The sequence below is a fragment of the Hirsutella rhossiliensis genome (genome assembly GCF_020360975.1).
Source record: "Hirsutella rhossiliensis strain HR02 chromosome Unknown scaffold00004, whole genome shotgun sequence".
In the NCBI taxonomy this organism is placed as follows: Eukaryota; Fungi; Ascomycota; class Sordariomycetes; order Hypocreales; family Ophiocordycipitaceae; genus Hirsutella; species Hirsutella rhossiliensis.
Window position 1 is genome coordinate 3,817,824 of NW_025408670.1, and position 140,004 is coordinate 3,957,827.

The 140,004-nt window shown below is 48.4% G+C and overlaps 22 protein-coding genes across 22 annotated transcripts; 12 read left to right on the top strand and 10 right to left on the bottom strand.

Moving 5' to 3' along the window:
- Positions 1-6,430: 6,430 nt before the first annotated feature.
- Positions 6,431-6,881, bottom strand: HRG_04672 (uncharacterized protein; the record flags this gene model as incomplete). The annotated part of the gene is made up of 2 exons (XM_044863143.1): positions 6,431-6,646; positions 6,690-6,881. 2 exons carry the CDS (start codon positions 6,879-6,881, stop codon positions 6,431-6,433), a joined length of 408 nt encoding a protein of 135 aa, XP_044721757.1.
- Positions 6,882-23,255: 16,374 nt separating this feature from the next.
- Positions 23,256-24,457, bottom strand: HRG_04673 (kinase; the record flags this gene model as incomplete). The annotated part of the gene is made up of 3 exons (XM_044863144.1): positions 23,256-23,293; positions 23,370-23,619; positions 23,690-24,457. The coding sequence occupies 3 exons, from the start codon at positions 24,455-24,457 to the stop codon at positions 23,256-23,258; spliced, it is 1,056 nt and encodes a 351-aa protein (XP_044721758.1).
- A 4,730-nt stretch (positions 24,458-29,187) lies between these two features.
- Positions 29,188-31,717, top strand: HRG_04674 (uncharacterized protein; the record flags this gene model as incomplete). The annotated part of the gene is made up of 2 exons (XM_044863145.1): positions 29,188-29,250; positions 29,309-31,717. The coding sequence occupies 2 exons, from the start codon at positions 29,188-29,190 to the stop codon at positions 31,715-31,717; spliced, it is 2,472 nt and encodes an 823-aa protein (XP_044721759.1).
- Positions 31,718-32,437: 720 nt separating this feature from the next.
- Positions 32,438-34,745, bottom strand: HRG_04675 (AMP-binding enzyme domain-containing protein; the record flags this gene model as incomplete). Its single annotated transcript, XM_044863146.1, has 6 exons — positions 32,438-32,770; positions 32,884-33,218; positions 33,307-33,727; positions 33,836-34,207; positions 34,293-34,531; positions 34,706-34,745. The coding sequence occupies 6 exons, from the start codon at positions 34,743-34,745 to the stop codon at positions 32,438-32,440; spliced, it is 1,740 nt and encodes a 579-aa protein (XP_044721760.1).
- Positions 34,746-37,230: 2,485 nt separating this feature from the next.
- HRG_04676 (eukaryotic aspartyl protease domain-containing protein) lies at positions 37,231-39,126 on the bottom strand (the record flags this gene model as incomplete). Its single annotated transcript, XM_044863147.1, has 3 exons — positions 37,231-37,485; positions 37,571-38,658; positions 38,850-39,126. The coding sequence occupies 3 exons, from the start codon at positions 39,124-39,126 to the stop codon at positions 37,231-37,233; spliced, it is 1,620 nt and encodes a 539-aa protein (XP_044721761.1).
- Positions 39,127-41,257: 2,131 nt separating this feature from the next.
- HRG_04677 (cytochrome p450 domain-containing protein) lies at positions 41,258-43,095 on the bottom strand (the record flags this gene model as incomplete). The annotated part of the gene is made up of 3 exons (XM_044863148.1): positions 41,258-42,209; positions 42,291-42,725; positions 42,794-43,095. 3 exons carry the CDS (start codon positions 43,093-43,095, stop codon positions 41,258-41,260), a joined length of 1,689 nt encoding a protein of 562 aa, XP_044721762.1.
- A 1,564-nt stretch (positions 43,096-44,659) lies between these two features.
- HRG_04678 (short chain dehydrogenase domain-containing protein) lies at positions 44,660-45,943 on the top strand (the record flags this gene model as incomplete). The annotated part of the gene is made up of 3 exons (XM_044863149.1): positions 44,660-45,406; positions 45,478-45,708; positions 45,761-45,943. 3 exons carry the CDS (start codon positions 44,660-44,662, stop codon positions 45,941-45,943), a joined length of 1,161 nt encoding a protein of 386 aa, XP_044721763.1.
- Positions 45,944-46,686: 743 nt separating this feature from the next.
- HRG_04679 (l-lysine 6-monooxygenase (NADPH-requiring) domain-containing protein) lies at positions 46,687-48,583 on the top strand (the record flags this gene model as incomplete). Its single annotated transcript, XM_044863150.1, has 4 exons — positions 46,687-46,864; positions 46,931-47,956; positions 48,022-48,335; positions 48,401-48,583. 4 exons carry the CDS (start codon positions 46,687-46,689, stop codon positions 48,581-48,583), a joined length of 1,701 nt encoding a protein of 566 aa, XP_044721764.1.
- A 225-nt stretch (positions 48,584-48,808) lies between these two features.
- Positions 48,809-50,034, bottom strand: HRG_04680 (ATP12 chaperone protein; the record flags this gene model as incomplete). Its single annotated transcript, XM_044863151.1, has 3 exons — positions 48,809-49,147; positions 49,208-49,599; positions 49,680-50,034. 3 exons carry the CDS (start codon positions 50,032-50,034, stop codon positions 48,809-48,811), a joined length of 1,086 nt encoding a protein of 361 aa, XP_044721765.1.
- A 6,232-nt stretch (positions 50,035-56,266) lies between these two features.
- Positions 56,267-57,985, bottom strand: HRG_04681 (uncharacterized protein; the record flags this gene model as incomplete). The annotated part of the gene is made up of 1 exon (XM_044863152.1): positions 56,267-57,985. One exon carries the CDS (start codon positions 57,983-57,985, stop codon positions 56,267-56,269), a length of 1,719 nt encoding a protein of 572 aa, XP_044721766.1.
- A 2,529-nt stretch (positions 57,986-60,514) lies between these two features.
- On the top strand, positions 60,515-62,141 carry HRG_04682 (cytochrome p450 domain-containing protein; the record flags this gene model as incomplete). The annotated part of the gene is made up of 6 exons (XM_044863153.1): positions 60,515-60,554; positions 60,613-61,103; positions 61,278-61,484; positions 61,547-61,657; positions 61,716-61,882; positions 61,946-62,141. 6 exons carry the CDS (start codon positions 60,515-60,517, stop codon positions 62,139-62,141), a joined length of 1,212 nt encoding a protein of 403 aa, XP_044721767.1.
- Positions 62,142-63,367: 1,226 nt separating this feature from the next.
- On the top strand, positions 63,368-64,413 carry HRG_04683 (methyltransferase domain-containing protein; the record flags this gene model as incomplete). The annotated part of the gene is made up of 6 exons (XM_044863154.1): positions 63,368-63,502; positions 63,568-63,584; positions 63,656-63,738; positions 63,781-64,060; positions 64,147-64,296; positions 64,341-64,413. The coding sequence occupies 6 exons, from the start codon at positions 63,368-63,370 to the stop codon at positions 64,411-64,413; spliced, it is 738 nt and encodes a 245-aa protein (XP_044721768.1).
- A 98-nt stretch (positions 64,414-64,511) lies between these two features.
- Positions 64,512-66,199, bottom strand: HRG_04684 (Ribonuclease H-like protein; the record flags this gene model as incomplete). Its single annotated transcript, XM_044863155.1, has 3 exons — positions 64,512-65,687; positions 65,756-65,974; positions 66,122-66,199. The coding sequence occupies 3 exons, from the start codon at positions 66,197-66,199 to the stop codon at positions 64,512-64,514; spliced, it is 1,473 nt and encodes a 490-aa protein (XP_044721769.1).
- Positions 66,200-67,477: 1,278 nt separating this feature from the next.
- HRG_04685 (uncharacterized protein) lies at positions 67,478-67,915 on the top strand (the record flags this gene model as incomplete). The annotated part of the gene is made up of 2 exons (XM_044863156.1): positions 67,478-67,714; positions 67,781-67,915. The coding sequence occupies 2 exons, from the start codon at positions 67,478-67,480 to the stop codon at positions 67,913-67,915; spliced, it is 372 nt and encodes a 123-aa protein (XP_044721770.1).
- Positions 67,916-68,784: 869 nt separating this feature from the next.
- HRG_04686 (uncharacterized protein) lies at positions 68,785-69,315 on the bottom strand (the record flags this gene model as incomplete). The annotated part of the gene is made up of 1 exon (XM_044863157.1): positions 68,785-69,315. The coding sequence occupies one exon, from the start codon at positions 69,313-69,315 to the stop codon at positions 68,785-68,787; it is 531 nt and encodes a 176-aa protein (XP_044721771.1).
- Positions 69,316-72,727: 3,412 nt separating this feature from the next.
- On the top strand, positions 72,728-75,705 carry HRG_04687 (coatomer gamma subunit appendage platform subdomain-containing protein; the record flags this gene model as incomplete). Its single annotated transcript, XM_044863158.1, has 5 exons — positions 72,728-72,803; positions 72,863-73,173; positions 73,226-74,543; positions 74,602-75,420; positions 75,473-75,705. The coding sequence occupies 5 exons, from the start codon at positions 72,728-72,730 to the stop codon at positions 75,703-75,705; spliced, it is 2,757 nt and encodes a 918-aa protein (XP_044721772.1).
- A 2,025-nt stretch (positions 75,706-77,730) lies between these two features.
- Positions 77,731-81,150, top strand: HRG_04688 (protein EFR3; the record flags this gene model as incomplete). The annotated part of the gene is made up of 4 exons (XM_044863159.1): positions 77,731-77,945; positions 77,997-78,963; positions 79,024-80,392; positions 80,438-81,150. The coding sequence occupies 4 exons, from the start codon at positions 77,731-77,733 to the stop codon at positions 81,148-81,150; spliced, it is 3,264 nt and encodes a 1,087-aa protein (XP_044721773.1).
- Positions 81,151-85,034: 3,884 nt separating this feature from the next.
- Positions 85,035-86,123, top strand: HRG_04689 (ras family domain-containing protein; the record flags this gene model as incomplete). Its single annotated transcript, XM_044863160.1, has 8 exons — positions 85,035-85,066; positions 85,160-85,191; positions 85,250-85,276; positions 85,331-85,410; positions 85,472-85,494; positions 85,548-85,576; positions 85,642-85,899; positions 85,948-86,123. The coding sequence occupies 8 exons, from the start codon at positions 85,035-85,037 to the stop codon at positions 86,121-86,123; spliced, it is 657 nt and encodes a 218-aa protein (XP_044721774.1).
- An 817-nt stretch (positions 86,124-86,940) lies between these two features.
- On the bottom strand, positions 86,941-87,996 carry HRG_04690 (short chain dehydrogenase domain-containing protein; the record flags this gene model as incomplete). Its single annotated transcript, XM_044863161.1, has 1 exon — positions 86,941-87,996. One exon carries the CDS (start codon positions 87,994-87,996, stop codon positions 86,941-86,943), a length of 1,056 nt encoding a protein of 351 aa, XP_044721775.1.
- Positions 87,997-90,986: 2,990 nt separating this feature from the next.
- On the top strand, positions 90,987-91,256 carry HRG_04691 (uncharacterized protein; the record flags this gene model as incomplete). The annotated part of the gene is made up of 1 exon (XM_044863162.1): positions 90,987-91,256. One exon carries the CDS (start codon positions 90,987-90,989, stop codon positions 91,254-91,256), a length of 270 nt encoding a protein of 89 aa, XP_044721776.1.
- A 3,616-nt stretch (positions 91,257-94,872) lies between these two features.
- Positions 94,873-96,441, top strand: HRG_04692 (RNA recognition motif domain-containing protein; the record flags this gene model as incomplete). Its single annotated transcript, XM_044863163.1, has 2 exons — positions 94,873-95,695; positions 95,771-96,441. 2 exons carry the CDS (start codon positions 94,873-94,875, stop codon positions 96,439-96,441), a joined length of 1,494 nt encoding a protein of 497 aa, XP_044721777.1.
- A 29,788-nt stretch (positions 96,442-126,229) lies between these two features.
- On the top strand, positions 126,230-128,347 carry HRG_04693 (tyrosinase; the record flags this gene model as incomplete). Its single annotated transcript, XM_044863164.1, has 8 exons — positions 126,230-126,387; positions 126,446-126,522; positions 126,583-126,671; positions 126,735-126,782; positions 126,837-127,187; positions 127,241-127,395; positions 127,459-128,086; positions 128,153-128,347. 8 exons carry the CDS (start codon positions 126,230-126,232, stop codon positions 128,345-128,347), a joined length of 1,701 nt encoding a protein of 566 aa, XP_044721778.1.
- Positions 128,348-140,004: the final 11,657 nt, after the last annotated feature.

Genomic DNA, 140,004 nt, shown 5'->3' on the forward strand with positions numbered 1-140,004 from the left:
TTTAAGATATCCTTCGTAAATAGCTCTCCGTTAGACTATATCTTCTTTACCTTATAGCTAAAGTAGGATTTTATCTAGTTAACGAAGTCCTAGAGGGCAGACTAGTTATACTTACTTAGGTAGGTCCGTAAGAAATAGGGGAAAACTATCCCTAAAAAAGCGTCTATAAAAAACATTACCCTAACGAAGCTTTCTTAATCCTTAGAGACATCGGTCTAGTCGACCTAAATTTCCTTATATAGCTAGTCCGGCCGTATTAAGGTCCGTCTAGAAATTCGTCTCCTAGTCTTCCCTTAGCCGTAGTATTCGCATTCGACGTTCTTTAGGCCCCTTATTTATACGCCTTATTATTAACCTAGCTTATATAAAGCTAGGGGGCCTAGGTAACTAAGTCGTGCGTGCTAAAGAAGACCGTCTCCTTAGGCTGCCGGAAGAGGGTCCTTTAAACCTACCCTCCTTCGAGCAGAAAGCTAACTTCTCGAGAGATTCCTTCCTAAGGATAGGTCGGAATTCGAGAATAAATTAACCGAATTTCTCCTCGATAAGCCTAATAGTCTAATTCTTCTAGACTAGCCTCGTAGGCTTAGACGTTATATCCTAGAAGATCCCTTCCTTTCGAAGAAAGTAGAAGGAAATTAAGCTCGTTAAAAATCGAGGGCAAAAAGCTACCCTTTTTTATCGAAGAATTCGTATAGTCCCGTTAGGTAATTTTATCGTGAAATTCACCCTTCTATACCCCTCTATCCGTACGGTTAATTCCCCGGCAATAAGGTATTCCCTCCGTGCCTTCTTAAAGGACCGGAATTATAAGAGTATATTATAGATATCGAGGGAAGCACTAGAGTCAAGGATAGCTGATTTTCGTAGGGGATAGTCGGAGGGTCCTAACGGTTGGTCTTGCTGATCCGTAGGGAAGACGAATGCCGGATTTGCTATACTAACGATTTTTCCTCGAATTTACGGTAGCGGCGTTAGTTGCTATTTCTTAGCAACCCGAATCTCGTCTATCTTCTTCTATAGCGAGGGGTCCTCCTTAAGAGACTATTATACTATTTCTCGTAGCCTCTTTAAAGGGTTAATTCCTTTAGGTCGGTTTTCCTCGAAGACCTACTAGCAGTCTTCTAGCCGATAGGGCTTTTTGCATGCTTAGCAGGTAGGTCGATTCCTCCTCGTACGTTGTCTCTTCGAGGAATCCTCGTCCCTTTCTAGAAGGTCTGCTTAAAAACCCCCCCTTTTTACCCCTTATTGCTAATTTTAACGAAGAGGTTCGATTTCGACTAGTTCCTTGATTTTTCGACTAACGGACTAAAAGGTCTATTAGGGGACTAGTCGGGCCGGTCTAACTAACGGGACCGGCGCCGGGCCCGGAGCAAGAGGCGGAGCCGGGACCGGGGCAGCCGTTAAAGACGGGGTTAAGGCTCTCGAGGAGGAGGGCCAAAGGGCAACAGCCGCAGCAGCAGCAGGCGGGAGCCGCAGTAATAGGGGCTGCAGCAGCTATAGGGGCAGCAGGTCGAGCCGTCTAGGTCGAGTGCTAGCCACGAAGGAATAAGACTGCTTGCTATTATACTCTAGTAGCCTCTTTATCTAGTTCCCGGCTAGCCTCTCGAAAGATAGTCGAGTAACCGTTACTAATAGGCTTTATTAGTAGAGATATATCCCGTAGCTACTAGCTAGAAAGAGCTTCTATAAGGAAGTATTAGTTAGCTTCCTCGAGGATTTCTTCCTACTTAGCTAGCCACGAAGAAGCTAGTAGGTTCCTAGCAAAAAAGCTCCTAGGTAGGCCGTATAGGTCTTCCTAATACGGTTAGTTATATAACCTCTCGAGGAGCTATTAAGGTCTCGAGCTTTAAAGCCACTGCCTAGGAGTCTCTTCCTCTTAAAGTAATTAGCTTTACGGTACTAACGGATTCCGTTATTGCCGTGCATATAATTAGCAGCTTTATCTCGTAAAGTTATTCATATAGTGACTCTCGTAGTTACCTAAGGCAGCAGAAAAAGCTCTCTACTATAGGAGGTTAGCTCGGAGAAGAAGGATACTCCTCTATAAATTCCGTTGCCCTAGGATAAAGAGAGGCTCGAGAGGGTCCTGCTTATTAAAGAAGACTAAAGGAGTCGGTTTTTATTATTATTATAGAAGAGGGGGGATAGAAAAGTTAAGTAAAAATCGGCTTTTCTAATAAGAGGGGTAAAAGGAAGCTATAAGGGATATAAGAAAGGTGCCTTTTATAGTAGCCGGAAGGTATAGGAATTCTATTCCTCCTAGGCTTATAACTATTACGAAAAAGATATAGCCGCCTATTAAATATAAGCAATAGCGTTAATTAACGTATATAGTATACGCGATATACCCCCTTAGGGATATCGGGTTAATTCGTCCCGGGATACCTAGATATCCTAGACTATAGCGGGAATTTTTATATAGGCAGGCCCTATACTAAAACCGCGCTTAATTGCGCTAGCGGGACTCGAACTACGGGCCTTTTAGGTAGTACGCGCTAGGCTAGCTAGAAGAAGTACGTGCGCAGTTACCGGGAAGTTCCCGGAGGGGTAACCCCTCCGCCCGGGCTTATAACTATCACGAAAAAGATATAGCCGCCTATTAGATATAAGCGACAGCGTTAATTAACGTATATAGTATACGCGACAATTTCTACTAGACCGGATATCTCTTTTACGGTCTCCTAGCTAGCTAAGTATAACTAGAATCCTAGCCCTAGGCATTAAGAAGTAGTAGATAGAGCTATCCTTTATCTCTATTTAACGAGATATAGTCTACGCCTAGGAGGGTAGGAAAGGAAGAAATTAGCTACCGAAATCTTCCTTTATTTAAGCGATTCGTTCTTTATAGATAATTCCTTAGATAGAAAGAGCTTATAAGGGTATATTATATCCCTTTTTAGAGGAACTATTGCTTAGAGAGCTTCGAAGTAAGCTACCGTTATAACTTTAAGTACGGAGGCAGAGCTACTAGCTCTTTTAGAAGCGTTAAAAGATACGATTTTCCTTAGCCGGCTACTAATATCTTTATAACTATAAATTCCGTCCCTATTAGCTATAGAATGCGATAACATATAGACTATACGAATTCTTACGGAGGAAAATAGTAAGCTATTGACCCGGCTACGGTATATCGATATTTACTAGTATTAGTTACGCTAAGAGGTCTAAAGGGGACTTATTTCCGTCCGTTAGGTTTTAACGGTAACGATAAAAGCTAACGGTCTTATAAAGCCCCTACCGAAGTAGAAGCTAGCTGTCTTTTTATAGTAAATTAGGCTAAAAGATGTTCGAGAGAAGCTATCCTTAAAAGCCCGCCTTAAGAATCTACGAGAGGAGCTAATAGTACGTAGGAGGAAGGAGACGTCTATAGCCGAAGAGAGGAATTAGGACTTATCTTAAAGGAGGGCCCTAGCTTAGTGGGACTTATTCTTCTTAAAAGGCCCCCTTTGCAGGGACTTATCCTTAGAGAAGCCCCCTTTTCTTATAGGACTTAATTTCCTCCTTAGGCCCCTTTTTCCTAAAGTAGGTCTAAAAGAGCCCAGGGCTAAAACCCGGATTTCTCGAGTAGGGGATAAGTATAGACTAAGACCTCCTCTATACGCTTACTAGCCCGAAGCTATATTTAGCTTTACCCTTTTTATAAGGGCAGGCTATAGCTAAGGGGGTGTGTCGCGAAGCGTGGCCTAATTTCGTAGTTCTTAGAGATATCTCTTAGTATAAGGGACCTAGGAAGCTAAAAAATAGGTTTTAAAGAAGGAGCTAAAAAGAGGTATAGAGAAGAGGGTAGGGGCATAAGGGGAAGCAGAAGTAGCGATAGCTTCCTATAGAGGTAGCGAGAGATAAGACGGATATGCCGGCAACGGCTAGAAAGGAGGGGAAAACCTAGCAAAAGGCTCGGTAGTTAAAAGGACATTAGTAGCTTCTTTAAGCAGGATCTTCTTTATTAATTAAGATGCTAGACGAGTATAAAGAGGGGCGTTAGATAGAGGAAAGAAGGAAAATTAAGGCAATATAATAATCACTCCCCTACCTTTATTACTGCCCCCGTAAGATTTAAATATCTCTGCCCTACTTGTCCGACCCCTTACTTTTAATTTTACCTTTGTGTATCTTATATATACTTCTCGTATCTCTCTTCGCGAGAAGTAGTACTTTATATTAAGAGAGGTTCCGCTTAAGAGCTTACTATATATTATTAAGATTACGCTAGGGACCTAGCTAGAGGTATCTAGAACTTCGATGTTAAATAGGAGGGAAAAACTAAAGTGCCTAGGGGAAAACCCTCCCCTCTTTCGGTGCGGGTCCGCCTCGAACGAGGTCGTGGTAGCAGTATATAGGAAATTTACGCCGGCTGCCGCGGGCTTCTCCCGCGTATTCGCATTTCGGCGCAGGCCCGGGCTCGCTAGCCTAGGCCTAGGGTTATAGGCAGTAGTCTCTCTCCGGGGGCTCAGCTTACTATATATTAGTCCGCCGGTAATAAATATTATATATAGAGGGATTAAGGAAAGGCTTATAGTTATAGCGATCCTTAGTAATATAAGAATCCTACTTTTAAGCTTCTTTATTATATAACGCTATTATAATAAGGTAGAAGGGGCACCTAAGCTTTTAAGTAAAAGATTTATATAGCTTAGTACTTAAAGAAGCTCGCTATAGGCTATAATTATATATAAAGAGGAGTTATATTATAATAAAGACCCTATTAATATCTCGCTTATATATACTTAACCGCTTAATAACTATAGCGCCGTTCTTATAAAGGAAGCCTTAGACAAAGTTATATACCTTATTATAGGTTTTAAAGCCTAGGGAAGGTAGTAGGGGCGGGATTATATCTTTATATTCTTAGTAAGTATCGCGGGCATCGTAGGTATTATTTAATATATTAAGGAAGGAGAGAAGGGGGTCTATTATAGCGCTAGTAATAGCTTTAAATTTAGTATATATATATAAGTTATATATATAGGTTATATATATAGGTTATATATATAGGTTATATATATATATAGGCGGGCGTAGGCGCGGGTATAGGTATTTAAGCGGTATAAGTACTTACTTAGCGCGCGTAGTATAAATAAGTAGGGCGGGCTAGCTTTAGTATATATCTTAAAAATAAGTTAAGTATATAAATAGTAATATACTATTATATAGATAGTAATACTCTTTAGTAATATATATCTTAGTCTATTTATTAAGATAAGAGAGGGGCTTATATAGGTATAGTAACTATATATAGCTAGCTAAAAAAGGGTATTAAGATATTCTTATACCTAAGTTAGGCCTATATAATATCCTTAGGCTAAGGGAGTTATATTAGTTAGGTAGGCTTCCTTCTATATAACTATTAGGTCTACTAGGTATAACTATAGCCTCTTATACCTACTCTCCTTAACAGTTCTATTAGTTTTTATCGGGGATAAAAACGCCGCTATTAATCCCCCCCCCGGAAATGCCGCCCTCTGATTGGTCACTATATCTTACTTCTTATTGGTTGGTTATTAATCCGACTTTTTTCCGGCCCTTTACCTCGCCGCCGCCGCTGCTGCTATTGCCGCCCGCCGCTATTGCTGCTATTGCCATGTTCAATGTTGTTGTATCGAGGCCTGGGGAGACCATTTCTGTAAGCATACGTTTCCATCACTAAAAGCCATCCGCTGCCGCACATCGTCTTTTGGAGTGGCCTGTCAAGAGATGAGCCTCAAAATAGCTCTACGGCATTTCTGATGACCGTCTAGCCACTTCTACCCATTTACGACAAAGTGCAGGTTCACCACAAAAGAGCTTCCATTTTAGGAGGAAGTGCATCTTGGGAGGATATTTTATGAAGCGCCGACGCGGCCCTGGTATGAGTGCAACTGTTTCCCTATGTCGACATGATGATGAACTCATCGGGCAAAACAAGATCTACGGCAAAAGTCGTGAATATTCCAAGGCTGCGACTGTTTGGCATCGATTGACGTGATGTCGTCAAGTCGCACATCAAGACAATCACTGCTTAGAGAGGGACACGCCACCGCCGCTCTACCGGCACCAAGCTCAGGGCTACAAGACTTCAGTCGCCGGCATCACCGCGTCACGGCCTAACATCAACGACTTCGACTTGTCGGCGAGGTCGAGGCCGAATATAACGACGGCGCGGCCGACGTGGGTGCCCGGTGAAAACTGAAAGCGAAGCATTTTACTCGTTCATTATGAAATTCATATACTGAAACGAGTAACAAATATTTCAGGCTCTTTGATTCTCAACTGGCCGTTAGTCCCCAACTCCCCATGTAACAATAGCAAATTCCACCGTAACCGCTGTGGTGATCTCTTCGCGCCCTTTGCTCAAGACTCCTCGTTTGCGTCTCCAGACTCATATAGTCCAAGCATGCTCATCCGAGGTCTGCACGTAGTCACCTATTATGATGCGACCTGAGTGATTTCACCTTTACAACTCTGCATGTAGTCTCTCCTCGGCGTCGCGGCCACCGCAAATCCTGTGGCCTAGACGGTCCGGGCTCGGGCAGTTGGTGAGGTGTGTTCCACTCCGAAGGACGCTCATCATCTGGCTTCCAATGGATGGGTGGATCAGCTGGCTGTGATTCGTCCACCCAGGGGCCAGCGACATTTCGGGGTGCAGGTCCGGGTTGTGGTGAGAGGTCGGCTGGTGGTGGTGGTGGTGTAGAAGCTGGAGGTATGGGGCCCACGTCGGACCGGCGCGCGGTCAAGCCCTCGCCGCCGAAATGCAGGACGAGCATTTGAGCTTCCGAGGCTCTCTGCTCGGGATGCTCGCGGGCCATGGGCTTGAGACCGTTGAGATGGTTGACCGCAGCAGTTCGGACAAAAGCGAGGACGTCTGTATACCAACGAGCTGCGAGCTGACTTCCGTTAAAGTTCATAGCGTTCAGCATGCTAGCGAGGGTGACGAGGAGAGACCAGACATCTATTTTAGGACTTTAGCGATATCTGCCTAAGTCGTAGTCATAATACATTTTTTTTATACATTATTACTCGCATACAGCCTCTAGGGCCATGGCGAGGCTAGTAGGGGCCTAGGCCCCTATTAGCAGCCCTAGCTAGCTATAGAGCCCGGGGGCTTATAACTAATTAGAGAAAGGGTAGCTATAAAGGCAATAATAAAGGAAAGGTTAGTCTAGTTCCTCCCGCGCGGTGATTTTCCTACTTAAGGGCCCTAGGGCCCCTAGGTTACTCCTTTTCGAGCTACTTAGCTATCCCTATCTCTATTTTAGCTAAGAAGGTTAGAAGGGCTTCCCTTCTTTCCTTAGAGCTATAAAGAATAGGTAGGCTAAGGGCCCCCTTCTATCTCTTAGAGGTTTAGTAAAGGACCTCTCTTTCCCTCCTATAGTTTAAGTACCTTAGGATAAGGTGCTTAGCTATATACCTTCCTTAGCTATAGCGATAGTCGTCTCGGTCTACCTTATTAGTCCTTTTTAGGAAGGAAAATAATAAGCTAGCCCTAAAGAGGAGCTAGTAAAAGGCCGAGAGGGTCGGCCTAGGCCTCCCTATAAGGTCCTTTTCTAGGCTAAGGGCTAGGCGGGGGGTCTTTTAAATAAACGTATAGTACTTACCTAGGCCCTTAGCCCTAGGGCCTTTAGCCGCCTTAGTAGCCTAGAGTCCCTTTTAATAGTCCTTAATAGCTTACCGGACCTTTCTTTATAAGTAGCTAATAAAGACTAAGGGGGTCCCTTAAGTAGGGGCCCCTAAGCCTTTTTTAGCTAGCTAGTTAGCTAGCTTATTACTAAAGATCCTTAGGTAGCTAAGGCACTAATATAGCTATATATTATAAAAGGCTTCTAAGATAAATAAGAGCCTTTTAATATATATAGCTAGGTCTAAGAAACCTATAACCTTTTTATAGCATTAGCTATCTATAAAGATATAGGTATTTATAAGGGGGTTAAGAGGGCTAAGCTTTAAAGGCCGAGGCCTCTTAGCTAGGTCCTTTAAGACCCTTAGTATCGCGAATAGCTCTATATTAGCTACTTCGATTAAGGGCCCTAGGTTCTTATAGTATGCCTTTTTAGGCCTATTTTATAAAAAGAGTAAGCGTTAGTCTTTATAGGGGATCTCTTAAGGCACCCCTTAGAGCCGTCGGTATAAAAGGCTAAGGGCTATAACCTAAAGTCTTATAAGCTAGCTAAGCTAGCTAAGAGGCGTTAATATTACTTCTTAGCTAAGGGCTTAAGGGCCTTAATTATTATAATAAAGGCCTTAAGCTCTAGGGCCTATAAGGGCTCCTAGCTAGCTTTCCTTCTTTCTAAGTTATAATTAGGTCTTATAAGGGCTACTTAGCCTTTAAAGAGGCGGAAGAGCTATATATATAGCCTAATATAGCTTAAGGCCCTTAGGTTAAAGCTTAAGTTAGCGAGGTTATCTTATATAGCTAGGTTATAAGCCTACCTTATAAGGTAACTAGGTAAGAAGTATAGGTATAAAGGGCGTAAGAGAAGTATACCCTAAATCGTACCTCTAGTAGTAGTAGGCCCTTTAGCTTTAAAGCCCTAATAGGGGATCCTTTAAAGGCCTAAGACCTTTAAAAGAGCTTAGTTTTATAGCTTTTAAGAGGCTTTAAGGCTCTTAGGGTCTTAGGCCCTATATTAAAGCTAGGCCTATAGCTTACTATAGAGGTTATATAGGCCTAGTAGAGCTATTTAAAGGCTTTAAATAATAGGCCTTTTTATATTAGGATAGTCTTTTAAAGGTAGCTTATATAGAGGCTACCTTCTTCTTAATATATTATTTAAATAAGAGCCTAGAATTAAAGAAGTATAAAGACCGGTATTATTCCTAAGGGATAAACCTATTAAGGGGTTTATATTAGTAGATATAATAGGGCGTGGTCTAAGCAATAATATATATATTATATTAGTAATAAGTCGGAGGTTATAGACTATAGGCTATAACTAGGTAATTAAAATTAGAGATAGAATCCTAATAAAGATCTATATTAAAAGCTAAAGAGCTATCTATTTAAAGGAGTAAAAGTAGGTAGCTATATATACCTATAAAGACTATTCTTAGATTACGGTCCTAGCTATAATCCCCTTTATAGCTTACTATAGCTTAATTATAAGCTATACTCCTAAGTAGTAATCTATTTATATAAAGCTTACTTAGCTTATATATATTCTAGGTAAGCTAAGCCTAAGTAACTTCTCGTCCTAACTATTATTCTAAGCTGCCTTATTATATAAATATAGCCGGCTCTCTTATAGCCCGCTAACTATAGTTATAATACGATATCTCCCTTCCTTTTAATCTTATCTATAAGACCTACTACTACCTTAGCCGCCGTATATAAATATACCCTTATTACGTATATATATATTTCCTATTTCGTCCTTTCTATCCCTTAGGATATACTACTAATAGTATATTTAGTTATATATTAAAGGATCGTTCTTATAAGACCCTTAAGCTTAATTATTTAGCTAAGTCTATTAATTATCTTAGTTTCGATATTATACTATATTCTTTTTATTCGTCGCGCGGCTTTTACTATAAAATACTAGAGAAATCTTCTAAGTATACCGAATATATATAGCGGGGTCGTTCCTATAATACGTTAGGTATAGCGATTAGCTCCCGTAGGTAGCTTTATTATCCTACTTATTATTTATAGCTAACGTGTTTCCTAGTATCCCGAATAAATCTAGAGTCTAATCGATTAGATAAAGAAAAAGAAATTACTAAAGAGCGAATATTAAAAGCTTAAGCTAACCTAAATAAAGCCTTAGCTCGTTTAGCGCGGCTTTACTATTAAAAGCGCTAGCTAAAGATAAAGGGTACTAAGATAGTCTATTAAGGCCTTTATTCCTTAGATAACCTTAATAAGGCTAAGCGCTAAGAATCTAAAGCGGTAGTTAATATTTAGTTTATAGGTAGATTTAATATAATTAATTAAAATACTATTAGTTTATTAAGCGATTTTACGATACCTAGGGTAGATTTTACTAATAGAACTATTAAAGTAAAGAACTATAGTAAGTTAAGTACTTAAGTAGTTCCTAAGTATTTTCTTTTAGTTTATATCCCTTTTACTTAATAAGGTATTTTTATTACTAACTTTATTTTCTTATATTTAGTATTTATTTTACTTTATATTCTTAATTATTATTAACTTTAATTTTTTCCTATAGTTTAGTATTTTATAGTACTAGTTTTAATAATAAGATATAAAATATTAGGTATATCTATATTATCGTTAGTAGCGAAAGTTTATAGTTAACTTTTAAAATAGTTTTCTTAACCTTAAATAGTCTAAGTTTCTTAAAATCTAATTTATTACTTAATCGTTTTATTTTAATATTTTATTATATAAGGTAGACTATATCTCCCTCTTAAAAGATTAGTCCCTATAATCCTTTCTAATTATAGTAAGTAGGTATTCGTTCTTTAATAAATTAAAGTTCTTATTATATTTCTTTATATAATTTTTATAGCTAATCTACTTATAGTATCGCTTATTTTACTTATAGTCCTTATTAAGTAACCTTAAATACTTCCAGGTTATATCTATAATTAGTATATACTAGTAAGAGCTTAGTTATTTTTATAACTAAGCTATTATAAGCTAGTTATACTATTAATAGCTATTTAATTTAATCGTTTTATTTATAGCTAATATAGTATTATAAATATTATTTAAGCGTTTAGTTAAGTCGTTCTATTTATCTATTTATTTATAGGTAATAAGCTATACTAAGCTTATATTTCGTCCTTAATTATACTATAAGAGCTTATTAAAACTTAGCTATAAATATACTTCTTTTATTAAAGATAATCTTATTTAGTAGTCTATAATTACTAATAATTATTTATAGGAATATATATACTAGCTCTTTTATATTACTTACTTTTTTATACTTTATTAATCTATTAGTAATAATAAATATACTATTATACTTAACGTTAGTTATAGGTTCTTTACTAGTAGTAGCTTTATAATATAGTTAAGCTATTAAATCCTATAGTTTCTCTAGTACTAGTAGCGGTTATAATTCTTTATTTAGCTTATATCGTTTAGCTTTACCTTATATATAAAGTTTATATTCTTTAATAACTTATTATACTACTTCTTTAAGCTATAAGAAGTTATATTATTATTTAATCTATTTTATTATTCTTTAGATTCCTTAATATCTATATATTAAATATTTATATATATCTTATATAACTTTATCTTATAATTCTAGTAGTATCTAGATTTTACTTTTATATATTAGAACTTTTAAATATTCTATATTATATCCGTTTAGTACTTTATATTCTTTTATTTATTTTAGGATCTTTTAGTATATTAAGTTATTAGGTTATACTTTAAATATTATATTTAGCTATTATTACTAGTAGTTTCCGTTTTCGTTAATTTCTAAGAGCTATTCTTTTACTATAGGTACTCTTACGTTATAGTTACTTTATCGACTAAAGGTATTAGCTTAACTATTTTCTATTCCTTTTCTATAGATTATTTTATAGTCGAATTCTAATAAATATTTAGCTTCTTAGATCTATCGTCTACTTAACTATTATATTATTATAAAGTATAAGATATTTTTATAATTTATATAGACCTTAACTTTATACTTACTTTTAAGAAAGTAGTATTAAAATTCCTTAGAAGCTTAAATAATTATAAGGAATTTTTTATTATAGATAGGGTAATTAAGTTTTATACTATAGAGCTTTTTTAAGTAGAATATAATTAGTTATAGTCTTCCTTTATTATCCTTTTATCCGATTTATACTCTTAAAGTAAAGTTTAATATATCGGTTTTAAGTTCGATTTATTATTTTAGATTAAAGGGAGTTAAGACTAGTTTTTATATAATCGTATTCTTAATATATTTAAAAGCTTCGTTAGCTTTATCGTCCTATATAAATTCTTTTTCCTTCTTTATTAAGTTATATAGTAGTACTATTGTCGCGAAGACCATTGCGCCACGCAGGCAAAAGTGGAACGCGCTCCGACAGGTGCGCTGCAATTGACACATATGACTAACAACCGCGTTTTTCCGACAACTATAATCTTTATAAAATCTTTAATAAATCGTTAGTAGTAATTTATAAATCCTAGGAAACTTTATATATCCTTAATATTCTTTAGCGTTATCTATTCTTTAACTAAGTTAATTTTATCTTATTATATTTATATCTCTTTTAGTAAGATCGTATATCTAAGGAAGTTTACTTCCTATATATAGCACTTACTTTTCTTTAGTTTAACTAATAACTTTATATTTTAAAGTACGCGGAGTACCTTATAGATCTATTCCTTATATTCTTCTAAAGTATCTAAGAAAATTAAGATATTATCTAAGTATACTACTATAAAGATAATTAAGTATTTATATAAGATATTATTAATTATCTATTAAAAGGTAGCTAGTATATTTATAAGTCTAAATAGTATTACTAGATTTTTAAATAGTTTAAATTTCGTTTTAAAGGCTATTATTTATTTATATTCCTTTTTTATATATATTAAGTTATATACGCTTTTAAGATTAAGGGCTATAAACTATTTTTTATTATATAGTCGATCTTATAGTTCTAATATAAGCGGTAATAGTATTCGGTCTTTTATTTTAATATCGTTTAAGCGTTTATAGTTAATAACTAGTTATAGCTTACTATTTTTCTTTAAAATAAATATAACTAAATAGCTTACTTTAGATATTAACGTTTATATATATCCCTTTTATAGATTCTTATTAAGGTAGTTATATAGCGTTTATAGTACTTTTTATTTAAGTTATAGATCTTATAGAACGTTAGCGTTATTTTATCCTTAAGATAAATTTTATAGTCCTATTAGCTATATTTAAGTAACCCTATCTTAAGTTCTTCTTTAAAGAGTTTATTATATTTCTAGTATTCTTAAGGGATATTCTTTATTCTATTTTATAGGCTTTATTCTTTCTTTTAAGAGCTAGTTTCTCTTAACTTAAGCTCTTTATTAATTTATTTAAGGTCTTTCCTTAAAGTAGTAATAACTCTTTAGATCTTTATATTATATCCTTTTTTTTATATTAGATACTAGGTTATATAGCTATATTAGTTAGTATATAAATCTTATTAGTTAATTTTATTATATCTACTAATTCGGTTACTATTTTCGTTTATATCGCTAAAGCTTATAATAATTTACTTAAACGGTTATCCCTTTTATCTTATTTAATAGCTAAATTATTATAAAATTTTACTTTCTTTTAAATCTACTAGTCCTAGAAACTTATATCTTTATTTTAATATAGCTAGCTAGTTTTTTAGTTAATTAATAGGTTGCTCTCCTATAGCTATAAAAGCCTTAATATAAGGTTATATTCTTTAATATCTATAATATTAAAGTTAACTTATTTATCATGTATAGATATTAATATTAAGGTAATTAATCTCTATATTAATAATTCCGTTATTATAGTTAAAGGCCTCTCCTTTAATATTCGTAAGTTTATATAGATCTTTCTTATATTTCTATATAAGTTAGTAATAATTAATAACTCTAGGTAAAACGTAATTACCTATCGCGCTATAATCTAAAAGTATATATATATAATATCCCGCGATTTAAATATTTAATACTATTTAGTTACTATAGCTTACTATTACTATATATAGGGTCCTTAGATCTTATTATATTATATTAGTCTATAGCCCTTTTATAGATAGTATACCTTATTTTTTACTTAGTCTTTATTCGTTTTATTTAAGTATTCTTCTTTAATTTATTATTAATATTATTTCTTTATATTTTTATTATATAGTATTATATTAAGGCTTAAGAAACTAATTTCTTATAGCTAATCGAAGATTCCTTATTTTTAAATAGTATATTATTTATATTATTTTACTTTATAGTTAATTATATACTATACTTTATAATTTTATTTATTTTTATATTAAAGGTTAAGTTTTTATTTAGTATCTTTTTATTTTCTATATAGTATTTCCTTATCGATTCTTCCTTAGTTAAATATAGCTTATAGCCTTTATATATATTACTAATAATCTTTTAGTATACTATTATATCGTTTATATTATACTTATACTTTTTTATATTTATAAACTCTATAATTTAGGTAGATATATTTATTAAATTATCTTTATTATATTTAATTTATAATATAAGTTTTTAAAAGATTAATAATTTAGATACTTTAAAGTAAGTAGCGCTTTACTATTCTTTTATTTTAGCGTATTTATAGATTTTATATATCTTTAAAAGATATCTCGTTAATAATCTATAATTATTATAGTATTTAAGTAATATACTATAATTAGGTTCTAATAATATAACTTAGTTATTTAGGTAGTATTAATCGATTTTCTAGTAGTTTAGTTCTATACTTAGGTAGGGTTTTAAAAGTACTTATCCTTTAAACTTAACTAAGAAGGCGTTATATCGTGCCTTTATTTAAAAGTATATTTTATAATTTAGGTAGATATATAATATCTATAAAATATACTTATAGTACTCTAAAGGTATATAAGCAAAAGCGGAATTTTAGGAAATTAAGGAATTACGTAAGACTACGTAATAGAGGGGAAGAAGGAGTATAAGGTAGGATTTTCAATAGAATTTATTAGTAGTATATTAGTATATAGAAGAGGTATTAAAGTTAATAATTCTCTATCTATCTACTAGCGGACATACTGTCTTATATAGATAATTATAGCTAAACGGAAGAACCTTTTAGGACTAGATTTAGGCTGCCGTATAGCCCTAAGACTAGGGAATTCCGTGATACCTTAAGTAAGTCTAGAAGTGTCTTGGTTTCACTGATATTCGTGTTTAAAGGAGGTTGGTCGTGCCGGTGTTCTTAAGAGGTCTTAGCTAGCATTCTAAGCTAGCTCTGTTCCTTCGATTCCCGATTATACGATAACCGGCAACCCGTTTAATGCATAATAACATGCAAAATAACGAGCGATTCTTGCTCTATAGGATGAGATTTTATCTATAATTAATATACTACTTATTAGCTTCTATAATTAGGAGAGTATATTATAGCTGCTTTATTTATAGTAGGAACACCGTTCCTTATAAGTACTTATAAGTAAGTAGTATTTATAGATCGTCTTTAAATTCTCTTTATAGTTACTATTCTTACTATAAAGCTATAAAGGTATTAACTATAGTAATAGCTATAGTATAGTCTTCTTTATATAGTACTAGTTAATATCGAATTAATATAGCTTAATAGTTTTCTATAAGAATTTAAGGTATTTATTAGGTTCTAATTTTAAGTATTTCTTTAAATTCTTTAAATTATAGAGCGTATTTTCTAATTATAGTATTTTCCCTTAGTAGTAAGGGTAGTAATATAAGTTCGTTCTTATCTTTTATTTCTCTAAGTATTTCTTATTTTTTTAAAGCTTATATCGTCGATACTTTATTATTCTTCCTTAGGTTATTATTTAAGTTTTATAAGTATAAGGGCTATATCTATATCTTTTTTATTATATTATTTATAGACTAGCTATCGTTATTATTAATTTTTATTTTATATATCTTCCTAGAATCGTTTATTATTCTTCTTAATCTAGTCTTATAAGACTCCTTTAAGATAAGGGTATTCTAGTTTTATAAATTTAACTTATTTTTTCATTTTAAGATCCCTTTATTATATTATTATAAGGGTTTTCTTTAATAGCTTTAAGAACTATCTAGTACTATTCTTATCGCTTAGGTATACTATATATTCGTCGATATAGTATATAGTTTAACTAAGGAGTTTATACTTTAGTTCCTATCTATTAATAGCGTTTAGGTATTTCTTACCTTTTAAGGCTAATACCTAGTAAGCTTTCTTCTCCTTATAAAGTTATTTATATTCTTTAAAGTAATATCTAAGTTTCCTATAGTTAAAATACTTTCCTTTACCTTTTTATATTATACTTAAATCTATTAGTCTAGGATTTATTATATATACCTAGGCTATTTATATTTTACGCTTTTTCTTATAGTTAGTACTTTAGCTAAAGTTATTTTTATAAGAAGGGTTTTAGTTTCCTCTTCTTTATTTCTTTTCTTAGTATTATATATATTACCTATCGTCGATTTATACTACTATAGTAATATAGTTTAAGAGGTTATTAGGTCGATTTTCCTTATAAAGCTTATCCTTAACTTCTTTTTTAAGCCTATTATAGAATCGTAATATAAGAGGTTCGTCGTCCTAATTAAGCTTTAAAGTAACTTAACGGAACTTTATAGTATAATTTAATATTAAGATCCTTTATTAAAGTTCTTATAGTTTTTATTTAGCTTCTTATTTCTTATTAGTTATTTTAAATACCTTTATAATAGCTTCTTTAAATCCTTAGAAACTAGTAAAGACTTTATCTATCTTATTATCTCGTCGCGCTAGTTAGTTATTAAGAAAATCCCTTATAATAGGTCTAAACTAAGCAAGTGCTATTTTAAATAAATAATTTCCTATATAAAGTACCTTTTTAACTAGGTCTAAGAGTTTAATAGGGTAAAACTAGTAGTAGGCCTTAAGTTAAGTAAGAAAGTCTTAAAGCGTGCTATAAGTACTATCGAATAGTCCTAGCTATTTTAGTTTAATTACTTCTTTAAGGCCCCTAACTTATCTATTACCTCCTTTATTCTTAAGTAACTATACCTTATATTAAAGGGTAATAATCTTACGTATTATATCTTAAGGCGATATAGTAGCTCTAGAGTTAGTTAATCTAGTTTATTATATAGGTATATTAATAGTTACGATATTACTTAGAGTAACACGGTATTATATTAAATAAGAGCTTTTAATATATAATATCCGGTATTATTCCTAAGGGATAAACCTATTAAAGGGTTTATATTAATAGATATAATAGGGCGTAGTCTAAGTAATAATATATATATTACGTTAGTAATAAGTTAGAGGTTATAGACTATAGACTATAACTAGGTAATTAAAATTAAAGATAGAATTATAATAAAGATCTATATTAAAGCTGAGAGCTATCTATTTAAAGGAGTAAAAGTAAGTAGCTATATATACCTATAGAAACTATCCTTAGATTATAGTCCTAGCTATAATCCCCTTTATAGCTTACTATAGCTTACTTATAAGCTATGCTCCTAAGTAGTAATCTATCTATATAAGGCTTACTTAGCTTATATATATTCTAGGTAAGCTAAGCCTAAGTAACTTCTCGTCCCGACTATTATTTTAAGCCGCCTTATTATATAAATATAGCTAGCTCTCTTATAGCCCGCTAACTATAGTTATAATAAGAAGACCCCTAGCTATTATACTAAGGGCTTTACCTTAAAAAATAAGCCTCCTACTATTATACCCTTTAAAATAGGCTACCGTTGCCTACTAAAGTAAATAAGTTCTATCTTTAAGGGGTCGAAGTAAACCCCTTAGTCTTTAGCTTATTTAAATAGGTTAATAGCTATTACTTTTAGCTATTAAACGTTCTTCTTAGCTAAGGTTAATATTATAAAGATACTAAAGTTATTTATATAAGATAGCTAGTATCCCTTAGCCGCTAGTATCCCCCTTATATATAAGAGGAATAAAATAGGGCTAATAAGGGACCCTTAAGGCACCCTTATTACTAGGTCTATAAGGGGCTAGACTTACCCCTTAAAGGCTAGCTAGATCTTCCTTTTAGTAAGAAAGTAGTCTACTTAGCTTATAAGGGCCTTAGGGAGGTTTAATTCCCTTAGGACCCTTATAAGCTATTCCTTTAATATAAAATTAAAGGGGCCCTTTATATTTAGTAAGAGGGTACTAGTAATAGCCTTCTTATTAGACTCCCGCTTCTTTTAAATATAGTATAGAAGGAGGAAGGCCGTGTTTATAGCTAACTACTATTTTTATCCCCTTAGCTATATAGGGTTTAGAGGCCTAGCTATATTAGCTAAATAGCTTAGCTAGGTAAGTTAGCCTACTTAAAGTCCGGTATACCCTAATACTAGCACTCTCTATAATACTATCGCGTCGTTAAATATATTATATTATAACCGCGTTTTCTCGTATATCTCTTACCCTATAATTATAAAATAAATACTATTTATATTAGCAATGCCTTAGCTTTCTAAGTATACCGAAAACCAGCTCTAAGAAGTACTTAAAGCTATTAAAAATAGGATGCCTTAGCTTTATACTAGTCGAAAGTATAGTATTCTAAGAGGGACCCTCTATATATATATTAAAGGGGCTCTGCCTATTAAGGAGGTAAAAGAGGCATATTAAAGGCTTAGCCGAGAGCAGGAAAAATACCTTACCGACTAGGTTCTTACCTAGGCCGCCCTTAGGCTACCTCTAACGTATTATTAGGTTAAGGAATTTGCCGGCCGTATCGTTAAGGCCGGCGGCGATACCCGTCTACTTAGGAAGTAGTAGATTTCGGGCTTTTTAGCCTAGAACCTAGAGATTAATACTATTAAAGGTAGATCTCTCGATTCTACTCGCGTTAACGGCGCCTCTATAGCCCGTATCGAGGAATAGTTCTAATTACTTAAGCTGCCGGCTATATAGGCAATCCTATAATAGTCCTGCTTTAATATAGATAAAACGGGCATCCTCGAGGGCCTCGGCTTTAATAGTCTAGTACTAAGGAGCTTAGAGAAGCGAGAGACTCTTAAAAAGCGGCTAAGATCGCGTTATTAAACTATAATAGTTAAATACGTCTCTACTATAGGCTAGGCCTTAACTCCCCTTATAATTTTTAAGGGTTAAGACCTTTAATATTAATAGTTCCTTAACGAACTTATTTTTCTATAATATTAGAACTTTATTGCCTCCTTAAAGGGCTAGATAAGTAATACTATCGCTATTTAATAGCTAAAGTAGGTTTTTATCCCTTAAATAAAGTATTATAAGTAGGGCAATACTCTTCTTATTATTAATAGCTATAGGAGCTATTAGACTAATAATTTTATATATAAATACTTCTAGAATAGTATATATCTCCTTTTCCTACTATTATACTCTTTATATATCCTCTAACTACTCGATATCTCGGTTTTCTCGCCTATTAAGGCTATATACCGACGTTAACTTAAGAAAATTATATCTTTTAACGATATAGCACTAATTAGTAAGGCTACCTTCCTTTATATCTACTACGAAGCCTAGTAGGCTAGCCTAACCAAAAAGAATATTAAGGGAGGTTAGCGCGGTTCTAGTTTATAGCTAATTAATATAGTAAAGCCCTTATTAAGCCGCTTTATCTTACCATAGCTATTAACGCCGTTAACGCTATTAAAATAGAAGAATATTAGCTCCTTAGCTAATAACGATGCCCTTAAAACGTCTAAACGATTATAAGAAGTTCGCCGCCTCGTTATAGGGCTAGAAAATCGCGGTTAAGTTAACCGTATAATCCGACTACTCTTTAGTAAAGTTAGCCGCGCCCTTAATAATTAAAATTAATAGCTTATAGCTACCTAGCTTTTAATATAATAGCTTAAGTATTAATTATATCTTCTATAGCCTCGAAAATAGAAAAAGGTTTTATAGGATCCTAATAGCCGGTTTATACGGATTAATTAAGTTATTAAGACAAGGCAGTAGCTCGAGTATATCCTCGAGCCAGCTGCTATTACCGTAGCTAATTAAGACATAGATTTTAAAGCTCTATATAGTAGCTAGCAGCTTAAATAGCTAGAAAACACTATAATTAACTATCGTAACGTTAAAATACAGCTTTAATTACTATTAAAATATACCTGCCTTAGTATTATAGAGAATACTAGTATTAAGGTATACCGGACTTTAGGTAAGCTAACTTAGCGTATAGCTTTTTAAGGACCTTTCCTAAGTAGTTAAGTAGACTTATAACCCTATAGGCCTTAGGGATAGTATAGTCTAGCTTATTTTACTTTAGAAGTATAATTCCTATAGCTTCCTTCTATGCCTTAAGGTAGTATCCTTAGTTAAATAGAGCTTTATAAGCCCTATTAAAGACTATAGGGATAGCTTTATATATATATATTAAATAAGGAGGAAGCTAAGGGAGTCTAGGCTAAGGGCTTTCTTATTAAAAGAGCTAAAAATAGCCCTCTTAATCTTAGGGTCCTTTAGCTCTAACTAGTCTTACTTAACTATGCCCTACTACCTATAGCCTAGGGGCTCTTCTTTTCTAGGCTCTAAGGGGGTGGGGAGGAGGCTAGGGCTAGGGTCTAAGGTCGGAAAAAGGGTTATTAAGAAGGCCTTATATTTTTCTATAAAGGTATTAGCTTTTACCTTTATCCCTTCTTTTATATATAAGATACTAGGAATAGTAAGGTTAGCTCTAGCCTTACTATAGGAAAAGGCTATAAAGACGTCCTTTCTTATTACTTTTATTAAGAAGCTCTCTTAGTATTACTTTTTAATAGCCCTAATAGTATACTTAAAGCTATTTCGGGCCTCTATAAAGCTCTTCTAGCTCTCCTCGTCCTAGGCTAGCTTATAATCCTATTAGGCTAGGCTTAGGGCTTTTTAAAAGTAGGTTAGCTCGTTGGTCTACTAAAGCTTAGATCCCTTATAAGGCTTATTTTTTAGTATTACTACGTTCGAGGCCTTTATAATAGTTCTTATTAAAAGGGAAGCTATCCCTTTTAAGTTATCTCTTTTTATAGCTATCTCTATAGCTATAAGGAGGTCCTATTCCTTCTTAGCTAAGTATTTTAAAAATACCTTTTAGTTTACTTTCCTATAATTATAAGTAGTAGGCCTAGCTAGTAAGGGCCTATTAGGGCCCCTTAAGCTAGCTTTAAAGGCTTTAGGCTTATAATCTAAGCCTATAGCCTCTAGGAAGCGGAAGTTAGCTTAGGTTAGCTATTTAAAGGGGCTATAAAAAGTAAGGTCTATAACTAAGGCCCCCTTTAAGCCTTTCCTTTAATAAGTGCCTTTTATAGCTACCTTAAGGTCCGTTAATAAGGAAGCCTTATAGTAGTCGAGCTAGCTAATAAGGGCTTCTACCTTATAAGCCTTAAAGGGTTCTATAAAAAGGTTCTATTAAAGGTAGTATAGGTTAAAGTCCCTTACTAAGAGGAAGGGCTATTATAGGAGTTAGGCTATTAGTAGTAGCCTTTCTATTATAAGGGGCCCTTACTAGCCTTAGCTAGCTAAGGCCCCTTTAACCTTTTTTTCGTTATATAGGTTAATAAGGGTAAATGGTTTAATGCTTTTTACCCTTATAGCTTATATATTAAGATCGTAAAAGAGGTTAAAGCTAGGGCTAGCTTCTATCTAAGCTTCCTTCCTCTTATATACTATAACCCTAGGCCTCTTAGTAAGCTTAAAGAAGTTAGTAGAAGGGATAAAGGTTATAATATTATAGGCTAGATACTATATAGGGATATAGCTATTATCGATCTTATAAAGGTAGGGCTCTTATACTAAGATAAGGTCTACTTTTATTTCTAGGGCTTACTCTAAGATCGATAGGTTAGCTATTTCCTACTTATTAGTATTATACTATATAATATTAATAAGGTTATAGTTAGGCCTAGGGGTCCTAAGGGGCTTTAAGGGCCCTATAAGTATAAGGGGGCTAGGGCTATTAAGTATTAGTTATTTCCTTATAAACTATATATTATACCTTATTAGTTATAAGGTACTCTTCTTTATAGTTATAGTATTAAACCTTAAAGTAAGAGTAGCCTTAGCTAGCTTTATAGCTAAGGTAGTTATAGTCCTTAGTTAGGTGCTTTTCTAAGTAAAAGGTATACTTAATAAGCTACTAGTAGGTCTAGGGGTTATAGTTAAAGGAAAGGCACCTATAGTACTATATATATATAGTATATTCCTTATAGGCCTTAACTTAAATCTATAGGCTTACTATATAGAAGCCTTTTTTCTAGTATCCGGCCCTTATAGCCTTTAAAGGGACTACGAAGATAATAGATCTTACCTTTTACGTTAGGCCTAGGGTACCTAGCTTCCTAGGCTACCTTAGGATATTAATCCCGCTAAAGGTTTTAGCTTCTATAGTAAAGATATCGAGGATAGGGGTCTCTAAAAGGTTAGGGACGCTCTAGGCTACTAGCTTAGTCTAGCTAGTAAGAAGGTCGGCCGATTTAATAAGTAGCTCCTTAAGGCATAGGCATTACTTTTCCTACTACTTTAAAAGCTTCTTTACTATATATAGGGTCTTTATTATTATAACTATATTACCTTTATTTAAAGTCGATAGAGCTAATATAGCTAGTTCTCTTATAGCTTTATTAAGCTTATTATAAAGAGTAATAAGGTTAATAGTAAGCGTTAGCGATTCCTTCTTTAGCTTTAGGATAAGTTAGAAGTCCTCTTTTACGTTCCTCTTAGCTAGGGCCTTAGTTAAGGCTTTTACTAGGGCTTTTACTAGAGCCTTAGCTAGGGTCTTAGCCGGGGCCTTAAGCGCCTTCTTTATAGTAACCTTAGCCTATAAGCTTACTTTAAGGTTTCCTTAGGTAGCTTTAAGCTACTAGGCGGCCTTAGGCTAGTATAGGGGCTATTATAGGGGCTATTAATAGTCTAGGGTTCTTATAGCTACCTTCTCGAGCCCTTCTATAAGGGTCTTATAAAAGGGTTCGATTTTTTAGGCTTCCTTAATAGCTTAAAGGGCCTACTAAAGGAAGCCCTAGGCCCGGTCCTTAAGAAAGGGGTGCTAGGGCTAGGGCTAGGTCTACTATAGGTATTAAAACGTAGGTCGGATAGGTATAGGGCTAATAGGGCTACTAAGGGCAGCTCTCTTTCGCTCCTTTACTTACTTTAAGGGCTAGTTAGGCTAGAAGTAGCTAGCTTAAGGCAGGGCTAGGCTAGGCCTAAAGAGGCTAGTCTTTAGTATAGGCTAGGTATTATCTTTTATCTCTATATCCTTTAAGTCTTAGTCTTAGGTCCTAGGCCTTTCTTCTAGGGTCCTTAGAGGGCGTTAGCCTTCTAGAGCTTCTTTTAAGTAGGCCCTAGCCTCTAAGGTGCTTATTTCGACCCTTAGTTTAGGGGGGGGGGGGGTTAAAGTTAAAGGGGCCCTCCTTAGGTCTAGGCCGGGGTCCTAAGTCGGGTCCGGGCTAGGTCCCGTTAGCGGGGGGCATATACCCTTAGTCAGCGAGGGCGGGGAAGAGTTTTCCACCCGTATAGGGGAGAACCTCGCCTAATTCGCAATCTTTAGCAGCATATTGCGCACCCGCTAGTAGCTGCACGAGGCTGTACTTAGGGGGGCATAATACGCTATTCGCGGCGGTTCTAGGCGTGTGCTTTTTTCGTGTTTTAGGCTTGGTTTCGAAAAGTTGGCCGAGAAGACGTGATGTTGTTTTTGTTTTAGGTAGTCGTGATGCGGTTCCGGGGGTAGAAAGACCCTGGTTCCACAAAACGTCTGCGCTTGTTGCTGATGATTGACAAAGCCGAAGTCTGCCACCTGGAAAATATACTTACCATCTCTTATATAGTAGAGAACGTTTGCGGATTTGACATCTCTATGATATAAGTGGCGGGAGGAGAGGTAGTCTAGAGCCAAGAGCATCTGGTATGTTATTTCCAGGACGATGGGCTTCTCTTGCTCTGCTGGCAAGGGTAGCATGTTGCATAGGCTTCCAGCTCTAAGTGGCATAAAGATGGGAACCCGCTTTTCAGAGGGCGTCACTGAATCCCAGCTTGAGTAGCCGAGGAGCTCGATGATGTGCGGCTTCGCCGAGGAAAAGAAATAATCAGTAAAGCATCTTACGAGGATCGGGGAGTAGAGATAGCAAACGAACATGCTTGAGTGTTCCGAGCGTCTTGATCTCTCTATGGAGATTCACCAGTTCTCTATCATTCGCGGGGCAAACAGTCTTTACTGCAACGCATTGGCCCGAGTCTAGGTCGATGGCTCTAGACACTGTGCCAAATGCTCCGGAGTCTACGTTCTGTTCACAGAGCACTTCTTGAACATCACTGGCCGCCTTGGATAGTAGCCTAGTGTGGTACCAACTCTTAACGTCCGAGTCGTCATCGCATTCTGTCTTGAGCCAGTAGGGGTTGAGAGCGCGAGCCTCGGCAGCCTGGAAGGCAGCATGAACGGTCCGAGACGTGGACAAGGTATCTAGTTTCCAGAGAATTCGGAATCGAAAGGGTCGGCCATTACCAGTGCATATGGCAACATCGTACTCCCCTTCTGGTACAAGGACCACCTGGCGAAAGTCACCGTCCGAGCTCAACCCTCGTGGGCCCACGCCGACCGTCTTGACGTCCTGGGCACGAACGCAGAACAGGATTGCGCTAGAAATGGGGTGAGCTTCAAAGGCAACGTGGACCTGGGATATATGCCTGGCGGGCAGCACTAGGTCGGCATCGCGCCCAAGCCTGGCGATGACCCGACCCCCGCGAGGCCGCGATGACTCGTGATAGCCAATTTCCAGGGCCACATCGCCGTTGGCAGCGCGGGAGACAAAGGGGGCGTTGCGTTGGTGACGAAGAATGGCAGCTGTGGAGTCGTCCTCAGGCTTGAGGTGGAAGATGGTCTCGGGATGAGCAGGTCTGACCATTCTGAAGCTGGGTGGGTGGCTAACGAGACAGAGTGACAACCATGACCGACCCTGTTGGCAGATGGCATCTGGAACAAACTAGGATCCCCTATTGACATTGATATACCACCGGCGGGAGCGACGACCAGCAACACGTTCCGCCCAACTTCTAACCTCGTGCCACGTACGGAACGGAACGTTCATCTTGGCGGCCGCGAGGCGACGTGCTAGCCATTCAAACCGTGCCGTTGGACGCATTGACACAGTAACTTCCCGAAAGCGGCTGCCGGCATTAGTCGTCGGGCAGCATGGCCAATCGCCATCGTCCTGTTCCGTGAGGCTGCATAATATGGATAAAACAAAGAAATGGCGTGACGTTGCGGTCAGTGGTTGCACCAGTCACGTACGTGCCAACCACAGGGCGCCAGGCCTTCCCTCCTTCCACTCTACCTCGCGATTACCTTCTCTCGTTTTGGCCATGATTCAACAAGTTTGTTTGGACATGGACGCAAGCTTGAGCCCCGTGCCGGCCAATGCATCGGTCCATCAGCTGGACGGGCAGCAGCTCAATGATTCCCAAGTGCACGACATGGCTGGCAACTAGACATTAAAAAACCCCACGGGTAGAGCGCTCTGGGTACACCCATTAGAGCCCGTAGGCCGAAATATGTACCCCAAAAAATTCATACTTAAGGTCTAGGGTAGTGCTTCTAGGTACCCATCAGCAGGATCAAGACTTATAAACTATACCAATAACACCTCCATATGGGGGTGCCCCTATTTTGCTGGTGGTCAAGTGGTATTTGCTATGTTTGACAGTACCCGTTACTTTTCTGGGTTGCCACAAGTGCCTATGGAGTCCCAGTTTATAAGTCTACTGGCAACCTCGAGCTCCTCGAGCATGCCCGCAACCGTCACTTCGACGCGACGAGCCTCCGCCCTATCGCTCTCCAACGCCCGAGGACGAAGAGTATGATGGCGGACGTGACCGGCGAGTCGTTGACCACGGCAATTCGCCGTCAGACTAGGCAATGGCGTTGATGTCTCCCCACGAAACGGACTGGAGAGCGGTCAAAGAAGTCCGCCTCTCACGTCTAGCCTGGAAAAGTGATGTTTTAGTGGATGTGCGGAACTTGATCAAGGGAATAAAAGCCGACAGCCAGCCATGAACAGTCAAAAAGGCACGCCCCATGTAACACGCCGACGCTAGCACTACTCGATTAATTGAACTAAACCCTATTTACCCTTTTTACAAGTTCGAAGACCTCCTCTATGCTGGACTGAAATTCAGTCAAGGAGTGGCCCCAATAACATGACGTGTGCCGAGTAACTCATTATCTCCAGAGGCGTCCCGGTGCCCATTCCTACCTCGAACGAGGGCCAACGCCAGGCATTCATTGACGAGTTTGTTTCGTGAAGAAGCTAGCGGCTATGACATTGTTTGGCGCGCGAATGCAAGGCGGCTGTGACTGTCCCGTGGAGAACTCTTGCAGGGCTGGAAGTCGCAGCTGTCTTCCGTTGCTGGGTTAAAAAAATCGAGGGAGCTGTTGATTAAGAGCTATCCAAAGAACTTTGTATGGGAAACTGAGGGCGGTTTACTCGACTTCGTGGACGACAAGTTGAATGGATGGCTAAGTAGGAAGTTAGTTGAAGCCAGAGGAGTGCAAGCGACGAGTGACAGACGACGGAAACCCTTAGCTGCAAAGCAAATGGCGCCAAACTCGCGAAATGAAGTGCCCGAGACGGTCTGGTCGCTTCAAGCCGGCTTCGTCCAGTCTGGGGTCGACCAAACGGCAGCTAACAAGAAAAGTCTACGCTGCCTGCTGCAGGATCAAAAGCCCAGCCTCCAGGATCTTCTTGCTCTTTCATTTGCTCCCCCCATCCTTACATGTATTGGTATTGGATATTCTCAAGGCCCCAAGCACAACCCACCGGCGAGGGAGGCCGGCTATGGTGACGGCAATTACTTCACTCAGCGAGAGCCCGCTTTCTACGAGCGCTGCATCAGGTCGACCGCACGGTGAAACGGGCTAACCGTAGGTCGGCGCTAGATGGAGCGTGGACTCTGGAAGATCAACTTGTGAGCCCAGAGGCCGAGGATGAGGCTTGAAGGCCGATTGGCCATCTTGGACCGTCCAGCCAAATCAAGGTTTGCGGGTGCTCGTTTCAGATGCGCATACTACTAGGGGGTCTTCGGTTCAGGGGGCTTTAACGACAACGAGCAAAAATAAGGCTCGCGGATCGTTGCCATAAAAACCCCCCTAGTCAGCTATTTAGCTCCGGCCGCTTGCTCTCTCTCCTCCGGCGCCCCGGCGCTGCCTCCTCATGTCTAATCAAGGCAATCAAGGGTCCCTGGACAGAATGTGCCCGGAGTTCACGATATCGGCGTGGGGCAACGGTGAGCCCAGAGTACAAAGGGAACGCCATGAAAGGATGGGACGTGGCTTGGCGGGTTCAGGGCCGTGACAACAACGGCGAGGCCGTTAGGCTGTGTGCGCCCGCGGCCGTGCGTACGCTTTGAGGCGGCTGTTTATCATGTTGACCAGCCCCCGGACCAGGGAAATAAAGGCATGAGCAGAAACTTATCCGCCGTGGTTGGGGATTGAAGCTCAATCTCGACGGTGACGGTAGACGGTGACGGAAATGAAGGCATCACGTCGACGAGACTTGCTCGATGGAGATCAATCCATCCTGGCAGCCCGGCTGGATCCGGACCCGCAACGGTACGAAGTATTGCGAGCGAATGCCAGCATGGTCGTCTTCTTCCTTGGGGATCGTAGGAGAGCATGCTTTGCATTAGACCACACACCCGCCCGGGTCCGCCGGAGGATATCCATCCATTCCCTGTCTGCACGCGCAGATCAATCCGGCATATGCCGGGCAAACAATTGAGCCTCGCTTCGATGCAGATGTCAGGATGAGGGGGCATTCACAGGGATCCCCTGGTATCGCTACCGGCGGTCGGATTCTACCCGGTTGGTGTTCCCCCAAATTTAGAACTTGTTTCTTTTTAAGCTCGATCACATCACCGAGATGCCAGCCCTTGGCACATGCCTTCGGGAATCTCCTCCAAAGGACAGCCAGAGCCATGGAACTGCAAGAGACGAAAGTGGTATGTAATGCGTCAACATGGTTGCTTAGCATGGAAAGGCGATAGCCATCTTGGATGCATTGGGGGGGCCTGAGCTAAAGCCAAGCCGCCACAACGACCTCGCAGGGCTGGACGGGGAAATCAAGCAGCCAAGGGAGGGGCTTTTGGGTATTAACCAGGCTACAGGTAGCCATCGAGGATATCCGAAAGCCCGAGGGTTCAGGCACTGGGGGCGGCCACGGGACGCCTGGACAACTGATGCTGCGGCGTCTCCATTAGGCCAACAGCTATAGCTATCCCCCCTCCTGACACGGCGAGTCTGTGAGCAGCTGCGAATTCCGCCTCTTTTCCAAGTCGAAAGCATTTTCATTTGCCAGTGCAATCCGTCTGAAGCCTTTCTTCTCATCTGGGTGGCAGTTGAGCTCGTCTGTGTCCGTCATTACATCGCTGGTGCTCGAGATGCAGCCAAGTGATTGTCTCGGGTTCTGCGGATTGTTCGCGCCGGGCCATCGCCGCCTTGGGCCTTCGATGTGCCCTGGCAGGCCTGAACAGCTCCGCGTAGGCGGTGCATTCGCTTCATTGATCGAATTCTCCAGGGGGGTGAGGGGGGATTGGCAGGGACGCAAAGACCTGCCCGGGATGCTGGTAAAGGAGAGAGCAGGAGAGAGAGAGAACATGGCGGGCGATTTCGGTGGTGGATTTGGGTAGTGACAAACGCGCGCATCTGCGCATGTACCTAGGCGCAGCTACTTGTCGGCAGAGTACCTGGCACTACTTGCTCCTCATGTACCTCTGAAACTTGCACACCGTACTCTGTCCACCTAGACTTCCTCTGCCAGGCTGGCCGCTTTGATTCCTCAACCACGCCAAGCCGTCGCTCAACCACAGACCGAGAGCACGCCGGGACGCTCTGGCAACGTCTGTCCCCTCCACCGTCTCAAACCCGGTCGCAAATGGTCATCGCTGACAGCCATGGTCGAGGGCAGACGGGGCCCGCGGTCGCGCCAACCACCACTGCTCGCTCTTCGTTAGCACGCGACCAAAGCGCCGTCCGCTGGTCCCCTTGACTCGGGCTCCCTCTAATCTTGATCCGCCATGGCCCTGTCAGGCCGTCCGGGCTGAAATCCCTGCGGGCCGTCCGCACGCAAAGCCTGTTCTCACCGTCACGCCCCGATTGAGGCCTCTCTCTCTCTCTGGGACCGCCCGCCTCAGGATGGCCACACCACCCCGGCCTCTGCGGTGGCCCATGCCGCAGAGATGAACAGGGGATGCTGAGCCTCGCCCAAGCCCGTTTGACATGTCTGCTCGGTCTTGACGAGGCGAGCTCCGCCATGGCTGCACGTCAAGCTCGGTTCTCTCTGATGTCAGTCTTCCCGAGTCCTGAGCGTTTTGCTATATAGATCTGGACCTTCCTCCCGCTCCTCTCCCGCTTCTTCTGTCCCAACTCATCAGAGGCTTGTTTCCGTATTTCTTTCCTTCGTCTACTTCAGTGTCAGAGTCGCTCGTTTCCCTTTGACATATCCTTCCTTCGCTTGATAACTGCGTCCGTTTATTCTTCGCGGCAAGGGCCGGTTTTACCCTTCTCTCGTTCTCTTCTCCAACCGGAATTCTGTTCCTCTTCCAGAAGACTCAGCTCGTTTCACCACGGAGTTTCTTCAACATGAAGATCTCCCTTGCCTTGCTGGCAGCTGTCGCCTGCTTTGAACAGGCCAATGCTACCATTGTGGGTTTCAACCATATACATGGGCACTTCAAGACAAGACTGACCCTTTCCGATACAGAACCTGGGCAAATTCAAGCAACAGTTCCTTGGCGCCCCCGTCTTCAACACACCAAACAACCTTGACAATGTCTGCAGCACTGAGCAGCAAAAGGGGTGGGACTTTCAAGACCTCAAACCCAAGCAAGAGATCAAGGAGTACCAGGGCTTTTCCATGCAGGGCTTCTCTTCCGACCAAGAGGACGACACGGAGAAGCGCTCCACCTTGGGACGCCGCACCTTCAAGAAGCTCCTTAGCTGCGGTTGCAAGCAAACGGTAGCCGAGGCCCCTTCCATTTCCGGGAAGAAGGGGTTCTCCATCAAGGAAGTCAAGGTTTCCTGCGCCAGGGAGGGCAACATCAAGCTCAGCTACTCGATGCCCAACGGCAATATCTGTGAGACCTTCGCCGGCTGCGGCAAGCGCATGTCCACTGTCACCAACGACCAGTGCGGTGGTGCCATTAAGGTCTCCTTTCTCTACATGGATGGCGGCAAGCTCGAAAGGATCATGGCGAAGTTGGGAAAATGCAGCATCAAGGTCTACCAGATCATCTGGAACTGCGGAAAGAACAAGCCTCCCCCTCCCCAGACTGTCACCCGTGGTGGCGAGACTGTCACCCGCGGCGGCACGACGGTTACTTTGGCTCCTCCCCCGGCGCAAACTGTCACCAAGCCTGGAGAGACTGTCACTCGTCCCGGTGAGACGGTCACCCGTCCCGGACAGACGGTCACTCGGCCCGGCAAAACTGTCACCCGCGGCGGCGAGACCATTGTCCAGCCCCCTCCCCCAGCAGAGACTGTCACCCGTCCCGGCGAAACTGTCACTCGTCCCCGCGAGACGGACACCCAGCCCGGTATGACGGTTACTCGCGGCGGCGAAACCATTGTCCAGCCCCCTCCTCCGGGCCAGACTGTCACCCGACCTAGTGAGACGGTCACCCGCGGCGGCGAGGGCAGCTCGACGTGCATCACGACATCTGTAGTCACCTGCTCTGCTGGATCTCCCGCTGCCTCCGCCGTTCCCGAATGCGCGGCAGTGCCCCCCGGCAGCCCCTCCGCCATCACCAAGACGGGCACCGCCACTGGCACCAACTGCCCGGCCACGCCGACTGGTGGAGCGGGGAAACCTCCAGGGGAGCAGCCGCCTCCACCTGGACAGCAGACGCCTCCTGGACAGCAGCCGCCTCCGCCTGGACAGCAGCCGCCTCCACCTGGACAGCAGCCGCCTCCGCCTGGACAGCAGCCGCCTCCGCCTGGACAGCAGCCGCCTCCTGGACAGCAGCCGCCTCCGCCTGGACAGCAGCCGCCTCCACCTGGACAGCAGCCGCCTCCGCCTGGACAGCAGCCGCCTCCGCCTGGACAGCAGCCGCCTCCGCCTGGACAGCAGCCGCCTCCGCCTGGGCAGCAGCCGCCTCTGGGACAGCAGCCGCCTCCGCCGGGACAGCCGACGCCTCCTGGACAGCAGACGCCTCCTGGAGGGCAGCCGTCTCCTCCTGGAGGGCAGCCGTCTCCTCCTGGACAGCAGACGCCTCCTGGCGAGCAGACGCCTCCTGGCGAGCAGACGCCTCCGCCTGGACAGCAGACGCCTCCTGGAGAGCAGCCACCTGCTGGACAGCAGCCGCCTGCTGGCAACCTGCCCTGCCCCATCATGGTTCCCTCGTGCATCAACACCTTTTTGATGATGGACATGGGAATGAAGTGCAAGGACAATCTGGATGTTGGATGCTTCTGCTCCAATGTTAAGTTCACCGAGGCACTCTACTCTTGCTTCTATGCTCGTCGCGGCAATGATGACGAGTTCATCAAGGCCCAGATGTTCCTCCAGGGCATGTGCGCCCAGTTCATCCCCAAAAACCCTAACATTGCTACTGGTGGTCAGGCCATCACCTCGGTCATCACCGTCACCGGCACACCCCGCTATGAACAGACCGATTACACCACGGTCATGGTTCCCAACACCGTCAGCGAAGGCAGTACTACCAAGGTTGTCACCAGCACGCTAGCCATTCCTCAAATCGTTCTCCCGGCTGCTGGTCCCGGTGCCCCCACCGGTATCCCCGAACCACCCGAGACGGGCAAGACCGGGGGTCCTTCCTCTGGGTCCGAATCAGGCTCAGACTCTAGCTCCGGCTCTAGCTCCGGCTCTAGCTCCGGCTCTAGCTCCGGTCCCGGCTCTAGCTCCGGCTCTAGCTCCGGTCCCGGCTCTAGCTCCGGCTCTAGCTCCGGTCCCGGCTCCGGCTTAGGCTCAGGCTCCGGAAGTGGCGATGCTAGACCTGGCAGCCCGGTCTCCCCTCCGAATGTCATCGGAACCGGCACTGGTGGCATCCCCGCACCGACTGGCAGCGGTTTCCCGGTGACCGCCGGAGCCACCCGCGTCGGTGTCAGCTTCGGCGCCGGCCTGGCCATTATGGCTGCCATTGTCGCTCTGTAAGGCATGGCTGTCACCCACGACTTTTCTTTGTTTCCGCCTCCCTAAGCGAAGCCAGAAAAACAAGCACGAAAAACTAAACCAAGGAAAGGCTTGCATGCTGGACTTTCATACCCCGTTGATTGATACACTGCGCTCCTGCGCGTGGGCGGCGACGTTCTCGCGGTTCAATTCTTACGATCTGCACTTCAAAAAGCCCTACTGGCACGGCATCTGCACTGGCGCCGCCTCGGTAGAGAAGGCGAGTAGTCTGGAGATTAGCGTTCCTGAAGATCTTGTTCGGATCCAAGTTGTGTGCTTGGAGAGCACATGTGTATACCGACTTGAACTGGCCTCTTTTAATCATAATAGAATATTGGTGAGCGAATACTTGAACCACTTGATCTTCGCTCTGTGATGTTTGCGCATCAATGTATTCCATTGTCATCACGTGAAAAATAGGCTGATACCCATCGACCTAGTGGTCCTCGTGGCACTGCCTGAGGCCCTTGCAAGTGACAAACTCGTCTGAGCAGGCCAGCAAGTCGTAGAGACATGGGCGCAGTTTCGGTTTGTGCCTAGACTTGAGAAAGAAGCGCACGTTTCTGATGCGCATTATTTGCCCGCCGAAGCTTCGGTAGCGTCGAGAAAGGGACGAATCACAGAATCTAATGTATACCTTAGTACCGATCTACATTAAAAACACACTGGAGTTATCGCGTCGCTCCCCCAAAGACCTTGCTCTCACAGCTTGGCCCCCTTGGCCTTGCGTGCCTGGGCCTCCTTGTCCTTGAGCAGACGGCGCAAAATCTTGCCCGTGGGGCTCTTGGGGACGGCGTCGATGAACTCGACGCCGCCCTTGAGCCACTTGTACCGAGCTGTGTGGTCCTCGACATGCTTGCAGATGGCGGCGGCGACGTCAGCTTCGGGGCGGGCGTGTGCCTCGTGGGCCTTTACGACAAAGGCCTTGGGCACCTCGCCGGCGCGGTCATCGGGGATGGGGATGACGGTGCAGTCGGAGACGAAGGGGTGCGCGAGGAGGTGGGCTTCGAGCTCGGCTGGGGCGACTTGGTTGCCCTGTGCGGCCATGTTAAGAAGACGACGAAGAAGATGAAGGATACCACTCAGCCATTGGGGGGATGGGGAAGGGAATGGTTGACGTCGCGAACATGGCATGACGATGACCTTACCTTGACCTTAATGAGCTCCTTGATGCGGTCAGTGACGAAAAAGTGCTCGTGGCCCTGGCTCGACTTGCGGACGAGCAGCTCATCGCCTGTCTTGAGCCAGCGACCGTCCTCGTCCCAGACAAACGTCTCGGCGTTGGCCTGCTCGTTGTTGAGATATCCCAGGACAATGGACGGGGACTGGACAAGCAGCTCGCCGCGCGTCTCGTGCTGCGTCACCTCGTTGCCCTCGCCGTCAACGAGCTTGGCCTTGGTGCCGGGGATGAGTGAGCCCGACGACCCGGGGAGACAGTCCGTCTCGATACTGCACACGACACCCGGGGACGACTCTGTCATGCCTGTAAGAGGGGGAAGATGAAATAAAAGTTCGCAGTCAGCGCGCACATCCTCGCGGCTGGCTTCCCATGGGCAAGGGAAAATACTCGCCGTAGCCTTGGCCCAATTTCCACTTGGGATACAGCTCGCGCAGGCTGTCCATGACCTGAGCCCCCAAGGGCGCGGCGCCGCTAAACACCCAGCGGACGCTGCCGAGGTCGTACTTTGCGCACTTGTCCTGGTTGGCGATGATCTGGATGAGCATGGGGGGCACGACGCTGAGCATCTCGACGCGGAAGCGCTCGACGGCGGCGAGGGCGGCGTCGAGCTCAAACTTGGGCAGCACGACGGTCTCGTCGCCGCGGTAGTGGGCGACGAGGGCGACCATGACGAGGCCGTAGATGTGGCTAAAGGGCAGGACGCCCAGGCTTGTCTGCGTCTGGATGCCGAGCTGCTTGCGCGGGACCGAGTCGCCAATGCAGAGCTGCGTGATGTTTGCGATGACGTTGAGGTGGGAGATCATGACAGCTTTCTACACTCGTCCATGGAATTAGCCCTCTTTCCCTCGCATCCTCTCCTCTCCCATACAGCCTATACGAAGTATAGGATACGAAGTATAGGGAAAAGACGGCCGCCTTACCGGCAGACCTGAGGTGCCGCTCGAGTAAGAGAGATAGGCGGTTTGCCTAGCACCCTGCCCCTTGATCCATCTCAGGGGCTCGACAGGGGGCAGGGCCTGACCCTCGGCCACGAGGTCGTCGATGGTGACGAGCGGCGGCGATGACGAGGCGGCGTGCCCGGGCAGGGGCAGGAGGAAGATGCGATCGTCGGGGATGGCGGCGGCGCGGGCGGCGGCACGGGCATTGTCGAGCAGCGGCAGGCAGGTGAAGATGGCCTTGACGCTCGAGGAGCGGAGCTGGTGCTCGAGCTCGCGGGCCGAGTAGGCGGCGCTGGCGGGGGTGACGATGCCGGAGAGGCGGTGGATGGCGTGAGTCAGGGGGAGGTAGTCGATCTGTGGTTGGATTCGTGCGGATATAGCATCCAGCATCCGGTCAGCGCCAGCGGGGGCGATCAACGCGTTGCCGCAAGAGACGCACCGTGTTGAGCGAGTAGACGGCCACGACGCGGTCCCAGGCGGTGCCCTCGTTCGGGCTGAAGCCGAGGCGCTTGCCGATGGCGCGGGCGAGTAAGTCGGTCCGGCCGGCGACGTCGGAGGCGCTGCGAGTGAGGCCGCTGAGGCCGCACGTGTACGGGTTCCGGGATGAGGCGAAGGGGCGGCGGCCGTAGGCCTCGTTGCTGATGAATTCCTCGACGGTGATGGAGTCGGGGAGGTCTTCTGGGAGTGGCGGGTTATTAGTGGATGGACTTGGAGCATGTCTCTCTCTCTTTATGCATGCTTATGTGTGTAACGCTTGCATGCCGCTGAAGGGAGCAAAGGAGAGAGCAAGGGTGAGAGCAAGGGTGGGATTCGAGGTGAGACACGGTGAGCAAGCCAACGACCAAGACGCACCGGGAAGTTTCGGCGCCCAAGCCGGGGGCACAAAGACCATGGTGAGTGGTGGGAAATTTGCTTTCCTGGCCGAGACGGCAGACGATGGATGGCGTTTCACGACAGCAAGAAATGGGGACGCGGATTGGACAGAGCGGCGGAGAGACAGCACGGCCGGGAGTTGGATAAACAAAGAGACCGAGACAAAGCTCGGGCGCAAAGACGGGACACGATTGATGTCGTCCTGTGAGCTGCTCCACGACGAAGGGGCGAGAGGGAAAGACGGAGAGGGAAAGACGCAGAGGGAAAGGACATGGTAGAAGTAATAAGGGTAGGGTAGTAAGAGTAAGGGCTTTGATAGCTCCACTCTCCACTCTTCTCCGCATCCGCTCGACCGCTCCCGGTCCCGGATTCCAGGCCGGACTTTTATAACCGCCTACATCCGGTACGAGCGCGTAGTTACAGATACACGATAAGCCAATGATGGACCATCCCCTCGTCCCTCCAGTTTGCCACCGGCGGCCCTCTCCGGGCTACCTACGTTGCACAGCATAATTATAGTGTCGTACGGATGCTGTCAGACCATTGGCTCTGCGGCCCGCATGGCAGGGCAATAATAGCACGAGGATGAAGTAGGTGAGCTAAATAGTAGTGGCGCTTTGAGATGTGTGTGTGATTGCGTGTGTGAAGAAGAGGGAGTTCCTGACGCCATTTAAATAGTTATTTTTCTTATAGTAGGTTTGTGACTCTCTGGGGGGTAATTGGCTAATTTCCCTGCGCCGTCCTCCGGGTCCTCACACGTGACCAACTCTACGATCAGTCCCGTGACCTTTGCTATAACTTTATATATACACGTAATAAGCAGGAGAGTATAAATCCGCCCCGTGAAAATACGAAAAGGGGGAGTGGAAGAGCTGGTATTGGCTCGTATGGCCGTACATTGCATGGTACAAATCAGTCCGACTAATTTCAGTATGTGCTTGCTCTTTCAGGTTGTTTTCCGAGTTAAATATATAGTTTACGTCTTAGATTGAAACCATAGCGATCTTAAGGAAGCGACTGCCTAGTTGCCCTATCCTACCCCTTTGCCATTCCTCTTTCAGGAATCGCCGTTCGTCAGCCAGTCGAGTTGTTTCGACTCGGCAACATACATCTTCCTCTCGGAATTCGTATTTCGAATACACTTCCCCCCGGCAACTGTGAAGAAGTCTTCAATTTACTCCTTGACGGCGCAGTTCCAAACGTTCTCGCCTCCAGGGATAGTCGCGGAACCGATCTTAGCCTGCATACACAGCGTGCCAGACGGTGACTTCGGATGTTGCAGCATCTATGCCTATTCTAAAGCCCCTTGCCGGTATCAAATATTATATTACGCCCGAGGGCCTCCAGCAAATAGAAACATGACTATTTTGTCACAGGCAAAGTCCGAGACCTCGCGTCGCCTACCTTCCACTGTCCCCTCTTCCGCGTCATTGAGAAGTTTGCAGGGAGTTTTGCTGACCGGGCGCCTGAAATGAAGGTCAGCCCGGTGCAGATCCAAGCATTCCTGCTCGAGCATTGGAAATCGTCTCGAGAAGAAGTGGACGGCGTCATAACTTGGGTCGAGGGCGAGGGGGGACTCGGGGGAGGATGCAGTCCGCTGAGTAACCCGACGTGAGGCACGATTGAGGCAAGTAACACGGTACCGGATCATGAGATTGCTATATGTGATTTAATTAAATCCGTAGAATGGATGGCTATAGGACCCATGGGGCTCTCGTTGGCTCAGATGGCTTTGCTAATACTCTTCAGGCGACTTTGCAGGAACAGTTATAATCCCCGAGTGAGTAACTCAGCGGTAGCCTTAAAGTCGGTTATAGCTTCCAACAGGCCAATTACTTAGCTAATAATAGAGACAAGTAATGAACGCTTATAAATAACGTTAAGGATATTTCGCTAACACCTTATAGTTTAGAAGTGTTACTGCCAAGCTGGTGAAATACCGCTACACCATGCAAAATAGGGGCACCCCATTAGAGGTGTTATTAACGGGTATTATAAGTCCTTCTCTGCTCTGACAGTTTCATACTGTGAGGAAACACTAGGTTGTGCAGGCAAAAGCGAAGTGACACTCTAACAGATGACCTGGAAGGGGACCCTATATGCCATGGAGGTGCTGGTGGCAGCTGACACATACGTTGAGCTAGCCGAGGACGGTACAGGCGGGTACGCGCTGGAATGTTGGCTCCCCCGAATTTTGTGTTTTACGGTAGAACATACAGTCGAGTTAGGGTTTGATATGAACTTACCTACAGTCGCCCGTAGGTATTATGTTATGTATATGCTTGCACGCATGCACGCATGTAGGGAGTATAACTGCGCGCGCACCAATAAAACGCGGCTGACCCCTTTCGGCCCTCGAATGAAGATAGGAAAAGTCTCCCAAGGGAGAGAGCCAAAGAGAGGAAACAACAAAACAAACCACCGCCAACCATGACATCTATAATGCGCTATACAGGACAACGGACTGTATACAAATATGCACAGCAAAAAAGAAAACAGATCGCTCACCAGACACCCCCGCCGTACACCATCGTCAGGCTCAGCGCGGCCATGACGACGGGCAGCCAGCGCGCTGCCCCGGCCCGCGTGCCGGCGTTGTCGTCGCCGCCGCCGCTTCCAATGCCCGAGGGGCCTGGCTTGATTGTCTGCGTGACGACGGCGCCCGTCTTGCACGAGGGATCGATGGTGGGACACGAGGTCACGGTGTAGACGGTCGTGTAGGCCTCTGTCGGGTAATTGCTGTGTCTCGTCCGCGTCGGCTGTGTCCAGGTTCATCGTCAGCCAGCTCACCAAGAAACGCCATGGTGACGGGGTCCTTGAATGAGACAGAGAGGCGGAGCTTACCTCGTCGGTTCCGGTGGGCCGGGCGTCGTCCTCCCGGCAGTTGCCTGTAACCCGGGGCACGGCGTCGGGCCCGGAGCCGACGGCCACGATGTCGGCTTTCCCACAGTTGGCGGCCTGGGCGACATGAACGGCCTCGTTGTCCCAGTCAAAGACGAAATACCCAGCGCGAAGAACCGAGTCGCCGAGAATCTGCTGGTCCGTCGTCAGGACGAGGCCGACGTAGCAGACGGACGAGGAGCCCGTCAGGTCGAGGATGAACTCGGACAGCGGCACGCGGATCGTCTTGCCGCCGAAGCCAAAGTCGACGCTGCCCCGGGTGCGGGCCATGGAGCAGGGCACCTTGTAGTAGCCCTCGCCGTCGTCGCGGGCGTCGAGGGCCTCGAGGATGGGCAGCGCCACGTTGGAGTGCATGCGCGAGACGGTGGTGCCCGAGTCGAGCATGACATTGGCGTCCTCGCCGTCGACGTCGAAGCTGCGCGGCTTCGACGACAGCGTCACGCCCACGGTGTTGAGCTCGACGGCCAGCCGGTACTCGCCCTGAACGCCGCGCACCACGGGCCGCCGCTCCAGCCGGCCCACAAACTTGCTGCGGTCGACGCCGCCGTAGATGACGGCCCCCTGGTCGGCGGCCGAGTGGCGCAGGTCGAGCGAGAAGACGCGGCTGGCGATGACGCCCTGGGCGGCCATGGTGTTGAGCACCAGGCTGTACGGCTTGTCGCTGTTGACGCCGCCCTTGAGGGCCGGTGCCAGTCCCAGGATGCCCTGCGACTGGCCCTGGCTGGCCGAGACGACGCCAAACGTCTGGTTGGCGATGCTCGCCTTGCCCAGCGTGATGGTGTCGCGGTAGTAGCGGATCGAGACGGACGTCTGCGTCGTCTGGTCGCTTGGGTCGCCATAGTTGATGACCTCCTTGCCAAAGGGCCCGTCGGGCGGCGTCTGGGATTGGCCCGGATCGTATCGCCCGAAGCCCACGCACTGCTGCGACTGCGCCGTCGTCAGGGCCGTGCGGCAGTCTGGGTTTACCCACAGCTCGCTCGAGCCCGTGTCGACGAGGACGGTGACGCGCTGAGGCGGCGATCCGATGTTGACTGGAGACACACATCAAGCCGAAAGCCCCCGCGGGGGTTGGCTTGCAAGTGGTTAGAACGAGGACCACCGCATATACCGTACCAACAACACCATGGAGTCTTCAACGTGATTTACCCAGGGGTAAAAGCATGTGGTGAGGACGATGGAACAGACACTGTCCCGACGAATTCTAGAAAGGGGCAAGACTCACCGTCTGTGGCATAGAAAAAGTCCTTGTTTTCCAGCTGGCTTTCAAATGCCTGGCCGGCCCTCTTGCCCTTCGATTTCGCCTCTCGCGGCGGCCGCTGCACCGTGCCGACCGGCACCGCGAGGAAGCCCTCTCCGCTGACAAACTCAGAGAAGCCGGCGATCATAGGCGATATGTCTGCGGGCGAGGGAGACGACGAGGACGCATGCGCAAAATGGCTCGGCGACTGGCTCGCCAGCAACGCAAGCAACGCGGCCGCGGCGCCCAACGGGGACGGCATCGCGGAGGCGGGCCGGTTTCCCCTCTCCTTTGGAGTCCTTCTCTTTGCCTCTCTCTATATCGTGACACGGAGCGGCGCAAAAACAGTCGTCGTCGTCGACGGACAAGTCGGGAGGAAGGAGACGGCCGGCGTCGATTCGTTCGGATGGAGGGCGAGCTCAGGAGAGGACGAGAAGAAGCAAGACAAGCTCGAAGAAACTACCGTATGTACAATTCAACAGACATGAAAGGAAGACAATTCAACAACGGCTAGGAAGATGACGGGGGACTCAAGCAACGACCATGTATGTACGTGGATCTGCTCACGAGATCGGACCCGTGCGCCACGGCGGGAGGGCGAAGAGATGAGGTGGTTTCCCTCATTTTTTCTTATACCTCGCTACACTGAGAGAAGGGCCTCCAATGGAATAATTAAAATCACAGAAAAAGGAAAACCCGGCACCGGCCAGCCGCTGGGCACTGCTTTGGGTGGGGGACTGACTGGGTGCAGATGCAAGCCCGCGCGCCCTGCCCTGCCCCGGACCGAGGGCTGGGGGCGGGGGACACGGCAAGGACGAGGCGAGGGCCAATCGAGGTGGCGGCTTCGGCCGGGACACGGGTCTCTCCTTGGCGGTCTCTCCTTGGCGGCTCGTCTCGCTGCCCCTTGTCATGTGTTGCCCCAGGCCCGTGGTGGTGATGATGACAGAGGCGCGAGATCTATGTATAGCATGCAGTTGGGTATCGCGCTGCAGCCTGGCTGCCTGCTTCGCACTCTACCAACCGCTCTTACAGCCTCTTCAAGCCCCCACGGGGCATGGGCAACTACTTGATGCCCGAAGACAGCAGCCCCCAGCGTCTGTCGTAAGCCGCCCAGCGCAGCAGAGCCGCAGCGTCCAGCCCAAGACAAAGCCAGGGATGACGTTTCTTGCTTTTCATCCTGCTGGTCGTCGTCTTTCCTCCTGATGATCCCTCCCTCGCCGGGCGTGGAGAAACAGCTCAGCTACTTCTAATCTTACCCCTTGCCTGTGCCAGGGACAGTGTACTTGGTGTCCGTAGGTATGCACAGCTGCTGCTCGTGCTTACACACATGCATCCTGTTGACGCACATGTGTGTGCCTTTGCACAACGTGTGTACTGTGGACCGGCACAGCCACGGCCGGCCGACCAACCAACATGATGCCCTCTCCTGCTTGCCGCCTATCCACCCGGGTTGGAGTAGCATCGCTGCCGCTTGAAGCCTCCCCCACGCCTGCACCGAGTACAGACCGGTCCGCCGGGCAGGGAAACAGAGACAAATACCCGTCCTGTCCAGGGACAACAAGGTGCCACAGCTCTGGCCATCCCTTCGGAGAACATGTAGTTACAAGTGAGCAGAGCGCGCCCCCTTTTTGACTCTGGCCGTGCACTGCCTGCTCGGCCGGTACGACCCCAGTTTTCGATCCGCATGCCAAGCTCTCGTAGCGCCCGGGCTTCGTTGGCTGGGTGAGCGTCGTTCGTTTGCTGACGCGGGGTGACGCAGGTTTTCGTGGACGAACCCAAGATCGTCGTCTTCTCCTAAGCGTGTCTTTACAGTGATTACATCTGGACAAGTGGAAATGGATGCCGAGACCTCGTACGCGTAATCCCCTCTAGACTAGTCATCGTCCCGTCTGCGCGAACCCCCTGGAGCTGGGCGCATCTCGCATCGCCGTCATCAAGAGTCGGCGCTTTTTGCCGGACGTGACGAAGCTCGATGCTGCGCCTCCACCCGCGAAGCCGACAAGATGCAGTGCTGCAAGGACCAATCATGTCCGAGTCCCTGTTTGTACTTGGTGCAGCAGCGCGTTATTGGGCATGCGCCGGTAGAAACACAGGGAGAAACAGGCGTCGTGATGCTGAACATCTTGACTCACCCAGAATACCCTAAAATACCAGGATTACCGGTTTGGTGACCAGGCCTCATCATTCGTCAATCGCCGGATCTTGATTTGCCGACAGCTCGCTGTCTTTTGCCCAACTGCTGCTTCGAATATACCATGCGCTGGTGGGAGTCGGCACAGTTATTTTATTTTAATACACCCAAGGCCACGAGAAATAACAAGGAAATACTCCGTATGTTAGTAAAGGGAAACCAACAATAATAGAAGCAGAGAGTGTAATAGCATGTCCTCTAACTAAGACTGCTCACTCCCCCCCACAACCTCAAACTCAAACTTGACCTTCTCCCACCCGGGCCGCCGCTTAATCACAAGACTCATGCCCTCGCCCAGCCTGTCGGGCTTGGACGCGCCGCCCATGATGGTCGTCGTGGCCATGTCCGGCAGGCGGACGGGGCTCCCGCGCCCATCGGCCGAGAGGTCAAAGGCGAGGATGAGCGCCGCCGAGGCGCCGAGGATCTCGGCAAAGGCAAAGTTGCGCCCGGGGCAGAGGTGCTTGCCGCCGCCAAAGGGGATATAGGCCGACCGTTTTCTCTTCTCCGCCGCCGCCGACAGCCGCGCCTGGTTGCCCACGAACCGGTCCGCCTCGTACGCCGCCGCGCCCGAGCCCCATACGTCCTCGTCCCGGTGCGTGAAGCCCGCGGGGATCTGCACGTCGGAGCCCTTCTTGAGCGTGTACGACTGGCCGCGCCCGTCCGAGATGACCGTCTCCTCCATGACGCGCCGCACGCACAGCGCGTGGTTGGATAGCCGGATCGACTCGCGGTAGCAGCTGACGAGCAGCGGGCACGCCTCGTCGAAGCGCGTGATGTTGATGCTTACCACGTCTTGCTCGTCGCCGTTGCGCCGCTGCATGAGCGGCTCCAGCTCGGCCCGCAGCCGCTCCACGATGTCGAGCCGCGTGAAGACGTTGGCCACCATCCAAAACGTCGTCGGGATCGTGTTGCCCGTCGCCAGCTGCAGCAGACTGGCCTCGAATCGCCCAATTTCGCTGTCCGGCAGGCCGTGCTTGCGCAACACCGCCGAGCGCGCGCTCGTCACCGCCGCCACCGTCTCGTCGTGGTCTCCCCGCGAGGAATAGTACTCGCCTAGTGCCTTTTGCAGCTTCTCGCGAGACCGGAAGGCGTCGGCGTTGGTGACCTGGTGCCACGGAGTGATGAGCATCTTGGGCAGCGCATTCTCCCACGTCCTAGCAGACGTTAGCTGAGCCCGGACACTCTGTATTCCAGGGTGGAATAGAGAGGAGTTCAGCAGAGCAAGGAGTACTTACCACAGGTGGTCAATCAGCTCCCGGTCGTGCAGCAGGGGATTCTTCTTGCCCAGCAGCGCCGTTGTCGTCGCCAGCGTCATAATCTCCCGTAGCCAGAGGAAGAAATTGTCCACCCGGACCTCCCCGTCGCCCTTCATCGCGTCCAGCCGAGACGAGATGAAGTTGAGGGCGTTGGCATTCATCCGATGCAACGGCTCGCCGCGGACGGTGACGTGGAGGGCGTCAAAGAACTCGACAACAATCTCAGGCTTCTCGCGGAAGCGGTTGTACGACTCCTCCTTCATCCCCAGCATCGTCTGCAGGAAGTCGACGGCAAAGGGCTCGAAGCTGAGTGTCTTCTGCCGCAGCGCCGACTGCACCAGCGCCGGGTCCCAGATGGCGTACGTCTTTCCACCCAGCATGGGGAGTGTGGCGATGGGGGCGCCCGTTTTCTTGCTACAGTTTCATGTCAGCCACGCTCTTACAGTCTCTCGGACAGCCGTCTGCCGCCATATTGTACTTACTGAAGATTGGTATAGTATTGAGACTGGTTCCGGACGAGGCCAATCAGGTGGCCTATGAAGGGTATTCGCGGCAGCATGAGCGGCGGCTCCTTGCCGTCCACTTCGGGGATAGACATTTTGTAGAGATAGAAGAGAAATGTGAGAAAGAGGGTAGAGAGGGTATAGCGAATCGGTGCATGCTGGAACCCGGCCACGGCAGCCGACAGGAGGCCGCCCTCGGCGCTGGTGGCATTGGCCGTGCCAGACATGGCGTCGTCTACCGAAGCCAGTGGAGAGCCAAAGGTCTGCCCGGTGGCGGCCATGGCTTCTTACTTTGTTCTCCGAAGTCAGAGCGTAGTTCCAAGAACACGGAAACTGAAGCTTGTCAGACCGAGCGAGCAGACGAAGCCTCAACGAGTACACGGCGTCCAGGGAGGAGGGGGAGTCGCTGTTGGACGGGTCACACAGACTGGGCGGCTGTCTTGGTTCGACTGCTACTGCCAAGGGACACGCCTCGTCTTCTCTTGCCTCTTTTCGAGCTTTCACTGTCAAGATATATATCTCCCATGGCTGATGGCGGTGAAGCAGGAGCCACGGCGAAACCTGGCCTCCGAGCGGACACGGATGGCCTCCGATGGGGGCTGACCTATTCTCGAACCACAACTGCAGAGTGACGCTTTTCTTTCGTCTTTTGTTCCGTAGAGGCAGGGGTGCAGCCACGTGGGGTCCAGGGGCCGCGGCACTGTCAGCACCGGTTCATCATGCAAGCTGGAATGTCGTCTGCTCGGTGCCGACGAGACGAAGCGGTAGACCGGGCTTCGTGTCAGGACGTCAGCTCCGTTACATGAAAGAATATCTACCTGAACTGGATCTTGACGCGTACACTCGGTTGAGCAGCAAAAGCCTTAAACTTGGTACGGACATCGCTTCCAGCAGAGTCGAAGAGACTCGCTATTTCACCCGGGCTCGTAGCTTCACCTGTCTTGACGCGCCGATCCACCAAGAAGCCCATCTTCCGGTTTCAAATGGAAACGGCACGCAGCCTCGACTCGCTCGGTGTCCCCATTGGTCCAAGCTGATGCGCAGCTATGCCTGCAAGCCAGATTGCGGGGGAGCTCCGGCTGCAGCCGGATGTGGCGCCTGACACCTCCGTAAGCGCCCCCGGTCAGCGCCAATGTCGACGGATCGGCCCATCCTTCCATTTGGATGTGGCACGATAGAAGAACAAAGATGACGGCCAGCTCGGGTCCACGCAACAGACGGTTGAGAGTCCCGCAGCGCACGGCCGCACCGCAGGTACCACGACCGGAGGTTGCCCAGTCCTTCTCGGAGCCGTGCTCCGACTTGTACGCCGTCTCTGGATTTGCAACGCATAAGTCACATCTTTGCTCTTTCGAGAAGCGAGCCGCAGCCTGATCGGCAGCTCAAGTGCGCATGCGCGGGGCGGGTAAGCCGCCAGGACTCATGGTCTCGACGAACGACAGTGTTGGCAACATGAACGGCGGTAAAATGCAAGATCCTCTTGAGATTTGAGTATTCTGCATGTGGGAATCGCGGCGGTGTCTAGTTGTCCAGTCAGCGACTCATCTGACGGAGCTACGAGGCGGCATGCTCCCGTCTCGACCTCGAGGCAGGAGACCCAAACTCCCGTCGGCGTCGGCGTTTCATAAGACATTAGCAGTAACGGTATTGGTTTGCCGAGGTTATAATTCTTTACTCCGCACCACGAAAGTAATTTCGATCGGGCGGATATCCACTGGGCGGGATGCGGCAGAACCGTTGCACCGTTGGTCCGTTGCATCAATCGCGGCCAGTGGAGGAGCGCAAGCCGGCAACCCATTTGATATGACGAGCCTTGGGAAGGGTGGTTCAAAGTCGCAAGCCACAATGTCGTCTGGAAAGAGCATCACGTTAGACGCTGTGGCTGCCACGGTCCGCCGCTGGCTGCTCAACCCCAAGATCGCGGTTCCGCTGGCGCTCAGCCTGCATTGGCGGCCCGTCTTTGCGCTGCTGCTCTCCCGCATTGCGAAGCGGCAAGCGGCCAAGCTGCGGTCGCGGGTAAGGCTCATCGCCACGGCGAGCGTCATCGTTGTCGCCAACGAGTATCTCACCAAGCAGTTCGCCAACAACTGGGTCAGAGACACGAGGTGGAACTGGGACGACGAGATTGTGGTGGTGACGGGGGGCAGCAGCGGGCTCGGCGCGAGCATCACGCAGCGGCTCATTGCGCGGAATTGCCGCACGCGCATCGTCGTCATCGACTTTCAGCCGCTCCAGTGGACGCTTCCCGCCGACGCCCGCGTCCACCTGTATCAGTGCGACCTCAGCGACTCGTCGGCTCTCAGGGCAACATGTCTGAGAGTTAGACAAGAAGTCGGGCACCCCAGTGTTTTGTTCAACAACGCCGGGCTAGCCCGGGGATTCACGGTGCTGGAGGGCGAGCCTGCCGATGTTGAGATTACGATGCGGACCAATCTGATTGCACCCTTTCTGCTGGCCAAGGAGTTTCTACCCGAGATGGTGCGGCGCGACCACGGGCACATTGTCAACATTGGCTCGTTGAGCGCACTGGTGTCGGCGGCGAACCTCGTCGACTACTCAGCGACCAAAGCGGGTCTTGCGACTTTGCACGAGGTGCGTCTTGATAGAATGCCCCGCCGCTGCCGAGCCATGACAAGGTCGAGGCTGACGAATAGGGGTCGTAGGGACTTCAGCTGGAGCTCAAGGCGTGCCAAAGGGCACCAAGAGTGCGTCTGACGCTGGGCGTCTTCGGCTTCATCCAGACGCCCATTTTCAGCGGCTCTTGCGACGGATGGAAACGGGCGATGCCGCTTCTCGACGCCGACGACGTGGGCGAGAGGCTGGTGGAGGCCGTGTACAGCGGATACGGCAGCACGATATACCTGCCCCTGCTCGTGAAGTGGTTTGCGGTGCTGGTAAGAGGCCCGGTGTTCAGTGTGCGCGCCGGAGCTGACGTCGTCTACCTAGCGAGGCGGGCCGGAGTGGCTGTTCCGACTGGTGCGGGAGCGATCGCTGGGGCTGAATCTCGACTTCAAAGGACGGCAACAGCTCGACGACAAGACGGGGGGCATTCGCGAGATTGGAGTTGGGAATCTGGACGCCGGTGCTCTGGGAGACATTGTCGTGGTGGCGCCGAGCGTGGAAGCGTGAGATTGACGAGATGCTTGTGGGATGACGTTTGGTGACGACGGGCCGGCCCATGCAGCAATCGGGGCTGTAGTCAGCGCGCCTTCTCCATTGAAGCCTGAGGAGCTGTTGGTCCGTTCCGCTTGTAATTGAACGAGCCTCACTAGTCGACTAGTCTCACTGCATTGCATTTGCTGCCAGACGCATCGTCGACTTCATGCCTTTGTCTGTTCTTTACCTCGACGGTTCCTCGACCAAGCGCGACGTGGGCCAGACGGCTCCTCACCGAGCCCGGGCTATTCGATGCTGACTCAACCGGGGTACCTTTGCTTCAGCACCGGTGATAGGCGCTGCGTCGATTGCCTCGGATATCGCTGACGGATTGGCGATTCGGCATCAAGTTCCGAGGACCTGGATGCCAGGAGATCTCTGAAGCCAACGGGCCTTTACTCTTCGGCAATTGGCTGGCATGAAGGGCCACGACGACGGCGGGACCCACATGATCCCTCGGCCTCCTCTCGCGTGGTATCATTGGTGTCGCAACCGGTCCAATTTAGCGGCCGTTGCCGTGTCCTGAACTTGTCCGTTCCCGGGTTCTTTCTACCCTGCCGTTCGTGAGCCGAGGCATTAACTCCAGGCGCTGCTCATACATACATGCATATACTGTACAAACATCCGCCTCATAAATCGCCTTTTCTGATGCTCTCCAAACGTTCCCTGTACGCCTATCCATGATCCTTGCAGCGCCAACCCAATCATCACCAACCATGGCCCCCCTCGCCGAGAAGCACAACATCAGCTACAGCCAGTTTGCCTGCATCGGCTCCGGCTTCTCTGCCATTGGACTCGGCGCGACGCTCAAGAGATGGTACGGCATCACCGACGTTCGCTTCTTTGAGCGCCACAGCGACCTGGGCGGAACGTGGTTCGTCAACACATACCCGGGTAGGACCAAAAAACCCCCTTCTCCTCCCTCCCTCGACCTTGTATCCTGACATGGAAGCCATGCAGGATGCGCTTGCGACGTGCCCAGCATATTATACAGCTTCTCCTTTGCGCCCAACCCGAATTGGACCCGCGTGCTCCCCTCGGCCCGCGAGCTCTGGGCCTACCTCAAAAAGGTGGCTGACGACCATGACCTGCCGGCCAAGATGACTTTCGGCGCCGACGTGATTCGCTGCGAGTGGCTGCAGCACTCGCGCCGCTGGCGTCTGCACATTCGAAGCACCGACGACGGCACCGTCTCGCTGCACGAGTGCCAGTTCCTCTTCACCGGCGCCGGCGCCCTCTCCAAGCCGCGCGAGCCCGATATGCCGGGCATCGACTCGTTCCGCGGCCCCGTCTTTCATGCGGCGCGGTGGAGGCATGACGTCGACCTCCGGGGCAAGCGCGTGGCCGTCGTCGGCAACGGATGCACCGCGACGCAGGTTGTGCCCAGCATCCTCGACAAGACCGAGCACCTGACGCAGTATATCCGCTCCAAGCACTGGATCATCCCGCCCGTCGACGTCCCCCATACCAAGACGATCCAGTGGCTCTTTGGCCATGTCCCGGGCTTCATGGCCTTTGTGCGCTTCATCGTCTTTTGCATTGCCGAGGACGAACTGCGAAGCTTCTACATGACGAACGCCGGCGCTCGGTTCCGCGTCCGCCGCGAGGCCCAGATCGCCAGCTACATGCGCAAGACGGCGCCCCAAAAGTACCACAAGCTTCTCGTCCCGGAATTCGAGATTGGCTGCAAGCGCCGCATCTTCGACCCGGGCTACTTGGCGGCCCTGCATGAGCCCAACATCACCCTCACCGACGACCCCATCGTCGAGGTGCTGCCGGACGCCGTCCGCACCAAGAGCGGCATCATGACCGAGACGGACGTCATCGTACTGGCCAACGGCTATGCCACCAATCAGTTCTTGCCGGGCATCCAAGTCGTTGGCCGCGACGGCGTCACTTTGGACCAGCACTGGTCCTCCTTTGACGGGCCCGAGGCATACAACTGCTGCGCCCTCAACGAATTTCCAAACTTTTTCATGATCTTGGGTGAGCCACGGGGCTGCGTTCTGGATGACTGTATGCTCGAGCAGCACTGATGCCACAACTGACAGGACCCAACACGGCCACGGGTCACACATCCACCATCATGGCTATTGAAAACGCCATCAACTACTCCCTCCGCGTCATCAAGCCCGTCATCGACGGCGACGCCACCGTCGTCGAGATCAAGCGCGAGGCCGAGGAGCGCTACTCGCAGCAGCTGCAGCAGAACCTGCAAAAGACTGTATGGTGGGGAGGCTGCCGCAGCTGGTACACCAAGGAGGGACCCGACGGCAAGAAGTGGAACGCCATGACATATCCTCACTCGCAGGGCCACTACTGGTACAAGTGCCTCTTCCCCGTCTACCGAGATTGGTCTTACACGGTATGTGCCCTCGTCTCCCACTCCTTGCCCTGTGACGATGCACTAACTGACTTTGGAAACCTAAGATGACGCCCAACGTCACGCGTCGGCAGTTATTGCGCAGGACACTCAAGATCTTGTGGATAGGCCTCTTCGTCTCTTTCATCAGCGTCTCGCTCGCCGCCAAGAATCCTCCGTTCGATGTCCGCTGGCCCATCTACTACGTGACACGCTCCTGGCAGGCCTTGAGACAGCGACTCTCTTTGTAACACTTGGACGGCGGCGCCAATCTTTTGGAAACACCTGAGCTGGGTTTACGTACGTACATGTCGGGGGTCATAAACTGGGATCGAAGCGTTGAGCGTGTTACTGTAGGGAATCTCCCCTCGCACATGGGATGCACGTTGTCTTCGTGCTTTCCCATTCATGACGTGCGGGTATCGACCGCTCGATCCGTCTTGATGATCCAATCCGCATGGATAGGCAAGTCTCATCTAGGCTGCCTGGCCAGTCCCCGAGACCAACAGCACCACACTCCCAAGCTGCCTCCGTAGATCCTCCTTTTGCACGTCATGGGTGTCCTCGACCTCTCCCCATTGCGTAATCTGCCAATCGACTTCGAGGCTTGCGGCTCTAGCAGCCTCTTGGATGCCAAATCGGTTCTTGCGGCTGACGTTGCGCTTTCCCGAAGGGCCCTCGCTCCACTCGGCGACGAGCCTTGCAGCCGCGATGAGGCTCTTGCCCGCCAGCACGGCCCTCTCCAACCCGACAATTTCCCACGCATCGAGGCCCTCGACCCATCCTTGCACAATCTCGCGCACTCCCTCGGGCTGCTGCCGCGGCACAATAGCATGCCCGTCTAGTACCGGCTCGATCTTGACGCCAGCCCAGACGTGGGTCGTCAGGAACGACACCGTCTCCGCCGCCGCTCTTTTCTGTACGTCCCGTAGACATTCCCCGGCGTCGTTGCGCAGATCGTGTGGGCCGGCAGGAGGCGCCCAGCATAGCAGTGAGTCCGTATCCAAGTATCTCAGAACCGAGGCGGTTACGTCTCTGCGGATTTTTGCAGCGCCCGATGCGTCGTCGTCTGCGATGTCGAGAGCGCGGCAGACGAGACTCGTCAGGGGTATGAGGTGCTGCTTCGTGGATTGACGTGCTGATGTTAGGGTGTCCCATTCGAGGGCGAGGGCGGTGGCGAGGTTCGGTTTGGAGGTTGGGAGTCGAACGATTTCCTTTGTTTGGGGGTGTCGTAGTGGTCTGGTGTCAAGATGGACCTCCAACGCACCTTGTAGACTGTCGGCATCAACATGAACTGCAGCTCCTCTCTCCCCAATGTCGCATCAGTAAGGGTAAAGGGAGGCTCACCATTGACTTCCTTGACACTGACGTCTTTCCAAAACCTCCCACTCAACGTCGTCGACTTGCCATCCTTTGCATTCCGAATCACCTTTGTCGCCTTGAGCAGCTCAGCCTGCCGTTTGCGGCGCTCAATCCTATCGTTGAAGGGCCTGGTGGCAGGAGTCGGCGGCTCAGGCGGTGGTCCAGTCCCGACAACGGGGACGACATTGGCCGCCTGTGCAGCGCTGGAGTGGATCAGGCGTGCATGCGTGGATCCTTTGAGGGCCTGCGGCAGCAGACGAAGGCTCAATCGCGTCGGGACCTTCATGTTGACGGAGTAGACGCGCTGGTGCTGGGGGGAAAATTCGCCGTGAGCCATCATGTAGCTTACCAGGTGTGGATGTGGGGCCTCGGTGGGCCATGTGCTACTAAAGGCTCACCGAAACCAGAACGGACCTTCACCGAGGTCAGACAACATCTGGGGTTGCCATTTCCTCAGCCAAAAAGTATGTTTATTTTCGGTTTCCACGGATGATAGTCGTTCCTTTCAGGCCCGTTCGACGTCCTGGGGATTGAAGCACATCCTCACAGCGCGCTCGAGTCGCAAACAACATGAGTCTGAGTTGACGTTGAAGTGGACCGATGGATTGCAGCACTTAAGCGCCCCAAGCTCCTCGTCATCTGCTACATGCTCGAAAAAATGTAGTTGAGGCAACCGTCTCTCACCGTGGTGACACCAAAGACTTGACTGCCAAGACGAATTAACAAGAGCTCGAGCTCACCTTGCGCGATATCCTCAAACATCACAAAACCACTTGTTTGGTGGTGCCTCTATTGGCCTATGTATGCTTTAGGATGTAATCTCCAACCGTGGTTCCATGCGTGCTGATTTCGCTCTTGGTAAGCTAACATGCTCCAGAAGCCCCGGCGCAGAAACCAACGGCATCCTGACATCAGTTCAAGGGTCGCGACTTTCAGGCGTGACTTTGGAAACTTGCTCAACGGCAAAGTCATACTGCCTTCAATGCCATAATCGCCGACGGCCAATTCTTCGGTGGCTTCATTTGCAGTTGACTAGCCGACCGAGTCGGCTGCAGACATGCCTTGGTATCGGGCATCGTCGTCTTCCTCCTCGCCTTCTTGCCCTACACCCATGAGTCTCATTGGAACCTTGCCCAGAAGGGAGAGAAAGAAAAGGCACTCGAACCCGTCCGATAAGTGTTTGGTCGCGACTACATCGTCGAGATGATGCTCTTCGCTCTAGAGGCCACGATCAGCGAAGAAGCCCTGGATAAAAAGCTGAACAAAGCTTCCTGGAGTGATTACAAGGTAGCGACTGGCTTTGGACTGGTGTTTCTACTGGTTTCTTTCCTTGCCAACACCCCGTGGGCATTATCTTTCCCCTCAGTTATTCGACTTATTGGCAGCAGACGCAGTAGTAAAAAGATCCTAGTACCTATTTTCTTACTCAATTTACTAGTGCATCTATGTCTCTATACCCTGATATCACCTATAGGGCTTATAATTTCAAGGGTCTTTGTAATCCTAGTAGGCTGTATGCTTATGGCATCGCTATGCCGCTTTTGTAGGGAAAGCCGTGCCGCTAAGTGTGCGATGTGTGCGATGAAGAGTCTACGTAGGCGTGGGGAATGTAATTAATTAGGCATACAAATTTGCGGTATCGGCGCTGCGCCTTATTATCTAGCCACACTACCCACTTATTTGTTTGCTGGCTAGCCAAACCTGTTTGTTGGTTAATACCGGAGCCGCTCGTTTGTCTCCTGCAAACCTTCGTTTTCCCATCCCTCGACACAACCACATCAAGATGGAACCATCGCAAGCTCGAATCCACGCGTCAATACAGAGGCCCTTTCCATCTACGAGTCGGCTCGCCGCCAACCGCGGAAGCGCATTCTTGTCGAGCCTCTGCTATGGACGAGACTGCATCTCGAAATCCTGTCCTGCACATTCGGCCAATGCAGTCCTGCGCCCCCGGCCATGATGCACCTTCCGTCGACTGAGGATGCCCGTCAAGATGCCCGTCAACGGCGGGATTTTGAGCGCTTCTTCTTTAGCTATCGAAGCTTACGGGTAGCAAAGGAAGGATTAATACGCGGGTCTCTTTGCCTCGAACCTTCACCATTATCTTGGCGGTGAGTCGATGCCCCTAGACAAGTGGCACTATCTAACCGTAATACCCGTAGTTGCGATCTCTACTTGCATCTTGGTGGTAATCGCAGTATTCTTCTTCCATGCACCTACTACTGTCTCGGCGATTATATCCCCGTAGCTGCACATATAGACCGTAGCCGCATGCTCGCTCCCCGCGAGAACAAGGTCGGGCCGCCGATACGTCGATACAACCTCCCTGCCATTAACGTGAGCAAGCTTAAACTCAAGAGCGTCACTCCCGCCGAGCCGTTGCACGATCCGTACCTGGTGGCGCTCTTGATTGCTCTCGGCCAGCTACAATGGAGGGCGTTGGGACAGCAAACATCTCAGCAGGCGGCTGGCGTGACGGTATGCACGCCCTCATCTATATTAGTTAACCTACTAATACGATTACAGTCTAAGCTTATATTTAGCACCGAAGATCGCAATTATATTTATATCTATTCGGCAAATATATCCTCGTCCCTCATCAACATATTCCACTACCCAGCCATAAAGCCGTCAGCGCCCGATCCCCTTGCCGTCCAAATATCCTCTATTCCCTATAAGCCTGTCGAAACGCTTCGTGGTCGTCTCTTGGCGCTCCTCCTCTCGCCGACAAGCATTCAGGACGTGGACAAGTCCGAGAGGTTGATTGTATATACCTAGATGCAAGCGCCATCCCCTCTGAAAGCATGCAGTTGCTGCATGCTACAAGCTGCAAGTCGTTACCCACCCACCTTTATCACGCTCATTTCGCCAATCCTCTTGACGGCTGGCCCAGCACATGGCGCTTGATGAAACGTGGCCCCCAAATTGGAAGCGGCAAACATGCTTGAGCACTCGTCACGCGCCCCCGCCATCACTCTTAAATTTCTTCGAGGATGCCCGGTTGGGGATACTCTTTCCTACTCCTACGCACTACTCCTTCTAGCAGGGCAGTCAGTAGTACGTATAGGTGAGAAGAGGCAAGGGAAGAAGATGATGATTACGTGCCCAAGCTGTGGGCGCAGGCACTCAGCCTGACTAAGCTATACTAGCCCAATCAGGGGCTAGCTAGGCTCAGCTCAATAGTAGGCTGACACTCGTCACATTATTCTTTTGCTCTTCGCTATATGCAACAATCATGTCTTACTACGACATAGTCAGAGACCCGTCCACCTTTGCGCAAAGAGCCAAGGGCAACGACAGCCTCTCTGTCCTTATTCAGTCGAAGCACTGGAAGAGCGCCGCCAGTCAATGGGGCCGTGAACACCTATTTGCGCACCGCGTCCTCTGCAAGGAGCCTAAAAAGGGTCTGCCTCTCTTTGAGTCCCGCAGGCTCTTGCCTCGCGACCCAAGAAACACCAACGCCTGCATCAACGCTCTAGTTTAAGGTCCGGAAAGCATCGACGCCCTCAAATACCAAGTAGAGCCTCAGCTCGTGCAACACTATCAGCCGGACAGCCTCGGCTACGTCTAGGCAGCTTTGGCTCCGTTTGTGCGAGCTGGCGCCAGCTCTATCCAGCATGCCCCCTCCGAAACAGCAGTCTAGGAAGCACCTAAAAGGGCGTTAAATAGACCTACGGAACTCCGAGACTTCGTTCCGTCCGACTAGGTCACCTTCGGGAGCTCCCCCGATTATAAGCAAAGGCCCGTAACGTCGGACTCGAATGAGACTTATTCGAGCGTGGGCTACGTCGAGGGGCTTATAGCACCACTCGTCGAGGATGCTACTATCCGTCTCGCTAGCTGCTTTATCCGCTGCGTGCTAAATTACGGCCAGCACCGGGATCAGACGAGTCTATTTCTCTACTTCCGTAACGAGCGTTAGACGTATTCTTTCACGCAGGGCCAACTATATAATCCACGTAGTCGATGATAGAGGCATCTAGTTTATTAGATCGAACGGCGATCACCGACATATAGCGATGCTAGAAGGCAAACGGACGTTCGCGAAAGTTATCGACGGGATTCCAATTATCTCCGACTAGCTACTAGCCTAAATAGTGGGAGGGGCGTTGGCCGTACAATACGCAGACGTTCTCGCAGTCTCTGATACTGAGTACGCTCTTCCCTCTAATCGTGCCGGTCTAGAACTAACTATCTAGTTTTTATAGCTTTATCACGATTCTTGCGGCCAGCTACTTTATAAAAGTCTTTCACTTTTATATTTCCGACGACTTCCATCGCAGCTATGAGGAATTGCTCGCCAAAACCGGGTAGCTATTTGCACGTGACCTCTACGGTGTGGTTCGACATAAAGAACAATCGACATAGAGAGGACGTCGTTGCTCATATCTTTGCTCTGATAGCCTGGGCCAAGGAAGACATGTAATGGGGCGGCAGGGTGTGTGCGGCCTGGTGGGCTATCTTCTACTTGATGAGTGTTCGATCCATTAGGGGGTGATTTTAGCTATGCCTTGACTCGGCTGACCCCCTATTTTTTGGCCTCGCATCCTTCCATTTAACACTGGTGTGCATGTATGTATTTTGGTACGTGGATGTCAAGGAGGCCGCCCATCGGTTTGACGGGACCGTCAAGTTTGATGCCCACCAAGTGGCAACGTGGAGCATGCGGGAGGGAATTGAGCTTGTCGCGGTTCCCGGCTATGACGACCTTATATCTATGCGGCAAGGATGCTAACCAGTCCAACTGGGCTTAGAGCTCCTCAAAGGAGCCCTGGTTGGTGAGATCGCCGGCGTGAAGGATAAGGTCCCCATCGGGAACCGAAGGCTGCGTCTTGTTCGTGTCGGAGATACAGACGACGGTGATAGGATTAGGGGCCTCGATAGGAGCAAGAGGGGGCCTGCAGCGGTGGGTGGTCTCACTAGCCGCCCGTCCGTCTCTGCGTGCCATTTACATATTCACGGAGCCATGCTTGAGTACTACCGCACCTCAACTGGGCTAACCAATCAGTATACCTTCTAAGCGTCCGAGTAGCCGCGTGTAACTCTGCAAGTGTCATGCGTGGTTGTCAAAAGAAATTGATCAAGGGCCCCCTTTGATGCCGAAGAGTCCCGACGACGTGCTCCCAGTGCTTCACGTCTTCTTGCGTCTTCCGGTTCTACGCAGGTCTTCAAAAGCGGTTGGCGATTCCTAATTGTTGAGCCATTCCCAGGCCTCTGAAAACCTGTCAGAAGCTTGGCAAGGATGAGTTCCTTGAAAAGAATTGTTGCTTATTTTTGGCAAATGGGCTTCGTCCGCATGGCCCTGTTTGGCCCCTTGCCTTTATCCTTGCCCGACACGGTTTGTAGTAATGCGAAGTCGGTCCTGTTGTCGTACCCGGGGAAGCTGGTAGGCCGCAAAATCACACGGTACGACCGCAGGGCGGTCTGAGGGCTGGCTTCTGTTGGTAATCCATGTAGGTGCGATGCCCGTATACTTGGGCTGCGATTCAAGCACAGGTGCATGTAGTCAGCGAACTACAGTATGTATTGGAAGCCGAAGAAGCGAAAGCTTTCCAGTTAATTCCTCCCTGTCTGTAGTAACCGCTACCGTTCGTCATGCCGATTCGATTTGGGTTAAACCCAGCTGTCATCACACAACAACATTGGGGTTCAGCACAGAGGGAATGTAGATTGATGACAACATTAAAGCTTCTGGGCTTGACTCACCTTGCCGCTTTGTAAGACAATTGGCCTTATACGGGTCAGAGATACGGAGTAGCATTAGGCAATAATAATCATCGAAGAGTCATGGGAAAGAATTGAAGGTAAATATTCGAGCTATCGAGCAGGGCACTTTCTCCCGTGGGCTCTCGACAAGCGGCTTAAGCTGGTGGGCATATAGGAGCAGCACTATGTCCTAACATATTCGACGTCATGGCTAGGAGGCTGTCCAAGAAGGGCCTGGGGTGGACGGAGCAGGAGATTCCCGTCTTTGAGGCTATATTTAGGGGGGACGCCAAAACCCAGACATAGATGCTTATTTTCCTACGAAGCGCTCCCTGTTATAAGCTAGAGACCGTCACGTGCCCCCTCCCTTGGCTCTCTAAAGCGAGCACATGAAAGGCTAGAGGATTTTGCAGCCGAGATCATGATCCATAGCATGAGGCGGATTATACGGTTGACGATTGAAGGCGTGAGAATAGCTAATTATATCGTGTATGGACGTAGCCAACTATAGATACAGCAGAACCTATTCGCATGCTTTACTTAACTAAACTTCCTCTGGTTAGGTCGTGCATGTCAGCTCTCGAGATTTTCGATGCGTGGTCGTATCACATTATTAATAATCTGAAGCAAGGAATCGGGCGGTTGATCTCAAACACATCATGATGCTCTTCTTCCCGATCATGTTCCAGTCATCGACACAGCAATCTCCACGGTGATACTTGGAACGAAGCACCCTGTTCACTACCAGTCCATTCTCCACTCTTGAGTTCTGCATCATTCATTCATCAGTCATCACAAAGCAATCTCCAGGTTGATACTGGGAACGAAGCACCCTGCTCACTACAAGTCCACTCTCCACTCCCGAGTTATGCATCATCAGACCCGGCGGCTTCGTGCCACACGGGATCCGAGAAATGCGTGTCTCGGAGACTCTGCATGCGGGCGGCCCCGGCGCACAAGCGAGCATAGGGACTGAGCCCGCTGAGCTCCACGGCTCCCGAGGTGACGCCAAAAAAGACCCTTCGCACGGCTGCGCCCCTAGCAGACGGTAGGAGATATGTCTGCCTGATCGCTCGATCTACGTCGATGAACAGCCGCTCGTCGGCTCCGTCGGCCGAGTCCGGCAGGTCGTGGTTGAGGCCGACGATGGTATGTCGCCAAATGCGGTCGAAGAGGCAGCTCAGCGTTCGCGTGACGGGCCCGCCGGCCGAGACGGACTCCAGCAAAGTTTCGAGTAAGTGACACCATTTCGCAGACGAGGCGCCGAGGCCCTCCTGACCGGCAGCTCGGTCACAGTCGGCCAGGGCTGACCTGGCCGCGGCCTCGAAGCCATGCATGGCGTCTAATCCTGGGCCGGCAACCAGGCTTCTCCTGACGATTCTGCTCGCGAGCCCAGAGATTACGGCTGGTTGATGGGCGTCGGGGCTCCAGGCGTCGGTCCCCCCCCAAAGGGGCTGCCACGACTCTGTGTGCAAAGTCTCCCCCCCCTGAAGAGAGACGTCTGCAACAGCTCTCAGCCGCGTGCCAGGGGCCGGCCATGCATAGGCTTCTCGCACCACGTCCTCCACTGCGTTTTCGTAGCTGAACAGCTGCTTTCGGGCTATATATCGTGGCACTAGCAAGTACCATACACAGCCGCCCATGGCCAGCTCGGCAGCCTCTTCGTGGCCGTCGACACCGCAGCCACATGCCAGAACATCGTCGGTGACCCGGGCAACAGCATGAGCATAGCCATGGGCACCACTGCTTCCGTCCACGGCCAGAGCCACGAGCAACTCATTGAAGCACTCGTGGTTGGAGTAGTCGGACACGACGTCGACCATCTCGTTGTACCGGATGAGGCTGTCGATGGCGCGCTTGATTCTTCCGCACGCATGGACAGAGCTGAAGGTGCCGAGGCTGTTTGTCAGGTGCCTGTAGCCATCGGTACTCATGATGAGACGATGATATGGCACCATGGCGGCGTCCCACCAGCGCGCTCGAAGGAACTCGCTGGGCGTCACCGGACCGCCGCTGACCCGGATGAATTCATCGACGTCGAGGATTTCCATGGCCCTCTCTGTCATTTCATCCTTGGCCACCATGAAGGAGTCTGCTATCGTCAAGTCCCTCAGGGCCTGATTCGCCGCCTTGCCCGCGAGGCATGCGACGCCCTCGCTTGCAGCCGCCATGTAGACGTCGTAGCCTCCGCCGCCGGCATCGTCCCGTGTCCCTACATAGTCAATGGCGGTTGTCATGCATAAGGCGGAGCCACACAGGTCGGCAGTGCGCCAGTCGGGGCACCGAATGAACTGCCACGAGAATATGCTTGCGTAGAAGTCGCGTAGTACCATGGGGGCGGCAGACTTTTTGGAGTCCGCATGGTGGCGACGGTATTCTCCGATCAGCTGCTGCGCTTCGCCTCCTTTCTTTGGGCCGGTCGAGGCAACCATGCTCAGCCCGCCCCCGATGCCACTGCCATGGTCGGTCCACAGGCCTGCGCGCACCGAGGCCGCGGTTAGAAGCGCCGTCGCGGCCAGCGGACTCGCCCTCACACTTGAGCTGACCTCTCGGCAGAACACCATGTCAATAACCCGGCTGCACATGGCGGCGCCCGACTGGTAGCGCGTAACTCGGCCCGATCTGTAAGGTAGGTATGCCGCCTTTGCAGTCAGGCATGTGGTGAGAAACCCGCGAGACTCACGGCGGGAGTCATAAGTGTCCTCGGTTCCCATACGAAGCTTCATCAGTCGGCCGAGGCAGGGCGTGTCTAAGAGCCCACAAGATCTCGAATCCCACACATTCATCGTGTGCCGTCCCCTCATCCGAGCGAGACGGACACGATCAGGTTCCGGTGGTGAGGCCATGGGCATCTTTTCCATGTTGGACGGCGTCCTCGTATCCGGCAACATTGCGACCTTTTCCACTACCTAGTTGAAAGATGAGGTTTCTTAGTGTTTCATGAGCAACTGAGGTTAGGGCAACAGAGGCCTCGCGACGAGCGTCGCCACAGGGACGCATGGTTTTCAATGCTTGGCCTTTTCGATGGCCCAACTCGAATGAATTGGGCACCGATGCATAGGCCTGAACTGTTCGCCTTCAGCCTTGAAGCAGACTGATCACTGCTTCTCAGCCTGGCCGATGCCCATCACGGTCTCGATCGTCAGCCATGAGCCTTGCAACAGCCCCCTATTAACACCCAAGCCACAGCTGATCAGCCAACACACCACACGTGCATACAAGGAAGATAATTCGTATGATTGAGACCCGATCTCGAAGCAGGGTATGCAGTGGGAGGGAAGAAGTGTGTGTACGTGTGCCTCCATCATGTAAGACAGTTGCGGAATAGATAAACGGGTCTGGGCCACATCGAGCGGGAACGAATGAATTCCTATTTGGCCGATTAGCCACGCTTGGGGGGGCTGTATACTTAGCTACTGCATGGTTCTTCACAGTACAGACCACTAGGATCACAAAGCCGCCGCATAGGCTGTACGACCCAGGGGCCATCTTCGCGCTGCTAAAGAGATACAGTCTGGATAGTAAGTGTCTGGAATAGAGCAACCATCTCCCTGTAATGGGCGTAAAAATACCAAAGGTTTAATCACGGAACATATACCTATTTTTAACCTCGATAATAAAATAAATTTGCTGGCGTACCTTTTACGCATCCGAGGACGGTTGCTTAGGATAGACTTACGTCTTTTTGGCTATTAACTTGATGTCGTATCAAGTCCGTCTACTTTCATGTCATGGTAGGGCAGTGGCTATCGCGGCTTCAGTTACAATCTTAGAAGGCTGTAATTGGCTCGCCGTACGGTTTATCTGCTATGTGTACCGTGTGGTTTACGAACTCGGGTTTCCACCTGATCGATGGCTGAGACAATGGAATGATTGCATTGCCGTCGGCAGGGCAGCGTCCGCCGGTCCCGACAACTTGGTACCCTACCATCCATCAAGATGCAATACAACACACACCCGTCCAATGAGTTTGCGCCATGATGGGGATCCCCTGCGACCCAGCCCAAAGGGCCGGGACCATGATTGAGATGGTCTGCATCTCGGCCTCCTCCCTTGTCCACCTGAAGGACTGCAAAAACCGGTTCTGCAGGGACGGCCAGATGGGACAACAGCACCACGAGCTGCACAACCCGACACTAAGAGAACCGCTACCCGTGCCGCTCCCACTATCAATGACACCCTTGAGTTCTATGAAGGCGCGCGCATTAGGGCGGTGGCCATGGGGGTGAAGGGGTGAAGGGCTGTGGACATGGGCACAAAGCCTGCATAATGGTTGGCACAAAGGTTCCATGACAAATATCAGTTGGTAATATTGGTAATGATAATATCTATTTTTACTTTGCACGGAGCGCGCAGAAGGTATCTTTCTAGTATAACTACGAAGCACTCCGCATACAAGCTTGAAGCATAACGTAATAAAGCAATAGCTCGAGTTCGTTTTGATATCGTATCATATTTATAAACAGTAGTTTTAAAACTTGGTACAACTGTCGTATTCAAAATCGCGGTACCATAGTAATATGAACATCGGGAACATGTTCACTCTACTGTACGGATAGCGACGGCAAGATCGTATGCATGCTTCCATATTGGGTTGAAAAGCTGCAAGAAAAATGGCGTTGCTGCCTGATAGCCTAACGGCATATTCGTGTGGCCTCGTACAGGACTAGCGCTGTTTTTCTTAACCAGCATTTCTCTTTTATGTTGTCCGAACAACTTCACAGACAGTGATAGTTCTGCTCCGGGTAAAGAAAGTATGACCATTTCGAGCCTAAACCTGACCGAACCGTCTGATATCTCGGAACAGCCGATTTCTCATCCCCGCCCCAACTCTGGGTATTTATGTGAGCTGACGGCGCTTCTTGCCTCGATAGCCCCCAGAGGTCCGCATCCCAGTTAACATCGACTCCATCCAGACGAAGCACATTGGAGCAATGGGCGTCATTATGACGAATGTGCCTTCCTTCTGGCTCCTTCTTATTGCCCTAGCCTCTTATCTTCTCCTCGGGATTATATATCGCCTGCATTTCCACCCTCTAGCAGGGATTCCTGGACCCAAGCTGACGGCGGCAACACATCTGTATGAGTTCTACTACAATGTAGTTCGCCCAGGCATGTTCTTGTTCGAAATCGAGAAGATGCACCGGCAATACGGTATATGCGCCTAGCTGTCTCTGCACGCGGTCATATGCTTAAGGCACAACATACATAGGTCCCATTGTCCGCATCACCCCCTGCGAAGTCCACGTTAGTGATCCTGCATTCTACGATGAAATATATGCCCCGAGCAGCCGAAAGCGTGATAAGCCTGTCAGTTTTGTTCCGTCAATCGGGCTACCCGACTCCATGGCGGCGACTGTAGGCCATGAACAACACCGTTTTCGACGAAGCATTTTGACCGAGTTCTTCTCCAGGCGCTCTGTCCTGGCGCTCTCAGACATGGTTGACGAACGGTTGCAGACGCTTATGCAGCGTTTCGAAGAGTTTCGAAACAATCAAACCGTCGTGTGCCTTGATGATGCTTTCACGGCACTAACATCAGATATCATCACATCCTATTGTTGCGGTAGACACTGGGGATTCGTGGAGGATGAACATTTCAACAATCAAGTCCGCAAGGCAATTGAGGATCTCGCCAAGTTTTGCCATGTTAACCGGTTTTTCCCCTGGCTGGTCTATCTACCGCGCATATTGTCACCGCGAGTATTCTCGATCCTCATGCCTGGGAAATCAGCACTCCTTGATTTCTTTGCAACCTTCTTGGACTACTCTACTGCGTCTTTATATGAAAACGAAGCCTTTGTCCGCGAGAAAGGCTACCAGACGGGAAACAGAAACATGTTCGCCGCGTTGGCGCATCCGAGTATCCCGCCGAAGGAACGGACCCGCAATCGACTGCGAGACGAAGCAGTTGCTGTCATCGGTGCCGGAACAGAATCGACAGGGCATATCCTGACCGTGGCTGCTTACCATCTTGCTCGCAATAGTGACATGCGGGCTACACTAAGGACGGAATTGAAGCAGGTACTGCCCACGCTTGACAGTAGGCCGACGCTGCCCGAACTTGAAAAGCTGCCCTATCTGGTGAGCAATTCATCATCATATCTGCGAGACATGGTGCCGCGTTACTCATCGTGGATAACCAGGTCGGTGTTGTCAATGAATCTTTGCGCCTGTCTTATGCATTGGTTGGGCGGCTTCCCCGTGTTGCGCCGACAGAGTCCCTCACATACAAGGACTACGTTATTCCTCCCGGAGTACGCGATAGCAAGCCCCGTTTCTCGTTTCAGTGACTAACCCGCCGCTCTATGTAAGACACCGATGAGCAGTTCCAGCTACTTCATTCACCGAGATGCCTCCATTTTCCCTGATCCGGAGAGGTTTGACCCCGATAGATGGGCCACGGCAGTCCAAAAGGAACAAAACTGCAAGCGTTACCTTACGTCGTTTACAAGGGGGAGCAGAGCTTGCCTCGGGATAAAGTATCTGACCCGAGCTATTTTGACAATCGCTTGCCTGATCGAAATCTAACTCAACCAATCTAGTCTCGCCTATCTGGAGCTCTTCCAGACAATTGCTCATTTTGTCCGCCGGTTCGACGTGCACTTGTACGACACGGAGCCAGAGGATGTTCGCCTCACAAGAGACATGACCATTGGATATACGAGACGGGGGTTCATGAAGGTTTACGCCAAATTGTCATCAGCCGAGGAGTGGTCGGGGGTCGAGCGTTGCTCCTGATCCTCGTTTTCCTTATCGAGATTCCCGTTAAACTTGGACCCTACGGCGGAGACACAGGCTATCGTATTCGTACTTGGTACGGTACAGATCAGCAGGCATAACAGGTTCCCTGCTGCTGAGTGCGCCGGGGTAATGCTCACGGCTAGTCTATGGTAGGCAGCTGACCTAGTTAATGGCGCTCAGGCCAAGGTTTCAAGTGTGTAGTACTGTATGATATCGTCTGGGACGCAGGTGCCCAACGGAGATTCCCGAGCCGTTACCGTTATTATAGTGGATTTGATGGCCCACGACGGACCGCCGTGTATCTACGTAATAGCGAACGAGGGCGGGAAACCTCACCTATCCTCCTAGTGAGGCGTGATTTTCCAGTAGGCAACGAGACCGCGCTCGCACGTGGTCTCCTGGATGTAGCGTTTGCCATTGTTATGCATAAATAAGAGCCTAACGAAGGATTAAATGGTTGCTAACCTCGCTACATGCGACCTCCAGGCCAGTATTAGCGCCTTGCTGTGGGAAAGTCAGCGGAAGTGGTACGCTTGGGGCGGGATATTCAGCCGCCGCCGAGTCCCTTGCATGGGCAGCTGAACGGGTGTCAACGGAATTCAAATGTACTGTAGAAAGCCCCAATCGCACATTACCTATACCTCTCATGCACAAACTCGTAGGATAAATTGTTTTGGATATTTCTTGCCTGGCCCAGTCGTCATCCAAGCACGAACCATGGTGCGTTGCTGCGCGGATGGTGAGAGAACGAACGGCTGACAAGGGAATGAGATGGTGATCGTCGTCTACAAATTGACAAGGCGCACCCTCTCCCAGACATCAGTCCCACCAGCTCGGTTTGGGGCCCTGATTTAGTGCCACCCATCTGCAGGACCTCGTCCCCCCCGCGGAGCTTACACGCTCAGTCCCGTAAGCTCCCCACACCTCTGACGACAGCCACAGCGCTTGGTAGCCTACGGGTAGCTGGACCAAGTTGCCGGGTCTAGCCCAAAATGAGAAGGAGGGGGAAGGGGCAAGTGATCCATGGGAGAGGCGTAGACGGTTGGAGGAGGCAGGCTTTGGCCCGAGGGCATGGAGTCCATGGACAAGCCGATTACGGACATTAGCCTCGCTCACGGGCCCAAGTCCTGGGGCCGGCTCTCCAGCCACACATACAGATGCATAATAGAGACATCTTTTCAAACGCCCGAGGACAACCACGCCGGGCAACTTGCAGCGGGAGGATGCCTGTGGAATCTCAAGCCCCCGGCGACCCGGGCGACGATGAGGAGACCAGGCCCCAGCCGGGTCTGCAAAGCTTCCCGTTTACATTCGACTGCTCCACGATAGGCGGGGCCCCGAGCTTCATCGAGGCCGATGTGGGTTGTGCTGCCGCAGACAGAGCCCATTTGCAAGCAGTGCTGACTCGATGGCGCATGCACAGATCGCAGATGAACTATGGTAAAGCATCGCCGAGGAGGCAGCGGTGCCATCGTCTGACCTGTATCTAACGTGTCCAACGTGTCCCACAGGGATGACTCGGCATCCCTATCCGAGAGCGTGCAAACCTTTCCCGAGGAATTCGGCCGCACCTACCACGCCTACCGAGCAGGCGGTAGGACGCTCCTCCCCTAGGCACCGAGGTTCGAACTGACAGGGAGCCGTGCAGTGTATGCGTTTCCCAACGACAACACGGAGCAGGAGCGGCTGGCGCTCCAAGGCCAGATTCTCAAGGCTCTGTTTGGCGATAGCCTCTACCTCGCCCCGCTCTCCAAGTCTAGGCCTCCGCGGAACATCCTCGACATTGCGACAGGCATAGGGGATTGGGCTATCGAGATGGGCGACGCATTTCCCGATTCCCAGATAATCGCCACGGATCTCTCGCCTATCCAGCCCCTTGAAGTGCCTCCCAACGTCAACTTTTTCGTCGAGGACTCGTACGTGTCCCGAGAATCTGGCAGTGCCTTGAGCGTGACCCCGGACCCAGGCGCCACCATCCCAACTAACCGCCCTCTTGTTGCAGGTCGGACCCCTGGATATACTCGCAAAGCTTTGACTATATACACACGCGGAGCACAGGTGGCTGCTGGACGTCGTTCCAAACACAGATCGCCGAGCAAGCTTTTACTGCGCTTAACCCTGGTGGCTGGTTCGAGTCACAGGCAGTGATCTTGTTGGACTGGACTGGACTGGATTTCGAGGTCGGATCCAGTCCAGTCCAATGCACAGCGCTGAGGACTCCAGAACCGCCAATGCAAATCCAATCCTTAAATGGATTAGCTCAAGGTAGTCGATATTCCGTATTTTATAGTCATCGCGAGATTACCACGGAGTCGATCCTTGTTCAATGCTGTGCGGTGTGTGATTGACATCAATAACGCTGGTTAACTACCGCAAGCCCTCCTGGGGCTGAGGAGTATTATCATGGAGGTAATCATCTTGATCCACGATCCGAAGGTCCTCGTCGTCCATTTTAGCTTCAGATCCATCCCCAGCTTTGTAAGCCTCCTGCAGATCAGACTCCCCTTCTAGTCTCCCGATGTTGATATCCTCAAAAGTATTTCGTGCAGGTGGGCCGTACCAGGACCGGAGGCACTCGCTAGCTTCAATGATGTCGATCTTAAGCCTCGACCTCCGGTCAGAAAGCAGGATCTTAGCGCTGCTGAATAACCGCTCGCATTCATCCGACATTGGTGGAACAGATAGAACATCTAGTGCCATGCGTGCTAGATCAGGTTGTGTATGATAGCGATCGTTCCAATACTTGATAACGTCAAAGCTTTCCTCCTCACCAAGCCGGATAACATCTGTCTCCAGGAACTGATCGAGAAGGTCGATGGCGGGCAGGTCTGTTGATCCGACCTCGTGACGAAGCTTCAGTCTTTTATGGCTCTTAACAGCCGCAAAAGGCTTCTCCTTCCTAACTGAAACAGACGACGTTGGACCGGGCGAAGCGGAGACCGAAGCCTGCTTTGTGGAATGCCTGCCCCGATACTCCTCTAGCCAGAGTTCTCTAACAAGCCTCGTAACGCCCGGGATCCATAACCGTTTTTCTTCGTCTGTCCAAGCCTCGACGTACCACTGACTTTTGAGAGTCGGATTCAGCGAAATGGCGGTATAATATGCCGGTGTCTCGTCCACTTTATTGAAATACTGCTCGGCCTTACGCCAGGAAGCTTCTGCCGAAGCGGCAAGAAACGCAAAGTTGTCGGCTTCAGCAGCGGCAGCTCCACGACTGGTCTTCCTTCGAACAGCCGCCCTGTGAAGTTCCTCGAATTTAATCTTGGCCTGCTGGATCTCATTTAGCAACCAGTCGAGCGTCTGAAAGTGATCTGCTAGCGTTGAATGCCTGCCTTCCGTCGACAGGGTTCCGTCGTAGAACGTCTCCAGCTGATCATGAAGGTGTGCAAGCTCGTTCCACTGCTGCTCAGACAGGCGGTCTTCAGCGAGACTTTTCTGGCTCTGGCCAGCCTCATACTGGTCACAGAATATCTGAATTCTCTCCTTGACATTGAGAGCTCTGCCGATTGACATGAAGTATGAGTTCCAGCGCGTTTGCTGGCTCTGGATAAGCTGGGCTAAATTAGTCCTGATCGATCTGCTGGTTCCCAGAGGGTACAAAGGCAACTCACCTCTAAGCCATCGAACTCCGACAGTGCTCCCCCACAGGCAATTGATCTGAAAAACTGACGGCGCTGAGGACTGGCTCGAATATATCTGATGATATTATGAAGCCTGCCGATGGCGCCGCGCTTCCGCCAGAGCTCCCGGATTCGCGTCATGTCGCCTTCTTTGTATGCAGCGTCTAGATCTTTGCAGATCTTTTTGGCGTCCTTTCCGATCAGGAAAGCCTGCGCGCAGAGATTCACAATATGCCCAAAGCAGCGGAGGCGCCTGCGTCTTCGCTGCTTGTCCGACATACTGGGGTAAACGGCGCGCAGCACCGAGTCAACGCACACATCGTTGGCCGTCGCGTTATCGGCCATGAAATAGCCGACCCGGTCCGTAATCTTATAATCTTTGATGACCTGTAGCAGGACATCGGCCATGTTCTCTCCCGAGTGTTCCCCTTCCATTTCGCGCAGCGCTAAGACAGCAGTTCGACGCAACCCAGATTTGTCTATGAAGTGTGCTACTACCCCAAGCACTGCGAGGTAGTTTGGCGACGTCCATAGATCGAATGACAACGAAATGGAACTCCGACTGTCGAGCATGTCCTGCCGCAATTTCTCCTTCCTCACCTCGAACGAATTCATCACCCACTGTCGAATAGTTGACGCTGCCCTTGGGAGAAAGTTCGTCAAGGGCGGGAACAGGTAAAGAGGAGATCGCGAAAGTAGTCATTCTCAACCTGGAAGAAGGCGATATGGCAACCGACCAGCCACCGGACGAGCAGTTCCTTGAACCTATCTAAGCGGCGGGAGAAGATGATCGACTTCACGTCTTGGTAGTCGGATATCGAGGGCTGGCTCGAGTCAACCGAGTCTCCTCGAAAGCTCTTGTGTTCCCCAGTAGATTTGTCGATATCATGTTTCGAGTGGAGGTGGTCAAGCGCTGTAGAATTGCCACTTGAGATAGCTGGGAGGTCTTGTTGACGACGCTGCTTCTCGCAGAGATAGCAGTACCAGACACGTTTATCATCTATTTTTGACTTCAGGTCCTCACCGTATAACCATATGACGGATGTACGCTTCTTTGTTGATTTAGGGCCTCTTGCCAGCACGGCACAGCGAGTATATTCCTCTCCTGAAGCCTGAACTCATCTGGCTGGATCAGGGCCTCCGGATCGCGACGACTGTTGATCGATTCCGGGCGAGAACAACATTATCTGACCTAGAGGGCTTATTAGAAGCGCCAGTGAAGAATTGGGTGATTGTCGATGCGGCCATTTGGAACGTTGATCAAGTTAAGGTTACGGTGGTTACCTTGTTGGCCAGATGGAAATATGGGATTCCTGCTGCTAGTTATACCGGCAGTCGGTCACATCTCCCGTCTGGCGAATTTCTACGTTGGTAGTTACCACTGCTCGTCATGAGCACGCTGTATTCCAATCAATAACGCGTTGTTGTGGTAGCCCTGAAACGAAAATTGGCGTTGAGGTTTTCTTCTTTCCTAATTAGGCATGGTCCATTGGAGCTCCAGGAGCCTCCAGACCTCTCGATCCAGTCCAGTCCAAATTTTTGAAACTGCAAATCCAGTCCAGCCAAATCCAGTCCATCCAAATCCACTCCAATGCTAGTCCAGTCCAACAAGATCACTGGTCACAGGAAATCGATTGCATCGTTGGCTGCGATGACGGTACCATGGACCCTGACGGGCCTATGGTCAGGTGGTTTAGTGAATTATCCGACGCAATGCTAAGCTCTGGTCGCACCCCTTTCTTGGGCGCCTCTCTCAGGGAGGAGTACGAGCAAGCCGGCTTCGTCGACATTCATCAACGCATCTTCAAAATACCCACTAACGGGTGGCCCAAGGATGAACGGCTCAAGGAGTTGGGCCGAGCGTGGGAGAGCAACTTTCTGCAGGGGATGAGCGGCTTCTCCCTCCAGCTCCTCAACAAGACGTATAACCGAACTCCCGAAGAGATCGAGGTCAGTCACCAGACTGCGAATCTTGCCATTATTTGTCTGACACCATGTCTGCTAACGACCGCTTAGGTGTCCTTGGTCGAGATTCGACGTGAAATATGCAATCCACGCATACACGCCTATATGCCCGTTTTCGTTGTGTGGGGGAGGAAGCCATTTCCATGGGAAAGGCAGATTCCTGTCGAGTCTCCCGCAGCAAAGTAGGCGACACGTTCAAATGAAAGCGCGATGCAAACCTTGGTTCAGTCTATGGCGATAAAGTGCGGCACATGTATAGTATATCGTTGTACGAAGTACAGCACAAGACTTCCCTACTCAGTCGTACCGGGTGGAGCATTGCAGACAACATTGTTGTTTAGCTGCGTTCTAGGGTGCCGAAAGACGTGGGGACAAGGCATCTCTGGTTGCGGTTTGACGCCGATGTCCATGGCATGTCTTATCAAAGGGTGGGTGCCAGTAGCCGTCATAGGCGCCATGCCGACGGTATTCAGTTTGCTTCCGGACAACAACGACGATCACGGTACCAAGGGCATTGCCGATTCGTCGCCTCTACATCTCGCAGTAATTAATCAACGGCCATGCCGACGTGGAAGTGGAAACGCTGAACGGTTATGCCAATACTCACCCGGGGGGGCAACCATGTAAGAAAGCCGTGCGTTGGTACCACGGTTCAAGTGATTCTAGGCACTTCGTAGTATGACAAGACAAAGCGCGTTGGTATTGCCCTGTGCTGGCCCTTGGCCCAACTCGACGCCCTACTCCAACACGAAGTTCAGGCTTTCAACTACCGGCTTCGAGCTGTTCTACCTGCTTTGTACATATCAGCGGCGGGGGTCGGCGTCGAGTTGATAAGGCCCTTCGTTCCTGCAGGCATCTTCCATTTCCTTTTGACAAAGTGGAGTCTGTGATACGCGAGCCGCGACATGACGAAACACGTCAAGGTCCTCAAGGCATTATTCCGATTCGCATATTAAATGACCGGCTAACATTACTATATCGTTCCTTCTATCTATTATCTCGCATAGAAGGGATCCGCCTCCGTTGAAGCCTTTCTACAGCAGAATTCTTAGACCTTAGCTGAGAGCCGCCAACGCAAAAACGACGGTGCCCGCAACGCTAAGTAAGGTTGCTGTAAATTGTTTGCTGGCACCGCTAACGAGTTGAGTCGAAGATGTAGTTGCAGCCGTGGTCGTGGCAGCCGTACCAATCGGTGCTCCCCTGGTGCCGTCGGCCGACTTGGTTGGGATTGCGGCCGAAGCGGTCGTCGTGCCGCTGTTGACACCCCCGGGCTGGTGAGGCATGGCGGTAGCAGTTGCCTTAGAAACACGCTCCTCGAAGTCGGAGGCAGTCATGGGGACTTTCACTATGCAGCTAGGCGTCTGCTTCGCGGCGTCGAAGCTGGTCGGCCCCTTGCAAATGGGCCAGCCCTCGCAGTTCTCCAGCTTGAGTTCTCCGCCAACACAGCAAACTCCGCCGAGATGTTGTTCATCCTCTTTGGTCACCTGCACGACGCCGGGGCATTTTCTATCGCTCGGCCAGGTGGCCTGGGCTAGCCCAGAGGAAGAAAGCGAGAGTAAAACAGCAAAGGTGGTCGGGAAATGCATCGTGGTTGTTTGAATGGTACCAGGTTTTTTTTTTAGAGAAACCAAGTTGTGTGAGGGACCGTATTGATAAGAAAAGGAGCAACAAGACAGAAGTGATAAGCGAAGGAGTAATAGTAGGGGCTGGAGGGTGATGATTGGGGCAGCAGATGAGAGAGAGTGATGAGAGTGTTGTTCCTCTGTGAAGAGGTCAATATATATATATATGAGGCCCGGCTCTAACTACCTATTCGCTTTTTCGACTTCATTTATCCGCCAGACTATGCGCTTTCCGTGCAATCGGTACTCCTCAAGACGTCTCGGCGTTGACTTATTTTGGTTATGGCCATGCTAAGTGGCGTGTTTTCCCCATGCATTAGAGGGTCCATAGGTCTGCCCACCCAGTCCAAAGCCATTCTAAGAATAGGTCCCGGCACCTGGGTCGGCATGTTCCGCGCCAAGACCAACGGTCGAAGATTTACAGTTTTACACTGCCTTTTCGGTGGGTTTAACCAAGGCGCTTGCTAGGACCTTGCATAATTTTCCACTATGGACAAGATGTGGCTGAAATGGGAAGGCACCATATCGGTGACCACCCTGGATATCGGTGGCGCATTTCGCATTGCCAACTGCGCATAAGCTGTCGAGCGCATGGAGTGAGGCGATTCGCAGTCTTCAACAGACGTATTGATTTCTCGAGTTGGAAACAATTCTCTGCCTAGCGGAGAAAGATGAGACAACCGTCAGTGGGATGAATAGAGACGCCGAACCTACATCAAGTATGCTATACTGGGAACATTAGATTGTGCTATATGTCATTCATCTTATGGTGAACAAGCATATAAATCGGGCGGCAACCTACGTCGATAAGAATCGAGACTTGCATGATTTTGCATCAAGGTTAACGGGCATCTATTTGCGACTATAGTTATACGTTTGCGGCGCCCAGCGCTAGGGAGGGCAGTCTCAGACGAGCCCTGCGAAAAAGTGATGGATCTAGTCACGCTCTCGCTCGCGGGGCATTGGGCCCTTGTTAGGCTGATGAACTACTTGGCGTGTAAAGAACACTTGGGTAGCAAAATGTTTCGGGCCGTATAGAAATAGGTCTGGTCCGGGTTGATTATGACTCCCAGTCGGTCAGTCTAGAGTTAATAGGCCTCCCGGTCTACTGGGAGGGTTTAACAATCGACCACAATCCCCGAGACTGCCCCTCAGTCACGTTGATCGGGAAAATGATGGTTGATTGGAGGGGAATAAGAGGACTGCTTAGAAACACGCCTTGAATAACAGGCAGACCACTCTTACAGGCAACTGTAGGTGTCACGAACCAACATGTAGGGATAACTTGTGGGCTCAACAGCACGGGGTGCGCCTACAGGCGGGATGATAACGAAGACGGAAGCGGCCAAAGAAAGTCACCTGTGGCTCTAGATATCTGTTTGCAGCCTGTGCAGGAATCCTGATGGACTGGGCATATTATGTACATGTATAATGTCACATCAGTCGACCCCCTCTTCCAGGGCCACACAGTCTTTCTCAATGCAAGGTCCACATAACTAGCAAAAGCACCACCCCCCATCCACCCTTCACCCCCCCTCTCCGGGGAGAGGGGAAAGGGCAGTAGCTGCCCCGGCTATATCAGCTTTGTTCACCTCTTTGCCGGCGGCAACCCAGGTAGCTAAATACCATTCACTTCTTACTGTTATTTGCGTCATTCGACTCCTCGGCCATTCGCCGGCGAATAAGGCGCGTCAAATGTAAATGGAAAGATGTCATGCATGTAAGGATTATAGAGAGCCAATTAGCCTTGACCGCCGCCCAAGCCAAGGGGACGAAGGTCCCAGTTATGAGTGAGGGCGGTACTCATATGATTTGGCGCGCCTCCTCGGCTGGGGTGAGATATCGTTTGATACTCCGACTCGTTCCAATCCGAGGGTCCAACCTCCACACTCTCAGTTACACTCCAACAGCGTAAGTACATGGTGGGCTATAAGTACATGCCTATCAAGTGTACATAATATGGAGTTACAGGGGCAAGATAGAGTCCCCAGAGAAGGAGTGTTCTGAAAAGTTCCATGTAATCTATGATCAATTTCCTGCATCCGTTTGATATGAAGCTGCCAACAGGATAAAGACTTATAAACTATACCAATAATACCTCCACTGGGGGTGCCCCTATTTTGCTGGTAGTCAAGTGGTATTTGCTATGTTTGACAGAAGTATAAGTCGAGCATGTGTTACCAGGTGTTTCCCGCTTTGCAAGGCGTTTTTTCTTGAGCTTGTAGTGCAGCGACAGGCATTCAGCTTTGCAGCCACATCTACATTACATACTCCATAATACTACGGAACACCCAGTTGGAGGGTGCTACGTATTATCCGACATCTGAGATAGGACCCCGAGCTTGCTATCACAATGGAGTACCATTGTTTCTTTAGAGAACGGTTTCAGCTGCTTCTTCTTTGTTGCCGTGAGATCTTCAAACACACCCCTGTCAAGTCCGACTTTCTTAATGTATTTCTCCTGGACTGGAACTTCCGGATCCTGCCGAAGTCGCAGTTTGTCCACCACGGTGCTAAAGCGATGAGCCACAATGACAACAGTGCGACCGCTCACAAACTCGCTTTCTATCAAGCTGTAGATGACCGACTCTGTCTGTGAGTCAAGTGAGGAGGTTGTCTTGTCATGCAGCAGACTAGGCCTACTCCCGGGAGGAGACTCCTTGTACTGAATCTGCCAGCGGAGCTTGATGACTGTCCGGGGATTATGGCACGCGCCTTGGCTAGAAGAGAAAATTGCCTGACAAATCAAACTGCAGGCAAAGAAGATAGCGGGCTGCCTCAGATTTCAAGTAGAACTTATATTTATATTTATGTACATCTTTTCTTTTTTGAACGCCTTGAACTAACGGGAGCCCCTCATTTATTATTCACAACGCTCAAGTCCTTAACTCTATTCATACGATCTTTATTCCGTATGCCCATGCTCTATTAGCCAAACCGCAGAACCCTCGTCTTCAGAGCATTCACTCATGAATCTGACAATACGTAACCTGCGCTTCGTACGCAAAGCTGACAGGCTTGCTAAGTCATGGTGTCCCGGCTCTGACGCTGCCGCCAAAGCAGGTGAAGCCGTGAAAGGAGATGGTTGGCTGTTCGCAGTGGGGCTTATGGAACAATTAGATAAGGCAACTTGGGAGGCTGTCTCGGACTTGTCACGTGGACAGCGACGTACCGCAGCCCCGCCGAAATAGGAAGACTAGCCCGATCAAAGCTTCCATCAACGTTGTTTGTGCCACCTTACAGAGGCTGTTCATGTGGAGTGTCACGTGAGCGACCCGCCATCCCTGAGCCTATCCGACGTGCCAACGTGGTGATAATGAGCCAAAGCCGTCTTGCACAACACCCGACCTCATCCTCGTCCACCCAATCGCCCACCATGAGCTACGGAAAGAGGGACGAGGACGCCGACCTAGGCCTGGTCAAGGTCGACCGCACCCAGGTCTTCCAGGAAGGTAAGCAGGCGGCACTGGCCCGAGTGTGCTCCCGCACGGCCGAGCTAATCGGCAGACAGCGCGACTCTTCAACAGCTCCCCCATCCAACCTCGACGATGTCGCATTCTCCTGACAAAGATTGCGCTCCTTCTCTACAACGGCGAGAGGTTCCCGTCCAACGAAGCCACCACCCTCTTCTTTGGCATCTCCAAGCTGTTCCAGAACAAGGATGCCAGCCTCAGACAAATGGTCCACCTTGTCATCAAGGAGCTGGCCAACTGCGCCGAGGATATCATCATGGTTACCAGCACCATCATGAAGGATACTGGCGGCGGCAGCGACGCCATTTTCCGCCCCAATGCCATCCGGGCCCTCTGCCGCATTATCGATGTGCGTTTCTACTGGAGAGCTTTGTCCGCACGAGGTACTGACGCCATCGCAGGCAACAACAGTACAATCGATTGAGCGCGTCATGAAGACTGCCATTGTGGATAAGAACCCCTCGGTGTCTTCCGCGGCACTCGTCTCGTCATACCACCTCCTTCCGATAGCCAAAGACGTCGTGCGCCGGTGGCAGAGCGAGACGCAAGAGGCCGCCGCTTCTACCAAGTCAGGCGGCGGCTTCTCGCTGGGCTTTTCGTCGTCGAGCGGCCAGATGCCCATGAACAACTCCACCATGACCCAATACCACGCAATCGGCCTGCTATATCAGATGCGCATGCACGATAGGATGGCTCTGGTCAAGATGGTCCAGCAGTTTGGGGCCGCAGGCGCTGTCAAGAGCCCTGCCGCAACCGTCATGCTCGTCCGGCTTGCTTCCCAACTGGCTGAGGAGGACGCCTCGCTGCGGAAACCAATGAAGCAACTACTAGACGGTTGGTTGCGACACAAGAGCGAAATGGTCAACTTCGAGGCTGCCAAGGCCATCTGCGACATGAGGGATGTCACGGACAACGAGGTCGCCCAGGCTGTCCACGTTCTGCAGCTGTTCTTGAGCTCGCCGAGAGCTGTCACCAAGTTTGCGGCTCTCCGGATCCTCCACCGCTTTGCCTCGTTCAAACCCAGTGCCGTTGCCGCTTGCAATCCCGACATCGAACTTCTCATCTCCAATAGCAACCGATCGATTGCTACCTTTGCCATCACTACGCTGCTCAAGACCGGCAACGAGGCCAGCGTGGATCGGTTGATGAAGCAGATATCCGGCTTCATGTCGGAGATCACCGACGAGTTCAAGGTCACCATCGTCGAGGCCATCCGCACACTCTGTCTCAAATTCCCCAGCAAACAGGCCGGCATGTTGACTTTCCTCAGCGGCATTCTTCGCGACGAGGGTGGGTACGAGTTCAAACGGGCTGTGGTCGAGAGCATGTTCGACTTGATCAAATTTGTGCCGGATTCCAAGGAAGAGGCTCTGGCCCATCTTTGCGAATTCATCGAAGATTGCGAGTTCACCAAGCTCGCCGTTCGCATCCTGCACCTGATCGGGCTAGAGGGACCCAAGACGGCTCAGCCCACCAAGTACATTCGCTACATCTACAACCGGGTGGTGCTGGAGAATGCCATCGTCCGAGCTGCCGCCGTCACGGCCCTGGCCAAGTTTGGCGTCGGTCAGAAGGATCCCGATGTCAAGGCCAGTGTCCAGGTGCTTCTCACGCGATGTCTGGACGACGTGGATGACGAGGTCCGAGATCGCGCCGCCTTGAACTTGAAGCTCATGGGCGAAGAGGATGACGACATGGCGCAAAACTTCGTCAAGAACGGTGGGCGCTTCTGTTGCCATGCTTTTAACCGACTAATCGCTGACGGCATTTGCCTTAGAAAACATGTTTTCGCTCCCTGTCTTTGAGCACCAGCTAGTCATGTATGTGACTTCAGACGACAAGTCGGGCTTTGACGACCCATTCGACATCACCAAGATCCCCGTGGTCACCCGGGAGCAGGCCGATGCAGAGGACAGGACGAAGAAGCTTACTGCGACGGCACCGACGCTCAAGGCACCCACCGTCAACCCTGCCAAGGCGCCCGCAAGCGGAGCGGAGGCTGCGGCGTCTGCCTCTGCCCAGGCACAGCGCTACGCCGAAGAACTGATGCGGATCCCGGAGATGAAGGAGTTTGGCAGCGTGCTCAAGTCGTCGCCGGTCCTCGAGTTGACCGAAGCAGAGACCGAATACGTGGTGACTGTGGTCAAGCACATCTTCAAGGAGCACATTGTTCTCCAGTACGAGGTCAAGAACACCCTTCCAGACACGGTGCTGGAAAACGTCTCCATGGTCGCCACCCCCGCCGAGGACGAAGAGCTCGAGGAGGTCTTTATCATTCAAGCCGAGAGACTGCCTACGAACGAGCCCGGCAAGGTGTACGTGGCGTTCAAGAAGGCGGCCGGGGAAGGGTCGATGCCCGTGTCATCCTTGTCCAACGTTCTCAAGTTTACTAGCAAGGAGATTGACCCGTCGACCAACGAGCCTGAGGAGTCGGGATACGACGACGAGTACGAGGTGTCCGAGTTTGACCTGACGGGCAGCGACTACATCATTCCGACGTATGCCAGCAACTTCAACCATCTGTGGGAGCAGATTGGGGCCTCGGGCGAGCAAGCAGAAGAGACGCTGCAGCTGAGCGGCCTCAAGAGCATCGCAGGCAAGTGCAACGAGCGAACAGCTGAGCGGACTCGAACTGACAGATTGGACAGATGCAACGGAGCAGCTGGCCAAGACGCTGTCGCTGCAGCCACTGGACGGCACCGACGTGCCGGTCAACCAGAGCACGCACACGCTCAAGCTCCTCGGCAAGACTGTCGGCGGGGGCAGGGTGGTGGCGACGGTGCGAATGGCTTACTCGTCAAAATCGGGCGTGACGACCAAGATTACTGTGCGCAGCGAGGAGGAGAATGTGGCGGCCTTGGTGGTTGCATCCGTGGCATAAAAGCAGTGACGTCGGCGTTGCGGGTAGCTTGGTTGTAGGGTTTATCCGGTTAGAAAATTCCGAAGCAGTCTTGTCAACTTGTTGGAGCACGCTGCGCAGTAGATGGGGGGCGATGACTCTTGTCTGCTCCGCAGGCAGGGCAGTGCATGAGAGCGAGGCGAGGGAGAGCAGAATGCGACGGGGGTTGTCAATGCAAACACTTGTTGATCCATGTGCCCCATCTGTTCATGCAGATGCTGGGATGAAAAAGCTGGTCGGTCGCGCGGCGGTTCCCACTCGGTCAAAAGTCTTCCATCTTGTACGCTTGATAGGCCGGCTCTTGGCACGAAGGAATTGACAGCATGATGCATCTGGGTCAAGCTGGGGATATGCGCCTTAAGGGCTGGCGGCGTCGCCGGTGGCCGAGGCGGGTCAGAAACACTCGTGATAGTTGCCCGGAGCGGCTGGCGCCGGCTTTGAAGATGGCCGTCGTGCAGGCAGGCAGGGCGGCGGGGGGGCGTAGAAGACGAGGGTGCAATTAGCGGGTGATGAGCAGGTCATGGCGGCGAGGGGTTGCCGCTGTGTGGACTGGATTGGAGCCGAAGGGCTGGTGGGGCTCTATCATGACGATCATCTAGATGGCTTTACCCGTGATGCCTCAATCAGGTATGCAGGTTGCGGAGTACTTGAGATATAGGCTAAGCTGCTATGCCGGGTTAGTTAGTAGAGGAGGACGGCTATCCACTTGAAAGAGGCATGGCTTTTTCTTTGTGAGTAGTGTCAAAGATGAACCGATAAACCTGTTTCCCCCTTCTTTCTTCGCCTGCAGTTGGGCGACGCTGGCTTTGATGCCGGTTGTAGCCGACCAAAGCGGATCGATTGGGACTCAATCTCTGTCCTGGTGAGAAGGAGTACGTAGTAGATTCTCAACTGCCCCATCCATCGAGCCATTAATGCGTGCCGATGCAACATGATGAAGTCAGTCCCCGGTGGTGGGGGACATGGAGAAACGGGGCGTTTCTTTGGGCCGCGTGTCCGAGAAGCAGCATCAACCAGTGGCTTCAAGTAGATATTGTCATATATCAAGTCGGGCCTGTAATGCAGACAGTCAACAAGGGAAAGATGCCACGTGCAGAGGCGGCTGCCTCGGCCTGGACACGTCGCGGGAGGATTTGCGGGAGGATTTGCTGGAGGATTGGCTGGAGGATTTGCGGGGTCGCGGTCCAACTGACCATGATGGCTGCCGATAGGGAACTCTGCTTGGTGTGAGATCGCATGTACAGACATAAGTTACGTGCGGGAAACGCGCGCCAAGAAGGGCCTCATTCGTCAATTCGAGCCGAGTCTGGTAGAGCCTCTCCAGCCTCCCCGTGTCGCATGCGCCCCTTGAGCATTCCTCGGAGGAGGAAGGCCGGCTTGGGGCAGAGGCTTTGATGGCGCGTCTCGTGGCTGGCCCGCTTGCCTTGTCGGTACCCTCAAAAAACCCTAAGCCTTGTCGGTGACGATGGCGGTGCGCAGTGGCGAGAGACAGAGCGCGACGGACAAACAGGGCAAGATGGAAAGGGGCAAAAGAGCAATCTATCCCAAAGGATACAGCGAGGTGGGCGCCTGTAGGGGCATGTACCGGCCAAGTATCCACTACCCCACAGGCCGTCATCGTGGTCGCAGTCCCGAGAGGCTACTGCCGCATGTGTTTGTCCGGTGCCTGACAAAAGTAAAGAAAGACGACCCGTCATCGTCAGGCACGCGTACTTTGTACCCGGCACACTAATCAGCAAGGTAATCTTTACCGGCCGGGTACTTGCACTTTTTTTTGTTGTTGTGCTGCGACCGCGATGGCTCACCAATTTTTTTTCTTACCTGCCTCAGTGACGATCCATCCCAACCCGTCATCAACTCGCTCATTCATCTTCCTCTTCTCGCCCGCTCCGCGCCCTCGCCCTCGCCCTCGCCCTCTCTCCCTCTCCCTCCCCCACCACCCGCGCAACGCTCCAAACACTCGGCTGCGCTCGCCCGACCACTCGTCTTCCGTGACTCGGCGGCACCATGAACGCGCTGCAGCAAAAGTGCCGCCCCAAACATCAAGTCCTGGTGCTCAAGTGCTACCCGCGAACCACAAAGGGCGCCGTCGACGTCAAGCCAAACAGCAGCGAGCTCAGCTACCTGCTCTTCTACGCCACCAGCCGCCGCTCCAAGATCCAAAAGATTGGCGCCTTTCTCGAGAAGAAGACGGCCAGCGATGTCTGGCGCATGCGCATCGGGTACCTTGGCCCCTGGCTGGCGTGGCCAAACCCTGACTGACTGCTGGCTAGAAATGTCCAGGTGACGCTCGGCATCCTCGCGGCTCTCGTCGACAAGTCCCCCAAGGACCTCGCCCTCATCGCCCCCTGCATCCTCAAGGTCCTCGACCTCGTCCTCCGCTCCAATGACATCACCATGGTCGAGTCGTCCCTGCCCACCTTCCAGGCCTTTTGCGACCACCACGAGGCCTCGTCCCTCTTTGCCGACCACGACCATCTCCAGCAGTACCGCTCCATCGTGACCTCGTACGCCCGCCTCGCCTCCTCTCAGCACGTCCCCGGCAAGGCCCCCGTCAGCCGTCCCGTCCAGATGCGCTGGAGAACCGCCGGCCTCGATGCCATCAAATACGTGTCCTCGTCCGACGCCCTGTCCTCCGTCACCGGCCGCCAGATCGACGTCATCATCCCCACCATCTTGGACAACCTCTGCCCCGCCAACGATGATTTCTTGGACATGCTTCTGGACCGTGTCGAGGCCGAGGACAGGGTCGACGCCGAGAAGCTGCACCATCGCCGCACGAGCGTCGCCACCGTCAAGACCGCCGATACCGCCGCCGACACGAACCCGCTGGCCATTTCCGGTACCGCCCTCGATGTTGACAAGATAGCCGAGGAGGGCCTGGGCGTTCTGGCCATGCAGTGCCTGAAGAGCGTCTTTGTCGTCCCCAACCGCGCCCAGATCCATGCGGCCACCGTCGCCTTGCTCAGCTTCATCTCCCAGAGACCTTCGCAGGGCCGGGCTACGGTTACAGACGACGCGTCAGACCCTGGGGCCGGCTGGGCAATCAAAGTCTTTGGCATCATCGCACGTTGGGCGCCCGTCCAGGATCGCTACGTCATTCTGCTGGCCGCCCTCGACACCATGTGGAAGACGCCCCTCAGCGACGATAGTCTGGCGCATCATCTGGCATTGACGGGCATGATCCAGTCTTTGCTCCGCTCCGATATCAACCTCATTGGCCTGAGCGTCATGGACGTGGTACTGGGCCTGGCGAGACAGATCAAGAAGCTGTTTCAACTGCGCCTCGGCACCGGCCAGGACGGTAGCAGCCAGAGCGACGAGAGGACCGACGCCGAAAGAGAACAAGGCCTACGCTCCCAGCGCAAGGCCCTCGTCGACCGCCTCGAAAGATGCATAGGTGACCTGGCAACGCACGTCTACTACGCTGACCAAATCGCGGACATGGTTCTGGCACTCATTGATCGCCTTAAGCCCGGCCGGTCCTCCAGCTCCAGTTCGCTTCCCCGCGGTGACGAGGCAGACGGGAACGAAAACGGGGGGCACGCATCGGCGTCGGCGCTTGATTTACCGGGATCGCAGTCGCCCTCGGGCGCCCATGTCTCTTCCAAGATTCTTAGGATATCTGCCCTGAGGGTCATCAAGGCCATTCTGATTGTCGCCAATCCGAAGACGAATGGTGGCGGAAACATGGACCTGTCCCGTAATCGTGTTCCCATCACCGTGTGGGAAGGAACACAGTGGCTTCTGCGGGAACCGGACGGGCTCGTCAGAAAGGCCTACGTCGATGCGCTGGTGACATGGCTGGACCGCGAGACCACGCCTGCCGACTCACGGGCACAGGACGAGCTCGCCGTCCCTCACCGCCAGTCGGTCAAGGGCGCCGAGCGCGAGCCGTCGTATGGTCGGCGAGTTGTGTCGGCCGCCTCGGCCCGCGAACGTCAGCCAAGGGAGCGGCGATGCCAAGTCTTGCCGCTGCTGCACCTGGCGGCGTACGACAGCGCTCTCCAGTTCCTCGATTTTGACAGCGACATTGCGCTCCTGCATAACCTCCTCGCGAGACTCGTCATCAAGCTTGGCGTCAACGCCGCCCGCTATGGCATTCCCATGGTTTACCGGTTGCAGGAGGACGTACAGGTCCTGGAGCAGCCCATCCACAAAGTGCGCATCGCCGCCTTGTGTCACGGGTATTTCTGGGCTCTGATCGAGAGGTTTGGCTTTGAGTCGTCGGTCGGCGGACGCGCGATTCAAAATGAGATTGCTAGGCGGAGGAGCAAGGGATTCTGGGCCGAAGGCGTGCTTTTCCCACCGCCGTCGATTGGTCAAGTCGGAACCCCGGGCCAGCCTGGACCTCAGCCTGCCTGGGATCTCGGCACTCTCGAAAAGGAGGCGCTGCTGCCGTTCGACGACCGGGCGTCGCTTGTCCAGGGCATTGCCGAGAGCTATCAGGAGAGCAGTCTGTCGCCACCTGGAAGTCCTGGGGCGTCCCAAGGGCGAGCCGTTTCCAACCCAATCTTGTCCTCGAGCGCAAATTCGATGCCCTCCGGAGAACACTCGCCGGAACTGCCCGTCGTCTTTCGGGACAGCATGCTGTCCGAATGGTCGAGGGACGGCGCCATAGCGGCGCTTGCCGAAAGCAGGACGGAGTCTCTCGACGGGTCTAGGACGGGCACTACGGGGACCAACCAAAACCGACTCACGATCCACTCCGCAGGAGTGAACGGAGGAAGTCACCACATCCCGTCTCCGTACGGCAGCGTCCACCATCTGAGGCCTCACTCGTCTCAGGCGCACGGCGAGCGACTGAGCTCCTTGTTGAAACCACGCAAGACTAGCGCCCGGAGTGGCGTCTCGCCGTCGGCCTCGGAGTCGAGCAGGGGCGGCATCGCCTCGGTGGAGCAGTTGAAGATGATATTGTCGGGCAACGCGACGCCGCACATGGCAGGGATCCCGAGCGCCGGGGATGACAGCGACGAGAGCATGGTCAGCTACGAGGACAGCCCTTCGGAGCGAAGCTTGAGCCCGACGTCACGGGGAGAGCAGCTGTTCATGATGGGCGAGGCCCTCGGCCGGTCCCGATCAGCATCAGGGTCGTTCAAGGGGCCCCTTACGTCGAACCCACCTTTCAATGGCGAGGCGGGCGAGGAACAGGGCGAGGATGATGTGCCTCCGGTGCCCCCTTTGCCGAAACTGAGCGCACTATCGATTCGAGGCGGCATTCCGCAAGGGGTCATTGCGACGCAAGATCACGCCGTTATGCCCCCGAGGCTAAACACTGGCAGCCGCGGCGGAGAGAGCGTGGCGACACGGCCACCGCGATCGCGCTCCGGCAGCAGCAGAGGGATGGATCTGCAGGATCTTTTGCGAGGCATCGACAGCAGAGCAGGAGACGGAAGCCTGGGCAATCTGATCAAGCCGCCCTACTAGACTCCCGCATGAAGCACGCATCACATACTATTTTCCCCGTGTTTTTATTCACGAAGAGACGAGGCGGGAGACGGGAAGAGCATGTTTGAACAGGGAGCAAGCGATACAGGCTTTCCTGGGCCACAAGATACTATGCATTTACTTTGTACCTAATGAGTTGACGGGGAGCTCGGGAGAGTCCGGTTGACGACGTGTAAGAGTCAAGAAACAGGGGATAGACGCGATGACCGGCATTCAGCATTGGTGTGGAAATTAGGCGCAGGCCGAAGCATGAGGAACCAGTCAGGAGCTGCATGTGCTGAGGGAGATGAAGCTGTCTTGGGGCCAGGCGTATCCGGGAGAGTTGGCCCCGTTTCATGGACTACTCGTAAGAACAGCGATATCAGCTCTCGGGTCTGCTCTCTTGCTATCTTGAAGGACCACGATGCGGCCGGATGCGTGGACGACCCCTGCGTAACCTGGCTACATAAATGCGACGGCTCGTGTGGTCCGCTGTTTCGACGGGCACGGTTCGTGGAGGCTCGGGGCCCTCGGGGGTCCGGGCCGGGGCGCCATCATGTCCGTGGCATTTGTGCCGGATGTCGGGGTGCTGGGCGATGCCGGAGGAGCCAAAAGGGAGAGGGAGGGAGGGGGGGGAGACGGCTGATGACGAGGGGGGATCTCAGCCGGCCGTCGTCAGCGCTGTCGAGGAGGTCAGCGGGCTCACCCTCCAGAAGCGAATGGACCCCATCCTTCTCTCACCGGTGTTGCATTCGCCGCGGCGACGGGTTGATGAGCAGTATGCACGCATGACGGCCTAGCTAGGGTAGAGGGAGCCGTGCCTCGTTGTTGTCAGACTGTGCGGTCGAAGGAATAACGGAGCTGACGAGGCCTCTGGTCCTCCGACGGAGAGTGTTTGGCAGGCTCCGGTTCTCGTTGATGAGCAGCACTTGGGCGCACACTTTTCATCAGACGCGGGCGGCTCTCCCTTTGATGCCGGAGCAGGCCCAAGACACAAGGGTGCACGCAGGCCTTTGGGCCGGGGCACGGCATCAAACGGGGAGTGAGGGACGGCCCCTCGGGTTGCTTGATTGCGGCAAACGGCGGGCTTGCTTGTTTGGGGCGGCCGAGACCCCCCCATGATCCCCTGTTACGAAGGGCGAGCGATGACGATGCCGTCCGCTCTTGGAGTCGTGATTCGCTGCTTCTGGTGGTGACGACGTTGTTGCGTGTGTAGAGAAGGGGGGACGAAAGGCGGCTTCGTGGCGTGGCATGCTGCGTAGAGGAGGAAAGAGCCGGTCTCGCTGTCAGGCCCGGAGATGGACTGAAGGACCATGTATCGACGATGGCTTGGACGGCCCGAGACGACAGGCCGGTAGGTGCCTGAAGGGCTCGTATTCACTCCAGGTCCCGTACGACGATGGGAGCGCATATACGGGGGCGATGGCGGCACGGGCGGTGCATCTATTCTTTCACGATTGTGTCTCGGCACAAGGGTGAAAAGCTGCCGCTGACCGGCGAGGCAGCATGATGACCTCGTTCTTCAGCGGGCTGTGGCGGCTGCGAATGGGCGTAGTAGCGGGAGATGAAGAAGAGTGTTGGTTCGGTTGGTTTAGGTGGTTGGTTGACAGAGCACGGCTGCGCGGAGGCACCGCATGCCAAGAGGCGCGTTGGCATGGCTTGCCGACCGGATTGACGGCCGTCACGTAAGTTAGGCTGCCCACCAGTTGGCACATCGTTGCGCATGTTTGGGGGCATAAAGACGGGCTTATACCCCGTGATAATAGTAGTGGTGGCGGATTTGGAGTGCGTGGCCAGCGCTCCGGATAGGGAACTCGGATAGGGAACGCGTGTGTCTCTGGGGCGCCGCGGCTGCTGGACTCCCCCACCGGGGCCCCGCCTCCTCCAGGTACTAGTGAGGGGCCACGGCGGTGGATGCCGGGGCCTGGGCCCGTCCAATGGCCGCGTCTCCGGTACCTGATTGACAGCCTGAGCCCACCCACTCACTGTGCTGAACCTCCGACCTGCTAGCTGTATTATTATATGACGACAGTACAGTAGGTATACTTTGCACCTACACAACATGGCTGTCATTCTATGCTACATGCACATACCTTGCATACATGACTAGCCGTCGACGGAGGGGAATCAGCAGACACCCACCACCCTCCTCCTCCTCCTCCTCCTCCTCCCATCGAGCTCCACTTGCAGACACGTCTTGTCGTGGTTCTCTTCTCACTCGACATCCATCATCGAACCAACCACCAACCAACGCGGCTCCATAAATTGCCTCTGGTGCATTGGTGTTGGCTGGCAAAGCCCCAGTTGCGACAGTGCATGCAGTACATCCATCCATGCTCCTCCTCCGCATTGCGACTCAAAGAACACCCTGGACTGGCCGAGCCCCTTGTTTCTGACTCCCCCCCCCGCCCCTCGTCGCGCTGTCGTTGAGCTCACAGGTTTCATTTCAAAGTCTGGTGCTTTGGGCTCCCACGGTAAATTACCTACCTCCATTGTGTATGTATGCGTGTTGTGTATGTAGGCGTGTTGTGTATGTATGCGTGTACGAATACCTCTTGGCTCTCCTCCCTCTCCTCCACTCTCCTCGGCCTTTTGACTCCCAACGCGTCGATGAGGAACGATGGTGCCTTACCCATGTGTATACCATACCGTCCACATGTATGTACAGGAATTACCCCGTACGGCTTGGCGGAGATGTGGCCTGAGCAGGGCGGCATGCCTACCTACTCGCTGCCGGACCGGCGACAACGCACGCGCATGCGCATCCAGCAGTCGTGTGTGTGTTTCGGGGCCCGACGACGGGTCCTCGGTCTCTCGATGTCTCTGCTTTCTTTCTTTCTTTCTTTCTTCTTCTTCTTCTTCGTCTCGTCTGCTTTCTTTTCACCACCCGGACTTGCTTTTCCTCGGTTTCGCATCTCACGCCCCCCCTCCCCGGGAAAAGCCTTGACCTCGGCCGTTGACGAGGTAATTCTGTGGGGGTTTACGGAGTACGCGGTTCGCCATCCAGAGCGGTTTTTGCATGCCGGATTCGACATACACCCATTGCGCGTGTCCAGACGCGGGCACATGACCAACAGCAACGACGCCGACGAGCATACGCCTGCCACTGCTCGGCCACAAGCCGCAGCCGCGCAGGAGCGTGAGGCCCGGGGCGAAACAGGGCAATCCATGTAGACGGGAACAGAAGCAAGCACGGCGGACGAAAAAAGGAAGAAACAAGGACGAGACGGGGAAGAAACGGGGATCGTCGCCCTCATTTTGCAATTTGGCGGGCACGCAAAAGGTACAGCTCAGTTGTCATCAGCCCACCCACCACGACGCCTTGGATCAAGGGCCCCAAAAAGGCCCTAAAAAGCCCCCAGAAAGGGCCCCAAAAAGGCCCCAGGGGCAGGAAAACAAGGCCCAAGCCCGCTCTTCTGCGTCTTCACAATCCATCCATCCATCCATGATCCATCCATGATCCATTATCCATTGACGAACCATCATCCAACAGCACTGTGCGTCGTGGCTTCACCGCCCGCCCTCCCGAAACCCAAAGTCCCCCAACACTCCTCGCCCTTGGTTTTTTTTGGCACCCCGATCCCCTCTCCGAACCTCTCTCTCCCTCTCTGTTATCCGCCAATCCCCCGTCCATTGCCCCTTCGCGCTCGCATTAACCGCCGACACAGAGCGCGCTCTCGGCCCGCGTCGTCGCTGCTGTCTGCCCCCTTTTAGTATCGTCGCCCAATCATCCTTGTTAGACGCGGCAAAAATCTGTCAGGCGACGGTGCCGAGGTACAGCCCCAGGTACCGGGTACCCTCGCGTACCGCCACGCTCCCGCCGCCCGCCGCCGGTACCTGCGGCGACTCTGCTTACACGGCCCCTTGCTGTGGCACCAGCCACCATGACGAGGCGATACCACCACATGTCAAGCAGGTGCGAGCAGCTTCCTCCTTATCTTATCGCTACTCTTCGTTGCTTTCCATCTTGACCGCCTCGTCCATTGTTGACTCGATTCATCCTCCACAGCCGCGAGCTGCACGTCGTCGTCCTCGGCGCAGGTTCGTCGTCCAAGCCCTGTCTCTTCTCCCCGGCCCTCCTGACGATTGGCTTCCCCAGGCGGCGTCGGCAAGAGCTGTCTCACCGGTCAGTCGCGTCCCCCGCCGACGCCCGCGCAAGACTCACACGGCGCCTCTACAGCCCAGTTTGTTCACAATGAGTGGATCGAGAGCTATGATCCTACCATTGAGGACTCGTATCGCACCCACATCCAGGTCGACGTCAGTCTGCTTCCTCCCCGACCACTGCCGGGAGCCCTCCTCTAACCCATTCGTCCTGCAGGGTCGCCAGGTCGTGCTTGAGATGTGAGTCCCCCAGCAGCCCCAGCCCTTCCCTCCAACTAACCCCCAAAACACAGCCTCGACACTGCAGGCACGGAGCAGTTCGGTAAGCCGCTGCCTCGTCCTCGCCACTTGACCTCGAGCCCCTTCATTGACCCTTAACCCTTATAGTTGCCATGCGGGATCTCTACATGAAGACGGGTCAAGGCTTTCTCCTCGTCTTCAGCATCACCTCACCCTCGTCCCTCAACGAGCTGGCCACTCTACGCGAGGAAATCATCCGCATAAAGGACGACGAAAACGTTCCCATGGTCATTGTCGGCAACAAGGCTGACCTGGAAGAGTCTCGCGCCGTCCCCCGGGCCAAGGGCTTCTCCATCTCCCAGCGCTGGGGCGCCCCCTACTACGAGTCGAGCGCCAGGACGCGCAGTGAGTCATGTCCCCGCCCACCAGGAGCTTTCGCTGACCCCTCGACAGCAAATGTCGACGAAGTCTTTGTCGACCTGTGTCGCCAGATGCTTCGCAACGACGACCACCACCTGTCGTCAACATCCGACGGCGGCCTCAAGATGGATCCCATGCGCGGCTCCCACAAGCGCAACCGTCGCATACGCATCAGAGACCACAACCACCCACGTTGCACCATCCTCTAACAGCAGCACCCGGCTCCAGGCAGGTGACAAGAGACCGCTCCGACCTTGACCCTGCGATGCGAAGGCTGTGGCACTGCAGACCCTTGACAGGGGCCCAGGGGCCGGCCCGTCTTATATGAACGGGACGAGATCGGGCTACGAGCGGGTCGCATCGCCCTGCAGGGGCATGTTTGACAGTCGCATGGTTTCCCTCCCTTGGACTCACCTCCGACTCACCTCTCTGCCTTGGTCATCTGACCCCCTTAAGAGTCGGTGTCCTGCCGAGCTGCCAGGCGGGCGGTGCCGCCGTCCTGGGAGCAACCGGAACAGGACGCCATCTCCCACGGCAAGCCGGACAGGGCATGCCAACCCAACAAGACGTAAAGCCAGGGGGGGGAAGAAAGATTTTAGGACGGGACTCGCCCCAGACCCAGAAAGGCGAAAAATACGGAGGAACGCAAGACCGCAGACCTGCCGAAATGGGAACACGATGGCGTACGCGGCGTTCAAAGACGGATGGCATGGGTTTGGCAGCGCCTCTTGAATGGAATGTTTCGCTCTCACCCCACCCCACACCGTTCTTTTGCCGTTGACTTGTCTGCTGCTGCTTGGCGCGATTTCCTGCCTCTGCTACATGGCGAGCCAAAAACGGCCGGGCCATTGTCTCATCTCTTGCTTCCCAGTCAGGTGAGCTCCTGAACCCTGGACTCGATATCAGATGTCATGATCCAGCGCGTCACCGGGATGGCCTGACGGCGCGTTGCCACGACGAAACAAATATCTCCTCGATTGAAGGGGATTCGGTCCGGCTCGGCTCCATGCCCGACTGGCCGTGCCGTCAACTCCGGCGGAATATGCTCCACAGGTCGCGTATCCACGCCCAAGAACCCCGGGCCGTAGCTATGACGTTGAGCAGGCGCACGTAGCGCCAGGTAAAGGTCTCGACCTCGTCGTAGTCGTGAGCGTAGCACTCCCACGCCGCCCTGCCCTGGCCGTGGCCCTCTGCGTCGGCGACGGGGATCTCGCCGGGCGGTGCGGACTTGAGGCGGGGCCCGACAACGAGGGCGCGGCCGGCGACGGAGACATCGGCGATGAGGCGGGTGGCGGCGTCGACGACGTCCGGGACCGAGGCCGGCCCCGCGCTGCCGGCCAGGTAGGCCGCCTCGATGAGGGGCTGCAACATGCGGGTGCCGCCGACATAGTACGGGGCGACCATGTTGACGCGGATGCCGTAGCGCAGGGCGGCGGTGCCGCGCAGGGAGCGGAAGAGGCCGGCAACGGCGTGCTTGGACATTGTGTACTGCGCCTGGCCGGGCAGCGGCACGATGGAGGCGAAGGAGCCGACGAGCAGGAGGCACCGGTCCGGGCGCGGGTTGCGCGCCAGGTGGTGCAGGGCCAGGTGGGCCGTGTAGGCGACGCCGACGACGTTGACGTCGAGCACGGCGGTGCTGGGGCGGGGGAGGGTGCCGGGCCCGGGGCCCGCGTCGGCGGCGACGGGCTCCTCGAAGCGGATGCCCTCGTCGACGAGCAGGACGCCCGCGTTGGCGACGACGACGTCGACGGCGCCGCGCGGGCTCGTGGCGACGGCCGCCTCGAACAGCGCCACCTGCTGCGCCCAATCGGTCACGTCGCAGCGCCGGTAGACGCACGCGGCAACGGCGGCGTCGTCGCGACGGGCGGCGCGCAGCCCCGCGACGAGGGCCTCGCCGGCGGCGTCGTCGACGTCACCGACGACGACGTGGGCGCCGTGCGCGGCCCAGGCGGTGGCCATGGCGGCGCCGAGCCCGCGCGCGCCGCCCGTGATGACGATGGTCTTGCCGCGCAGCGCGCTGGCGGCATAGGGCCTGGAGACGTCGACGGGGGCGGATTGGCGGATGGTGGCGCGGGCGTCCATGGCTGGCTGCCTGGCTGTTTCGGGGGCTTGCGGCGTGCTGCCTTGCGTGGTGCGCCGCTTCTTTGCGCGCCGCTTCTCGATCGCTCCTTTCTCGATCGCTCCTCTCTTGCTGCCCCGTGGCTTGCAGGTGAGCAGGAGACGAGTCATACACGTCCAGAAACAAAAAGGAGGCGTGTGGAAACGGGCCCCCCTCCCCCTTTCCCTCCCCCCTCTGCCCCCCTTTCGAGCCCGCGCCCCCTGTCCCCTCTCGCTGCCTCGTCCACCCGCGCTGTGAGCACAGTCTGGGATCCCAATGCGAGGCGAGCAGTGGACAGGCTTTAATCTCGGGGCAAAGTCAAACCAAAAGCCATAGCAAACGAACGCCGGAACTCCCGCTCGGTGGCCGGACTGGCTGGAAAAACTCCCACCAACCAGAGGCGAGCGATGCCGGCGCCGGCGTCTGGCCAATCACGGCGCCTCCCTGCAGCCCTCGACCAAACGAGCCCTCCCGTCGTATGATGATGCATCATGCCGCAGCTTGCATCATCGGGTTCTAGACCTGCTTCCGGCCGCAGAAGTCGCTTTTGTTGTTTTGCTTGGAGCCCGCTGCCTCTGTGCCACCACCGTGGTTGATGTGGTTCATCTGATAAACTGCACTTCTCCTTGAAGCAAAGTCACAAAGGGGGGGGGGCTGTCCAGCAAGAAGGACACGGAGCTCTGCGTGCCAGCAGGCAATCGTCGTCTTCGTCGCCACGTTCGTCGTCCATGTTTGTCTGAACAGGGTAAAGCACGACTTGGACGTACGTACTGTACGGCGTAAAGTACTGGCCTGATGCTGGAGACGAGGCTTCTGCCCATCTACTTGGATGCAGCCAATCATCCTCCTTGGTCCGTAAGACTTGGTTGGCATGCCCCGTGCATACCCGCACACTCCGTCCACATCTACCGAGCAATGCACTTGCTTTGTGGGCGACTTCGTTTTCAGTTTGAGTCTGCTTCCAGCCCCCGCAGTCCAGCCGGCTTTCTTCAATGACGCGGTGAATCGCCCGTCGCACACACACTGCACGCTATCGCCAGGCTGTGCTTCGTACTTGGTGCTCGGTACTTGATAGACTGCCATCCACCGCCGCGCCTCGAGACCAAGGTGATTCCGTGGAGCGCCCACTGTCCGTCCTCATCGCCTGGACTGGCGTAGGCGGCTGCTCCTCCAGGGCATGCTGCAGCGGCCCGGAGCATTTCTTGGAGGGTCTATATATATACACGTGTGTGGGTGTGAGCGTGTGTGCGTGTGTGTGTGCGTGTGTGCGCGTGCGTGCGTAGGTGAATGGGGGTTTGTGCGCACCCAAGGGAAGCCGTGTGGGCTGCCTGCAGAGTATCCATCTGAACAGCCCCGCGGAGACTGGGACACACACAGAGATGGTGCGTGAGCGGCAAGGCTGACTGAATATGGCGGAGGGTAGGACAAGAACCACTGCATGCCTGCACCGGCCGCTCCTCAGAGAGCAACGTCACCATGCCGCGCATCCAAGCGGCACGGTAGACGAGCCAGGTCTGGAGAGCGGAGGGCCCTCCGACACGCCCTGCCATGTACTGTACGGCGCCACCTGTACAGAGGACAACGAGCTCAGCGTGTCTCGGCAGGCAGCGACGTCTCCATCGAGCCACGCACTCCAAGTCCCGAGTACGAAGCCGTCACCTCCTCAGCGAGGCCATCCAGCCCCATGGCAAGGGGGGCCAAAGGGAAGCTGAGCTGCCAAGCCCCATGCCGCGAGGGGTACCTGGTATCCGAGGTCCCGGTCGCCCGTCTGCGTGCCCCGATTCGTTCGCTAGCTTGGATCCCCAACCCGCCGCCTCAGCCACCGCCGGTGAACAGGGTCGTCCGGGGGCCTGTTCTGCCTGCGGGCTGGCAGGGCGAGGCAGGAAACGAAGGCGAGTCCAGAACCCAACATGGTCGGGGAGCAGCGGAAGAGGATCTAGAGACTTGCCATTGCTGTCGGCGAGTCCCCGAGCAACCGGACTTGGATGTAGAACAACCGCCGGCTCCAGGGCCGACCAGGTCCTTACCTTGGCCAGGAAAAGCCGGACTGCGGCAATCCATGCCAAGCTTTCACTACGGATGCAGCAGTGCGTTAGCCGCGTCCCAGCAACCAACAGGTTGGCGAGCCGGGGGGGCGTGTGCGTGCGACAGGACCCGCTGATTGGACTTTGGATCTACGTGGGGCCTTTCTTCTCAGGATCCTCATGGCCTCATGGCCTCTTGGGAGAGTGGTCGCGAGAGCAGAGCCTGCTGAAGGGACGAAGCATAATGGTTCGAGACGGCCGGATGATGAGGCGACGTCTTGCTCCCATACAGTGGGCACCCGAGTTCGCAATCCCACGTCTTGCTCTTCTTTCTGGCTTCTTGCTCTTTGGGAAGCCTCGGTAGGGGCTGGTGTTGCGGGACGGTTCCTTGCAGCAGGGAATATTGGTAGAACAGGAAAGCAGGACTTCCAGGGAACCGGTCCCCGACTCTTGGCTTTTCCTTTTGGGTCCGAGGCGTGTTCGCAGATCTGTCATCGGGAGAGCCTCGAACAACAGCCCTGCACAGGTGCTTGCCGAGCCCGCACTGTACGGCCTGCGAACACGCCGTCGTCTCTACGCGGTGCATCCTCGAGGGAACGGGGCTGCTGTGTCGTACCCGCCTGTCCTGCAGCAAGACGATGCCGACTCGGAGCTGCAGCTCGAACCACGGGGAGACACGTCAACGCCCGCCGTGCCAGTTGCAATCAGTCCTCAAGTCGGTATCTCCGCAGGACAAGCTCGCAGGATAAGCTCGCAGGAGATAGAAAGAAAGAGGGAGAGAGACGGGGAGGGGGCAACAGTAGCATCGCATCCCCGCCTCTTGCTCGATATCAAGCAGCGGGCTAGTCATGTATGGGGCCGGAAGTAGGACTGGCCTCTGCGACTCAAAAGGAAACAAGAAGGAGGGATGGGACGAGCAGCCGCAGGCGGGAGGGGTTCGTGCTTCCAAAATGGCTGCGCCATCAGGCTACAGCCCCAACGCCAGAGTCTTCAACGACGAGATGCCGGACGCTCCGCACGCTGTGCACACGGATGGGCTGCTAGGGCGCCGCCCAGACGCGGCCGGCCAATGGCGTGGCCGGACCCGAGAGGGTAGCTTCGAGAGGGGTTGCGAGGCTTGCGATGCTGAGACGGGACGCCCACGCCACAGCTACACGGTCCTGGAGCGGCGAAACGGCCTAGTTTCGAGGGCTGTTTCTCTCGTCAATGCTGTCATGTGAATCGTCCCGTCTCGACCTGGCGACGGAAGGACGCCCTCCGCAGCCGACGGGGCTTGTAGGTTACCGTCGACCAAGGACCCTGTCGGCCTCGCGTCGCACGGCAAGGGTCCTGCACACCTTTCTGGCGGACTCGTGGGCGCATTCCGTTGGGGCCATTGGGGGGGCGCACGTTGCACAGGTGGGCTGGGTATCACGGGCCCGCGGTTGGTTGGCGTCTTGGCCGGGCGACGACCGACGGCCAGAGGCTTTTGGTCGTTCAAAGCAGGCGTCGCCACGAGAGCCAACGCGTGCCTGGAGGCTGGGCGCAAGGCGTGGGCTTGGGCTTGGGCAGAGCGGCAAGGTCGCGCCCTTGGCAAACCTCGGGCGTCCCTCTCATTGCCATGCCGGGACGGGTGATTTGACGACCCCAGGGGCCCCAAAGGCGGCGAGAAGGATAATTATTGCCTCGGTGAGAGGAGTGCTGGGGCCGAATTGAGCTCGCGGCGGGCAAAGTTTGCGCGTAGAGGAGGAGTCGGAACGTCGAGAGGGCGGTAGACGAGAGACCAGGCAGGGGTCGTGGTGCATGGACAAGATGGCAAACAGGCATGGAAAATGCTGCATCTGCGATGACTCTTGCGGGGAGGCCGTGATACCTAAGGTAGGTACCTACCTCTTTGTACCCAGGTACTCTGACGGGGTACGGTACGGAGCAAGGTACGGAGTAATTATACCTTAACTCCGTACAGAGTATGTACTGTACGTACGTACCTGAGGGAGCGAGAGCCTGGCCAGTTACTGCTGCTGCAGGCAGGAAATTACCCGGCGGCTCTGAGTTGAAGCAGCTTAGGCGCTCACGACTGACATGTCCGGGCCAGCTGCATTAGCTGCTGGCTAACTGGCTAGGCCCAGACTTTGGAAGCGCCTAGGCATGCACGGCAAGACAGCTCATCCGACATGGACAGGCCCCTCGAGCTGGTTGATGAAACCTGGCCGTCTGCACAAGCTGGACGGCCTCGTCTCGACCGGCTCACGGTGTAGGCTCCCAGGCTTGGTTGCGGCATTGCGTTTCCACCTGGTCCTCGCTTCGTCTGCAGCCAAGGTCGGCGAATCCAACGGCGAGACAGTCGACTCTGCTGCGTCAAACAGACGTCGTCGCGATGCGAGTGCCGACGTGGCTCCTGTCGGCCGGGGGCAATGGCCTGCAGGACAGCTTGCCGCACGTGAATCTCGACAGACGCACCATCCGTTGCCGGGGCGCTGGACGACGAGGATGACGACGGGTCTAAGGCAGTAGTTGCAGTAGTCCAAGAGTGGGTGCAGCGAAGGATTGCTCCTCGTCTTCATGTCTGGCACGTGACTGTGGCTCACTCTCCAACCTCCCCAGGCACGCAAGAAAAGGCTGTCGAAATAGAAATGATGACGCTGCAAGGGGCGGTCCTCCATCTATGTGCGTTCAACACTGCCCGCCTTACGGATACTTCCAGGCGTGCCCAAAAGGGGACACACATACTGCACCGGCAGTGTAACGCGTGCTATTCATAGCATTTACCTGAAGCTCGTCCCAGGTCGACGAAAGATGCAGCCAGCCAGGAGCGGGTGAATGGCTTGGAGGGCCGTTGGAGCGGTGCAAAAGCTCGCAGCAGCGCATGGTAGGATACGGCTAGATTGACACGCATTACCTGCCACCCATCCCATGTCGCACTCCGGTCCGTACCTGGAGCCGCCCTACGAGGCACTGAGCCGAGTACCAGGCCGACGAGACGGACTGGAGTGTTGCCCACGGTGAGACACGCCGTGCCTGCACTCTCCCCTAACTTACACCCCGAATCCCGCTCGAGACATTGGGGTCCATGCCGCCTGACAGTCTCCAAGCGCAATCCGGGGGTGGGGGGAGGGAGGGAAGTGGACACATTCGTGGGAATCACAGCCCTCGCCGTCTGGGGGGCAGCGCCGAAAACAAACAGTCGCCCGGACCGGATCGGGGGGCGGATGATTTTCTGGTAGTGTTAGCATTTGGTCCTAGCCGCAAGTCGCACAGGAGGCCAGCTTTTGACTTTTTGGCCAGGAGGCGCACGCCTCGGATGCGCTCGCGCCCCGATTGGGTGCTGCTGGCGCTGGGGGTAACCGGCGCTGGGGGTAAGGATTGAGGGTAGGGTAAGGATTGGGGGGGGGGGGTTGCACAGTGTCAACGGCACAGTCCCTCCCCGGCCATCTTGGTTCCTGCCACGACGGAGCCACTCGCCTGGCGCGGGGTCACGCACCGTGCATGCGGCCCGCCTGGCGTGCGGCTGTCGTCGTGCTGCTGTCGTCGCGCTGCAGTCGTCGTGCTGCAGTGGACGGAGAGCCCTACGGCGTGGCACAGTGCCCGGGTTCGCTCTGTGCGCTCTGTTGACTTGGCGAGCTGCCATCTCATCCCTCGCCTCCTCCATTCCCCCCATTCCCCCCCCCCGAGCGGTCTCTCCCCCCGACAGACATCAGTGCTGGACATGTCGACACCGCTAAGGCAGGCACCGCGGCCCCGACACGGCACATCTCATCCCTCGCCGGGCTTCCACCCGCCAGGAAAGGCTGTCTCATCAGTCAAGGGCCCCCCATCCCCCCCCCCACGCTCTCCACACATCCATCAGATCAATCAGTCAAATCCAGTCCCGTCTCGTCCAAGCTTCGAACAGGGCGTCCACACCTGGCTTGAGTCTGAGGCCTGGCATCCCACCCCCCTTCTCGCCCTCCCTCCCTCCTCCCTCCCTCACCTCTCTCTCTCACTCTCACTCTCTCCACACCTTTGGCTTTTCCTGCGCCCCCGGCCACCCCCCTCCCCGGTTTCCAACGCGATACCGCACTCACTCTTCTCGCACTCTTTTCTTTCCCTCTTGCACAACACTCACGCACACACACATGCTCTTATACTCGCGCGCGCACTCATTCCCTTCAGCGGCTTTCTTCTCCCCCCTCCTCTCACTCCGGCTTCCCGCCTCCTTATCTCATCGTGCACACGCGCCACCGCCGCCATCGTCGACCCCCGAACCGTCCTCGTCGTCCGACTCCCGCTACAGCCGCCGCCTACCAGTTCGACGCCCGCCGCCCGTGTCCTCCATCTCCCCCTTCGCCTCGGCCAGTCGTCGTCGCGCACGCGCGCTCTCGATCGTCTCCGTCCCACCCCCCCGCTGCCGCCGATTTGCTCCTGTTGTTGGCTTGGCCCTGTCCTGCCCAGCCGCCGCCTTCCGGACGCCACCTCTACCGCCGCGCATAGCGCAATCAATCAACGAGTCGCACACGCGCCCGTCTCGTGAGGCTTTTGCGTCGTGCCCGCCCACGTCGTTTTCCGTCCCCGCCGCCGACTCGCCGCCGCTTTCGTTGCTGCGGCGTGCGACAGTTACATTTCGCCTTGCGACAGCGTCGCGACATTGTCGCATTCCCGTGTGCCCAGACACGTCTTGTCTTTGCCTGCTAGTGGCTCCCTTCGCCCTTGCCGCCCGCACATGTACCCGTTCCCTGGGCCATGAACCCCGAGCAGACAGCAGCCCCATCCCACCAACAGACAACAACAACCGCGGCCCCCCCCGCGAAATCGCTGCCATCAAACCGCCAAGGCCCTCCTGTCACCGCGACGACGACGGCTGCCTCCGACACGAGAGACATGGCCGCCACGGGCTTCCTGCCACCGTCACAGGGCTTCCGGCCCTTGCCTCCCTCGCAGTCGCCCTACCCGCTCAACATGTCGTCGGCCCATCTCTTTGAACGCGAATCCTGCAGGCCCGTCGGCTCTCCCTTTTCCAAATCGCCCTCGCCCATGGTTCGTGTCCTCATCCGCCGTCTGCCGCTCAACACCTCGGAAGAATCCCTGCGTCTGATGGTGGTTTGGTCCAAGGAGCTGGCCGACGTCGAATTGCTTCCCGTCGACAGGTCCGAAGACGAGGGATTCCGCTCGGCCTTGCTGAGGTTTCGAAGCATGGCTGGCGCCATGGAGGCCAAGCACATGCTCGACGGCCGCTCCAACATCTCCAACGACGCCGAAATGATTGTCGAGATCCTTGCCTCCAGTCCCGCCTCCACAAGGCGGCACGCGGCTGAGCAGACGCCGTCCAGTGCTACCTCGTCGGCCGCCTCTTCAGCTCCCGGCTCCCGGCAGCCCTCGCGCTTCAATGGCGTCTTCCCGCCCATGGACAAAATCTCCCCGACCTCCAACAGCGCTTTCCCGGCCCACGAATTCCTCAACAAGGACTCGAGCGCCGTCTTCCACAGCATGTTCTCCCCCCAATCTCCCATCGGGAGCCACCTGTCCGATCGACCGAGGATTTCGGGCAAGACGCTCATCAGTAACGATCCTGGCGACGATGACGAGACGAGCGACCTGCTCAAGGACCCTGTCGCATACGCCGAGAGCGGCGCCAACTCCCAGCGCAGGGCCACGGCCCCACACCTCCCCATCAACCGCATGGCGGGCCTCTCGCTCAACACCGGCAAGTCGCCCACGCCGTCGTCTTTGCCACAATACCTTGGCCCCCTCTCCCCGGTCAACGGGTCCGGCCCCGCAGCCCTCGGCTACCCGGTTGGCGGCCACGGATACCAGCCGCGACACAATTTCCCGCCGGTCAACCCGGCCGATCAAAACCCGCCGTGCAACACGCTCTATGTCGGAAACTTGCCCATCGATACGTCCGAAGAGGAGCTCAAGGCCATGTTCTCCAAACAGCGCGGATACAAGCGACTCTGTTTCCGAACAAAACAGAACGGACCCATGTGCTTTGTCGAGTTCGAGGACATCTCCTTCGCCACAAAGGCGCTTCACGAGCTGTATGGGCATCCTCTGCACAACAGTGTCAAGGGCGGCATTCGGCTCAGCTTCTCCAAGAACCCCCTGGGCGTCCGTTCTGGACAGGGCCCCGGCCAAGGCTCGTCAGGGTCGCCCGGGGGCGTCAACGGCATCATGTCCGGCAGCGCGAGTGGATTCACGACTGCCCACGGTCCCCCACCGGGCCTGGCTGCTCCTCCCGGGCTAGGCGCAGGCCGAGGCGGCTCGTACAACTTGACGACATCCATGAACACGGGCGGAAATCACCCGCATCACACGAGCATGTCTGGCTTTCCTGGTGGGCCGAATCACCCGTGGAATGCGCCCTTGTACAACAACGGGGTGGCCGCGGGCCCAAACGCACCCCTGCACGCCAACCCGGCCTATCTTCCCCGGCACATGATGGGGAGGTGATGACTCCGGACTGGCTCCTGAATGATGCTGCCTGCTTTTTGAGACTTGCGTAGCAGGTGTTGTTGAAGGCCTTTGTCAGATCCTTTTACCAGGCGATGATGTTGACACCGCGTTTGTTCTTCATCTTCTCAATTCCTCCGAGGAACAGTTTCCTGTCGTTTTGGCTCTCAGACACCAGGCTGGAAGCGGCATTCGCTTGCCAACAGTCATGGTTGAACACATGAAGTGCTGGGCACCATCACGCAAGGCCACGCGAATCACAGCTCTGCCTTCTGCGGCACGAGCATCCATCCCCTGCCAAGCACAAGATGCTTTGTTTCGTCTTTTCCCCCTCCCTTTTCCTTTTTCACTCCCGCTTTTTTATCCTGGCCATGGCTGCGATCAACTGATGTGGCTCATGTATACCGCCCGCGTGCCAAAGGCTGCTCCCGCTGTTTCGCCTTTGGCAGCCGCCTTTCCCAAGGCCTGCAAGTCGTCGCATCCGCACTCGTGCTGCATCTTGAAAGATCTGGAACACCGGAAAAGGCGAATGGGGCGAGGGAGTTGTTGGATGTTTCATTGCAAAGCATTTATGTGGCATGATGGCCATGAAAGCAAGATTGCAATTCTAGCGGGGCGCATACGGGCTTCACCCCTCGGGGAACGAATCTTGTTTCGTGCGCCGTGTCTTCTCGGAGAGCATTTCGTTCGACATCTGCGTGTTTTTACGGGCGCTCGAGGGAGTTATCCGGAACAATTGGCTCGATGCGGGCTTCGAGCTTAAGACCAACGGGGATATGGAAAGAGAGCCGGAGCCAAAATACCAACATGGGACAAAAACGGGAAAAGTGAGAAAATGTTGTGCAAATTTTCGATCACGCAACTGGTGTTCAGAGAAGACGGCTGGACTGGGACTACACAGGTATGGAGCAACAGGGTCCGGGCAAGGATTGGCTGGGCAAGAGGCATTGCATCCCGTCACACACGCAACTGGGAGCAGGAAGCACGCAAGGAACCGCCTGACCACGCTATCTCCAGCACGAGCTGCCTCGGAGGCAGATTTTCGAGCGCCATGTGGTCACGGGATCCCTCGTGCCTCCATTCTCGGCTCCGGCCTCTACTTGACAAGTATTGGCGGGCGTGGCGTTGCTTGGGACCCATCTTGACGAGCTTCGTTTCATTTCCTTTGCCATGATGATTTTGATTCCCCCTTGTTTTTGATGCAGCAGCAGGCTTGATATTCTTTTGCAATCTGGGTTTTTCGTCTGAGCGGCATTGGGTAGGTAGAATAGCGAACGCCCTTTCTTACAGTATCGAGCAGACACATCACTTGCTACAGCCTTTGGTGTTTTACTCTCTTGCAAATCACCACTTCGCGTCTCTACTTGCCGTGCAACTCGTCCCCTCGTGCCACAATGTCGTAGCGCTGGAATTTGTTCGACCGGGTTGGCCCCGCGGCAGGGCACATGTCGGTCCTGTCAACGTTGGCTGGTCTACTACTCGCTTAGCATGGCAGGCAAGCTATATGAAGTTGGTTGGCTGTTCCAAGCAGCGAGCGGATCAATGTCCACTTCCAGCACCTCCTCGCCGGTGTGTTTTCAACGGGGAAAGAGGGAAATGGTTCGCTGGTTTCTGCTTGTTTTCTTCTGAACCGGTGGCAGCAACAGTCAAGCTTTGGGCATCGGGCTCGTCCACCCCCGTCCACCATGGAAGCCCCCCTTTCCTCACAGGACTCTGAAGGATGCAGACTTCGGGCGCGTGTGACTACGTAGGTTCGATGGGGGACGGACAGGCATGCGGCTCGGCTCGCGCATAGGCGCCTGGGGGAGAGAAAGGAAGGGGTTTTTGTGGCCCAAAGAACAGATACAAACAACGGAAGGGGGGTGATGCTGTTGGTAATTGCCGTGTCGTACTGTAACTGGATACTTCCCAACTTCCTACATCTGCTTTATTGGAATCGACAAGGGCCCGGGTTTTGCGGAAGCAAGATGGCCAGAATGGAACGGTGGGCAAGGAACAGGGGGGTCTTATGAATGGCTCGACGTGTTCACGTAGGAGCCGAACCGCGGTGCCGAGCAGCAGGCCTGCCAGGCCAGACCATGCAGGAGCGGACGCGCCCCTGCCTGGAGCCACCAACTTTCAAGCACAATGCCCTCCGACCCGCGTCATCGTCGAATCTCTCCACGCTTGTCCTTTCTCCGAGGAGGTGGTGGGGGGGAGCCTGGAGCGTTCTAGGTCCCTGCTCTATTACATGAGAGAGAGGGGAGCGAAGCACATCGTACGTGTCTCGTGGACTTGGCAACGGTTGGCTTGTCTTTCCCTCCTTCAAGACCGTGGAAGGGGACCCGAGACCGAGGGCCGGCAACGACGTGTGTTGGGGGTGATGTGACAGCCGGAGTTGAACTCCGGAGGCAGATACAAGGAGGATCTGTAATTAGCTGCAGCAGCAGAACAAGGACGAGGGAGAGGGGTTTCATTTCATATTCCCTCCAGGTACCCTGTTGTGAACTGGCATAAATACATATATACATTACTTTTATCCCATTTTCCACCCTCCTCTTTTCTTTCTCTTACCCTGCTGGTCGAGACGCTTCAGAGCGTGTTCAGTCAAGGTCCTGGCCATACTAGGCTTGCATCAGCAGCACCTATTCGCACCAAGAGCATCTTTATCTTGTCTTTGTTATCTACCCCCTTGTCCTAGCAGCAGAAGCAAATAGATAGGAGAATAAGGATAAGGCACTATAGGGGCGAGGGGCCATTGTCTCGCTCTGCCGGTTGATTAATATGAGGCTGTGGCCAGGGAAGACGATTCCCCGTTCTCAACCTCGGTATTGGCAAAATGGCTTCTCATCCGGGCGGTCGCCGTTCGCACAGCACCACCGCGTCTGTACGATGCTCGGAACCAAGAAAGGATATGTTAAAACTCCCGCACAGCCATACTCTCGTGTACCCCTGTAGAAGCTCCTGCAAGGGTTTTGGCCATGATTCACTTGATGGAGATAGTGCAAGGTCGGTACCTATGAGCTTATGTTGCCGGCGGCAGGACTGAGCCATGATGAATTCTTCCTTCCATGGACATTGTTTCTCGTCTTGGCTATGATTTGAGTAACAAATCAAAGCCAATCTGTTCAGCATGGGGCGGCAAGCCAGACGTACTCGAGCTGGCAAGAGAGACTCAGCCTTGGGGCTAGTGGCAAACAAGCCTGTAGCTTGGCTGAGAGGAAGAACTTGCCGTGGCGTATTACAGGTGCTGTACCCGTAGTCTGTGCGACGACCATGGGTCAGGGACAAGAAGGTCCATGGGCGCGAGATGGCCGCGGGGCGATCGCGCGTTGGTACGTACGATCGTTAGACTGGCGTCGCGAGTCTCTCTCCTGGGCGACATACAACTCGTTCGTCGTTGCACGCCCGCATACTCTCACGAAGAAAGTAAGCCGAAAGGGCATATAATGTAGAATTGGGTAGTTGTTGTGTATTTTTTGTGTCCCTGTTCCTTTCTTTCTGCCCTAAATCCAAGCCCCTATTTATATCCCTCTCTCAGCAAGCTGAGAGCGCGGGCGGAAGGATAAGGGCAGGCACAATTGAGTCCAAACGATGATGCATGTTTTTTATCTATCTGTGCGACATTGAGGGGGTATTTATACGAATAGATACCAATCTGGGACCCGTGGTGGCCCTGAATCAGTGCCAATTCCCGTGTATCCCGATTAGGGCAATGTTCCTCTACTGTATCGATACCTGACTCAAGTCCTTGTGTCTGACCTGCCTCTTTCACCGGAGTTTATACGTGTGCGGATTAGACCGTCAGTCTGCTCCCTCTGACACCCTCCCTCTCTCTTTCGAAGTATAGGTATAGGGATGAGGGCGACCCCCAGCCTCCTCGACTAAAGACGCTCCAGTCTTTTAATAGGAGCTTTCCAGCCTTCTCGTTAGACCCGGTTGTCCACTCCCTTGTTGGCCTAGCTACCCATGGGCGACCTGCCTGGACTCAATCGAGAGACGCTCTTCGCGACATACAGCAGCGCCTGCCAATTCGCCCAATGAGTCCACGCCCAGCTCATCTTCTATTGGCAGCCCGGTGTGTCGTATCCAGGCACATAGCTCTTCGTCCGTTTCTGGCAGTTTTTCGCAGGGCCTTCTCGTCCTTTTTGGCGTAGGTACGAACAAAAGCGTCCCAGGTAGGCGTCACGGGTGGATGAAGGGGGATGTTTAAGCGGAGACTGGGTTAGCGCGTTGCAGCCAGGACAGTGTCAAGGTACTCCTAGGCATAGCGGGAGGGAAGAAAATGGGGGAGGAGAGGTGGGAGACGCGAGGTATCGGAGTCGTCTGCGAGACCGCGAGCAGGAGCCAGAAACTTGCATAGCCAACCCGCGTTCTTCAGCAACGCTGTATCCTGATACATACATGTGTCTAAGCGTCTATGGCCACGTCTAACTGCAGCAAGTCGCTCGCGTCAAGCATAGGGAGTGGATCCTGTGGAGCGTCGTCAGGCTCGTGCCCTGAGGTTCTTCGCGATGTCAGAAGTCGTCAACGTCGTTTGGCAAAGCCGGCGCCGGTTCTGTCACTAGGGCGTTTGAAAATACTGCGACGGCAAGGAAGTCCAAGCCTAGCCTTGAAGCTGTAGTGATGATGAGGATCACAGCGGCCGTGCGGCGGCTGTGACCGATCGTCACTGTAATCCTTCCCCACAGCGCAGTATTCAATCTTTATCTTCATGAGCGACCAGGCAGAGAGGTTTGGTCGGACTTTTGCAAAAATGGGCAGGAAGGTGGATGTTGGTACTTTATACGCGGTCGTCTGCTGTAAATTGAGTATCTCGTCTGACTGGTGCCTCCAGAAGTTCTTGAAACGCTGAAAAACAGCAGGTCCCCCGTTAAGGACGGTATCTCTTCATCGCGGCGTGCATGCCCTCGACGATAAAGGTCGTCGTATGCCCAAGGTGACGCTGCCGGTCAACGAAGCACGAGACGATCGTTTCCTTCAAGGGGTCGAGCCACGTTTTGACTGCATAATCCACAGCCGCCTATGGGTGGCCGGCCGACTTGAATGCTTCTAACCGTTGGTTGTAGGTATCCTTCTTAGGGGCTTTGACGAAATTATTCCACTCCTTGAAGAAGGAAGTGAACTCAAGCGTCAGGATAATGCGTTTACCTTCCTTTACTGCCTTAGGGAAGTGTTGCTTGCCGTAGGCTAGAACGTTCTTATTAACATGCCAGCGGCAAAGTAAGTGAATCACTAACTATAGCTGTAGGAAAGAAATGAGGACGTTCATAAGGGCTAGCTCCCGGCAGGTGATAATAACCCGCAGCAAGAAATGCCTTCTATTTCTGCTAGCTCGAGTAGGGAGGGACTGTAGAGCCCAGCGATACTATGGCTCTGCTTTCCCCTTGAGGAAGACAGAGGCCACAGAGAAGAGCTCTGCGGCTGTTTTTGGTAAATTCAACCTGATCAATCTGCTCACGACAGGGGCTTTTGGCGGCGCCGTGCGCCGTGCGCTTTGCAAGCGGATGTGCTTCGTTAACACCGTGTCTTTGGACTGCCACTTCAATTTTGCTTCCGACCGGCACTCATTCGTCGTGTGGCTCCCACGCCCGATGAAATTTTTAGCCTCATTCCGGCACTACCGCTTCGCCTGGCAGACGGCCAATCTATACTCCCTCAACAACACTGACAGGCAGCTGGCCTCCGTCTCAGGCGGGCGTACGTGCGGCCCTATTCTTCATCACCTTCGATTGGAGGAGACGCAAGAGATGCTGACTCGCGTCTTGCAGCGGGAATTGCGTCCGGGTTATCGGCCCTCCCGTCTGGCGCGTCTGGCCCGTACCGACTGTCAGCTTGATAAAAGAATCCCGGCCTGTTTGTTTGTCACCGCTGGGTTCCCGAGTCCAAACACCTCAATATCACTCACGGCCACGATGGAGGGCCTCCCAGTGTCCGACCTATCTAGTCACCCGACTGGGAATTCGAGATAATATGGAAACGGTGATAAAACTGTAGCTGCTGTGTCCTGGTCCCGCTGTGTCCTGGCCATCATGATCCCCACCTCGCTTCTCTTTAGGCAACACGGGCTGATGCGAGAGGGGGCGATTATCCCGACACTGGTCAGCATCTGCAACTGTCAACTAATATTAGGCCCCCCTAGCAGCGTTGAGCCTTGTCCCACTTTGGTTAAGTTCTTATAAGCGGGATATCGATAGAGCCGCTCTTACGACATGAGTCGTATTTTAAGGTTATTCGCAGCAGCAGAATTTTAGGAAAGTAAATATGGGATCGTAAAGCTGAGGCCTGAAAGTATAAGACAGGATTCTTATTGGAATTATTATATTGCTTAGAAGTATTGAAACAATGATTCTAAAAGCTAGACGATAAAGGGGGGCGGACTCCTCCTTATATAGACCAATTCGGAAGAACCAAGTGACATATATAGTAATACCTAGTACCATATTAAATTATATTAGATGAAAAATACAGAGGTGAAACTCCCGACCCTGGAAGTTATCCCGTTCCGAGGATATTTAATTTCGAAGTTAGTTGTTAGGGATGCTAGGTGTCAGTCAGACCTACCATGAACAGCGATGAATACGAAGTAGTGCTTGTTATGTCTAGCAATAGTCCTCCCGTTGCTATAGACAGTCGCAAGATATGCTGTCCAAGTGGTGGGAGTAAAAGGCTTATCCTTTCTAACTATCTAGCCGTTAGGTCCGTCTTATATACGGACGAGTCTAATGTTGCTTATCTAGTATATAGGATAAGGGTGGCTCTCTCTGTCTCTACCTTGTACCTGGTGGATCTGTCCTTTATTCTATAATATTAGCTGGCTGTGTTTAAAGTTATTAGTATTTAAGGTCTTCTATCTTATTTTACTTAATCGTTTTTTTAATTCCCGATCCTTGCTTTATTTAACGTCCGATAATTATATAAAAATATATATTAAAACGAATCGCTCCTAAACTATCTTATAGTATTTCTATTTTACTTTATATACTACTATTTACTTATATACTTAGCTTTTATAATAAGACTTATTTATTATTAAAGGTATTTAATATATAAGATAGCCTCCCTAGTAGTATTATTTATCTTTAGTAGTAACGAGAAACTTTCCCTAATAATATAAAGCTACTATATACTTTTTAATATATTTAAATAGACCTTTAATAGGTCTCTTAGGGTAAATTAAGTAAATAAATATATATAGATAGATATCCTAAATTATAAAAGTTAACTAGATTTATAAATTATAAGTTTTCTATTTATAAATACTTTAGATATTTATTAAAATAGCGTTTACTTATTAATAGTATCGCGAAGAATAGCTTGATTTTATAGTTCTTAGAGATATCCCTTAGTAAGAGGGACCTAGGAAGCTAAAAGACTAGTATAAAAAAAGGAAGAAGGAGCTAAAAGGAGGTATAAAAAGGAGGGTAAGAGTAAGAGGGGAAGTAAAAGTAGTAATAGCTTCTTATAAAGGTAGCGAGAGATAAGATAAATATACCGGTAATAGCTAGAAAAGAAGGGAAAAACTAGTAAAAAGCTTAGTAGTTAAGAGGATATTAGTAGCTTCTTTATTAATAGAGATACTAGATAGATATAAAGAAGGGCGTTATTATAGAGTAAGTAAAGGCGTAGGCTTAAGTACGGTCCGTTAAAAATAGGTTAATAATCTATAATAGGGAAAAGAAAGAGAAGTATAGGCCTAGCCTATATAGGCGCGGAGGCCGCTTATATATAAACTTAGCCTAGACCTTAGTCTAGGCCTATATAAGGCAAAAGCCCTTATATTATACCCCTACCTAGCTTTTAAAGAGGCGCGAATTTAAATAATACCTAATACTACGCTTAAGGGGATAGAACCCTTATATAGACTATATACGCTTAGTCGCGGAAAAAACGTTAGTAAATAACGTATAATACCCTTCTAAGCGAGCTTTTTAAATAGACTATATTATTAGTAGGGGCCGCGCCCTAAGAGTTAGGCTTTAGTACTTATAGCTAAGGAGTAAAGGTATATAAAATAGCGCGTAGCTAGCTTTAATAAGCTTATAGTATCCCGCCCCTTTTATATTAGCGTATAATAGTAGCTCTTAGTACTATAATATAGGAGATAATACTTTAATATATAAGACTTTATTCCCTTTTATATAGGGCTATATAGCTACTCCCTTTCGCTATAGTTATATTATATTAACAGCCTTCTTATATCTTAGCCGCCCTTTTAATTACTATAAGTATATATTTTATTTATATAGTAGCTATTACTATATATAAGGGGACGCCGATAAAGCTTATAAAGGCGTTACTAAGATTACTTATTACTAGAATCGCTATTATTAAACTTAACCTCTTTTCTATCTTAGCTAGTATACCCCTTTACTACTTAAAGTATATTTACCTACGCTTCTTAATATAAATACTTTAAAAACTAATAGGATTTACTACTATAGCCTATATAGCGACTATCTTATTACTACCTCTTTCTATCCTTAGTCCTTAAAGTAAAGATAGAGATATTTATAGTATTATTAGCGTTATTTTTTTCTTATATTATAAAAGAAAAAAAAAAGAAACTTATTACTACTAAGCTTATAAAGAAAGTAAATAAGATTAGTATATATATTTAATAGTATAGACCTTTTACTTAAATAAGTATACTAATCTATATTTAAGCTTATAATAAGGTAATTATACTTTATTATATTAAGCTAGCTATATATATTTACTTAATAAAATACCTCTTTAAACTATATAAGGTAGGCTAGAATTACTTTACTTTACTTTTAATAAAGTATTATAAGCTCTTAGCTTACTAACTTAGCTATATTAAGTTTACTATAATTAATATAAAGCTTTATAAGGAGGTCGGCTAGTTTATTTATATTAATATATATAAATACTAAGAGATACCTTTATAAGTATAAGGATAAGCTCGCGTAAAGATAGTTAAATTAAGTATAAATATCCCTTATTATAGCGCTATTAGTATAGAGCTTTACTTTTATATAAAGTAGCTATAGCTTAAGCTTTATAGAGGAGCTAATAAACTTACTAAGGTATAGTAGTACCGCTCTTAGTTATATAGAGCCCTACTATTATAAGAAGCTCTTAATTACCTAAGTAAACTAAGTATTATATTCGCTTTAATTTTTAAATATTAGCTTTAAAGGTAGCTAAAAATAGCTATTTTATATATAGGGATATAAAGAGGGTAAAATAAAAGGTAGATTATATTATTATAAAGTAAGTAAAGGTATAGGCTTAAGTATAGTTTATTAAAAGAAGGTTAATAATCTATAAAAAGGAAAATGAATAAAAGTATAGGCCTAGCCTATATAAGCGTAAAGGCCGCTTATATATAGACTTAGCCTAGACCTTAGTTTATACCTATATAAGGTAAAAGCTTTTATTATAAGGGCTTTTACCCTATATAGGCCTAGACTAAGGTCTAAGCTAAGTTTATATATAAGTAGCCTTTATACCTATATAGGCTAAGCTTATACTTTTCTTTCTTTTTCCTTTTATAGATTATTAACCTTCTTTTAATAAACTATACTTAAGCTTATACCTTTACCTACTTTATAATAGTATAATCTACCCTTTATTTTACCCTCTCTATATCCCTATATATAGAATAGTTATTTTTTAGCTACTTTTAAAGCTAACGTTTAATTACTTAGTTTAGTTAAACCGCCTACGCTAGTATATATATACGCGAAATATCTATACTCTTATAGTTATAAAATTAAAGTAAACGTAATACTTAGTTCGCTTAGGTAATTAAGAGCCTCTTATAATAATAGGGCTTTATATAACTAAGAGCGGTACTACTATACCTTAATAAGTTTAATAGCTCCTTTATAAAGCTCGAGCTATAGCTACTTTATATAAAAGTAAAGCTCTATACTAATAGCGCTATAATAAGGGATATCTATACTTAATTTAACTATCTTTACGTAAGCCTATCCTTATACCTATAAAGGTATCTCTTACTATTTACGCGTATTAGTATAAATAGACTAGCCGACCTCTTTATAAAGCTCTATATTAATTATAGCGAACTTAACGTAGCTAAGTTAGGAGGCTAAGAGCTTATAACGCTTTATTAAAAGTAGAGTAAAGCTATTCTAGCCTACCTTATATAGTTTAAAGAGGTGCTTTAATAAGTAGATATATATAGCTAGCTTAATATAGTAAAATATAATTACCTTATTATAAGCTTAAATATAGATTAGTATACTTATTTAAGTAAAAGGTCTATACTACTAAATATATATACCGATTTTATCTGCCTTTTTTATAAGCTTAATAGTAATAAGTTTCTTTTTTTATTTTCTTTTATAGTATAAGAAAAGGATAACGTTAGTAATATTATAGATATCTTTATCTCTACCTTAAGGACTAAGGATAAAAAGAGATAGCGATAAGAGGGTCGCTATATAAGCTATAGTAGTAAATCCTATTAGTTTTTAAAGTACCTATGCTAGGAAGCGCGGGTAAACGTACTTTAAGTAGTAAAGGGGTATATATACTAAGATAGAAAGGAGGTTAGGTTTAATAATAGCGACTTTAATAATAAGTAATCTTAGTAACGCCTTTATAGGCTTTATTAGCGTTCCCTTATATATAGTAGTAGCTACTATATAGATAGGACGTATACTTATAGCGACTAAAAGGGCGGCTAAGTATTATAGAGTAAGTAGAGGCGTACGCGTAGGTGCCGTCTATAAGATAATATTAATAAGCTATATAGAGCTCTCCTATACGCGGCTAGCCTATATATATATATATAGGATCCGGCCCTCTATATATAACTATATAGCTTAGGCTATAGCTTAAGCCTATAACCTATAATAGTTAAAGACTTTTATATAATGCCCTCCCTTAAGCGCGGCGCGGCGTTGCCCTATTAACGGCTTCCGTACTATAAGGCCCGTGCCGCTAGCTCTACCCTACCCTTTTCCGTTAATCGTACTAGCCCTACTAGCCCTATTATCCCCGCGCTTATTAGCCCGGGCAGCTAGAACTAGGCTCTATACTTATCGGCCGGCTAGCCGTTTAAATAAGGGCGTAACCTATTATATACGCCCCTAGGTAGCCGGCGGCCGGCCTAGACCTACGTAAGCCTTAGGTTGCCCGTCCCCTTGGCCTTAGGCAGCCTCCTTTACCTAGGGGTATATAAGGCGGTATCCCCCCTTTCCTCCTTCCTTTCCTTCTCCTCCTTCTTTAACCGTAGTAGTAGTAGTAATAGGTAAGTTCCGCTCTACCTAAAGCGTTAGTTCGTTCCTAGCTATATAGGCCGCCTTATTAATATATACTTATAGTAATAGCTATAGTAGTAATAATAGCCCTAATAATAATAACTTCTACTAGTAAGTTCTCCGCCCTATAAAGCGGGAGGCTATAATCCGTAATACTAACTTCCGCGATAGATATATCTACCTCCCCCTCCCTTACTTCCTCTTTCTCGGAGCGTATAGAGTCGTTCGTCGACGCCGTGCTAGGTATAGCCGACGATGGCTCCGCCGCTACCGCTGCTCCTACCCGCGCCCCCGCGACCGCGCCTACCGCCGCCGCCTCTACCTCTACTACGCTAGCCGCCCTTACGTTGCCCTTTTAGGTAACGACGCTATCCCCGCCGCCGGCTATAACGCCCGGCCCGCGCCCCGCGCCGCTACTACTACCCCGTAAGTCCGCTACCTGGCGGCGTAGTAGCTATTTTCCGCTAACTTCTTAAAGTATAAACGCTAAGTATAGGCCGGAGCGCCCGCGCGGCCCTATATAGTGCGCGTCGTAGGAGCTCCCTACGCCGACTAAGTCGGGCGCCGCCGTAGCGGTAGTTATTACTAGTACGCGCGTGCCGGCCGCGCTATAAGGCGGCGCCTCCGTCTTACTCGCTACGGCGTCGGCAGAAGGCCGGCGCGCAGGTAGGCATAGGGGCTACTAAAGCGCCTGCCGCCGCCGCCGCCGCCTACCGTAATCTCCGCGCCCTTAGCGCTGGGCCTTATCCTAAGTAAGTTCCTCTTATCTGGCTCTTACTTCCGCTACTAACTCTCCTGGTACTAGGGATACTGCCTCCGTCGCCCTATCGGCGGTCCCCGCCGTGCCGCCGCCGCCCGCCGCTGCTAGCGGGCCCCGCCCCTAGAGCCCCCGGAGCCGCCGCTGCCGCTAACTAGCTCGCGGGCCTAGAGGGCCGCCTAAGCGCCTTAGAGAGCGCCGCCGCCGCTAATAAGGTAGAGGAGGATAATAAGGATAAGGATAAAGATAACGATAAGGACGAGGAGTAGGTCTAAGTAGTTTAAGGGCTTTGCCCTAAAATAAACGCTATTTTTATCTCTACTTATATAATTACGCTCGCGTTATTATAACTACCTACTTTACTTTACCTACTTCGTAGTCTTAGCCTAGGCTACTATCGGTAGTCTATTAGTCTATCGTTCTTATTTACTATTTTAAATAAGGCTTTAAACTTATCGAGGGCTATAGTTCCCGTAAACTTATATATAGGTTCTTACGTAAGGTCGAGATACCCGCGCTACTTAACGAGGACCTCTTAGCGTTTTCCCCTACTAACCTTTTTCTAGCGCGCGGCTTATATCTCTTTAACCTCGAACTTATCCTCTCCCTCTACCTCGATTATAGGCGGTTAAGCGTCCGCTACTTCTTATCTAGGTAGCGGGTTAAAGGAGGCTCTATAAAGGAGGTCTACGTTAATCTTATTATAGACCCTTATTAGGAGACTATTAAGCTCTATAACCTATAAGCTAATAACCCTCTATACTATAAACTTCGCGTATAGCTAGTTAAGCTTCTTCTTTAGTCGTGCTAACTTATAGTTATAGAGGTCTAGCTATACCTTATCTCCTACCGCGAACCTATCTACTAGGGCCCTAGTCTTATTAGCGTGCCGCTCTTAATCTTACGCCGCGGCGGCTATCGCGGATTAGTAATAATCTATAGTCTCTTATCGCTTTTATATAAACGTAGAGGCGCGGCCCTTTAGTAACGAATTACTATACTACTCTACTACTACGTCTATAGTAAAGGGAACTAGTAAGGGTAGTTTAAAGCTATATATTATAAAGAAAGGGGCTATCTTAATAAAAGTATATAGTTTACTATTTAACGTAAGTTAAGCCGCGGGGAGCTACTAGTCTTAGTTTACTTAGTTATAGGCTATAATAGCCTATAGGTAAGCCTATACTTCTTAGTTAACCTTCTTAGGCCCTCCGTCGGTCTATAAGTAATATACTATACTAAGTAGCTATATAATCTAAAGTAGCTAGTATAGGTGCTACTAAAAGCGGCTAGTTTAATTCGATCCCTTATCGCTTATAATAGAGGCTAGCTAGCTATACGAGCGGGCCTAGTACTATAGGAAGCGCTCTACGTAAGACTTTACGTTTATAGATAGTATCGGCTTTAATACTATAGACTTACTAAGTCGGTCCTTAATTACCTATATATAGTAGTTACCGCCCTCTATAAGTAGGAGGTCTATTATAAAGTCTATCTATATATATATATAAAACTAGTCGGGTACCGGAAGCTACTTAAGTAGCCCCTTAAGCTATGCCCTCTAGATCTTTATATAGTTATAGATATCGTAGTTATAGAGGAAGCAACGAACGTAGTATTATAGGAGGGGCTAGTAAAAGTCCCTTATAAGGCCTACTACTATACCCTATCTACCTAGGTAACCTACGACGCTAGAGTTATAGATAAGTTAGACTAGCCTCCCTTAGAGCTTATTCCGTTTATCTAGCTCTAGCGGTCCCTCCTTCTCCTTAGCTTTTATAATATATAGTGCGCCTAGTACTTATAGTCTCCCCCGCTAGCGTAAATGCCCTTATAGGTCGATATAGTAGTCGGCTACCTATACCTTTAGCTTTAGCTTCGGATCTAGGTATCGAGCGCCGGACTTAACGGCACGGCGTACGCCCTCGTAGGTACGGTCTATAGCCGCTATCCTATCCTATAAGCGTTAAAGGGCCTTATCTTAGAATACTCTCGCCGCGCGCGCCCCTAGGCCGGTCTATCCCTCCTCGCCGGACCGAGGTAAGGGCGCGGGGGGAAGCTTATTCGCTAGCACCGCGTCTCCCTTTACTAAAGAAGCTCTTATATAAGTCTATAGTGCTTCCTATAGGATAAGCTATAGATCCTAGGCCTTAATATCCGCTCCCGTTAGCTAGTCTTAATCCCTCTAGGAAAGCGCGTCTAGGACTATAGAGTCCCGCTTAAGGCGGTACTTAATCGAGAAGTTAAAGCGTAAGAGATACTCTGCTTAGCGGGCTTACCGCTCTAAGAGGTGCTAGCGAGTTATAAAGTACTTAAGGTTCCTATAGTCTATAAGAACCTCGAAGCTCTTATAGCTCCGGAGCTCCGCTTACTATTACTTAAAGTAGCTAATAATCGCTAGTATCTCCTTATCGTAAATAGCGTAATTCCGCTTTACTAAGGTTAGCTTATAGGAGTAGAACGCTACCGGTTACTTCCGCCCGTTTACCTCTTAGGAGAGCGTTCCTTTAAGTGCCTAGCCGCTATAGTTTACTTTAATTAACGTAGACTAGTTAAAGTCCTACTAAAGTAGTACTAGGGCTTAAGAGAATAGGTCCTTAAGCGTATAGAACGCTCCTTCCTATATAGGCCCTTAGCGAAAGGCGGTCTACTTCCCAGTAATCTCGTTTAAGGGTATTATAATATAAGAGAAGCCCTTAATAAATATCTTATAATAGTTCGCGAACCTAAGGAAGCTCTATATACTTATCTATATAGTTAGGGTAGCTTAGTCCTAAATCGCCTAGATCTTTATAGGGTCCGCCTATATACCTATGCCTATATAGATAATAAAGCCTAGGTACTTAACCCTCTTAACCCTAAATTCGCACTTATCTAAGTTAAGGTAGAGCTTATAAAGTTAAAGGCGCTCTAGGACCCTCTATACTTTCTATATATAGTCCTTATAAGAGCCGCTTATATAGATAAGGATATTATCTATATATACGGAAGCGAACTTATCGAGGAAGTCCTAAAGTACGTTATTAATATAACGCTAGAAGGTAGCGGGCGCTCCTAAGAAGCCGAAGGGCGTTACGAGCTACTTAAATAAGCTATAGCGTATATAGAACGCTATCTTTTACTCGTTACCCTCCGAGATCTATACCTTATAGAACGCTTATTTTATATCTAGCTTTATAAACTACTTCGCCTTTAAAAGGTTATAGAGCGTATCTAAGATTAAGGGTAAAGGGTAGCGGTCCGGCCTTATAATTACGTTTAAAGCCCTATAGTCGTAATAGAACTATATCCCGCCCCTTAGTTTATATATAAATAGGACCGGCGCTCTTACTTTGGAGCTACTTACTTAAATAAAACCCTTATCTAGGAGGTCCCTTAGCGTCTTCTTTAGTACTAGTAGCTCCGCGTATAATATACTATATAGCGGTCTAAATAGTACGGGTAGTTCCTGCCCCTTCTTATCGGTATAGAGTACGATCCTATAGTCTACCCCTAGCTTATATAGGTTAAGCTTATCCGCTTCCTAGGCCTTAAATAGCGGTAGGAGGTCGTAAAAGCGCTCTAGTATCTATTGCTATAGCTTAGAGGGCGACTTTAGCTTCTTTATCTAAAGGGCCTTATCGATATCTACTAGGCTAACTACGTAGACCGCTATATTAGCCGCTGCCCGGCCTTGCCCCCGCTCTACCTATTATATAGTTCCTATAAAGATAGAGGCAAGGACTTCTTATACTAAGCGTAAAGCTTATACGCTTAGTCCTACGCCTATAGAACCGTCGTCGTAGTAGACCTACTATTACGTAGGCCTAAACTATAGCTTCCTTTAATATAGAACTAAGTATAACTTTATATATAATAACTAGGGTTTCCTAAGGATTAAGGGAAACTCTAGTTAAGGGATTATATAGGCTACGATAAGCTTATAGTAACCGTTGACCTTTATAGCTAGCTATATAATACCCTTAATTACTATACCTTCTATTACGCCTAAGGCGCCCTTTACTCGCCTTAGGGCGATCTTTTCTACCGGCACTTATATCTCTCGCGTAAGCGCCTTATTAACTATAGCGTAGCACTAGTAGCCCTCGTCTATAAGGGCGGTAACGGGTAAGGAGTTATTAATTATAACCTATATTAAAGTAAGCTCCTCTTTTATATAGGCGGATAATTCTTTCTTCTCCTTTACTAGTACTAGTAATTAAGGCTCTAGAGCCCGTCTTTACTCTAGAGCTACTCTTTTTCCTCTAGGCCTAGGGGGGCGGAGTCCTCCTTATTTTCTAAGGTAAGGAGCGGTTCTATCTTTGCTACTTAAACCGCTATAGGCCGCTTAGCTAAAAGGAAGGGGCATTTTAATATAAAGTACGTAGATACTCTATAATATAAGTAGCGGCCGTTAGCCTTCTTCTTCCTAATTTCCTTGCTCGTTACCTACTATGCCCGCTACTTAGAGTATAGGGCGGTATAGGGGGTAGTCGACGGCGTCTTCTTACCGCGTCTAGCCCGGTCTATATAGGTAGCCGATATTAGGGTATCCCTATCTATATCGATAGCCGGTTATTTATCTTACGGAGGGGCGGTAATCCTATCGCCGCTATATAGCGTGCGCTTACGGAGCTTCTAGAAACGCGGCGTCTACTTATAGCCTTAAGCTACCTTTATTAACCGGCTTATATACTCGCTATAGTTAGTAGGTATAATTATAGGGATAAGTAGCTCTCGTAAGGCCGGCGTAATCGAATTCTATAGCTATATAAGCTTCGCGCTATCTTCCTATACTATAGTCCCCGCTACCCGTAAGAGCGTCTCTTTAAAATCGGGAAGGAATTCGCTAAAGGTTTATCCGTCTCTCTACTTAAGGGTCTATAGCCTATCTTACGCCTTCTCCCGCTCCTATACGTTGCCGAACGTATATATAAGGTATTAAAAGAAGTCTTATAGGTCGCGTCTGCCCCTAGGGCCGCCCTTATCCTAGAATCCGGAGATCCGCCGTATCTAGGGCTCCGGTAGCGTATAGAAGAGCGAATACTACGCTATATCGCGATAGCTATTTAGGCCCTATTTCTCGTCGGTTATAAACTTTATCTATAGCCGGCTAAGGAAGAAGTAAAAGGACTCCGGCTTACTATCTTAAGTCGGCTAAGGGAGCGGCTTCCTCGTTAGTAGTATCGCCGCTATAACCGGCGTTACGGAGGCCGTAGGGGTTAAAGCCGGTCTCGTAGACGGCTCCCTTAGTATAGCGAGAACCTCGTCCTTCTCGCTAGCCGTCGCGCTTCTAATCGCTTCTAAGATAGCTACGATACTTCCTATCTATCTAGGGAGGGGCGGAGTGCTTCCTTAAGGGGGAGGCGCCCTCTCTAGAGAGATATCTATTAGATCTATTAATTAATAGCTTATACTATTACGGAGTAGGCAAAGGCGTGCGCGTAAGTACCGTCCGTAGGATAATATTAATAAGCTATATAGAGCTCTCCTATACGCGGCTAGCCCGTATATATACGTATAGGATCCGGCCCTCTATATATAACTATATAGCTTAGGCCATAGCCTAAGCTTATAACCTATAATAGTTAAAGACTCTTATACTAAGATATAAGAAGGCCGCTAATATAATATAACTATAGTAAAAGGGAGTACCTATATAGCCCTATATAAGAGGGAGTAGAGCCTTATATACTAAAGTACCGTCCCTTATATTATAGTACTAAGAGCTACTACTATACGCCGATATAAATACTATAAGCTTACCGAAGCTAGCTATATACTATTTTATATACCTCTACTCCTTAGCTATAAGTATTAAAGCCTAACTCTTAGGGCGCGGCCCTTATTAATAATATAGTCTATCTAAGAAGCTTACTTAAGAGGGTATTATATATTATTTACTAATGTTTTTTCCGTGACTAAGCGTATATAGTTTACGCGAGGTATTATAGGACACCTTATAGTCGATAATCTAGGTACCTAGAACGATATCTACTTCCTCTAAGGAAGATACCCCTAACTCCCTAAGGCTCCCCGCGGAAGAAGGAACCTAAAAGCTACCGGGCAAACTCCGGGAAATTACCTAGAATTCCTAGAAACGATAACTAAGCGGATTATACGGATATTTTATAGAGATTTCCCCTAGGGATATATTGCACGGGGAATATACTATAATTTCCTAAGTAATAATAAGTTCTTTAAGGACTATACCGATATTTCCCTAAGAAGTTACTACGAGAATATAGCAGGGAAATTATAGAGAAATACCTATACTTACTTAGGGAAAATACTAGGAAATGCCGCTAAGATACTATACTACTATCGTACGATTATAAGGTTAAGATATTACTCGGTTAAGCCCTAAGTAAGGTCTTACGCTTACTATAGTATATATAGAGGATAGAGAACCTACTAGATTTTAGGCGGGTAGAGAAGAATATAGATAGTTATTACTACTCTTACTTTAACTTATAAGACTAGTAGCTAGTCTATATTTAACGCGCGTAATAACGTATAGTAGCTAGTCTATATAATACGTTTAAAACCTATATATAGTAGCTAGTCTATTTAATTACCTATTAAACCTATACCGGATCTAGGTAGACGGTAAGGTTAATATACTAACCCTATACTAAGGGACTAGTATATAATAAATAGTAGTAATTCTAATTCCCTTAAAAATCTATTCTCTTAAAGGTCTACCTTTAGTAGAACGGAAGATAAAAAATAATAAATAGAATAAGTTAACCTCGACCTATAAACCTTAATATCTTCTTAGGAAGAAAGCTCTTACTCGCGTACTAACGAATACCGGCTTCTTAATCTCTTTTTATAGAGGAAATACTTAGGGAACTCCGGATAGAGGTAGAACTTCGACGTATTAAAGCTTAAGTATTATAGAGCTTCTATTAGCGGTTAGAAAGATACTTATTTCTAGGATATTTCCCGTTAAGTGCCTACGGAAACGGAAGATAGCTAGATCGCCTACCTTAGCGGTAGGAACGACGCCCGGAGGAATTAAGAGTGGAACTTCTATAATACGACTTACTAGCCTACCTAGCCGATCGTTAAAGCTTATAAGAACGAATTAATAACCTAGAATATATTTTAGCGACGAGGTAATATTAGCTATAAGTAACGGAGCCGCACGGAAATCGGCATAGTATAGCTTCCCCCGCCCCGCCTTAACTACCTCTATCGGAAGGATAAAGCCCTAGAAGTTCGCTAAGAAGTTCGCTAAACTACGATAAATAAAATAAGGAAGAACCTCTAAATAATACTACCCTTAGCGGCACGTTCGCGATAATAACCCCGGCAAACTAGCTAGTAAGTCTAATTACGGAGGAAGCTCTTACGAGACTACTAGTAAAAGCTATAGTAAGAGAAACTAGAGATAATACTACCGTAAACCCTCCTCGAGCACCCCTAGTACGTATTAGACTAGAAGACGTAAGGAAGTTTAACCCTACTAGCCCCTTTAATATAACGTTCGACGTCCTTAAAGAAACCGAGAAAACGATTATATATAAAAGCGTCGATCGATTTATCGATTCCTTAAAATAAGTAGCTATCCGCGGACCGGAATACGCTAACGAACTAGTAATACTAATCCCTAGCTTACTCCGCGAAACCGCTATTAAATAGTATTCTAGCGATCTTAGCGAATCCGACTAAGCTATACTTTATACCCCGGACTAAGGATATACCGCCTAGTATAATAAACTATAAAAATGCTTCGCTATCTAGCTAGAAGTAGCTTTAAGATCGTTATAAATAGAACGATATATTACCTTAGATATTATAAACGGAGCCGACTTCCGTAGATAGATATTAAAGCTCCGCTAAAAAGCGAAAGTAGCACTATACTTAGAAGAGCACCTTACTATACTAGTCTATTAACGACTAGACGTATTACTATAAGAATTATTCCGCCGACCTACCGGTCTAGAATTATTCGATACCTAGATTAACGACTACGAGTAACTTATCCTATAGTTAGAAACTAAGCTAACGGTCGGGTCGTAGGGGAAGATAAGTAACGTAGTAAAAGGACGCGTATAAGGCGGGTTACGCGAAACTAAGAATAAGACTATAGTAAACCCTACCCTATCTATAGCTAAACTAACCGGCTAGAAACCCTAGGAATAAGGATAATTCTAATAGAAAGGAAATACGATAACTATATCGGGATAGAATAATCTATGCTAGATAAACGGGGGCCTAGTACTAAACTAGTTAACTAGTCCCTAAACTAGACTACGGCCTTAGGATTCGAAACTAAAGGAGGGCTCTCGGGAAAACCTAATTATTATTAACCTCGCCCGTTAGCTTTAAGCGGCACTAACCGACGACTAAGGCGGGATCTATCTTTCCTAGGAAATGTAATACTAGATCTTATTTACCTAGGATAAAGGGCTAGAAGATAGTAATACTACCGCCGACGTAGGAGAAGAAACTAAAGAAATAGAAGACGAGATTCTATTCGTTCCCGATATAATAGAACTAGAACCTACGGGACCGAGCCGTTCGCCTAGAATACTAAGGAACTAGCTAACTATAAGAGCGGCGCTATAAACCGAAATATTAGATCTATCGAGGCCGTCTTAGTTTACGTACGCTTAGATATCTATCTTTAGAACTAAAGGCCCGGACTAGCTATTAAACGTATATATAGACTCTAGTATAGCCCGCTCTATAATTAAGGAAGACTAGCTTAACTACTTTAACGATATAACCCTTAACTAAACCTAGTAGGTCCTACTATCTAGTATAGGGAAAAGCTAAACTAAGGGTTAGGCGACCTTAATAATAAATATCCTAGGGAAATAGGGAATAGGATTTAAGGTTAGATAATTTACTATCGGCGCCTAGGTAGTTTAGACCCTATCCGTAGGATTATTACTTAGATAAGATTTCTCGGTACTAAATAAAGTCGATATCCTAAATTCTAAGGGAATAATATCTATCGGCTTATACGGTAACTTAATAGTTATAGCTCGCTCGACCTAATAGGGCTACGCGATCTATCGTCGGGTTACGTGCTAAGCCGACGTCGACGTCCCTATATATAGTATAGAACGCTTACTAGCGTAGATTAAGGACGTATTAAGGGATCGTAACCTAGTATTCTTTCTAAGAGACCTATCCTTAGCCTATAACCTAATCCGAGGTATAACCCTAGTTATAGCGGTTAATACTACCGCTCGCCGCGTTAGATTTAAGAAAGGATAGTACTTAAGAATATTAATAGACCTTAGTAACGAAATATAGTTCTTATAGATCGACCTACCTAAGGAAACCCTAGCTAAGGTAACTCCGACTAAAGAGCCGGCCGTACGGAAAACCATAGAACGTAGCAACCTATACTAGGTTACTAACCTATTAGTAGAAACCCTAGAGGAAGGGAGCCCTAAGTCCGCTAAAGGGGAACTCCCTTTATAGACGTATAGATAGACTCCGAACTATAAGATTAGGATTTTACGAGACTATAGCCTCCCGGAAATAACTACTCTAGAGGACGTTAAAATCTATAATTAAGACCCCGCGTTTATAGAAAAGATCTAATATACTATCGCTTCCTTCCCGACCTTATAAAAGGACTAGGGTACTATTAAGGTCTACCTAGACTACTATATACGCATTCTGCTAATAGAAAATTAGCACCTACGTAAACTAGTATCTAGGGCTTACCCGCTTAGCTAGAAGGATAAGGCCTTAATTGACTAGACTTACGAGGACCTATACTAAAAGGGGCGCATAGAATAGGCTATAGAGGCAACCCTATTCGCTTGCCCTATATTCGTGGTTTAGAGAACTATATACGGTAACGAAAAGGGCTAAATAGTAGTAGACCTACGCGCTCTTAATAGCGTAGCTATCCTAGACGCCTACCTAATACCGCTTTAAGGAGATATAATCTAGAAGCTATAGGGGAAACGCTTTATTTCCGCTATAGACGCTCGGTCTTTCTTTTATTAGTTCCTCGTCTATAAGGAGTATTAGGAAAGGTTTACGGTAATTAGCTATAGAGGCTTAGAATAACTAACGGTGGCCTTAATAGGATATAAGAACTTACCTATATACGTCTAAAGATTTATAGACTAAATCCTCTAAGAATATATAGAATATTCCTCTAGGTATATCGATAATATCGTAATATACTTAGATATAGAAGACGACTATATTCGTTACCTTTAGGCTATCTTTTAACTCTTCGTAGACTATAACCTAGCCCTAGCTAGATCGAAATTATTCCTAGGCTACCTATCTATCGAATTATTAGGATTTCGAGTCGATAGCATTAGCTTAATAAATACTAAAGAATAAGTATAAGTATTACGGGACGTAGAGTTTCTAAATACCCTATAAGTACTAGAAAAATAGCTCGGCTTAGTTAACTAGCTACGGTACCTAGTAGCTTACTTCTCTTAGAGGGTAGAGGCGCTTTAGGTTTAGAAAACGGCGATGCTTAAGGAAGTATAGGATAGTTAAGCGCTGCTTAAAGGACCGGTAAGGAATAGATATACCTCTAAGACAACGTACTAACCCTCCTTAGTAGAGGAGTAGGCCTTCTAAGATATTATAAACGCTTTTACGGAACTAATATAGCTATACTATTTCGACCTACGACGGCTATTATTCCTATAAATCGACGCTAGCCGCGAGCTAGGCTTTACGGTAGTAGCCTTCTACCTTGTACCGGGGGTAGACTAGAACCTAGGAAGGACCCCGCCCTAGACGAGCATCTAGCTAATCCTTTACCTTAGTAAACGCCTAACCGGCGAAGAACCTAGATATTAGCCTATAAAACTTAAAGTTGCTTATCTTTCCTAAGCTTATTAGAAGCTCCGGTCGTATATTATCTCTACCTTACTACTAAAGGTCGTCGTACTAACTAACTATACCGCTATAAGCGTAATCCTAAAGTAAATATCGTTATTTACTATTAGTATAAAGACGAATAATCGGCTCGTGCTCGCGTTATAGTACCTTAGCTAGTTTCCCTTAGAGGTCTACTATATTCCTAGAACCGTAAATATCCTTACCGATATACTATCTCGACTACTATCTATAATACCTAGGAAATATAAACCTAGGGAATTAGACCGCGTCTAGGAAGATAAAGCGCTAGTTAAATATATATACGCGGTTATAGAATCCTTTATTTAACCTAACCTACGCTAGAAGATCTAAGAAGTATACGCGGAAGAACCTAGGTAGGCCGGTATACTAAAGTAGCTTAGAAGTAATAAGTCCTAGGTCGGTCTCCTATTCGTTAAGCGGAATAGGTTACTTTACCTAGTTAAGTCCGAAGGTCGTTACTAGCTCTATATCCCTACTACCTACGCCGAGGAAATTATCGCCGACGACTATATATATAAATTCTACCCTAGATAGCGAAGGATATAGAAGGAATTATCCTCTACGTTCGCTATTACTAGCCTTAAGAAACTTATCGACGGCTTTATCGATAAGTATAACGCCTATTATAGGAACTAAACCGACTAGTTAAAGGCCCCCGGCGAGTTAGTTCCGATTATATCCCCGGCCTTACCTTTCTATATAATTACTATAGATTTCGTTATAGGACTCCTAGACGTCCCTATAGACCGAACTCTATAGATACTACCTATCGGGGTCTACTATAATATACTACTAATTGTAACTAATAAGTTCTCGAAAATAAGGCTCCTTATCTTAGGCTATGACTAGTTTACTATAGAAGACTAAGCTAAGGCACTATTTACTAAGTTAATACGCTATAACTAAGGGATTCCTACTTAGATTATCTCCGACCGGGACCCTAAGTTCCTTTTAGCGTTCTAGAAAGGACTATAGATAGCGTATAGATCTAAGTTACTAGTATCTATAGCTTAGTATCCCTAGACTAACGGCTTATTAGAACGACGTAACTAGGTAGTTAAAACCGCGCTCTAATTCTTTACGACCGACTTCCTATCCCGTCGATAGGTCGATATATTACTACTACTTTAATTTACCCTTAATAACTCTTACTCCTTAGTAATCGGTACCTCTCCGAGCGAGCTACTAACTAGGATATAGATAGACGATAGTAGGCGATACCTTAGAGAAGGCCCCCTACGGATAGATAGGGAGATACTCTAGGACTAGGCTAGGATCTCGATCGCTCTAGCCTAGGTAAGAATAAAAAAGTAATATAACGCGAAGTACTAAGCACTAGAGTTTAAGCCTAGAGACTAGGTATAGCTCTAGCTAGGGAAAGGATATAGCGTAGCCGATAAACGGGTAGCAAAGTTAAAGGAACGCTATATAGGACTATTTAAAGTCCTCGAGCGGATCGGCTATTTAGCCTACCGCCTCGACCTAGCCGGATCCCTAAATATCTACGACGTCGTTTCTATCGCGTAGCTATAGCCGGCCGAACGACTAGATGCCCGACCTAGCCCGGAACCTAATACTAACTACTAGGAAGTCGAAAGAATCCTTAACGCTAGAACTTATAGATATAGCCGAGGGACCGCTCGCATAGAATACCTCGTTAGCTAGAAAGGCTAGCTAAGCAGCTATAATTCCTAGGTAGCCGCTAAGGATATTATCGCCGAAGACCTTATCGAAGAATTTACCGCGTAGTAAGGAGCATTATAAGGTCGTATTACCTATACCTAGAAGCTCCGCGCGCGCGCCGTATAATAGTACGAGCCGCCGTAGCTAAGGGAGAAATAACGGTGCGTAGTACGCGCTATTACTATTCGTTCGCCTAGAAGTCTAGGGACGGGTTAACTAGCTAATAAGTATTAATAGGCCGCCCGCGGTAAACGGTAACCTAATTTTATATTTTAGCACCTATATTTATTTTTATTTTAGAAACCCGATTTCCTTATCCTTTTATGCTCCCTTTTCTATACTAAATAGCTCCCCTCTTATACCTACCTTTAAGGTTCCCGCTATCTAAGGCTATAAGTATTATAGTAAGGACCTAGTATTTCGCTAATATTTCTCTAACTAAATCTACCGCTAACCGCCGCGCCTAAGCCTTAAGGGATTCCGCTAAGTAGTCTAATTATATAGGAACGAGGTAGAGCTCCTCCGTAACCTTAAGTCTAATACGGCCGCCTTTACCGAGTAGAAACGGGATAATTATAGTATATATACTAACTACCGCGACCTCCTTACTAAAGAAGGGTACGATCTTAACGTAGGCTTAGTAGAAAACGGTATATACTACGCCCCTCTATCTCTTCCCCTAGCTAAAGCCCGTAATCTACGTAAACGTAACTAGCTATACTTCTCTACGCCTCGTAGCACCGCCGCCTATTATATTATTACTACGACTCCTATAACTACCTAAACTAGTAGAAACGCAACGTTAACTATCCGACTATAGTAGGTCGGCGCTTCCTATCGCCTTATTCTTAGTACTCCGTTACGCGTTTGCTTCGATAACTATACCCTATCGCTATTAAGCTTTAGTAATTTATCTAGCGACTCGCTGCCCTTAGTTTTAAGTATTATAGGGAAAACCCTTAGTACCCCCCGAAACGCCCGCGGGTAGTTTGCCCCGTTATCTAATAAGGACGAGCTTCTTCCCCTATCGCTACGCGACCTAGATAGAGCTATCTTCCCCGATAAAACTAAGAGGATAACTAGCGCCCTCGGAACCGCGTAGATCGCTACTATCTTAGCCGACGTCGTTAATAAGCTCCTATTTAAATAGGTAGCCTCTACGGACGCCGAGATACTTAAGATCGTTGCTACTATTACTAGTACGAAGTACCTCCCCGCCTATTTAAAGATATTTAAGACCGCCGCCGTAGAGGAGCGCGAGGCCTCCGGTATACTAGGAACTTATAAGTTTAGAGAGACCCTTAAGCGTACCCCGGCTAGGACCGGAGGATCTAGTATAGTAGACCTTATATTCGACGAGCTATTAAGGAACCCGTTCGCTAAACGCCTATTCGCTGCCGCCGCGGCCCCGCCTTCTACTCCCTTTAAGCGGGCTAACTTATTCGCCGAGGACTAGGCCCTAATACCGGTCCGATAGAAGCTTAACCCCTTCTAGGTTCTAAGCCGCGGAAAGCCTAGACTATTCCCTATCGTACTTTTCGTAGTATACTACGATAACCCGGGCGATATAGACGGCTATATAGGTATCGTTTACTCTAGGTCGGAAGCGCTAGTCTACGGAGCCCTAGATACGGCCGTAATCTAGGTAAATCTATTCGCCGCTATCTATAAGGAGGCCGACGCCGACCTCTCGCTCGGCTAGTATGCTGCCCTTGCTAGAGTGCCCGCCGGCTTTATCTATCGGGTCGCTTTCGCCGCCTACCTCCTAGATAACTCGCCCGAGCTTGCTATAGTATACTAAAGAGCCGCCCGCGTCGGCCCCCTATATACGCTAGCCGCGGCCCGCCCCTATACGGCTAACGTAATAGCCTATTTTAACTCGTTAGACTAGAAGTTTACTAACGCGTACTTAGGCGGATTCTAGAACCTAGGCCTAACTATATAAGTACTAGTAGTAGCAATCTATAACTAAATTCTAGCCTCTCGCGACGGACTAGCTATAATACTCCTAGTAGAACCGGCCCTAAATAACGCTTATAGCGTGCCTATTTATAGAGCCTCCGATATATAGGATGCCCTAGCTAACGTGCCGGTAGGCCCTAAGGAACTAACGGAGGAGGAAGCTAAGGAGGAGATCCCTTACCCTACCCCTACCCCTACGGCGTAAGATAGTCGGTTACTAGGTTAGCCTCGTAGTATCCCCGGCACTATTCGTTTTATTACCGGCTTAGCTATAGAGCGCCCCTAGTTATAATTAGTTTTCCCTAGTTTAGCTACCTAGCGCCCCCGGTCCTAGTAGTATTTTGCTCCTAGCTTAGCCGCCTCGCGCCCCTAGTATTAGTCGTACTAGGTTACGTTCTAGATAAGAGACGAGTTACTCCTTATACTAACCTTAGAAATCTATATAACTTTACTACGATCCCCTATTAGCGCGACTCCCGCCTAAATACCGCGGGAAACTAATAGGGACGTCGGTTAATTTTTTCGCCCTAGGTATTTATTATAGGATACCTTATAGTCGATAATCTAGGTACCTAGAACGATATCTACTTCCCTTAAGGAAGACACCCCTAACTCCTTAAGGCTCCCCGCGGAAGAAGGAACCTAGAAGCTACCGGGCAAACTCTAGGAAATTACTTAGAATTCCAGGAAACGATAACTAAGCGGATTATATAGATATTTTACGGAGATTTCCCCTAGGGATATATTATATAGGGAATATACTATAATTTCCCGAGTAATAATAAGTTCCTTAGGGACTATACCGATATTTCCCTAAGAAGTTACTATAAGAATATAGCGGGGAAATTATAGAGAAATACCTATGCCTACTTAGGGAAAATACCGGGAAATGCCGCTAAGATACTATACTACTATCGTATAATTATAAGGTTAAGATATTACTTAGTTAAGCCCCGAGTAAGGTCTTACGCTCGCTATAGTATATATAGAGGATAGAGAACCCGCTAGATTTTAGGCGGGCAGAGAAGAATATAGATAGTTATTACTACTCTTACTTTAACTCGTAAGACCGGTAGCTAGTCCGTATTTAACGCGCGTAATAACGTACGGTAGCTAGTCCGTATAATACGTTTAAAACCTACGTATAGTAGCTAGTCCGTTTAATTACCCGTTAGACCCGCACCGGATCTAGGCAAACGGCAAGGTTAACGTACCAGCCCCGTACTAAGGGACTAGTATATAATACGAGGGTTCCGTCCCCTTAGGTATAATATTAAGTATTATTTAAAGGCGCGCCTCTTTAAAAGCTAGGTAGGGGTATAATATAAGGGCTTTTGCCTTATATAGGCCTAGACTAGGGTCTAGGCTAAGTCTATATATAAGCGGCCTCCGCGTATATATAAGCTAGGCCTATACTTCTCTTCTTTTTCCCCTTTATAGATTATTAACCTTCTTTTAATAGACCGTACTTAAGCTTATATATCTACTTACTCTAAAATACTTATAAGTATTAAATAGAGGAGAGAAAGATAATTAAGGTAATATAATAATTACTCTCTTACTATAACTACCGCCCTTATAAGAATTAAATAACTTTACCTTACTTATTTAACCCTTTACTTTTAATTTTACTATTATAAAAATTTTTATATACTTTTTATCTCTCTTTATAAGAAATAGACCCTTTAATAATATACTTTTAAGAGTAAACTTAGTACTCTTATATTAAGCTAGGATAAAAAGCTATAGATAGGTATAAAAGGTATAAATACTTTAAAGTATTACTTATAGAAATATTAAATAGTTATTTATTTTAAGTAAATCTCTTAAAATTATATAAATACTTTAAATATCTTATAATATTTATATATATAATAAGAAGTTTATTTATATTTTTTATACCTTAACTAGCTAAATATATATTCTTTATAGGTTTAACTTTATTTTACTTAAATAATATATAAGATTATTATAGAAAGCTAGTTTATTAACTAAGGAAAAAAGACTATAAAATACTTACTTTAATACTATTATACTATAAAATTAAAATATATATATATTTCTTTTAACTATATTATACCTCTTAGTATAAAGCTATTCCTAATAAAAGTCCTTAATTTTAGTATTCTTAGTAATAGGTAACCTACGGAATTACTAGCGTGCGCGATTATCTATACCTTTTATATCTATCCACGACCTTTCGGCCCAACTTAGTACTCTCGCACTATCAAGTTGGCCCGCAGAGGCGTCCCATCGAAGGGCCAGCCAACGGGTACACCTTCTGCGCTTGTCCACGGCATTTTCGGCACGGCTTAGAGCTCTCGCACTACGTTGGCCCCACAAGGGCGTAGCCCAGCGGGTGGACCTACGATGCGTAAGGACTTATAATTGCTAGCTACATTTAGCATCGCCTGTGTTAACCGGCACACAGGTTGGCTAACCGGCACACAAAAGGGTAATGTGGCTAGTGAAGGCGCAGCGCCGATACCGCACAATTAAGTGCGCATGATATTCCCCGCGCCTACATAACAGACTGCTCTTTACGCACACATACCGGTATCATCAGTTAATAACTTCGTTAGAAGTGAAGCTATTCCAACCACGATTTTTCCCCTAGCTGCCGGGGGACAAGGTGGAAGCGGCCGTCTAGGACGAAGGAGACGCCTAGCAGAATTCACATATAAAGGCCTCTTCTCAAGACAGACGTATATAACGCCGCTTGGGCGCCGCCAGGGCTCCTAATACACTTTTCGCGATAACCTCACTTTTTTCGTAGTATTATAACTGCATACGGCAGGCGCAGGGAATATGCGCACCTAATTGTGCGGTATCGGCGCTGCGCCTTGACCAGCCACTGCCCTATTTTTTTTATGTGCCGGTTAGCCAAACCTGTGTGCCGGTTAACACGGCCATTTAGCATGCATTCCAGGAGCATTTGCTACAGTGAGTAACTCAAGATATCTTCTAGTGCTTACCCTGACTGGCAAAGGAGGCTGGAGAAGAGCCTGCATGCCAAAAGACTCCGCTTTATACCCGCCAGGTTCGCTATAAAACCAGGCTCACCACTATAAAACAAGGCTCACTACTGGCTCGCCAATATAAAAAGGTCTTAGATGAAACTCGTGACATCACTTAAAGTAGATAATATAATTCTATATTTTTCAATATCGACGACTGCCGTATAGGCATAGACGTTATGACCGGTATGGTTAGCCTTGAAGTAGCTATAGTATATATTTGACCGCTTTAACCCGCTCCCCAGAATCTGATAATGCAGCTGCAACTTGGATCTTTACACTTATTCACTATGCTCTACAGTATTGTTGCCGGGTACCTTGCTCTGGGGTCGAGTTTACACGCCGTTGCGGCGGACCCCTATACCATTACCGGTATCAAGACTCAATCCAACAATATTCCTATCCGGCGCAACATCAATGACCTTGCCTCTGAAGCTGGACCTCAATGGTGCGAGCGTAGAGTCCACTCCTTCGCATATATGCACTCTTGTCTTACACGTCGATAGGGATCTATATATCCAGGCGCTTGCGTCGATGCAGAAAGTCGACTCTGCCGATCCGTTATCCTTTTTCCAAGTTGGCGGTATAGACTCTCTATTGGATAGTCGCTCTATAAAGTGATATACTTACTCTTCACCATTAGGAATTCATGGAGAACCAGCCTATGAGTGGAATAATACGGGTCAGAGACTTAATGATGACGACGGCTGGTCAGGTTACTGCCCCCATGGGGTACGCACTTTCATAACACGCCGCTAGGGAAAGGACTTAACTAATATCTAAAAAATAAACTAGGAAGGGATTTTTATGTCTTGGCACCGACCCTACCTTCTGCTCCATGAGGTTTGTTTCTTGTTTTACCTCTTAAGGGGAAACGCCTCTAACGTATTCAAATAGCAAGTCCTTGTCAAACACGCTCGCAAAATTGCAGCAGAATATACGGGGAGCAAACGAAAGAGGTATATAAAAGCTGCGGCATTGCTCCGAACCCCGTTCTGGGACTGGGCCGATATCCCCCATGTTCCCAACTCAACTGTCCCGGGGACCATGACCATCAACACGCCCCGAGGCCGCAAGGAAGTCCGCAACCCTCTAGCGAGATACTCCTTTCCCCAGGACGCCCTTGATGGCAATTTCGGTACCTTCCAGCCTGATCCTAACAAGAAGATTACACGCTGCCCGCCTCCCCAGAATTACCCGGAAACAGCGAATCAGAACCTGGAGGCAATCAACTTGCGGGAGTCTGTGGTACGTATAAACGGTCATTTTACCATTAGATGAACTACTTCTGATCTATTTAGTACCACGCCTTCGTCTTCTCCAAGACGTTTGAGGACTTTGGCACTACTATGGGATCTGGAACTAGCGTTGAACAGGCGCATAACCACGTACATAACTCTGCAGCTTGCGGAGAGCAGCTTCTAGACCTTGCATATTCAGCCTTTGATCCTCTTTTGTGAGCTTCTTATGCCTAATTTAATCTTGCGCGAATATCTAAGCTAATATCAAATCTCCACAGTATGCTACATCACGCCAACATCGATCGGCTTTGGGCCCTTTGGCAGGCCGCGCACCCAGACATGCCTGGCCTATCTATCTCTTACCCTGGCGGGGAGCGATTTACAACCCCTGCGGGCACCACGATCGGGCCCAACTCCCCGCTGGCCCCCTTTTATAGAAAGGGCTGGCACCAGCATACGTCCAACTCTGTGCTGTCCACCCACAAATACGGATACACGTATGAGGGCGCCGAGAAGAAGACCCAGCATTTGGACCAGAAGCGACAGTATAGAGATGGTGACGATCAGTCTGAGTCCACTATGTCTGATACGTTGACGGGCTACTCGGAGAAGCATAAGCGACGAGCCGTAGCCTTTATCAACAAGCTCTACTCGAGCAGGGACCACGATAAAGAGAGGATCGTCTATCAGGCTCACATTAGGTACAGGGTCGAGGATCTCGAGCGGCCAGCAAGAGTCAAGGTGTACTTCTGCAACTCGTACGTGGGCTACTTTGTTGCTCTTAAACACCCGAAGCGAGGACCCTCCGCGGCAACTATTCACCTCAACAGGGCACTCGAGGCCTGCGCCCGCGCCGGCATCAAGCCTAGCCAGTATAGAAACGAAATCAGCGCTTCTATTCATACGGTATGCGCCTAGCGTGCCCTCTACTAGTGATGAAACGATGCTAAAGAGTTCGTGTTGTATCTATAGCATAGCGGCAAAGATATCCCTATTTCTAGGGTTAGGAGCATGAAGCTGGAATTAGAACGATTTGACGAGATTCCTGCCAAGTCGAAGGGCGAGTTTCCCACGATCCTCAATCGGCGCGTGACCCCGGGCAAGCTTAAGGAGTACCAGCCACGTAAACAGTCTCAAGCTGCACACCATATCGACTACAAGGAGTAATATGGCGCTTTAGGGTTCGCTGGGTATACGCATTCTTCTAAGGTTACCGGGACTCTGGGGCACGATCGAGGGGGCGACCCTGTTCCTACCCCGTATAGGCATCTAGAAGACACGTTTGTCTCAAACTAGTGGCTGCTCATCTACCTAGCATGAGGAGGAGCTGCATTGGAACGAGTACGACGAGCGGGCGCATCCCACTGCACGCATGTACTAGGTACTATCTTGACTCACAATAGACATCATCTTAAGAGAAGAGTAATCAGGCCAGTTATCGTGCGAGTTAGATCGTTTTCTAAACCCAAGGTGTCTGCCGGCATATACAGTAACCAGACAAAAAGACCAGTCAAGTCCTCTACTACGCCCCGGTATAGAAGAAGGAAGAAGGAGCTAAAAGGAGATATAGAGAGGAGGGTAAGAGTAAGAGGGGAAGTAGAATTAGCGATAGCTTCCTATAAAGGTAGCGAGAGATAAGATAGATATGCTAGTAATAGCTAGAATAAAAGGGAGAAACTAGTAAAAGGTTTAGTAGTTAAGAGGATATTAGTAGCTTCTTTAAGTAGGATCTTCTTTATTAATTAAGATATTAAAGGGATATAAAGAAGGGCGTTAGATAAAGGAAAGAAGAATAATTAAAGTAATATAATAATTACTCCCTTATTATAATTATTGCCCTTATAATAACTAAATAACTTTACCTTACTTATCCGACCCCTTCCTTTTAATTTTACCTTTATATATTTTATATATACTTCTTATATTTCTCTTTATAAGAGTTATAAGCCTAGGAGGAATAGAATTCCTATATCTTTTAGCTACTATAAAAGGCGCCCTTCTTATATCCCTCGTAGTACCCTTTACCCCTCTTACTAAAGAAGCTAATTTTTAACTAACTTTTTTACTTTTCTTTTATAATAATATTAAAAAACGATTCCTCTACTACCTTAATAGTCTATAGAACGATTTTAATAGAACCCTAAGATTAAGATAAGTAGGTAAAGGAGCTATAAGCTTAAGTAAATAAGACTATTTATAATTTAATATTCTTTAATAAGTAGGACCCTCTTAAGCCCCCTCTTTATCCTAGGGTAATAGAATTTATAAAGGGAGCTACCCTTTTTTTTCGAGCTAATAATAGTATAGTAAAGAGCTTTTTCTACTACCTTAAGTAACTATAAGAAAGGAGTAACCTAGGGGCCCTAGGGCCCTTAAGGGGGAAAATTACCGCGTAGGAGGAACTAGACTAGCCTTTCCTTTATCTTTGCCTTTATAGCTACCCTTTCCTTAATTAGTTATAAGCCCCCGAGCTTTATAGCTAGCTAGGACTATTAATAGGGGCCTAGGCCCTTATTAGCCTCGTTATAGCCCTAGAGGCTATATATAAGTAGTAATATATATATAAAAAGTAACTATAAGACTTCTTATAAGGAATACCTTTATAAAATAAAGTAATTAACTACTATATATATAGCTATAATAGAATCCGCTAATACTATAAAGCTAATATCTTTTTAAGAGGAAGAGACTCTTAAGTAATAGCTTTTAAAGCTCGAGACTTTAATAGCTCCTTTAAAGAGCTATATAACTAACTAGATTAGGAAGACCTATATAGCCTACCTAGGAGCCTTTTTAACTAGGAACCTACTAGCTTCTTTATAGCTAGCTAAGTAAGAAGAGATCCTTAAGAAAGCTAACTAATACTTCTTAATAAAAGCTCTTTTTAGATAGTAGCTATAGGATATATTTATACTAATAAAGCTTATAAGTAATAGTTACTTAGCTATCTTTTAAAAAGCTAGCTAAGAACTAAATAAAGAGGCTATTAAAGTATAATCGTAAGTAGTCTTATTTCTTTATAGCTAGTACTTAACTTAAACGGTACGACCTATTGCCCCTTTTACTACTATAGCCCTTACTATTACGGCCCCCGCTACTACTACTATTATACCTCTAGCTCCTCCTCTATTAAGAGCCTTAACCTTATCTTTAACTATAGCTGCTACCCTAGCCCTAGCACCGCCTACTACTTTAGGCCCGGCCCCGGTAGTCCGTTTAGTCTAGCTAGTCCCTTAATAAACCTATTAGTCCGTTAGCTAAAAAATTAAGGAACTAGTTAAAATAGAACCCCTTTATTAAAATTAATAATAACGTATAAAAAGGGGGGGTTTTTAGGCCGACCTTTTAAATAGGGATATAGATTCCTAATAGAAACTAAGATATAATTATCGCGAAGCGTAGCTTAATTTTATAGTTCTTAGAGATATCCCGTAGTAAGAGGGACTAAGGAAGCTAAAAAATAAGTATTAAGGAAGGAGCTAAAAGGAAGTATAGAGAGGAGGGTAGGGGTAAGAGGGGAAGTAAAAGTAGCGATAGCTTCTTATAAAGGTAGCGAGAGATAAGATAGATATACTAGTAATAGCTAGAAAGGAGGGGAAAAACTAGTAAAAAGCTTAGTAGTTAAAAGGATATTAATAGCTTCTTTAAGTAGGATCTTCTTTATTAATTAAGATATTAAATAGGTATAAAGAGGGGCGTTAGATAAAGGAAAGAAGGAGAATTAAGGCATTATAATAATCGCTCCCTTACTATAATTACTGCCCCTATAAGAATTAAATATCTCTGCCTTACCTATCTAACCCCTTACTTTTACTTTTACCTTTATATATTTTATATATACTTCTTATATCTCTATACGCGAGACTTATAGTATAATTAAGGACGAAATATAAGCTTAGTATAGCTTATTACCTATAAATAGGTAGATAAATAAAACGACTTAACTAAACGCTTAAATAATATTTACGATACTATATTAGCTATAAATAAATCGATTAAGTTAAATAGCTACTAATAGCATAACTAGCTTATAATAGCTTAGTTATAGAAATAACTAAGCTCTTACTAGTATATACTAATTATAAATATAACTAAGAAGTATTTAAGGTTACTCGATAAAGACTATAAATAAAATAAGTAATACTATAAGTAGATTAAGTATAAAAATTATATAAAGAAATATAATAAGAACTTTAATTTATTAGAGAACGAATATCTACTTACTATAATAAGAAAAGATTATAAGGACTAATCTTTTAAGAGGGAAATATAGTCTACCTTATATAATAAAATATTAAAATAAAATAACTAAGTAATAAATTAGATTTTAAGAAACTTAGACCGTTTAAGGCTAAGAAAACTATTTTAAAAGTTAACTATAAACTTTCGCTACTAATAATAATATAAATATACTTAATACTTTATATCTTATTATTAAAACTAGCGCTATAAAACGCTAAACTATAGGAAAGAATTAAAGTTAATAATAATTAAAAATAAGAGAATAAATACTAAATATAAGAAGGGACTTAGTATAAGACTAGTTAGCTTACTTCTAGGTAGTAATAGGCGCTTACTATATAACCTTAGTCTACTAAGTAAAAGTAAAGGTATAGGTGCCCTTAATCGACCTCTACTTAAACTAAAGAATAACGGATACTATTTAAATATTAAAGGATTTAAGGCTCTTAAGCTAAATTTAACGCGTATTTAACGCGGTCGCGGGCATACTTAAGAGGAAGCGACGCTAGAAAGAGAGTAGGCCCTTAGCGGCGCTACTACCTAGTAGGCCCCCCCTCGCGGAGAAGATAAAGGGGGTCTAGAGCTAAATAGGATCGGATAACCTCCTAGATAAAGCTAAGTTACTTAAAAGGCTAAATAAGAAATAGGCCGCTTAATAAAACGCTAAGGAAGACGCGATCTAATAATACTAAACTAACCTCTACCCCGCTAACTTCCTACTATAGTTTAATAAGGCGATAACGCTAGACCGTTATAAGGGCCTCCTTAAGTATATTAGTATAGTAATTACTTAGATATATATAGGAAAGATTAGGCTTAATAACTTCCTTATTAACTAATAGGTCCTTAGTATAGTCTTACTAATATATACCTATAAATAAGAACGGGATACTATTTACTATATAATAATTAACTATCTATTAATAGTAAAAGTAAAAGAGTCCCTTTTAATATTAGCTTAGGACGTAAGTATTATAAGAGCGGGCCTTTAAAGGAAAAAGATAGCGGCGCCGCTAGTATAATAGTTCCTTTACTTAGGTAGGCTCTATTAGTTTAACTTAGCTTAAAGGCTATATATAGATATACTAAATAATAAGACTAGGGTCGCGCTAAAGATAGAGCGGCCCTAACTAAGACTACCTTAGCTAACTACTTTTCTTATTAAGGCAACCTAAGAAAGAGAGAGGACTTATAATAATAGGACTATAGTATTAACTAAACTAAACCTAAACTAAGTATAAACCTTACTGCTTAAACTATAAACTAAATAAAACTAATAAGACCTAACTAAGCTAGCCTTAATAGCTATAAAATAAGACCTACTATTAAAGACTATAATTAAATAAGACCTAACTTAAAACTAAACTAAGATAGAGCTAATAACTAGCCCTTAAACTATAACCTTAGCTTAACTTATTAATAGTAATATCTACCTTACTATTATAGCGGGAATAATAAGACCCTCTTAAGGTAGTATATAGGGTATAAAAGGGAGTAACCTAAGACTTATAAGGAGTATAAGGACTACTACCGCTATAAGAAGCCTAATAATAACTAGCTAAGCTTAACCTTAAACCTAAACTAAAGCTAGCTTAGATAGCTAGCTTATAAGATAGAGTAATAACTAAGGTCTATATTAAGGTAGGACCTATACTAGCGGCGGCGCGGAGGCGTTTACTATAGCCTATACTATAACCCTAGATCTAATCGAGGTTAAGACTACGATAATCTTAGCTAAGACTAAACTATAATAGCTATAAAGACGCTACTAGATAAAGTTAGGAGCGTTAGTAGGGTTAGTAGGCGATATAAAATAAGGATGCTTTAAGGCGGGCTTAGTAATAAGAGAACTACTAGGCTATAGCTTAGCGTTAAAGCTAATAAAGGGTAACGTAGTAGGATCTTATACTAGCTTTAAGATATCCGCGGGTATAAGGATAGTAGCGGACCCCTTAGCCTTAGCCTTAGATAGAGACTTAGATATAATAGCCGCCTTACCTTTCCTTTTACCTTTACCCTTTCCTTTATTAAAAGGGGCTAGGGCTAGACTAAGCTTAGTAAGATTAAAACTATTATCCTTACTATTATAGTTATTACTAGCGATAAGATAGAAATAGTTAGTAAGATCGTTAACTATTATAAGAGTCTTTTAAGTAATTAAAAGTAACTTAAGCTTAACCTAAGCTAAGGTCTTAATAGTATCGCTAAACTTACTTAGGTACTTCTCTAAGAACTTATATATATAGTAGGTATTATCTATAAAATAAGTAAAAGCTAAGGTAAGCGTCTTAATATTCTTAGCGACTATAGCTAAACTAAGGGCGGACTTACTTAATACGCCCTTACCTTTAATAGTAAGGGCCTTTTAACTAGCGCGAATATAAGTTTTTAAAGTAATATAGTAAAGGCGCTCTTATACTAAGCCCTTAATAAGGGAAGGGCTATTAACCTTAGACTAAGCCTAGTAAAAGGTATACGCGGCCTTCTTACCTTTAAAGGTAATTTAAAATACTAATTAGTACTAAACTTAAACTATACTATAATAAAATAAAGTTACTTACTTAGTAATAAGACTAGTTAAAGTTAGCGTAAGTAATATACGCTTTAGCTTTTATAGCTAATAAAGTTAGTAAAAAGTATTAAAAGTAAGACTAACCTAAGATAGAACTAAGACTAATACTTATAAGACTAGTTTTAATAGCTAGTAAAGGACTTATAGGTAAGCTTACTAATAAAGCGCCCGATATATATAAAATATAAGATAGAGCGCTTTAACCTTACTATAGTAGTAACTTTCTTATATAAAAAGGGCTTTAAAGGAAGCGAGTAGCTACTACTTAAGTTAGCTTCTTAGTTAGATATTATAAGGCAACGGCGAATAATCTAAATATAGTATTAAAAAGACTTAAAGATATAGAAATAAGGTAAGTAAGGAATCTAAGCCTATAAAAGAGATAACTAATAAAGAGGTAAGAGGAGGTAAGAACGAAACTAAGGGGGGAGGGTAAGTATATATATATACGAGCTAAGCGCGCGTAATTAGTAGCTATATAATAGATAGTAAATATAGGCCGCCGCGCCCTTAATTAGTAAATCGCGTAGCTAGATAAGAACCGATTTTCGATTAATAGAGCTAGCTAACTAAATTTTAATTAGCCGGCCCTACCTAGGAGCGACCTATATTAGCGCCCGGCCTAGTAACCGGATATTACCTACCCTACTAACTAACTAACTAATAGACTAATAGGCCGACGCGGCCTTAGCTATATAGTAGCGATATAGGAGCTATAGTAAATAGAGGCGCCTATAAGTCGGGCCATTAAAGAGAGACTACTACCTATAACCCTAGGCCTAAGCTAGCGAGCCTAGGCCGCGGTCGCTTAGGATAGTAGCGGCTATAGCCTAAGAGGGCCTACGCTAAAATATAAATACGCGGGAAAAGCCCTTAGTAGCTAGCGTAAATTTCCTATATACTACTACTATAACCTTATTTAAGGCGGACCTATATAAAAAGAGGGGAGGGGTTTCCCTTAAGTACTTTAGTTTTTCCCTTCTATTTAATATTAAAGTTTTAGATACTTTTAGCTAGGTCCCTAGTATAATCTTAATAATAATATTAATAGTAATAACTAGATATAAGAAAATAAAGTTAGTAATAAGAATACCTTATTAAGTAAAAGGGATATAAACTAAAGGAAAATACCTAGGAACTACTTAAGTACTTAACTTACTATAGCTTTTTACTTCGATAATTTTACTAAAAGGTTTAAAAAGGATTAAAAGACTAAGATCTATAAACTCCTTATTAATATTAAATAAAAACTAATTTACCTTATTAAGAACGCTTAATAATTATAATTTATTTACTACTTAATACTTATATATATTAAGTATAGGTAAAACGCTATCCTTAGTATTTACTTCTTAGATACTATAACGAAATAACTTAGAACTCTTTTCTTTTATATAATTCTAAATCTTTTAGATATAAGCTAAACGATTAATAGCGATAAATATTTATAACTAAAGGTTTATAAGCTATACTTAAAGCTTTAATAAGGCTTCCTTAGTTTCCTATTCTTTAAAATATAGCCTATATTACTCTACTAATAATTTAGTTATTAAAAGAAATATATTAGCTACTATATATAAAAAGAATTAAAAGATACCTATAAAAAGAAGCTACTAAAATACTATTATAATAAGTATTATATACTAGTCCCTTAGTATAGGCCTAGTATATTAACCTTACTATCTACCTAGATCTAGTATAGGTCTAATAAGTAATTAAACGGACTAGCTACTATATATAATTAAATATATTATATAGACTAGCTACTATACGTTATTACGCGCGTTAAATATAAACTAGCTACTAGTCTTATAAGTTAAAGTAAGAGTAGTAATAACTATTTATATTCTTCTTTACCCGCCTAAGATCTAGCGGGTTCTCTATCCTTTATATATACTATAGCGAGTATAAGACTTTACTTAGGGCTTTAACTAAGTAATATCTTAACCTTATAATCGTACGATAGTAGTATAGTATATTAGCGGTATTTCCTAGTATTTTCCCTAGGTAGGTATAAGTATTTCTTTATAATTTCTATACTATATTTTTATAGTAACTTCTTAAGGAAATATTAATATAGTCCTTAAGAAACTATTATTACTTAGGAAATTATAGTATATTCCCTATATAATATATCCTTAAGGGAAATCTCTATAAAATATTTATATAATCCGCTTAGTTATTATTTCTAGGATTTTAAGGTAATTTCCTAGAGTTTACCTAGTAGCTTCTAGGTTCTTTCTTTCGCGGGGAGCCTTAAGGAGTTAAAGGTAACTTTCTTAAGAAAAGTAGATATCGTTCTAGGTACTTAGATTATCGACTATAGGGTGTCCTATAATAAATACCTAAGGTAAAAGAATTAACTAATATCCTTATCGGTTTCTTATAGTATTTAAGTAGGAGTCGCGCTAATAAGGGATTATAGTAAAGTTATATAGATTTCTAAGGTTAGTATAATAAATAACTTATCTTTTATTTAGAATATAACCTAGTATAACTAATACTAAGGGCGCGAAGTAGCTAAGCTAAGAGTAAAATACTATTAAGACTAAGGGTACTAAGTAGCTAAACTAGGGTAATAAATAAGTAGGGCTAAGGGCGTAGTATAGCTAAGCTAAGGAAAACTAATTATAACTAAGGGCGCTCTATAGCTAAGCTAGTAATAAAACGAATAAGGCTAGGGATACTATAAAGCTAACCTAGTAACTAATTATCTTACGCCGCGGGGGTAAGGGTAAGGTAAGGGATCTCCTCCTTAGCTTCCTCTTTTATTAGTTCCTTAAGGCCTATTAGTATATTAGCTAGGGCATCCTATATATTAAAGGCTCTATAGATAGGTACGCTATAGGCGTTATTTAAGGCTAGTTCTACTAAGAGTATTATAGCTAGTCTATCGTAAGAGGCTAGAATTTAATTATAGATTACTACTACTAGTACTTATATAGTTAGGCCTAGGTTTTAGAATCCGCTTAAGTATACGTTAATAAACTTTTAGTTTAACGAGTTAAAATAAGCTATTATATTAGCTATATAAGGGTAGGCCGCGGCTAGTATATATAGGGGGCTAACGTAGGCAGCCCTCTAGTATACTATAGTAAGCTTAGGCGAGTTATCTAAGAGGTAAGCGGCGAAAGTAAACTAATAAATAAAGCTAGCGGGTACTCTAGTAAAGGCGGCGTACTAGCCGAGTAAGAGGTCGGCGTCGGCCTCTTTATAGATAGCGGCGAATAGATTTACCTAGATTATAGCCGCGTTTAAAGCTCTATAAACTAGCGCTTCCGACCTAGAGTAAACGATACTTATATAGCTATCTATATCGCCTAGGTTATCGTAGTATACTATAAAAGGTATAATAGGGAATAGTCTAGGCTTTTCGCGGCTTAGAACCTAAAAGGGGTTAAGCTTTTATTAGACCGGTATTAAGGCCTATTCCTTAGCGAATAAGTTAGCCCGCTTAAAGGGAGTAAAGGGCGGGGCCGCGGCGGTAGCGAGTAAGCGTTTAGCGAACGGGTTCCTTAATAGCTCGTCGAATATAAGGTCTACTATACTAGATCCTTTAGTCTTAGCCGGGGTACGCTTAAGGGTCTCTTTAAACTTATAAGTTCCTAGTATATTAAAGGCCTTACGCTCTTTTATAGTAGCGGCCTTAAATATCTTTAGATAGGTAGGGAGGTACTTTATATTAGTAACGGTAGCGACGATCTTAAGTATCTCGGCGTTTATAAAGGCTACCTATTTAAATAGGAGCTTATTAATAATATTAGCTAAGATAGTAGCGATCTACGCGGTTCTAAGGGCGCTAGTTATTATCTTAGTTTTATTAGGGAAGATAGCTCTATCTAAGTCGCGTAGTAATAAAGGAAGAAGCTCGTCTTTATTAAATAATAAGGTAAACTACCCGCGGGCGTTTTAAGGGGTACTAAGGGTTTTCCCTATAATACTTAAAACTTAGGGTAGCGAGTCGCTAGATAAATTACTAAAGCTTAATAGCGATAGGGTATAGTCGTCAAAGTAAATACGTAATAGAGTACTAAGAATAAGGTAATAAGAAGCGCCGACTTACTATAGTTAGATAGTTAATATCGCGTTTCTATTAATTTAAGTAGTTATAGGAGTTATAGTAGTAATATAATAAGCGGCGATACTATAAGGCATAGAGAAGTATAGCTAGTTATATTTACCTAGATTATAGGCTTTAGCTAAGGGAAGAGATAGAGGGGCGTAGTATATATCGTTTTCTACTAAGCTTATATCGAGATTATACCTTTCTTTAGTAAGGAGGTTATAGTAGTTAGTATATATATTATAATTATCCTATTTCTACTTAGTAAATACGGCCGTATTAAACTTAAAGTTATAGAGGAGCTCCGCTTTATTCTTATATAATTAAACTACTTAATAGAATCCCTTAAAGCTTAGGCGTAGTAGTCGGCGCTAGATTTAGTTAAAGAAATACTAGCGAAATACTAGGTCCTTACTATAATACCTATAGCCTTAGATAGTAGGAACCTTAAATATAGGTATAAGAAGGGCGCGGTTTAGTATAAAAAAGGAAGTATAAAAGAATAGGAAAATTAAGTTCTTAAAATAAAAATAAATATAGGTATTAAAATATAAAATTAGGTTACCGTTTACTATAGGCAGCCTATTAATACTTATTAGCTAGTTAACTTATCCCTAGACTTTTAGGAGAATAAATAGTAATAGCGCGTACTATATACTATTATTTCTCTCTTAGCTATAGTAGCTTATACTATTATATATCGCGCGCGTAAAGCTTCTAGGTATAGGTAATACGACCTTATAATACTCCTTACTATATAGTAAATTTTTTAATAAGGTCTTTAGCGATAATATCCTTAGTAGCTACCTAGGAACTATAGCTACTTAGCTAGCCTTTTTAGCTAATAAGGTATTTTATATAAGCGGTCCCTTAGCTATATCTATAAGTTCTAGAGTTAAGGATTCTTTTAACTTCCTAGTAGTTAGTATTAGGTTCTAGGCTAGGTTAAGCGTCTAGTTATTCGGCCGGCTATAGCTACGCGATAGAAATAATATTATAGATATTTAAGGACCTAGCTAGGTCGAGGTAGTAGGCTAGATAGCTAATCCGCTTAAGGACTTTAAACGGTCTTATATAGCGTTCCTTTAACTTTACTACCTATTTATTAGCTATACTATACCTTTTTCCTAGCTAGAGCTATACTTAGTCTCTAGGCTTAAACTTTAGTACTTAGTACTTTACGTTATACTACTTTTTTATTCCTACTTAAGCTAGAGTAATTAAGATCCTAGCCTAGTCTTAGAGTATCTCCCTATTTATCTATAAGGGGCCTTCTTTAAGGTATCGCTTACTATTATCTATCTATATCCTAGTTAGTAGCTCGCTTAAAAAGGTACCGATTACTAAGAAGTAAGAGTTATTAAGGGTAAATTAAAGTAGTAGTAATATATTAACCTATTAATAAGATAGGAAGTTAGTCGTTAAGAACTAAAGCGCGGTTTTAACTACTTAGTTATATTATTTTAATAAGCCGTTGGTCTAAGAATACTAAGCTATAGATACTATCGCACGGAGGATGAGCAAGTGGGCATAAAGATCAGGGACTGGAAGACTCTTGATTCTGCTATCTAAGGTGGGAAAGAGGCGAGATCTTTATAGACTGCCTGAATATGAGAATGGAAGGGAATGGTAGTGAATGGAAGCATCTGATCAGATCATCTGGAAGCCACTGATGCGTTGATGATGCCTCCTAGAAGTTTCTGTGGGGAAATGTGGAAACGGACTGTGCGAATAGGGGGTCAGACTGTTGGAGGCTGATATCCTATGTGTGACATACCCCCCCAGGTTGTGCTGGCTAGTGGGCAGTGCAAACTGAAGAAAGAAACTAGATCCCTAGCAACGTAGAGTCTGATACCAAGGAACCATTGTAATTCCCCTTGGTCTGTCATCGCGTACTTCCTCTTGAGGGCTGCAACCATCTCATCAGCTGCGTCCTCGTTTTCCTTG